This window comes from Malaya genurostris, chromosome 2 (assembly GCF_030247185.1).
Source record: "Malaya genurostris strain Urasoe2022 chromosome 2, Malgen_1.1, whole genome shotgun sequence".
NCBI classification, from domain to species: Eukaryota; Metazoa; Arthropoda; class Insecta; order Diptera; family Culicidae; genus Malaya; species Malaya genurostris.
The window spans coordinates 5243475-5387653 of NC_080571.1; the positions used below are offsets into that span (position 1 = coordinate 5243475).

The 144179-nt window shown below is 37.5% G+C and overlaps 2 protein-coding genes across 4 annotated transcripts; both read left to right on the top strand.

The window, feature by feature from the left end:
• The first annotated feature begins 16064 nt into the window (after positions 1 to 16064).
• LOC131432817 (upstream stimulatory factor 2-like) lies at positions 16065 to 76749 on the top strand. 3 transcript variants are annotated; one of them, XM_058599349.1, is made up of 6 exons: positions 16065 to 16777; positions 17252 to 17289; positions 17389 to 17436; positions 26486 to 26605; positions 26931 to 27055; positions 65138 to 76749. In XM_058599349.1, the coding sequence occupies exons 1-6, from the start codon at positions 16737 to 16739 to the stop codon at positions 65519 to 65521; spliced, it is 756 nt and encodes a 251-aa protein (XP_058455332.1). In that variant the 5' UTR covers positions 16065 to 16736; the 3' UTR covers positions 65522 to 76749. The 3 variants fall into 3 exon arrangements, with proteins under 3 accessions (XP_058455332.1, XP_058455333.1, XP_058455334.1); XM_058599350.1 differs by having other exon boundaries at positions 65141 to 76749; XM_058599351.1 differs by lacking the exon at positions 26486 to 26605.
• A 22642-nt stretch (positions 76750 to 99391) lies between these two features.
• Positions 99392 to 119934, top strand: LOC131428119 (tyrosine-protein phosphatase 69D). The gene is made up of 12 exons (XM_058591793.1): positions 99392 to 99801; positions 100516 to 100624; positions 105227 to 107124; positions 110881 to 111126; positions 111195 to 111453; positions 111517 to 112102; positions 112169 to 112489; positions 112554 to 112706; positions 117690 to 117980; positions 118038 to 118336; positions 118403 to 118538; positions 118619 to 119934. The coding sequence occupies exons 1-12, from the start codon at positions 99708 to 99710 to the stop codon at positions 118700 to 118702; spliced, it is 4476 nt and encodes a 1491-aa protein (XP_058447776.1). The 5' UTR covers positions 99392 to 99707; the 3' UTR covers positions 118703 to 119934.
• Positions 119935 to 144179: the final 24245 nt, after the last annotated feature.

The window sequence follows — 144179 nt, forward strand, 5'->3', positions numbered from 1 at the left end:
GCAATTTGAAAAGGTTATGCTAGTTTATACCCAAAGAAAGTTTTCTATTTTATTCAAGATTAACAAAAAAATCTTCGCTAAATTTTTGGTGATATTCTTGAAAATATAAGTAATATAAATAAGGTTTTTTTGTGATGATTCAAATAGATTGTAAAACATTGTCCTTATAATGTGTGGTTGTGTTTTATAGTTTAGTTGTTGTTTTAGTAATGGCAATGGTCGTAAATCTGGTTTTATGATAATGTAAATTGTGGTATATGGTTCTTGTAATGGTCTGTATGGAATTTAATAATTGTAATAGTAATGTAATAATGTAATAATGGTTATAGTAATAACAATAATAATAATTTTTTAAATGGGTTTACCTGTTGGGTACTTGATGTTTTTTTACATACTTATCTTATTTGCTATACTTCTTCGTTATTTATTCATTTCTTTGTTTTTTTAAATATTTCTTGTATTCTGCATCATTCTTCTTTTCAAGTTCAAGAGCTTCTCTTAGTACGATTTTCCAGTTTTCTCAGTGTGTACACATGCAATTTACACATACATATGTGTATACATATGAACGCAAATATACTCACACACAAACATACGTACATACATACATACATGTACTCCACAAGCAAACATCGTAACATTGAGCTACTGTTTCTATTCTAATAGACTCTGACTAGGGTTAATGTGCCAATAGTCATCTCATTAGTAGAGTCACCATGTTATTTTAGCGATTACTCGACTTTCAATTAATGCATTGTGATAAAATCGAATACAATATCTTGGCTTCGGATTTGTGAAGCACTACTGCAGAAAATTGTTCAATACTTTTGTTATAGCGACGCGAAAATTTGAAGCGAATGGTCCTACAACAGAGACAACAGATCTCACTCTAACTAATCATTTCCGTATATGAGCTGAGATAAATGAGGGTACCGTTAACCTACTTTTATCTCTACTATTGGTCGATCGTTAGTCCTGAGCTGAAACGGTGGCCTTTATTACCGTTCTTGCATACACTTCCTATTACACTTCACTCACAGATCATCTCACCCATCAGGTCTCACATGAAAACGACACAACCTAACAAAACGAACTGGATGAACATCGTTTGACAGCTATCAGTGGTTTGCTCATTTGGTCAGTCTGTGTTATTTTATTCTATTCTACAATATTCTATCTCATTCCACAGTATTCCATGGTACACAATCCACCAATAAACGTCAAAGATGGACTAGATTTACCGTTCGTTTGATGTCATCGTGTAAAACCCACTTGGGATACGTTCACTTCCCTTAATTTCCACTTCACACTGGTAATAAATGCCGGTAGTATGAAAATGAAACATAAAACAGAGCTCAGTTAAGCCCTACCGGCCTCTCTAAACCCCGGATGTATGGAACGTAATGCAATCAACATCTTATTTAAGTCGTTTCGTATTTCATTCATTAAATTCAAAAATTAAGCTAAAGCTGTAACATATATCTATATTAAATTATAACGTTAATTGATTGTATCTGATGATGTTTGCAATACCGTCCAGCCCACCAACCACGGGAGGGACAGTTCGTATTCGTGGAAACTGAAGGAAAATTTGAAACACTATCGCGTAACAAACAAAAATATCATTATTTTTTCTAAATGGAATAACAAATTAACGAGTGAATAGGATTTAGACAAAATAGTTACCAAACAAAGGCCAACAGATTTCACGCGCGTTTTGATTGTTTAACATTACCACTTTAAATACCGCGGGAAATTGTTAATTTGTTATATTGTTTGATCTGAGCAGCCGGCTCCCGAGAAAAAAATAATAATTTTTACAATATTTACTGCTGCACTAAATTTTATGCTCTATACTGACAAAATATATAATAAAGGTATAAAGAGGTTTGTACTTGCGTTGAATTTTTTTTTTTCAAATTGATTGAAAGATCATTTTTAACATGTAATTCACGTATAAAATTATTCGTTGACTGCTCGAATTTATTTTATGGCTATTTCATACAAATTCAGACGGTGTTTTACTACTTACAGCCCACAAGGACAAAAAATCTTCAAAAACCACGGCAGACAAAGAGTATTAGAGTTTTGATGTTTTATAACAAGTACATGATTGACGCTGCTGGAATCGAAAAGATTCGGAATAACGCCAAAAACAGAAATAGGTCATTCGAATGAGGCCTTACGTATGCAATGTTTTGTCGCCATAACCAGCATATGGCCGGTGGCTACAACCGATCGTGTGAGAGTGAGTAGACAAACGCAAAAGCGGCAAAAGTTGGTTTTATCCAGTTTACCGTTTTAGCGTAGAGTTAACTCGCGAAAAGAACTCCCTCATAATCCCACTTGTTTTGCTTGTATTGTTGAGAGGAGTAGCCGCTCTAGCCTTGGCGGCGCCACACAATAGTTGGAATCAGCGCTGAAAACTGTGACGAATTAAATTAGAGCTTTCAGGCGTGTGTAATAATAACAAACAGTTTGACATTTTTCAATTACTAATTTGGTTTTTGTAAGCTTTTTTTTTACCTGATAATGACCTTCCCTTCATCAACAAATCGATAACTCCTTTTTGCTCACATCAACTATCCGCATCAAATCAATAAACGCTGGTTGCGGACTTGGATCAAATCGATAATGTTGCTGTTCCCCATCACCTTTGCCCCTGATCGCTTCTTCCGCCGATCACCTCACACCTTACTGAGGGTGTCTGTGTGCCGATTCCGAGAGTCCGAGAGTGATTTAGTATTCAAGAAGTGAAACCTCTGACACGCGACTTTGGATATGTCATGGTGAAACAACAAAAAATGCATTGAACATAGTCCGGCGACGCTCGAGTATTGACGCCGATGATGCTTCGTCAGAATTGCACACCGGTATGATCGTGGAATTCACCGCTCGGGAAGCCCATTACGTGGCGATCAAGGTTCAGATTTTTTTTCCTTTAGAGATACATACATCAAATTGCTGGATCTTTTTTTTTTGAGGGCACTAAACGAATTATTTACTGCAATGATGACGTCAAAGAAAGCATTCCGTGTTTTAATCAAATGCTACTGAATCGAACAATCATTTGTTCGTATGTCGGAAGTCAACAAATGCAGTGACTAACTTTCATTGGTAATTAGGAGGCGGAGACTATAGTAAATTTTCTCAGTAATGGAACATTAATTGCTTAAGGAAGGGTGCAGTTGGTGAAAATCACTACCGCGGACGCATCTGATCAGAGCAGAATATGGTTTGCTCAATGTTTAACACAAGATGAAATTCACGAGTACAGAAATAGGAGATGATATTTCATACAAATTTTTTTCTTATCTCGTGAAACGAAACAAACTGTACTTTCATTTCAGTTTGTTTTTTTTTTTGCTTGGCTCTAATTTTCCATAAGCGTTCTTCATGGCCAAAAAAGGACAATTTGCATCATCAGTTTTCCATTTCGACTCTAGACTTTCTTTACGCATCAAATTTCTCTTTGGATGTTCGGTTATTATTTTTACAGTTACGATCTGTAAAATATTTATTTACTAATCTTACTAAGAGATAAGTAAAACTCACCCAACGTACGACCATCTATCAAAGCACTACTGACTATCGGCAAATCCTATGTCAAAGTTTCGAAACATTAACTACACGGTCTGTAATATTAATCTAAAATATTATTGATTTTGTTGAATTCAATAAATGTTTTTTTTTGATTTTCAGTAAATTTATTGAAAATAATGAAAAATTTCAGTAACCATCTCTATACATTCAGTAGAAATGCAATTATGTCAAATAGCATAAATTTCGGAAGTAATGATGTGAAAATTTCATTTCGACAAATTAAGTCTAGAGTCATAATGGCATGATGATGCAAATTGTTCTTTTTGGTCATGAAGAATACTTACCTTATGATCAAAAAAGAACCGGAATTTTATTAAAAAACGTGATTAATCCACCTAGCAGTGAGATGATACCTTTTTTTATCAATCCGCATGTGTTTTTTGCATGAATATTCTTCGGTGTTTAAGTTTTCATTACATTATTTTAATGACCGTTGTTTTAAGCGACAATTTGAGATTGTAATCACTCATTACTCTGTAATGTCGAAACTGCAAATACAATCGAATTTAAATCTAGAAGTGTGATAATCGATTAAACATGCCATGATATGTAAGTTCCACTTTAGAGTTTACGGTAATTTAAGGTACTTCAAGAGCCGGTATTCAGGAACCAGCATAACCCAAACCGATTCGTATGGCCATATGACGAATAAATTACAGTTTTGAGTACAACTTTGAATCTTAATTGGAAAAAATTCATTAATTTTTGTATGTATTTATAAAATTAATTAATTTTGTATATGAGTTTATTTTAATTTGAATTTTTGTTTCTGAAATTTGATTAGGCTTTTTTAGAGAAAACGATTGAGCTTTGAGAAACGATTTTATACTGGAACCGGAATTCTAAAATCGGTATGGCCGAAGTCAGATAAATTCACCTGAATAGCTGTATAGTTTACATTTGTTTCAAAATATTTGAAAATCAGTGAAGACATTTTTGAGAAATCATAGCACGAATTAAATATTTAGGTGCCTTCTGAATCGACAACTGAATACCACTAAAACTGAAAAAAGTTAATTTTTTTATCGACTATCCAAATCTGCTAACCCGATAAACCTGATTAATTTATGTGGAATAGACATTTTCATACTAATCACCCTGTATCTCTTAAACCGGAGGTCGGATCTGACTAAAAAGCAAGATGTTTTATAGGATCTTGAAACTTTTCATTTGCATCTTAGATGATTCTTAGATTTCATTTGAATCTTAGATCGGTTCAGCCATCTACGAGAAGAATGAGTTACACAATTTTGATTTCGTTTCATATATCATCCTGTAGTTCCGGAACCAGAGGTCGGAACGAAACATAATTCAGGAACTTTGTTTGGGAGCATACGAATTTTCGTATGAATCTGAATTTGTAGAAAAGAAATTTTCAGAGAAAATTGAGTGAATTATTTGTCACACACGCATTTGCTGATCTCGACGAACTGATTCGAATGGTATATGGATGTTATGTTCTTCCAGCATTTATTGCTGTAAGTAGTTTAAAACAATATAATTAAAAAAATCTGCCATTATCTGGTTTATATATGTCATATTCGAACGATTATGTTGCCAAAAACGAGCCGTGCTAAAATCGGTCCGAGGCAAATTGTCATGAAAAAGGATGCTGTACACAGTATTTTTGGTACTTAGAAACAATTGTATGTAACAGTATAAAAAATCGTGTTTTCCGTTGCTCCCAAGCATTTCTTTGCCAGACAGCGCTCAAAACTCCTACTGCTGGAATAGGGGGAAAAGTCGTTTACACAAAAAATTCGATATCTCCGTTAAAAATGGACGGATTTTAACTATCTATGGCTTGTTGAATAGGTATTATCGTGCGGAATCTAAATCTGAAAACATATTCTGTCAATTGTGACAGATACTGTCAAAAAACTGAAAATTTTGACACAAAACTTCGAATAACTCAAAAAGTAAACATCCGATCTCAAAACCATTCAATAGCGTTTTGGGTGACGGGGAGACCTTTCATTTGCGACTAGTTTGATCAAAATCGGTCCAGCCATCTCTGAGATCTCGACCTCTTAGTTGACAACACACATACAGACACACGCACATACACACACAGACATTTGCTCAGTTCGTCGAGCTGAATCGATTGGTATATGTCATTCGGCCCCCTATATATAAAAAAGGTAAAACGCAAAATTTCAATTTTTAATCAATTTCTTTATTATCGCCTTCAAAGTACTCTCCTCCTGCGGCAATACATGCATGCCAACGCTTGATCCAATTTTCCATACAAGTTTTATAGGCCGCCGAAGGTATGGCCTTTAGTTCACTCAGCAAATTCTCCTTTATGGTCTCTATGGTCTCAAAACGCCTTCCTCGCAATGACAATTTGAGTCTGGGGAAGAGGAAAAAGTCACACGGGGCCATATCTGAAGAGTACGGTGCTTGGTTGAGTTTTTGACCAAAAACTGCGACACAACCAACGCTGTGTGAGCCGGCGCATTATCGTAGTGTAAAATCCTTGAGTTTTCCTTCCATAAGTCTGGCTTTTTTGCGAATGGCCTCACGCAAACGACGCATAACGGCCAAATAATATTCCTTATTAACCGTTTGACCGTCCGGAAGAAATTCATAGTGCACCACACCACGAATATCGAAAAAAACAGTCAGCATAACTTTGATTTTGGACCGTTCTTTTTTCGGTTTCGTACGACCACCTTTGAAACGTTTATACCACTCGTATGCCTGTGTTTTTCCTAGACACGATACACCAAAGGCCTTTTCTAACATTTTCGACGTTCCGGAACACTTAAATCCATTTGCAACACAAAATTTGATGCACGCACGTTGTTCTCCATTATAAAAATCGCCACACGAAGATTTTTCAACTTTTTTGTATAGACGCCAAACAAAAACTAATCGTACGATATGCGTCAAAATTTGACAGAATGTGTATAAAAGTGTTGCCAACGTTGAGAGAATAAAAGTTTATCGATTGGAATTTTAAAATGAAAATTCCGGTTCTTTTTTGATCATAAGGTATATATAATTTGGGCCAAACTAAAACAAACGAAAATGAAATTCAAACGAAAAATCATGATTTTCGAAGACTTTACCAGCTGCTGAATATTCAGTTTTTGCAATGACTGAGCGGAAATATAAATTGGAGAAGCCAAGTGAAAGAAAAACTAACAGAAAAGATGAATTTTTGGAAAAAGATACGCTCAGAGACAGGACTCGTACCTGCGTTCTTATGCATTCCGTGCATACGCGCTACCATTTCGCCACTCTGATCTTGCTTTAGCCACTCTAAAACTCGAAACAGACATAGTAGCAACGTACATCGAACATGGTCTACATCCAAACATCTTCTCTGTCCATCAAACACTAGTCCTCTCGCTTTATACCTATTTCTCCGATCAAGCATTGAGTAGGAGAGTGTATTTATAATCGCTTGTCACCTTCTTTAATGGTGCCAGTCGCTGGCTGGACATCGTCAGCGACAGACCCCCTATGAAGGTTGTATTGATTGTCTGCCCTTCACTACCAGAAGCAGATTGTTACGGAAAATCAAACCGGAATTGTTTTTAACGATTTGTTAATTTTAGTTTGACGTAAAGCCACCATGACTAAGTGCTGAATATTATCAATTTTCGATTCTGCAACTGTAGGATAATGATAATGAATTCAAATATTTACAATCATAGCAGTGTAGCCGCAAAAATAGAGACGAAATCTTTTAATCCTAAATAAAAATTTTCTCTAAAATTGATTCGAACATTGCTTTGGGCCAAACGTTGCTGTTTAATTTTATCCGGAGCTAATTTTCGGTTCCAGAGTTTTGCTCTCATTATGGCACACAAATGCATATATCATTTAGAGTGATGCACAACCGACAACGTTCATTGCACTATTGGTCAGTATAATGAATTTGTGGACAAAAAGTAAGAATCAGTTGAATTTGTGAGAATTCTGGATACATTTCAAATGTTTTTTGAAACGATTTTATGAAAGTACGTGAAATTTATATTAGAAACCTGTTTTCAAATCTTGTTTACATTTCTAAGTATGTGTCTGTTTGTCATATTATTTATTTGGCAATTTTAAATTTCTATTTTGTACACCTGTAAATCCGGAACCGGTAGTCGATTCCTGAAAGATTTCATCAGCAATCGGTAGAATTATTAAACTTTTCAGTTGAATCTAGAACTAGGGAAAATAAAAACATAAAAAAACGCATAACGTTGAAAAATTCGCATAAAAAACGGCTTAACTTTGAAAATTTGCATAAAAAAAGTCGCTTGAAAGGAAACTCCATAAACAGACTACACTTGATTGTTGTATATGAATTTATCTATTTCACAGGTCCAGTAAGTTGCCAAAAATACTAACTCACATTGGGTACCGTGAATTCAGAAAAAGTGATCAAAAACCTCCAAAACGGAACTCACTCATTTTTCTCCGAAATGTTTTTCCGGACAAGCTAAACCAGAAGAGAATTTTCTCATCGTGTAGATATTTTCACTTCAAGGGTAGCATTATTTCTGTGATGTGGTGATGTTTTATGGTATAAAGTGGTGTACTTTTTTAAATTATTTTTTGTTTTGTTCTAATAGAATCTCAGAAAGTAACCCATTACTAGGTGGGGTGAAATGTGAATCCCGTGACCGAGTACTGAGTGCTAACACCATGTTCAAAATATTGACCGCGACCGCACTTCAGATGTGTGTTTGGTCTGGCTGAAGTGGAATCGGGTAGATTTTCGATTTTGATTGATAAATATTGATGAAACCTGGACCCACTATTATACTCCAATGACCAAATCTTGCATATAATAGAGCTGAAAAATCATCACTTGTGACTAAATACCCAACTAAAATATGAACAGTTTAAAATTAATTTATATTGCATTAGATTTTGCAAGGTGACATTACATATGAACTATGAAAAAAATTTATATTGACATGTATCGTAAAGTTTGTTAACATTTCCAATAACACGAATTCAAATTAGAAAGACCATGTAAAAAAAAACACCATTAGCTGTCAAATGATGATCATCATTCTGTGAAATTCGTGAGGTTGTGTCATGTTGGTGTAAAATCCAGTAAAAACTACATAAAAAGGTCAATCCAATCTCGCAGCTTTATTGTTGAAAAGTACGAAAACCTCTTACACATTCCTACGATCCACATTAGTGTCATCAATGTCGTGCACAGAATTAGGACTAATATCTTTCAACTAGTAGTTGGAAATCCAGTGCATTTGAAACAAAGGTGATTTATTATTTGAAAAAAAAACCTTCCTAATTCATTTTGCCTTTACGTCACTTATACAATTATACCTCCGGAACCAGAAGTGACAGTTATTTGATCTTCGAAAAAGTCCAACAGTAACTTTCAAACGAGCCTAAGCTTGTTGAAATCGGTTCAGTCAACTTTGAGGAAATTGAGCGGTAAAATTTCGGAACGGTGCACACACCCAGACATTTTCCAATCGCGACGAGCCGAGTCGAATGATATATAACACTGTAGGTCTCCGAGCATTCGTTCGAGAGTCGTTTTATCCAGCAATTCTATTGCCTTTCTAGAGGGATAGGCAAAAAGATATGGCGTCGGTTTTCTGGAGTAGTCATGACATACTTTTCGTTGACGATCTCGAAAATGGAAACACGAAAAACAACAAGGCCCTTATTACCCGTGTTACTACACGGTGAAAACCTAGTGAAGTGACTGTGACCCTTATTATGTGTATCACTTCACGGTGGAAATCAAGTGAAGTGAACGTAGGTCCTTATTACGGAAGTCGCTTCAGAGACAATAGTAATTACTTGGATGAACTTGATGTCATTATGAACATCACGCCAGCAACATTTTGTTGAAAAAAATAGTATTTTTCACCACAATGATCACTGCACTATGCGTGATACTGGTAATAGGTAAAATAAAGTGAAGTGACATGTAAGTGAAGTGAATGTGAAAGTGAAAGTGGAAGTGAGAATGATATTAAGGGCCCAAGTATTATTTCGCATTTTAGGACAGATTGTAGACCGAAATCGCTACAAAACGACGTCACATGAACTGAAGGAAAGATTAGCATCGTGGTAATGCCTAAAATCAACGATGCATGGCTCCAATTGTTTCCCCATTCACCTTATTCACCGGCATAGACTTTATCGGACTACTATTTGTTCTAGACCTGTGCGCCGATCAAAATTGTCAACATCGGCGGCTAAAGCGTCTTTTTGACCAGCAGCGACGACGAATCGGCGTGACGCCATTTACTGAAAATATCGGCGGCGGAGGCGGTGCGATTCGGCGTAATCAATTATAAACATATTATTGATCCAATTTTCTTTGCGTTTCGCCTTCGGCTCGTCAGTGCTTAAAGCAATTCAAGTAGAACTGCCATCTCCGCCTAGCAGTCCAACTTAAACCGCTAATCAGACGCAAAGCTTACACAACTTATGTAACACTTTTGGATATTACACAGAAGTGTCCTTTCTGACGTCTCGGGCGTAAACGACTACTCCAGATATTATTGATTTTAATATTAATTTACTCAGGACAATTTCTCTATTTTATTCTTTTTCTCGACCTACAATCAACGATCCTAATGTTTATGCAGTACCGTAGTGAGGGTGAGGCGGATGAGGCGACCGCCTCGGGCGCCAACAGCCGGGAGGCGCCAAAACATGATGGAAATGATAAATGGAATAATTATTTTATGGAAAAATTAATTTCAGGAGGTTTTTTTTCGAGAAAACTATTTAAACTAGATTAAGTTTCAGTGTATACTGCAACAAAAATCCGACGAGATGCCGCCATAATAACTATCATTCATAAACATGAAAATGAAATTCTACATTAGAATTTAGAATAGCGATTTTTTTGAGAAACGTGTTATTTTATTCTGGTTCGCCTGTCCAGAATGAGCCAAAATTACTTAACATAATCATTTTAACTCTATACAATCGGAAATATGTTTAACTATTTTCGATCAATTTTTCAGTAGTATGAGAATCGTAAATAACGAAAAATAATTATTTTCTAAAACTTTTTGTCCTAGTTCAGAATCCAGTTCCAGAATTTGGGTTTAGAATCTAGGTTCCAGATTTTATTCCCAGAACCCAAGCTTAGATTGTAGATGCAGAATTCAGGTCCAAAATTCATATCCAGAATCCTAGTACTGGTCGAAAATCTAGAATTCATGTCCAAAATCCAGTTCTATTATTCAAATCCATAACCCAGGTCCCGAATGCTGGTCCATGTTCCAGGTTAAGAATCCAAGTCCAGAAATCAGATGCAGAATACAGGTTCTAAATTAAAGCTCAGAAGTCAATTACAGAACTCCGATTTTTGGAACCAGTTCCTGATTCAGATTTCAGGTCCAAAATTTATTTACAAAATCCAATTCCAGAACAGATTTAAAATTCATGTCCAGAGTTCAAATACAGAATTCAATTGTAGAGTTCTGGTCTAGAATCCAGAATTCTGGTCCAAAATCCATTTCCAGAATCCAGAATAAAGATTCAGGATCCAGGATCAGAGTTCTACTCCGAAGTTTAATAAAAAATTCAGACCCAAAATTCAGATCCAGAGTTAATGTTCAGAATTGAGATCCAGAACTCATTTCCAAAATCCAAATGCAGAGTCCAATATCAAAATTCATGTCCGAAATTCAGTTCCAGAATTCAGGTTCAAAATACATTTCCAGAATCCAAGTACTGGTGCAGAATGTAAAATTCGTGTCCAAAATTCAGCTCCTAATTTCATATCCAGAATCCAGTTCTATAATACCTTTCCAAAACCCAGGTCTCCATTACAGGTCCAGAAATCAGATGCAGAACCCAGGTCCTGAATTAAAGTTTTGAACCCAGGGCCAGAATTCATTCCTAGACGCTAGAAACAGAATCCTGATCCAGAATTCATTTACGGAATCCTACTCCAGAATACAGAATTAAAACTCATGTCCAGAATTCAAATACCGAATACAGTCCAAGAATTCTGGTCCAGAACCCAGACTCCCAATTCAGGTCCATAATTCAAGTCCGTAAATGAGATGCAGAATCCAGGTCCTGAATAAAAACTCAGAACTAAGGTCCAGAATTCATTCCCAGAACCAGAATACAAATCCATAATTCAGATACAGATTCAAATTCTATCATTCTAGAGCAGAATCTAAAATTTTGGTCCAAAATTCATTTCCAGAATCCAGATTCAGAATTTAGGTCCAGAATTTTGTTTCGAAGCTTCAAAATTAGGGCCCAGGTTCATAATTCATTTCCAGAATTCCGCTTTCAAAATTCAGACCGACAATTCAACTCCAGAATTCACTTCCAGGATTTCTAGAATTCTTTTCTAGAATCCAAGCCCTGAATCCAAACTCAGAATTCGCAGACCTCGTTCATGAACTCAGATTCAGTCTTTAAAAAATCTTATATATTACTAGCGGACCCCTGAAAACTTCGTAGCGCAATAATATTAGATTAGATGTGAATAAATTAATACTTCTTTCAATCAATTTTCATGAAAGCTAAATGGACGGGAAAATGACGTTTAAATTGGAATGACATGTCAGTGGGTTTCCTTGGAATCGTTCCCTCGATAACATTTGCCAGTAACCTATTAACTTTGAACTTTTTTCTGCACTTGCTCCTGTACTTTCTGTACTTATTTTTGTACTTTCTGAACCTGTTCCTGTTCTTTCTGCTCTTGTTTCTGAATTGTATGTATCAGTTTCTGTACCTGTTTCAGTACTCTGTATTTCTGTGCTTTCTCTATATATTCCTATCCTCTCTGCCCTTGTCTCAGTATTTTCAGTGTTTGTTCTGTTATGTCTGTTCTTGTTCCTGTACTTTCTGTATTTTTTCACTTTTTCTACCTGTTCCTGTACCTTGCACACTTTTTCCTGTACGTTCTGCAATTGTTCCCCTTATTTCTGTACCTACAGCTGTCCAGGCGAACTTCGTACCGCTGAAAAATTATCTTTGGATGGAAATTATTTCGAACACCAACAAAATCAGAATAATCAAACGACCTGTGTGATAGTCGGTATCAGAAGAGTGTGGTCATGATTGTTCGCGATCAATGAAGTTGAATGATAAAATAAATCTCAGCAATTTTTCAGTTTATGAGAAAGTCGATGAATCGTTTCAAACAGGTGAAAAATGTCAATGTGATGATTTCCAAACCCCGTTCAATCGATGATGTCCGTAAAAGCAGCAAGAGTTGTTAGTTAGAGTATATTGTACGGATCTGTTCATAGCCACAGAAACGCAAATAATTTGAAATGTCGAAGTAAGTCTGGACCAATTGAAGACGTTTGGTTCCTAATGAACCAATGGCCCCAACTGGTGATGCTAGTTTTATTTTCGGGCATTGGACACTTGAAATCTTGCTGTTTTTGGATCAACGTTCAGGAATTTTAAGAAAACAACGAATCATAACATAACGTGCTCTCGTCAATCACTTTCTTTTTAAATTTCGTTCTTTAATTTGAATTGACGGCATTGAACACAATTTATACATCGAAAAATGGAAACCTGTATGCTGTTCATTTGGCGCACATACCTAATTGAACATGTGGTTCGAAATAAAGAAACACGTGAATCAAGTAGGCTCAATAAAATTTGAACACAAATCAGCTCGTTTGGCGCCAAATGATTTTATTAATAATATAGTATTCATATTTTGCTCTCCAGCGGGCAAGCATTACACAACTCGATATGCGCCAAACAATCATCGAAGATCTAGCATGCATTGAGCGGAAAATTTCCAAGTCCATACAAAACATTTTTCAAGATTTTCTCCACTTTCCCAAATGATTGTACTTATGTAATATAGCTTAAAACCTCCGCATGAACGTCACCTTTCGAACAAAAAAAAAAATCATTTATGAATCGGTCCACGCATATCCGAGAACATTAGCAACACACACTTTTTCCACTATTATTTTATATATAGACTAGCGGACCCCTGCACACTTCGTTGCGCAATAATATTAGATTAGATGTAGAAAATCAAAACTACTTATCAATTTTTACGATTATTGAAGAAAAATATCATTATAATGCTCTATGATACTGGCCTTAACCTTTTTATATCGCGGACAACAGGACAAAATATATAAAACCGATGGTTTGCCGAAACGCAAACAGGCAGCGTACAATTTACCATCCGAAAAAAAACTCTAAATTCACGCTACAGACTCATAACGATTACTGACGGTAATAGAAAGTTAAACGGATGAGAAAATGACGTTCAAATTGAAATGGCATAGCAGTGGGCATCATTGGAATGCGTGGAATTAAAACTTTTTCTTCTAATTTGCCATTCAAAATTGTTGTCTCGACAACGTTTGCTATTAACTTTTGAACTTTTAACTTTTTTCTGTACTTGTTCCTCTATTGTCTGCACTTTATTTTGTACTTTTTGTGCTTGTTTCTGTAATTTGTGTGTTTGTTCCTGTACTTTCTGTGCTTGTTTAAAAATTTATTCCTGTACTTGCTGTACCTGCTCCAGTATTTTCTGTATTTGGTCCTGTAACTTCTGTACTTATATCTGTACCATCTGCACATTCTGTACCTTACTCAATTGTGCCAGTACTTCCTATACTTGTTTCCCTCATTTATGTACTTAGTTTTCTGCACTTGTTCCTGTACCTTCTTTATTTTTTCCTAAACTTAGCTGCTGTATTTGCTCCTTTTGAGTGAACTAAACGAACAAAAGCTAGCGCCGATACGAAAGAATACAATTATTGTTGACTTCAGGCAGTGCAAAATTCGACCTTCGATAAGAGAACTTGAAGGTTTGCTTAAGGAGCAAATGCATCTTGACATTAAACGTGTGCACTTACTTCAATGCAATAAGACAAATAATGTTGTTTATATCCAGTTCTATAAAGAGTTGGATGCAATTCAATTCGCTAAAGACAATAATAATGTGCACTATGTGGAGCACGAGAACATTAAGTACAACATTCCAGTATATATGGAAGATAGTGCTATAGAAGTGCGTGTGCATGATCTTCCCTCAAGCGTCACCGATCCATATATTCGCAAAACTATGTCCCAATACGGAGAGATTCTCTCTATGGAAAAAGAAAAGTGGAAGAATTTTTTTCCCGGTATTCTAAATGGTGTACGTTTATTACGCATACACTTGAAGAGGCCTATACCTTCGTATGTGATTTTCGGTCAATATACAAGAATTCCGTGCAAATCACTTGTTACCTATGACAATCAGATGGCCACATGTCAATATTGCCAAAAAGCTGTTCACTACGGTAAGCCATGTGATAAACTAGACAAGGAGACAACTACACCAAAGGACAACGGTACTTCCTTCACACCAACCCCAAGCAATCCCTGTACACCTGTGACAGTCACCAACAACAGTGAAGCATCCCCTTCAACGAAGCCATCCAACGTATCCCCTATAGAACAAAGTACACCAGCTGCACTTAACAACTTACCATCCAACCAATCAGCAACTGCAACCAATATACAACAAGGTGCATCTACAGCAACTAGCAATGAAAAGAAGACGGAAATCGACAACAATGCCATAGATGCGGCAATGGACGACGAGACGAACTACGAACGAAGTGCCCCTCAATCCTCGCAGGAGGGAAATGGAAGCTCCTCTCCCCCTAGAAAAAGGGTGACAACGAGATCCAACGCAAAAAAAATTTTTTTTTTTAAAATCCTCTGTCTGTCCGCTTGGCTGCAATATGATCTTAAAATGGTTTTCAAAATGCTTTTGTGGCGTTTACAGTTTCAATGCGGGATTTATGATGTAACACTCAAAAGAGTTACAAGTATTTACTAAAATTGAACATGTTACTTGAGATAACCTTACAGGAAAATGAAATTGTTCGTGTTGGGCGCCAGAAATGTTCAGTACGGTTCTGGAACCCGGTGTCGTAATGAATGTACATAAATCCACCGGCCAAGTTTAATCGGTAGCTGATGTAGTTTAGCTAATTTTTCTAGTAAACCTTTACTGACGGATGAAGAGTATCATGATTTAGAGCATGAATATCATCCAGTCGCCTTGGGCCGTAATCGAGTACATTAGTGATAAAACGATTCCATCGTCCCGATATAGTACGAATGTGATAAAAGTAGCACTTATCGGGGTTTGTTTGCTGTCCGCTTAAAACCAGTATCATGGCAAAGGAGAATAATACTGCCACTAGAGGACTACTACACATCTGAAAAACTGACAAAGTATAGTGAACCGGTAAATTGTCGAACCCTCGGAAAAAGTCACTCACTGAAACTTGCCAATTCATCAGAGTTGCGCCGGTTGAAATGAATTTTCCAACGCGACCGACACTTGAACTATCAGACGAAAGAGAAAAAGAGCCCCGTGAGACCGGCCTAATCACTTTGGCATTCGTCTGCGGCTGGCGCTGGCTGATGTGATGGAGTCGACTGGAAGCGCGCCGACAGCTGAACCGCTGCCTGGACACTTATCGCAGTCAGTAGTAAGACAACCGTCGCGCTGCGAACATCGGGTAGAATTTGGTCTCCTCAGTACTGTAAATTCATTCGTATTTGCTAGCCAGTTACGTTTTGTTTGTTATTAGATTATGAATGTTAATTAGTTGTACAATTAATAATATTGAATAATTCCCGGTTTTAAGTCATGCAGTTCAGTACTCGTGTTGGTTTGATTAATGTGCAAATAAAGGGCATTGCAGTGAATTATTAATTCGCTTATCGAAGAAACGGAGATATTTTCAGTGAAACGTACCCCTTGCTGACAACATTGCATCTGGCAATACTACATTTATGGCATACATTTCTCTATCTGTGCCTGGTTGGTGCGAACAGTCTGCTGTCATTCTGACCTTGTTTGTTTTGAATCAGAGTTCGCGAATCGACACACTGTGAATGAATGTGCGTTCGATTTCGGAAGCAGAAAGAGAGTGAGCATTTTTCGGAGTGAACCGGAGCGGATTTGTCACTCGCCAGGAGAAGGAAGGGAGAGCTATACGCACAAAAAGGAAACGCAAGGATAGTATTGCAAGAAAAAAAAGCAGAGAAGTGTTTCATTGGAACAGAAACGGAGCTCAAGTGTTATTTAGTGTTTATATAGTTGAAATCTTCGAAATCTAGTGAGACAATAGTCTTCGTTGGATCCGGGAGTACATCCAACGTAAATCAAGATGAATAAGCTAGACTACGATGTAGATTGCTTAGAAATAAGGTAATTAACACGCCAACGTAGGATTATTGATTATAGGAGACTAGCCCCTTAATTTTCCTGCTACACAGTGTTTAATTTTTGCTTGCACACAGACCGATTCCACCCCCTTTTCCGCCCAACTCACATCCCTAGTTCACGGTCTGCTGTTTTGTACGGCATTATCATTGTTGGCACTATCGAATGATAGTGGACTTTTAAGTGGTGCTCGAAAGTGTGGATCGCTTTTTTGGCAAGTGTCATAGAAACATGCTGCTTTTTCTTTTGATCTGCGCTTAAGTAAAAGAAGAAGAAGATGAGGAAGCATGTCAACGAATTGACAGTTCTCAGTCCTTTTCCTTTTTTCCGCTGTCAAAAGACAAAGTAGTGGAAAAAGCTAACCAACCAACAATCCAACATTAGAACGCAAAATCTCGAAATTTGCAATCTGCTTTTTTTCTGATCTCTGTCCACTCTTTCTCTTCTTCGCCTTCGCAGTGACGACCTGATAAGCATGGCCGAGGACAATACACTAGGTAAGTTTGTGCGTTTGCATCGGCATCGAAAGAAAAAAAGCAAATTAACCTCCCTCCTCGGCCCAGTATCGACCACTCACCACCCACTTATTTTCGCAGGTGACTTCTCACATATCGACGATGAGCTGCAGTTTGTGAAAAATGACGGTAATATATTCTAAAAACTTTTCCCCTTGCTCCTGTTTTTTTTTGTAGGCTTGTGCGAGTGCAACTGTAGTATTCTGTAACCCTATCAAGTGTATGAACTAGAAAGCATAATTCTTGGTAAATTAAAACATAATAAAAGTGAAAGTTTTCGTGTCGTGTGTTTTGTGCTGTCGAATCGAAGAAGCACAAGCAAAACAGTATGTCAAATGTGCTTTAGAACCAGTCGTCATGAAAAGATAACACATTATCAAACAAGACAAGCAGGATAGAAGTGGAAGAAAAACAAGTGAAAATCCCTGCCTTGAAAGAACGTAGTTTTCTCTCTGTTTGAAATATGTGTCTAGAGTCAAGTGTGTCATGATGATGCTCCTCAATCTACGTCTTACATATATTTGTGCACTACTCTGATGATTGCCAACCGACTGTTAGTGTGTGCTGTTTGCGTGTATCTGTTTGCACAATGAAGTAACGCTGCATGTTCTTCTGTCGAAAATAGAACGTCTTTTATTGTGATATTACCGTTGCAACTCGCCACAGCGACAAAAAAGAAATACTACCGAATGATTCACTACTTTGGGATGGGCGTAATGTGCGTTGTGGAAGAAAAATGTATCTGCAGAGATGATAAAACTAAATCGTTCCTTTGCCTGCGTAATTCCGTTCGTCGAGATTTAAATGCGAAGAGTGATAAAATTGTTTTTGTTTCCATTATGTCGTTGCCGCAATGATGTCTGAAATGCCGTTGTGATCGTATTATTCAGGATCGTTCTTTCTTGGAACAAGTTTCAATTTTTTAGTTCGGGCTGATTGTTCTCTAACTGGAACTGTCTTATGTTTCTCAAGGATCAACTTTAGCTGAATAGTAAAGCTATATAAATAAGCATTGAAACGCATTCTAACACAAATAATTTGATAAAATGTTCCATACTATTTTTTTTGTTTTAAATATTCCTCATAATTAAAAAAAATTTCATGTAGACGTGAATGGAAAGATTTGTCTGAGTGAATCAAATCAATTCAAAACAATCACAAAATATCAAATCCGAATGAAAAACAATTTGAACAAAGAGTATGAATTGAAAAGTTCATATGTACCAATGAGTCACTATTATTGTTCTGATCAACGTCAGAATCAATTTTCTGAAAATGTTAACTCGCAGCCTCTGAAAACGTTAAGAAATCACGCAAACCATTCACTATCTGCATGATATTATAATGACTTTATGTGGCATTCTACTACATGTGGAAGAAACGCAGGTATTCTCAAACTGTGATCCCCGTGGAACTTCAGTGCCATAGTGAGGGTGAGGCGAGTGAGGCGATCGCCTCGGGCGCCAACATCCAAGGGTCGCCAAAATATGATGGAATTGGTAAAAATTTGTTGCACAATTAGCTTTTTAAAATATTTTTTTTCCGTATTTTTCCGAAAAAACTGATTTATATTAAGTTTAACATTAGAATTGTACTGTTACATGAATTGTATGAGATGCCTCCGTAATCATAATCATTTATTTACCTAAAAATGCTACTCTATAGCCATTTAGATTACAGAATACCGTAGCAATTATCTTTCATGATGGTTTTCTGTTGGATGGTCGTGCTGCTGCAGGTGTCTACTGTCGTGAAATCTGATTGTCGCATTCACTTGGTGGTACTGTGTTCCAAGCAGAAATCTACACTTCAGCAGAGAATCTGTGGTACGCGAATTTATTTTTGTTTCGACGGTCAGGTAGTTTTGAAGGTATTCAGTTCAAATGATTCACGGTCGAATCTAGTGATCGCATTTCGAACTCAAATGCATTTCAAATACTGATGGCGAAGCTTTCAAACTTGCGCTCAGACAAAAGTATTTTTACCAGATTTGAATCTGAGAATGTCAAAATGTCTACTCCATTTTTCCAAGCATTATTGCAGTATTCTTCATGCGATTACGGTACTTCATAATATCTGGTATGCAACTGTCCCACATTGACACAACCACGTATCCGGGTTTTTGGTTCGCCATACATGGTTCAATTTGTGTATGGATATCTTGAATTAAAGGATATTGTATCGTTTCTCACCCAATGTGGTAAGGAGCTATAGTCAGACACTAAATGATTTTTTGGGGTGCCGTATTTTTTTCTGCTCATACATATTGCGAATAGTTCTACATTCTTCCAGGAATGGTGTTGCTTTTGTAAAATCTCTAAATCCTCTTGGGAGCTGGAGGTTTGTTGAAACGTGCATTTTGGCACCTGCAGATCGTTCAGCATCCTCCCGCGAAGCTGAGCGAATTATTTCTTTTTGCTTTGTGCAGTTTTCCAATTTCGCCCACTGCACAGTTCCTTTCCATTCTCTTTTATTCTCACCTTCCCATCAGGAAAATGATCAGGCAAAACATGAGGTTTTGAAAACATGATGGAACTGGTGAAAATTTGTTGTACAATTTTACAGCCATTTAGAATAGAGAACTGCTATTTAGCGACAACCGTAAAAATTAAACGCCCCCTTCTCGATTGTGGATGGATACTAGGACCAAGCGAAAAGCAAATTTTCAAAGAACAAATCTACGAAGCACTTAAAGAGTGTTTTAGAAATAAGAATTTATAAAAGAAAAGAAATCCACTGTTTTGAGCGTCCTCTACAGTACGCATTTTTAAAGTTAAGCTTGGATAAAAAGGATTTCTTTCGTGATTGAATTGCCCATTGAGAAAGTTCCCTTTTCACCAAAAATTTACTCTTTGACAGGGATTGCCATTCCTGAAACTAAATTTAATAAAAATATGCGGGTGCGTAGATTTCCGTACTACTATTTACTGCACTAATATCTCCACATTTTAAGTCGAAAATTACGATGACTTGCAAAAAATATATTTATGGCATTTTTAATTTGTACAAAAAAGCACATATTTTGTTTCATTTTTTCTTAACGTTTCGCCATCGGCTCAACAGTGCTTAAAGCAGTTCAAATTGAACTGCCATCTCCGTCTAGCAGCTCAATTTGAACCACTAAGCAGCCGCAAAGTTTACGTTTTTCATGTAACGGCTTTACAGATATTACACCTTTTCAAAAACACGCCCACGAAGTCTGAAGCACACGCTCGTGTGCCGTGTTGCTACTAGATCGAGAGTCGTATGCTTCGAAGAACCAGCTCGCGATGCTGGTTCATCTGCTGGTTCATGAGCTAGCTCGTGAGCTGACTCATGTGCTAGCTCATGTGCTGACTTGAGTGTCCGTTTTTTTATTTAATAATTTAATATAATTTTTAAGCACGCAGTATCCGCTCTCGTATTGTCTCTTGTCAGTAGGTGGACTACACAAATAGTACACGCTCATGAGTCTGGTTTTAAAAGCACAGCACACGAGCTTAATAGGCACACACTGCAAATATAGAGCAGCTCGCAGCTGCTCCTTTTTGATGGCAAATGATGGAAATGTTGAAAACTTTGATGTGTTTATATTTACATTTACGAAAAAATGAAAATTTGAATTTTGAAACCTTTAGAAATAGATTTAACGTAGGTATATGCTAATTCTTCCTTTTGCTTTATGAATCTTATGAAAATTATCCACTTGGCTGGAATATGATCTTAAAATGGGTTTTCAGTAAGATACTGTGGAGTTTACAGTTCCATTGCGAGATTTATGATGTAATACTCAAGACTGCTACAAATATTTAATAAAATTAAAAATGTTAATTGGAATAATCTTACTGAAAAAATAATGTCAGATCATCTTCAAGGTGTTGATTAAAAAATTGGTAGGGGCGAATATTTTTGAGTTCGCTTTGGGCACCCGAAACATACACTACGGCTCTGCGTGGAACCCTCGAAGTAGCTTTTGGGGGCCGCAAATCATTTTCATGAACACCTTCGAGCTCCTCGGATGAATCCCAAATGATGAACGATTTTTTGTTTTTTGGGATGCAACAAACTGTTTTGTGTCTTTCATTTATCCTACAAAATCAATAACTTTTTAACCACGACCTTGTTCCTACTCTTAAGTTTTAAGTAGCAAACTATAGGTCTCAGGCAATAATAGACGACTCTTGGGATAGACACTACCTATTAATGTCAAATCAAACACCAATCCTCGGTATGCAATTCAGAAAAAAAACATCAAAAGACTTCGAAATGGAAATTAAATCAAGAACATAGAATTCATTCTATAATAAGTGCTTGATCCCAAGTGCTTAACGAAACCCATTCCACTAAGTTTGAGTAAGAAAAACATGTCGTTTACGTACAAAAGGGCCTAAATCGGAACTCTGTCATAAACTAATTTGAAATATGTGCTTTGTTCACGTTTCGTTGGAAAAAATCATGGAAAGACTTAAGGACGAACAACGCTTACAAATCATTGAATTCTATTATCAAAATCAGTGTTCTGAGAATAAACTTCGATGTTTTTATAGTCATCAGAACCGCCCTACGGAGCAGGCTAGATTTCGCATTCTTATTGGATATAAAACAACCTACTCGTTTGCGTAGGCCGGGGATCTCCCACAATGTCGTCTTTTTGGGCCATAGTAAAGCTGGAGGAAGATCCGCATTTTTATTGACAAATTGTCTTCTGCGATGAACCACTTTTTTGGTTGAATGGATACGCTAATATGCAAAATTGCCGAATTTTGGTGCGATGAGTAACCAATACAATACAGGAGCTGCTATTGCATCCCGAAAAATACACGGTTTATGGACCGGAGGAATCATTGGCCCATGCTTCTTCAAAGATGAGGCTAAGAATAACGTTACCGTCAATGGTGTTCGCTATCGTGCGAAGATTACCGACTTTTTTTACTCAAAAATAAAATAGCTGAATATGGTTGACATGCGGGTTCAACAAGTCGGTACCACATGCCACACAGTACTCGAAAAGATGAACATATTGCGAAATGAATTTAATGAACAATTCATCTCTCGCTTTGGATCAGGAAATTAGCTGTCTAGGTCGTGCAATTTGACTACATTGGATTTTTTTTTGTGGGAGTATGTCAAATCTCGATAAATCGATATTGATTCAAGTAATAGAAGATAACATCATACGTGTTCTTTTGACTTTTCGTATAGATCGCCTAAAACGTATTGGTGGCCGATATTTACATTAAATCATTTTTAACAATAATTGGCTAGGATTTATTTTTAATCTCCAATGAAGGTTTGATACTTTTTGTTAATGTTCTGTTTTTTTTATGAAACCTAGAAACCAAACACCAAAAAATCACCCTTTATATTTCACATACTATGATTAGATGAAACGTTGCACACGGCTTCAGTGTGGCAACAAGCACGTACCCAGAGGGGGGCCCCTTCCGAAATCAGAAACAGAAACAAAAACAATATTTGATACAAAGCGAACAGCGTCAAAACAGAATAAAATTAAAAATTTAATATAATAAGACGCTAAATCGTACTGGATGACTGAAAAGAGAAGGTGTGCGAGCTAACCATAGTTGGGCAAAATTCTGCAAATGAGAAAAATATCCTGCCGCTGGATTTCGCACATACTTAAAAAGACGAACGCAAGTGCACTTCGAGTACATGTTTGGCTGGATCTTGCCAGTGAAATAAATGATTACCCGACAATGCACTTAGGCTTAATGAGTCGTAAATATCACGATCCATCACAAGTCTTGTGGATTTTTGAAATGGACATTTGGAAGATCTTAGACATGTGGGATTGAAATAACATGATAGCAAACGTTAAGAAATGTAATACAATAACCTTTTCTCGGTCACAGTCACAAATTTTATTTAAATACCTAATAATGATAGTTCCATTGTAAAAGTTTAAGGTGTCGATTAAAAACACCGGCAAAAGGCGCGCCGGAAACTATCTACTTAAGCAATCTTCAGTAACATTATTTTTTCATCTTAGGGCCCCTCCCGAAACAAAATCCTGTGTGGCAAACAATTTAAACGAATAAAGAGACCGATTCGATTCAAGTCTGAGCTTTGAAAAGTGCGAATATATTTTAATGTGCACGTTCCCTAAGCTTCCCTAAATTGGTTTTCAGTCACACGACTTTTTTATAGTTTTTTAGTTTTTTTAATGAATTCAATCGATTTCTTACTACTTCTTCTTCGATACCATTTTATGTTACAACGATTTGGAAAAAAGTGCGTACAAAAAATTTATTCATTCTTTTTAAAAATCAATCTTGAGTCGAATTGTTCTCCAAAAAAAGCGGGTGGGTAATGTCACAGACATAACTGGAGGACATGAATATAAACCAAACTGACATGCTTCTTCCACACTAGCCCGGGTTGGCGATTTAATACATAGGGTGCTTGTCGAGCCTCGATCTGGAAGGATGCTTAGAGTCGATAGGATAGTAGCACGACCCAAATTCCACAACAGGAATGTAATATCAAGGCTTTGCTGTCTTGCACACTTTCGAACATGGATGATCGATTGTGCGATGTTTGTAACTTTTATTGCTTCGCCTTCAGGATTATAACGGTGCATCAATTCTAAAGTACGACTTATTGTAGACTCAGATACTCAGTCGAGGTGAACTTCGTTTGATCCTTTGAGAATATTTTAATGATTCTAAAAAGAACTGATAAGCGGAATTCATACAATGTTCACCACTGTTGAGTCTTTTTCGCCATAATTTATTTATCTCCACCAGAACTAGAATTTCGGGCCAGGACTTGATCCTGGAACTAGATTCAAGAAGTAAAATCAAAATCTTGGATCGGCTCAAAATTCAGCGTAAAATTTAGGTTCGGAGTTTAGATAAAAAAAATCGGTGACAAATTTAGAATCCAGGTTACGAAGTCAAAAAACCAGCTCCAGAATTCAGAATTAGTATTCAGTTCTAGAGTCATAGTTTTTAATTCTGAACCTGTAATCAGTAACTAAGTTCTGAAACTAAATTGTAAACCTGAAATAAAGTTCAGAACAAATAGTCACAACTTCAGTTCCCTGCTGCCGCTGGTTGAAGGCGACTATTCCTCACGACGTCCGAGAGACGAATGAGAAAACGATCTGAACATTTGAGACTTTACACCACGCAGAAGGTCTGTTTTTGCTGTTGTTGGTTGAAGGCGATTGCTCGCCACGACGTTCGATATGCGAATGAGAGTTCGACCTTTGCGTATGAGGCATTACACCATGCAGGAAGTGGATCAGCGTCATTTCACCGAAAGCCATTTCGCTGAAAGCTGTTTCGTCGAGTCATTTCACCGAAAGGGTTATTTCGCCGAATGGCATTTCGCCGAATGCCATTTCGCCGAATGCCATTTCGCCGAATGCCATTTCGCCGAAAGAGTCATTTCGCCGAATCCTGAAATCGTACTAAAATCGTAATTGGAATTGATTTAAAATAAAGACAAATGAAAGATGATAGCATTAACACCCGTTTTGTTGACCTACAATCAGTGGCGTACCGAAGAAATTTGGCGCCGGGGCAAAATAAGAGATTTACCGCCCCCATCGTTCGTTCGTGAGTTGAACTTCATCTCCGGAAAGACGACTGGGTTGAGCAAAACAAAAGGTCCCAAGGATCAGTTCGCCGCCCCCTAAAAACGTTGCGCCCGGGCCAGTGCCACCTCACCCCCCCCCCCCCCCCCCTCAGATACGCCACTGCCTACAATTGTACTTCTTGAATAAAAATTAATTCATGAACCTCAGAACGGAGTTCCCAAGAAAGCTTGTTTACTATTAGCTACTAAGCATCAAAGCAATTACATAGGTGTGTCTACCAGGCATATGTATGTGGTATTTTCTGTTTAGTGAAAATGAAAAAATATCTAATGCGGCTACGCCACACCGGATTTGTGTCGCCGAGCCATCTTGACTTCGGTTATGTGGCTGCACCACATCAGTTACACAGGAGACATGATCCTTTCGGCGAAATGACCTTTTCGGCGAAATGACTTTTCGGCGAAATGACCTTTTCGGCGAAACGACTTTCGACGAAATGACCTATTCGGCGAAATGACCTATTCGGCGAAACGACTTTCGGCGAAATGACCTATTCGGTGAAACGACTTTCGGCGAAATGGCTTTCGGTGAAATGACCCACTCCCGTATTCTTCCAATGATGTAGGATGATATGGATTTGTAAAACCCCTAAACCAGGGATTCCCATAGTGGTTGATATAGACCCGTTGGGGTCGATATCCTTTTTGCGGAGGTCGACGTGAACGAGAACTGACTATGGCGGTCGACGAGGTCAACCCCCTGTTGTTTGATATAAGTTGTAATTTGAAATATTTACGCTAAAAAGTTGTGTTTATTTGACCATCCGCAGAAATTCGTAAGTATTTTACATCAATACTAAAAAAAGCAAAAAATTGAATTTTCAATGGAATTTGTTGGTGGGGGTCTGAGGCCTAAGCTAATTTTAGTATAGGGGTCCATGACCCAAAATAGTTTGGGAACCCCTGCCCTAAACCCTTTGGTGGCCTGAATGTTCAAATAAATATTATTATCTTTCAACTATAATCTCTAAATCGTTCTGAAATGCAAAATAATTTATTTCTTTCCGATTAATGTTCCATCAGAACAATAGTAAAAAGCCCGGACAAGCCACACATCCTCAAATAACCAAGGGAACGGACTACTTGATCCCGTTTTGCTTAGATTCCTGATTTCTAGACTGTTTCAAAAAATATGATACTGTACTGACAAATTCATGTCCTATCTTCTTTCTACGTGATAAAGAGATACAGCTAAATGACTGTTGATGTTAAATTCTTTCTCTACTAGAAATTTAAATTTTTTTTCCGTACGTTTTAGCTCTAATTTCTTATTGCTCAATAAATAGTTCATTAAATACCAAACTACAAGCATGATCCTAATTGATCAAACGATTTATAACTTATTTTCTGGTAATTGTTGGAAAGGAAATAGACAATTGCTTGCAAACCATGTTAAAGTTACAGTTCTTCCACAATGCACTCGCCTACGGTTGGAAAAATGTAATCCTACTTCGGCACTAGTTGTATTTGATTTCAATTGTTTTTTCTTCTTTTTTTATTACTTTCTCTTCTCTTTCTGTGTACCAACCAACTCCAACAACATCAACTACAACAACAACAACAACCATTCACACAGGAATGCTAGCACTAAGATTAATTCAAGTGGCAGATAGCTTAGACTCACCAAACTTTATCACAGGATCACCAGCTAATTCCTACCCAACGCTAACCAACTCGAGCAACGATCCTAATCAATGTAATTGTTTTTCTTTAATCTGTATTTACCTGCCCTAATGTTCCACTAGTGGTGCAACGAACCTGTACAGTGTTTCTGATTATCAACCATGCTAGTGATGGTCTAAATCCGCATAATTGATCTTCAGTTGCTAGTTTTTTTGTTTAGAAGCTAGACGAAAACACCACCGCTGGACCGCATTGACATGTTCGTTGCGTGCTGGTGGAGGTAAAACGAACCCCCAAACCAATTAATAATAACATTGTTTATTTTTCTACCTTCCGTTGTCCATTTTTTTTCTGCGCATGCGAAAAACGAAAACCGCACCCTTTGATCATCGCACCAGGCTCGTTCTTTGTGATTAAGAAAAACAACGACAACGTGAAGCAAAGTAGGCCTACCGTCAACATCAGCAGAACGGGCCCAAGGTCGGCCAGCGACTGCCCCAGTGACACGAGCCTGAATAGAAAGGTAAGTCTATTATTTATAAGTATTTATGGGATAATTTTTTCTCGCGAGACTTGAGGTGAGAGTTTTCGGCACTCATGCATCTTTATCCAAGCAGGATCGTGCAAAGTTTCAATTTTGTTTTTGGTTTTGAGGATTGATGTCTCAGAACAAAAATTAGGCATCACGTTAAGTTCAATGCAACTGAACGATAACAGCGGCGGTAGACAAAAAAGCACAATTTATTATCGATAAGAAATAATTTCGGTCTTGGCCGTTCCTTTACTGTACGTGGGAGACTGCGGTGCAGCTGAAATTCCTTGAATAAATCAATCTCGATCGACACTTGTAAGCAGTCCCCATAGGTTGGCGACGTGACCGTTTAGCGCTTCATGCACGAGTCATCCACCACAGTTAGCATGTCTAAGCCGATTCGAAAAAATAAAACATAGTGATGGAAATGCATAGCATAATATAGAATTGCTGAATTTTATCACCTTCGACGAGATGATCGTCTATTAGGATCGGTTACGACGTTATTCGGTTTTAAAGGCAAACAAATAATTAGGTTAATTACTGTCTAGATCGCTGATACTGAGAATACAACGCATGATTGCTTCAGCAAACGCTGCTCGTTCCAAAACAGACGAAAGAAGTCCGAAAGTTTGTCCTGTATAGGAAATAAACTGCTACCGAGTGTCTTTCGAACGGAAAACATTATCAGCTATAATAAGCAATTAGTCATCCGCTGTAAATTACCACTAATTTACAGCTTCCTTCGTTTTGCATCAATACTGGCACGATAACAAACAAAGTAATCGATTAGAACCGATAAGAACCTTCGGATCTCAGAAGAAAAACATAGTTCAAGGCGGGATTTTGAAGTTTAACGATGTTTTGGGGCCAAGCCTTGGCTTCACATTCGATTCACTCTCGCTAAACCCCTTCATCCCAGCAGGGCATCACTGATTTGTTCCCAGGCAATGCAATTAAATTCTGAGACAGAGCAGGCGGCGTAAAAAATCGTGTTTACGTGTTCAGCCTGTTCGTAGCCTCCGTTGCATTCTGTTAGTCATACGAAACGCACGAGATGCCAACTAAAATCTTAACCTTTTTACACGTTCGACTGATCTAAGAGAGCGGCAGGCATTTTACGGAGTTCGATGTGTTACAGCATGTGAGGCATTCTCAAATGTTTAATAAAGATTCATTCATAGAATGACCTCTGCAAATCCAACAAGGCAGTGAGAGGGTTAAACTATCTTAATTGAACACATGTGTGTAGTAGGCCTGGAACGTGCTGCTGCCGGCGATTGGTGTATAGATTCAGCCGATGGGGATTTTTTTCACGCTCGCCACTGCTGTAGGGTTGTTCCCCGGCCCTCGAACTAATCTGTGTCTGGAATGCAAAAATTTCCCCTTCCACTGAATGGAATTGTTTGTAGGTGTTTACATGTTTTAAATTCATTTTCTGTAAAATTTTATGTTCGATCTAAAGTCATTTTAAAGCTTATTTTCTGCTTCTAAAATAAAGTCGCTGTGAATCAGAATGTCGATGGTAAAAAAATCATCCGGAACAGTTTATAAACCAAAAATTAAATTTGATTAGATTTTTGTCACAACTATGAGATAATAGTTAAAAATATAAAATTGGTTTCGTTGCATTACGGTGTGGTGGTCGTCTTGGTGAAATGATCACTTACTTTGCAGAAGATTAAAAATATTTCCTCCAAGCAATAACAATGTAATGTTCGAGTACAAAGCACTAAGGAATGTATCGAAAATAATCTATCCACATACATTTGTGTTGTACGCATGTATTCGTGATGGTTTTTTTATGCTAAGATCACAGCATGCTGTGCATTTGGCTGACAGCTTTCGTTTGTTTGTGAGGTTGAAATTCTGCGTTTTCAAAATGTCGCGTATTGAAAAGGGCGTGAAAATTAAGGTTCTGGACACATGGCTAAGTGAGAAAGGTATTACTATGCGAACATTGGCGAAGCGGTTTGTTTCATCATGCCAATGTTAAAACCGGGGGCGGCCCGTTTGGCATAAGGTCATTTGGCATAACGCTGTTTGGCATAATGGTTATTTGGCATAATGATCATTTGGCATAATGCCATTTGGCATCATAATAATTGGATTTGCAATATTTTATTCTAATGAAAATTTTCGTATGTGTTTCGATCGATTGATGTTGTGCAAGGAAAACTCGAACGAAATATGTGAAAACTTTTCATATAAGCAACTCACTTAGTGCCAGCACAATATTCTGTTCGTCATAGATGATTCAGGTCGAGAAGGCCGAAGGACGCGAGTGCGCCGGCGACCCGCCGTCGGAAGCGCCGGCCACTGCGGGGGGGCAGCGTCCCCGCAGAAATCACCTCTGTCTAGTTGCGGGCGTTTGCCCGGATTACCCAAAGCTAGGAGCTATCCCTCAGTTCAGTCCGAGCGAGCGGCAGCGAGGTCGGACTTCAACTTATTAAAAACGATGCGGCGTAGCCGCATTAGACCTATCAAAATTGCACTAAATTAGAACAATTTCTATTAAGCAGCATGTTCATCTGTTATGCCAAATGACCATTATGCCAAATAACCGTTATGCCAAATAACCATTATGCCAAACGGCGTTATGCCAAAGGTTATTATGCCAAACGACTTTATGCCAAACGTGGTAGCCCCGTTAAAACCATCATTGACAAGTTTGGGGAACACTATTCTTTGGATGAGCTACCAGGAAGAGGCAGAAAACCCGGTTCTTCCAACCCGAAACTGGACCAGAAAGTGTTATCTCTAATCATGAAGAACAAATCAATGTCAATACGTGATTTGGCCAAAAAAGTAGGAACGAGTGTCGGAATGATCCAGCGTATCAAGAGGCGAAATCACCTGAAGACCTACAAGAGCTTGAGCTTGGACGACCACCCCTGGTTGCTACTCCGTTACTGATCGGGATTAGCTGAAATTGTACAGGGAGTTTTTAGATGATCCATCCTGGGACTGGTAAATCATCCTTCAATGTACATCTTCTGGTAATCCCAGAATTCATTGATCAGTACTGGCGCCGGCCAGGCCCGAACGTAGATCGTCTAAGGGATGGGAAGGGATGTTAGTCCAACACTTGTTGTTACTAGAGGCCGTATATACTACTGCGCACTCCACAAGTGTCACGGGAGAAGGATATTTGTTAGTAAAAAATTCATTATTGGTCGTATTCGCGCGCGACTCAGTATGTTCCGGTTTCAAGATGCTCGGATGCACCACTAAACTCACTGATTTCCCGAGTAAACGTTTCAACAATATCCTATATTGAAGTCCCGGAAAGTCTTGATTCACAGCTCTTATTCGAGTAAAATGAAGAAAGATTTGCAATACTATCGCGTAACGAATAAAAACTTACCTATTTTTTATAAATGAAATTACGCGTTACAAAATAAACGAGTGAATAGGATTTAGACAAAATCGTTGATTCATTGCATTGACATATTCTAAACAGTTGTTATAAAATCATTATTTATTATTTATTATTCTTTATTTTTTTTTTTTTTTTTCAAATAAAATTTTTATTAGGCTCATTTGCTTTAGCTTAACGTGGCCGATTGTCTTGTTGTTAGGGAGAGAGAAAGGGATGCCGTATTACGGGGCGGCATACTCCCCAGTTAGTAAGGGGACATAGGGAGGGTGGGACCTACACAGTATTGAATTGAAATTTGAATACATCATTGGTTTGTGGCATACATCTTTTAGACACATTTTGCGTTCGATGAATCTTCATGTTTTTCAGCTTGTAGCAATGAAGAGATTATTCTGGATTGGGATGCTTCGTTGGTGTGTTCTGACGTTGATGTGACGTTTTTGGGTAGCTTCCAGCAACTCAGTCAGTTCAAGACAGGTGCATGCTCCGAAGCATCGTTTACACAGGCCATACTTCCAGCAACGTAAAGAAGAGTGCGGTAGAGCTGTAGACGAGAAAGAGATAGGGAGAGCACTAAATTTGAGCATTGATAGTTTTCAAGAAGTTATAGATGAGAGTCATATAAGGAAGATTTCGAGTTGCCAAGACGTCGCGGACTGGTACGAAGGGTGGTATACCTCGGGCCCGAAGGGAACCTATGAGTTGGGACCTGGCATCACAATACTCGACACATGTCCAAACAACATGTTCGAGTCATGATAACCCTCACCGCAAACGCAGACACCACTCTCAGCGAGCCCCACACGACGGAGATGCGCGCTGAACATATAATGATTAGACATGAGCCTTGACATTACACGAATAAAGTCTCGGCTCACGTCTAACCCCCGGAACCAAGCTTTCGTCGATACCTGTGGGATTATTGAGTGTAACCATCGTCCCAGAGTTCCACTATTCCATGTATTCTGCCAGCTAGCTAGAGTTTTCTGACGACAGCAACTGAAAAATTCATTGAAGCAGATTGGTCTTTCATAGATATCACCTTCTAGTGCGCCCACCTTGGCTAACGAGTCCGCCCTCTCATTGCCCCGTATGGAACAATGTGAGGGGACCCAAACCAAGGTAATCTGGTATGATTTTGCAGATAAAGCACTCAATTGTTCCCGTATTTTCCCCAGGAAATACGGTGAGTGCTTTCCAGGCTTCACTGAACGGAGAGCCTCAATGGAACTGAGACTGTCCGATACAATGAAGTAGTGATCTGTGGGCAGAGTGTCAATGATCTCAAGGGTATACTGAATTGCAGCTAGTTCTGCGACGTAAACTGAAGCTGGATCACTGAGTTTATAGGAAGCGGTGAAATTTACATTGAATATACCGAAGCCAGTGGACCCGTCTAGATATGATCCGTCAGTGTAAAACATTTTATTACAGTCGACTTCTTTAAATTTATTATTAAAAATTTTTGGGATCTCTTGAGGGCGTACAGGATCCGGGATTCCACAAATTTCTTCTTTCATGGATGTGTCGAAAAGCACAGTAGAATTAGAAGTATCCACAAAATGAACACGATTGGGAACAAACGAAGAAGGATTTATATTCTGAGCCATGTAGTCAAAATACAAGGACATAAAACGGGTTTGTGAATTAAGCTCGACGAGCTTTTCAAAGTTTTCTATCACCATCGGATTCAAAATGTCGCATCGGATTAGCAGTCGATATGAGAGATCCCAGAACCTGTTTTTCAACGGTAAGACGCCCGCCAGCACTTCAAGACTCATCGTATGGGTTGATTGCATGCAACCCAAGGCAATACGTAAACAACGATACTGAATTCTTTCCAGTTTAATGAAATGAATATTCGTAGCGGAGCGGAAACAGAAACATCCATATTCCATTACTGACAATATCGTCGTTTTGTACAAACTGATCAGGTCTCCTGGGTGAGAGCCCCACCAAGTTCCGGTTATTGTACGAAGGAAATTGATTCTCTGTAGGCATTTTCGTTTCAAATACCTAATGTGACATCCCCAGGTACCTTTGGAATCGAACCAGACCCCGAGATATTTAAATGTGAAAACCTGAGCTATGGTTTCACCCCCTAGTTGAAGCTGTAGTTGCGCAGGTTCTCGCTTCCTTGAAAATACAACCAGCTCAGTTTTCTCCGTAGAGAACTCGATACCCATTTGAAAAGCCCATGTCGACAAGTTGTCGAGGGTATCTTGCAATGGTCCTTGGAGATCGGCAGCTTTGGGTCCTATAATAGACACAACACTGTCGTCGGCAAGTTGTCTTAGCGTGCAAGATGTGTTGATACATTCATCAATGTTATTTACGTAAAAGTTGTATAAAAGGGGGCTTAAGCATGAGCCCTGAGGAAGACCCATGTAACTGAATCGCTTTGTCGTCAAATCACCATGCTCAAAATGCATGTGTTTCTCGGACAATAGATTATATAAAAAGTTGTTCAAAACTGGTGAAAGACCATGCTGATGCAACTTCTCAGATAGAACGTTAATGGAAACTGAATCGAATGCCCCCTTGATGTCGAGGAAAACTGATGCCATTTGTTCTTTACGAGCAAATGCCATTTGAATTTCTGTTGAGAGCAACGCTAGACAATCGTTCGTTCCTTTGCCCCTGCGGAACCCAAATTGTGTACCTGAAAGCAATCCATTTGTTTCGACCCAATTGTCTAGACGGAAGAGAATCATTTTCTCCAACAATTTCCGAATACAGGAAAGCATAGCAATCGGCCGATACGAATTGTGATCGGAGGCTGGTTTTCCAGGTTTTTGAATAGTAATAACTCTCACTTCTCTCCATTCGTGTGGGACAATATTACCCTCGAGGAACTTGTTGAATAAATTCAACAAGCGCCTTTTGGCAGAGTCGGGCAGATTTTTCAACAAGTTGAATTTAATTCTGTCTAACCCCGGGGCTCTATTGTTACACGACAAGAGCGCAAGTGAGAACTCTACCATCGAAAACGGTGTTTCGTTTGTATTCAATGTCGCGACGCGGGATATCTTCTGTTCCGGAACAGAATCAGGACATACTTTCTTAGCGAAATCAAATATCCAGCGGTTAGAATATTCCTCGCTTTCGTTCGCGTGATTTCGATTGCGCATGCGACGGGCCGTATTCCAAAGAGTGCTCATTGCTGTTTCTCTCGTTAATCCGTCAACAAACCTTCGCCAGTAACCGCGTTTCTTAGCTTTAATCAGACTTTTCATTTGAAATTCTAACGCCGCGTATTTCCGATAATTATCTGGAGTTCCGTTCCTTCTAAACGAGATGAAGGCTGAAGCTTTTTTCGTTTTCAGCTCTGAGCACTCTTTGTCCCACCATGGGTTGGGAGAACGCATACTAGTTTGCGCGCTAGGTTTCGTCTGAGCTTGAATTGCGGTGTCAAGAATCAAGCCAGTCAAAAATGTATACTCTTCCTCCGGAGGAAGCTCCTGTGATGTTTCTAGTTTCTCAGACATCGAGCTCGCGTAACGTTTCCAATCAATGTTTCGTGTGAAATCGTACGAAACATTGATTGTTTCCGATGGTCTTCCACGGTTGGTGATAGAAACTATGATCGGCAAGTGATCGCTACCGTGAGGATCACAGATTACCTTCCACTTGCAATCTAACTGTAGCGAAGTCGAGCAAAGGGATAAATCCAGCGCACTTGGTTGTGCTGGCGGTCTAGGGTTCCGTGTCATTTCTCCCGTGTTTAGAATTGTCAAATTGAAGTTGTCACACAGATCTTGGATTAACGAAGAACGATTATCATCATATAAGCAGCCCCATCCTGTACCATGCGAGTTAAAGTCCCCTAAAACCAGCCGCGGTGAAGGAAGAAGTTCTATGATGTCTGCAAGCCGACGATGCCCTATCGAGACTCTGGGAGGAATGTAGATAGAAGCTATACATAGATCTTTGCCTTTAATATTAATTTGGCAAGCAACAACTTCAATTCCCGGTGTCGAGGGGAGGTTAATACGATAAAATGAATAGCACTTTTTAATCCCTAAAAGTACCCCTCCATAAGAGTCTTCTCGGTCCAGGCGGATTATGTTAAAATTATGGAAGTCGAGGTTGATGTTAGAAGTAAGCCAAGTTTCACTCAAGGAGAATACATCGCAATTATGAGTATGTATTAAGTGTTTGAAAGAATCAAGTTTTGGGATGATACTTCTGCAATTCCACTGAAGCACAATGATCATATCTTCGATTCTCAGTGGTAAATTATCCATCAAAAGATACGATCGCTGCAAGGAGGGGCCATTGTTCAGTCAACTGTTTTAAAAATGTCCTTACTGTTGGCAGTAGAGCAGTTAGGAAGCTTTTCAGAGGATCAGTAATATTGAAGGCTGTTAATATCCAGTCCACTATATCAGAAAATTTCAATAATCCAGCGTTTGTTGGATTTTCTGGTTGTGCTTTGGGGTCATTCGGGTTTTTTGATGCCCCAGGAAGTGCTGGGTACTCCTTATCATCCCTAAGTTTTTTGAACCCAGGAGGTGTTTGCTTCGGTTTTGAGTCAGCACTTTTTGTTTCCGTTTGGTTCTTTTGTGACGAAGAGGACAGTCTGAGGCCTTTACGAGGAAGCTTGGGAGAAGCCAGATTTTGTCTTTTCCTGCTTCCTTCAACCTGTGTGTAGGAAGGTCCTTCGCCTGGGTCGTCAGAGGTATCCTCTTCAACTGGCAAGATTGCAAACGGGTTCTCAGGGGTCGATGGAGTGGTTCTTTTTAAGATTTCCGCATAAGAACGTTTGGAACGTTCTTTCACGGATCGCTTCAATTTCTCCGCACGCTGTATGTACGTAGGGCACACCGAAAGATCATGAGGATTCTCCCCGCAGTAGCAACACTTTTCCACTGCTCTTCTGCAGAGATCGTCCTCATGGGCCTCTCCGCATTTGCCGCATCGCAGTTTGTTGCAACAATAGGTTGCCGTATGACCTAGCTGTTTGCAGCTTGTACAATGCATTACCCGCGGTACATACAGCCGAACAGGTAGACGAACTCCACTCACTACCAAATAATTTGGAAGTGCAGATCCGGCAAAAGTCACGCGAAATGAGTCCGATTGGTAAAATTTACCATCTATCGATTTGGAGTGCAATTGCTTGCACTCCAAAATTTTCACTGGTTGAAGGTCGGGGTTTTTGAAACGGCCTACCCCGTCCTTCATCAGATCTTCGATTGTCAGACTTTCGTCACGGACCACACCGTCGATCTCCACCACATGAGACGGGACGTACACGCGGTACTCCTTCGTGAACAACTCGCTGGTAGCAATCTCGTTTGCTTGCTTCAGGTCGGACACAACAACGCGTAACTTGTTTGGCGAAACCTTATCTATTGTTTTTATTGCCGAGAAATGTTTTTCCAGGTCCCGAGCAATATTTAAAACTCTGAGAGACTTTAATTTGGGCCGGAAGTATACCACCCACGGACCCCCCGAGCCATCGTCTTGGTAAACTTTTTGGCGAGCAGGCAATATCTTAGAGGGAGATGGAGGCATCGGAGAGGGAGATGGCATTGGAGAGGGAGATGGTATCGGAGGGGGAGATGGTATAGGAGGGGTAGATGGCATCTCGGAAGCAAACTCAGCCTCTAAATGTTCTTCGTTCATTCGTTCAGCTTCGCCCTCCTCCGAGACACCCCCACTGTCATCAATATTCATATTTAAAGTGCGGGAGTAAAGAAGTCTCCCGCACTTGAAATGAGAAAGAAAGAAATAAAATGAAAAGAAAATATATGAATAGTAAAAGTTGAAAGAAAAAGTTTGAGAAAATACTTAACAGTATGTCACGGTAAGCTGTTAGGTGAGTTGCTCCTTCACTCCTTCGTTGTGCTTCAGCGTGACCTTGACTCAGGATTTGGCTGCTGCGATGCGGGTAGCAAACAATAGAAATAACTGCTGCCCGAGGATAGCACAATAGCGTCTACTGTCGATACCGATACAAAACCGGTGCACAGACAGAACTCACTTGCGGGGATGCTACTTTTTATCACTTTTATTTAATGCCTATACTACAGCCTCTGCTGTGATAGGCACCTTCGTCTTACCGATGTCGATTGTTAAAAAAACGCGTGTGCTCACTTCGAACATTCGGTTACGAATGATTATTCTTTATTATTTCCGCTTTATTATTTTAATTACTTATTAATTATTAATTGGTTATATTGGTTGATCTGAGCAGCCGGCTACCGAGAAAAATCTTAATTTATTGTTTGAAATATTAGTATCAAGTGTTTTTTACTACGTGTTCAAAATATCGATATATGTTATCTCTGTTATTAACTTTGTAATATCAACGGATTTGCGCAATAGTTTTAGATTATTTATTTTTTTATCATTCAATTTATAATCCTGACAGACAATCAATAATATGGAAGAAGAAAACATTCCAAATAAAACTTTTTTTCGAAGTTAGACGGAAATTGACAGGTTGAATGAAGAGATAATTTAGTGAAATAGAGTAATCAGAAATGAAACATTGAAAATATCTGATAACTGAAAGGAAAAAGAAACTCCTGCAATTGTCGCCTTTTACGACATGGAAGCAGGAACCCAGTGGATCTATTCTTGGTTAATTTTTTTCCGCCGGATTCCACACGGCATCTAGGCTGGTACTGTCCGGAGAGAGCAAATAGGTACTATCAATCTCCTAGTGGACCCCAGCCCCTGAAATCACCTGAAGACCTACAAGAAGCAGAAAAACTCGAAACAAAGTGTAGAACAGAAGAAGCGAGCAGCAACAAGGGCCCGGAAATTGTATTCGCGTCTTTTGCAGTATCCGGATGCATGCGTTTTGATGGACGATGAGACTTATGTAAAGGAGGACTTAAAAACCGTTCCAAGTCCACAATACTTTACTGTCATCGTTGGGAAGGATGTGAGCGATGCGGACAGGTCGATTCAAGTGGAGATATTCGGTCGAAAGGTACTGGTATGGCAAGCAATATGATCCTGTGGTTTGAGGTCAACCATTTTTTCCACTACCGGACTATAAATGCAAAAATCCATCGATCTGTGTGTCTCCAGAAGAGATTGCTGCTTTTATATAAGAAGCATAGTACACCTCCACTGTTTTAGCCGGTTTTAGCGTCGGCTCACTATGCCAAAACCACTCTCAATTGGCTTGCGGAAAAGGGTATAAATTCCGTTGAGAAAAATATCAGTCCACCAAATTGCCCTCTGCTTCGACCCATCGTACGTTACTGGGCAATCGTGAAGAGGGTCTTCAAATAGACTGGTAAGGCAGCTGAGAACATGCAGAAGTTAAAAAAATATGAGCTCAATGCGATGCAATACTTGTCCGGAACTTGAATGAGAGCGTACAATCAAAAGTTTGAAAATTCGTGAAGAAATAACTTCAATTTCATCCGGTTCTCATTAAGCTCAAGTTTAACATCGTACAATAAAGGATCAATTTTTAGATTGAATAAAATATCGTTTTTTATCATAATTCGAAAGAAAAATTTGTGGTTAGCTTATTTTCGATACACTCCTTAAGGGCTGAGGACAGTACCGTAAAGTGGTAGGTTTTTTGCTATTTTCCCGTTTCAAATTAAATTTTCTTGGAAACGGTGCAGAATATAGTAAAACCCACCTGACAATGTCTTTGAAATTTAGTTGAGAATATTCTGTGAAATTTTCAGAATGATTCATTGAGTTTAGCGGCCGTGTTGTATTTTTTCTGACTGAAGAACTGCTGAAAATTGGAACACTCGGAAATGCATACCTCTACTTGTTCATCGAATATCTCGGCTTTGAAGGCTTGTATCATAAATCTACCGTGGCAAAATCTAGATAATTTAGTTTAGATGCGATTAGTACATAAAAACATACATGTTATCGCGATAAAAATAAAGTCTTGTGTTTTTCTGTGAAACAAAGTCAGTTTCAATGCATCCGCCATTTTTTTCGCTTTGGTTTCCTGATAGCATTCTGAAAAAGGAGAGAGAAATAAAATTGGCTCGACAAGGCTGCCAAACACACAGACATTCAATCTTTGTGAAAGTTGAATATTTTTTCATTGTTCATTGGAATCCATGTAATGTCCAACCCATACGATAGATTAATGTGATAAAACTTCTCATCAAAATAATAAAATGTATGCAGGTAACCCGGTACAGTTTGCTCATATACGAGAGAGTACAAGAGAAATACGATGCGCAAAGGGAATTCAGCGAGCCACGTGGTCGATTTAAAACTCAACACGTGATCCTCTGTCCTCAGACCTTAATATAAATATTTCTGGTCTACATGACCAAAGCAGCCTAACAAAATACATTCCTGTTAGCAGAACAAAATTCACATCTATCTTTTGATGGCCGTTGAATTACTTTGGATTCATAATTCTTTGATAAGATTAATCGAAATGGTACCACAATCCGGAGCAGAGCTGAAGTAGACTGCTCGTAGTTGTACTTGAACAAATGAGTGAAAATGCACAATGAACCCAAAAAAAAAACACACTAAAAACTGAAATGGTCAAAACGACGCCAACTACGACCAGAAGGCTGCGCTACTGAGGAAGGGAAAAAATTTTAGTCCGATACTCGATGTTTGTTTCTAGAGACAGCAGGTACTACTGCATCTTCACGAGTATCACCGGATAGGAGATGTATTAGTAGGAATTGGAGAAGATCTGGATATGCCTTGATACACAATACGATCTCAATGGCAAACACGGTCCACGAAACGATAAACTTCCTGAATTCGTAAAACTCCAGACAACTGGTTGTCAGAAGATCTACGACATCATTCACTTGTTATTTTTTTCCACTTTTGACGATCAAATATAAAACTATGTTATTAATAACATATCGACCGATTGAACCATTATATAACAAAAAATGAACGTAAAATAAACGTAAAATATGTAAATAATACATATCTTCAAATCAGTCTATCAAAGCAGTCGGCTACCGAGAGCAAAACCATTGGTTATCAGGAGTGAGATTATCGATTATATCAAATAATTTCCTTTTGTTCATTCAACATACCGCAAAAACAATGAGGCTGATTCATAGGTTACCGGTTCCTACATTCATCTTAACTACAGTAGTCATCTCATATACGAAAACTATTAGTTGGAGTGAGATCTGCTGTCTCTGTCCTATAGATAGTCTTTCAGAGTAATATGAACATTGAATATCATTCGCTTCGAGTTTTCGCGTCGGTATAACAGCAGTATTGAACAATTTTCGAACTATTTTTCTACGGTATTACTTCTTAGAGCCGAAGCAAAAATAATGTATCCGATTTTATCACAATTCGTTGATTGAAAGTCGAGCAATCGGAAAAATAACATAAGCATAGAAAAGTCTTGGCATCACATTCCTTTTGTGGAATAAGGCCTTTCTGTTTTAACAGATTTCGCAGCCGATTCATAGCGTACAGAACCATTACATGGCTAGTACTACGATCCTACTGACACTAAGAATCCTTCCAGTTTGGGGCTCGAACATGAATTCCGCATGAGGCCCGCCAGGCACGTTTTTTAATCTTCGGCTTTGACTGAGCGTATTGTTTGTGCATGTATTGGTATGACGGATTCGGCAAAATTTGTAGATCGGTAGAATCAAGAATAAGAAACAATTTAAAATCTTATTAAATATTCTACATTCCAACAAGTTCAAGCATGTTTTTCTTAGGGGTTGTCCATAAAAGACATCACGCCGCAAGGGAAAGGGGGGTGTTTCATAAAACGTGACCTTTTGTGACAGGGAGAAGGGAAGGAGGTTTTTGGAATGTGACGTCCAATATTTTCAATGAGCGCATTTTTGAAATAAAATCTCCAGAATAAACGTTTACATTCTATAGAAAAACGTGTATTTGTTGATGTGAAAGCTTCTTCTTGTAAATCCGGAAATGAATGATGCAGGAAATCATTTCTGTTGTGATCAGCAAAAGTGCACGGAGGAGCGAGTAAATTAGCGAAATTAATAAATTTTGCCTAATATGAGTAAAAAAGAAAAAGATGCCTTCAAACGGTTTAACTTAAGTTATGTACTGACAATTTTTTCAGTAATTTGATTTTCTAGCATTGATAATAGTATGAATGATGCAGGAAATCATTTCTTAAGAATTTCTCTTATCTGATTCTGATGCACTTTATTCAATTGTACTGCATTTGAAAAAGGGCGGGAGATCAACGATTTCAGACGTAGATCATGTCATGTCTTATCTTGATCATATGTGATTTTCCTCCACCAACATCAAAGCTTATCGAATCATCCAATGATTCAACTTACATAAATCAAGAATCAGTTTAGCTCAAAATCACTACCCATTGTGTGACGGAAGATCAGTACCGATATTGATCGATGTGATTTAAAATTCGCTGATCAACTGATTTTGAAAAGATTCTCCGGCAGTGATCTCGTTTTGATGGGGTTTTGGTCTTTATTTTCTCAGCCCTGTATGCTACACTAAGGAAATATTATTCTTTACCTAAAACAATAATATATCTGTGTACCCCTAGGAGGAATAAAACAGATGATTTAAATGTTTCATCAATTCCAACCAAATACTTTTGTTAATTTATATAATCTTTTTTCTCATAAATACGTTTATTTCATAGGCAATATACATAAGTTTTTCTTCGCTGTGGCATCCACAATACATAGTACTTTAAACCTAATACATTTCGAATATTATAATAGTATGTTGGTATTTATTAGTTAATCTAAACACTGTTTTTATCAGGCGAGTTGCTATTTTAAATTACATTAAATAAAATACATTTATTTCGTACATGATCTTAGAACTATTTCAGGTGAGTTATATAATTGACATTAATAAAATAATTCCGATGATTTTGTAGTTTTAGGGATATTTTTTAATCTAACGACAGCATGTAATAAATCGATTTTTCCCTCATATTTGTATTACATATTGAGAATGTTTTTAGATGAATTTTATTTATTTTGGATTCGTGACATGTGACATTGGGGGGGTGGGGGGTCTTTGCCTCTGTGACAATTTGTGACAAAGGGGGGATGGGGAGTCAAAAATCGTCAAAAAAGCGTGACGTCTTTTATGGACAGTCCCTATACGAAATTACTGAATTTCATCCGGATCCGACCTCCCGATCCAGAAATATAGGGTAAAGTGTGTTGATATTTTTGTACCATCACTTAAAAGGACAAAAAATTTCTAAATCGACCTTAAAATTTTCTCCAATTGATTGTTTTTGTCAGTAGATGGCCAAACAAACTGATTTCGGTTATTCTCTCAAGAATCGAAGAAAATAATTTTGAAGGATGCCACAGTATTATATATGATAGTATGATTGATATGAGAAAGGCATCATTACACCACTAGGTGGATTAAAACCGGTTTTTTTTACTTCTGTGATAGTTGATTTGGTCACACGCATCAATTTTGCCAATTTGGCGTGCGAGAAGTTCGAATTTTCGTGATGTGTGAGCAAAATTTTGACGATAAATGAATGCTTTTTATACGAATACCATGTACAACGGATAGATATCGTGGTGATTAATCCCACCACAGTTTGGGGCTCCGTTTATTCGAACTGTTTATTAAATTACAGTGCAAAGTATTTTTCATAATAATTATGATTCATTATGATTTAAGATTATTTTCGAAGTAACTGTTTGGTAATTTAACAGCTCAACGTGTATGTAACTAAACCGAGACTGATTGTCTGAATTTACCACATAGGAATAGGTTCAACCACATAATGTCTTGTTGAAATCTATTACAATTGATTTTTTCATTAGAAAAATATGTCGTCTGATTCAGAAACAAATTTAAATTTGAAAAATCAGTACAATAAAAGTGACAAAATTTCTCAATGACAACATCATATCGTGGAACAATACCGGATTTACAAGAAAGCAATTATTTTTTGTATTGATTTTATTATTTTGATGTGGGCATAACAATTTACTACTCGCTTCGTTTTTCCATCTCGATGTAAATTTATGAGCACAATATCTTCAGTAAGTCATCTCAGTTATTTTGTATGCTCTGCCATTGAATGGTTTATACTAAACTCGCATGAATCGAATCACTAGTGGAAAAGTGGGTAAACTTCAATAAAATCTCCGATTGAGATCAATAAATCAATTAATCTCGTAAGCCCACCCCACCGAGTGAAACAATCAACAAGACTGCCTTCAAACCGAACTAACTCACTTAATCGATCGTCCGTTCAGCTCTTGTTCGCCAGTGCCGATTTGTTCAATCTTTGGAAGAAAAAAAAAACGCTCCAACTGAATGGTGCCCATTCGAAGAGCAGATGTCAAAAAATCGCAGTGCACAACTTGGCTCCAGGGTTTCTGATAGAGATACCATTCGTCAAGTTCACACAACCTGTTTGTAGTCACAACAACGCCCAACCGAGGATGAAAGGGACGGGAAGGCGATTTCGGGAGGGTATAAAGGTAACTGAGGCAGACTCTTGACCGACTCACTGACTCAGTTCCATCAGTTCGAAATGCGGCGCGAGACAGACATGGCCATCGAATAAAGTGGTGCACAGTCAGAACTTGGTAACGGCCGCGGTCGCACACCACCAGCAGCAGGCAGTAGAGAGAGGATTGTCGGACTGTCTGATCAATGTCTATACGCGAAATATTACCCTACCTGCATCCCCGATACCCGATTACTTCTCCGTCGCCGACGAGTTCATTTGCTGACAAGTACCCTGTGCAAAAATTAACCAGCAGCGACCAACCCCAAAACGAACGACCGATCGCACATTCAACCAGCAGCAATTGCAGTATCATTCTGAGCCAGCACTCGGAATAGGTGCATTTCGACATAATTAATTACCGGTTCGACTCCTCGCTCAGCGATCGACCGGAGAGTCTGTGAGATAAGCTTCAATTGCTAGGAGATATTGAAGGTGCACTCGACGCACCGCTCATCGGAGGACAAAGTTGGCTATGTATGTGTGTCGCGCGCCTGTTACGACGCCTGTGATCTTGTTCAGGTCGCAACGTCCCACCTTCGCGTACATTGGCACTACAAAACACGAAAGTGCTGAAGGTCACTTTTATGCAGTTCTGTTAGTTTTATCCCGCTTGGAACAACGAATTGAGGGCAACGCACAGACAGGTGCACTTACTCGATTCGTACCGATTACAGACTGTAATTTGAGGTATGATGTTGCTGTTTTTGGAGGAAACAGCGTTCGAACGTATCGATACTCGGATAGATTATTGACGTATGATCGCACTATTTTGATGCATGATGAGCTTAGTTTTATTCGAAAGAAGTTCATTTTTAGAACTGGCAGAACATTTGATAACAGTAAATGTACTTTTGGAAATTATTTGATATTTCTATGTCTATGTATGTTCGAATTGAATAATTCAATTCTGTGGTGAAACTGAAACGATGTGTTCAAAAACCTTTTTTAATTGTTTCAATTGCTAGAAAGACGTTGCAAACGAAAAACCCCATCAATCACAAAATTGCAATTGACGAATTTCGCACTAATTCGAACAAATGTTGGCGGCAACCTCTCAAGAAACTTTCTGTGCATGAAAACTGTGTCACAAAAAGCCACTTTGCATACTTTGTTTTTCCAAAATTGATCCAGAGTGTCTTTGAAAAAGGGCCAAACATTTTTTGCATTTTTTCAAAAGGCTATAGTTCCTACTACTGATCTTTCCAAATAGTGTTCTATGAGTGGTCAGTTTTTGAATAAAAATATTGGAAAAAATCTTAATCGACTTCTACTTAAATTTAAAATCAATTTGCTTTTTTGGTGAGGAATCCAAGATATTAATTATATTTAACAAATAAACTCTAAATTCACAGTTTCAAATAGTAAATTTGTTAAACGTCACGAGAATTCTATCTCTCATATACCAATCGCTTATAATTCACTTCATCCTCCAAAAACTATTTTCAACTATCACTTTAAATTAATTTATTCTCCTTCTATCTGCTATTTACTTTTCATGTTTCTCTCTATCCGATTTTTTTCTTACTTTGCCCTTCTCAGTTTGTTTGTTGTCATGCCTTATCCGCACTATTATTCCTCATTTATGTGAGACATCTTTGCATCTGTTTTCCCACAGGGCAGGTGCACGGTTGTTGCTGTTGTGGCAATTGTGACGTCTTCTATGAACAGACCCTAATTCAAATGTTATATATAAAAAAATTCTATTACAAATTGTTGTTGAGGTTATTCCTTTCCCTCATATTTCCTCAGAACTAAACAAGAAAAAAAAGTAATAATGTAATATTAGTTTAATGATATTAACACTTTTCAATGGAATTCTTGAATAAAGAAAATATACTATGCATATTATTTGAAACAAAGCATCAGTTTGAACAAGGTAAAGTTTTTTTTAAATAACTTTTTTCCCAACGTGAATTCTGGAAAATAGTTAGGGAACATATTTACCTATCTTAAAATAAAAATTCATCCGAATCAAAAAAGTTTTTATAGATAAAATTTTTTTGACAATTTTATTCAGTGTAAGAGTCGAATTGTTCAATATTTTTAATCGAACATTTTACTAATTTTGATAAAATCATTCATATAACACATTTTTGTAAGATATATTATTATTCAACTAAAGCCATTTGAGAAAATTTGGTTGGGTAATGTCACAGACATAACTAGAGGACGTGAATACGAATAAAGCTGCATTGCCTGTTTCACACTTCCGAATGTCGAGAATTGTTCGTTTTTATTGCTTCGCTCCCAGAAGAGTGAAGGTGCATTGAATCTAAAGTTTGACTTATTGACGACAAACATATTCTAGCACACAATTAAATAACGTGAAACAAATTAGGGTAAGAAATACAATTAACACTATAACAGTATTATTACTCAGTAGAAAAAAAAAACTTCGCATGTGTTTCTGGGAAGATTTTGATAGTTCTAAAAAGAACCGATTTGTGAAATTTATTTGATGTTTATAACTATTAGGTATTTTTACCAACATTTATTTATCTATACCAGAATCTAAATTCGGGTCCAGGTTTCAGAAACTAGAGCTAAATTCGGAACCTGGAACTGGCTCAGAATTCAGTTGCGAAACTCAAGTTTGGAATCCAGATCAAGAATATTTTTCATTGGTTTAGCTCTAAAATTCTGGAACTGAACTCATTTTCAGAATAAAAGGTTCTGAATTTTGAGCCTGAATTTTAAAAATGAAACTGACATCAAAGGGTTAATTCTGGTTCAAATTACAGTTCCAAAATTCAGTTTCGAAGTTCAAATCATAAATTTGGTTCTAATATCCAGATCTAAAATTCATATCTGGAATTTGATTCCAGAATTCTTAAACTTGGATTCGAAGACTTAACAAAAACCATAGCACTAAATTCAGTATTTGAAATTTAGTCAAGAAACCAGTTCCAGAATCCAAAAATAGCATTCGGTTCCAGAGTCTTTGTTTTGATTTGTGAACCTGCTTTGGAACTTTATTCAGAAACTGAATTTTGAAACTAAATTCTAAACTTGAAATTAAGTCCAGAATCCACGTTCTGAATTCTGTATTCAGTTCCAGATTCAAATCCAAATGAAACTTTATACAACGTTGAAGATCTGCTGTTGCTGCTGTTGGTGGAAGGTAGTCGCTACGACGCACAGTGGTTCGAATCAATAAAAACGTGGACATAAATCAGTAGCTGCCAAACCGTTATTTTAATGCATATAGTTGCTTTTACGAAATTATTTACAAATATATATCGCGTAATTTGATTCTATCCCTAATTGTTCATGGCCTACTTTGACAAAAAATATAACCATAACTTTTTTTCTGAAGAGATAGAAAACCTTTTTTCTTCTACAAAGTTTTAGAATTATTGAAAATAATTTACTCTGTAAAAAATACCAAACATCTAGGTCGCACCGTTTCGGATATACACAGCGTTTTTATGGCAACCCCCTTAAAATCAGTTTTTTATTCATAACTTGTTTCGAGTTATTTTTTATGCATACTTTTTTGGAATAATTGCAGAAAATAATAAATCCCATATTTTTGTTGAAGGTATTGCATAGGTTTGTTGTTTCGTGGGAATGTTATACAACATTTTACCTTTTTTACCTATTATAAAACCTTACACCGAAGCGAAATATGCAACTTTATGCAGCTGATTTTTAAAAAATTTATAGGAAAAGATATGCCCAATACTATAAAAAAAATCTAAGTGGAGCTCGATGGAACTTTTTTCTAGGCTTTTTCAAAGTTAGTTTTAGTTATTGAATTCTGACTACCCCCTTAAAACTTGTTTTCTAATCATAACTTGTTTCAAGTGTTTATTGTGTTTATTCTTTTCTGGAAAAGTTATACATCATTTTATCTGTTTTTACTTAGGAAACCTTGTACCGAAGCGAAATATGCAACTTAATGCAGCAAATTTTTACAATACTTATAGGAAAATATATTCCTAATCCAATTTATTTTCCAATGAGAATATCCTGAGTACTATTCGTGTGACTCATTTTCACTATTAGGTTTTTTATCGTGACCAAACAAATGAACAAGTATTCATCCTTGACAGTTCAGCGGTACTGTTTACAAACAAGCTTAAACAAAAATCGAAGAGCACATCTGAAACAATCATCTTTACACTTTGCAACTAGTCAGTTTTATTTAATAAATTTCAAAAACAAACCGTATTCAATCGTCAACAAATGTTTTAAAACTTTATTTAGGCGATACGAACCCTAAATGATCTGATTCAATTTGTCAATAAACAAACAAAAGAAATTTCTGTTCACAAACAGTACTGCTGAACTGTCAAAATGTGTTCATCCGATTGAGGTTAGCAGTGATGGTAAAAAACCTAATGGCCATGCTAAAACCATGAATGGTTGATTAACAGAGGGCGTCACACGTCTGCTTTTTTTGTAACTCACTTTTGCAGTGAGCGTAGAGATGGGCAATTATCTCCTGAGCTATTCCAGTGAATCGAATCTTTAAAATGAGCTGATAGCTCACAGCTCTTTTTAAAAGAACCGCAGCTCACCAATTTACCGCACTGGTAAGCAGGGATGCCAGGTTCACAGATTAATCTGTGTTTCACAGATTTTAAACCTTTTGTACAGATTTAAAAAATGGCACAGATTCACACAGATTCTGAAATCGATCCCAGATTTTTTAAATTGATCACAGTGTAGCACCAAAAATAACAGAGCGGTAGGAAATAGTAAGATTTTTTTTGCTGATGAGCTGATTCCCTTTAGTGAGCTGATCGGTTCGGAGCTGCTCACCGGTATGAGCTGTTTCGCACATCTCTAAGTGAGCGTCGTACGATCAACATATCGTCTTAAAAAACGTATTGCTTCGCGATAATTAAATTTATTTACACGTTCAAAAATGAAATCTCTTCGCAAAGGTTTGTACTTTTACAATACTTTTTCATATTTGTTTGGAAAACATTTTTCCATTTTTTTAATGTGTGTTGAACTTTTGATAATTTTTCGGATTTTCAATATTTAAAACTAACTTTGAAAGGCCTAAAAAATTGCATCGAGTTACACTTAGATTTTTCCTAATATTGTTAATAGTCAAAAAGTAAACAAAATAAAAATCACAACAATTTGCTTAAGTTGAAATAAAGTGAATATATCTCAAAAAATTTTTTTTTACATTATTTATATCTTCAGCCAAAATACTTGAAATGTTTTTTTCTTCAAAACGATAGAATAGAAAATAGATGGAAAAAAAATTATTTTTATTCGAAATTGGTACAACCGCCTTAACAAAAATTAAGGTACCACTTTCAAAAGAAGCGTAATATAATCCTGTAAAATTTCTTCGAAGACACGTTAGCTCTTAAAAATCAGTGCAAGGCAGTATAGACTTTTGACCGCCTTTTTCCAGTTTTGGACCACTGTGCGACGCTTTCTGTAATTCTACAGTTTCGCGATTTTTTAACCCGACCACGTCATACTTTCGAATTGGGCGTCCAAAAATAATTCTCGGTTCACGGGTTCCAAAAAGTACAACTTTTTTAAAACAAAATGAATCGTGACAAAATTTCCAGTACTGAAAGAGTGAACAAACTTTCCAGATTCGACACAATGGAGCGCTGTTGTAAAATAAACAGTGAATCCGTACATTAACGTAAAGCCATGAACAGTGAATATTATCGGATATTATTGACGTTATTGATGCTCAAATTCACGGCAAAATTGCCTTTGATGAGGTAACAATTTTCACAACTCGCTGGAGTACACATGATAATCGCAATCAAGTCTAAAATCATCGATTTTAGCCTGGATTTGGCTCCCTCGAACTATCATCTGTTCTAAAACTTCAAAATATGATCCATGAATAAAAAAAATTAACTCTGGCGAGAAGATTATCGATGGCCGCAGGAATATTTTGCACTTTCAAAAAAAAAAATAGATTCCGAACGGGATCAAAAAGTTGGAAAATCGCAGGAATGGCGTAAATTAAAAAAAATAGTGTTTTTTTCATTCCCAAGGAATGAACTATACTGCCGGACACAATTAACACCAAGAAGCCAAAAAAGTAATCATCTCCAACCGAACCCTTTTGCGCCTAATTAAGAGTTATTTTTCGAACTACTAAGGCAAGCCAGTTGCTGTGGAATGCCAGTATCAAAAGCGCACGATCTCCACTTGATCTGTGCTGAAACCCCTACAGTGTTGATGCCTGCTTGGTGCGTGTGTCGAACCGTTGAAAGCTTTGTGCTCGCAGTTCAATTAACCTAAGATCGCTCAATTGTACGCTGTGGCTGTTTTGCTTTTACTATCATTTATTGAAATCAATTTTCTACTAGACATTGAGTACTCTCAATCATCGCTGCAGTCGTTTCGAGTTGTAATCAAAAATCGGTCGCTACAAATCGAATACTAAAGGGTTAAATCTACCTTACACGCACATTGTAGTAGCTGGAGTTCACGTTCAAACCGGTGGTGGCGTTGGCGGTAGCTATGGCAAGTGTTGGCACAGAAATTCTGAAAAGCGCGTCTAATTGATCAACATTCGCGGGGAGCGGATTTTTCTCTGCTTGTCTGCTGTCTGTTTAGTGTTTGTTTCAGAAACCTTGACATCGATTAAAGTACCAGTAGAACGTTCACGAAAAAGCCAGCAAGAGCAGCCCGCAAGCGAAATGAGTATACTTACTGGGTAGAATGGGTGTAAAACGCACCACTGAACGGGAACTGGTAGTGAAACAGATAAAAATATCGGATTGTCAAACAACGAAATAACGATCGCGACTCTTGCCGACTTAAATTTGATGAAAAGAAAAAAGAATTTGGTTACCTCATTGTCATGAAAGTACCCATCCAACTCCAACTAACCCTTAAATATCAAAGAATGAAAAGCTTCTTTACTGTGGCAATCCACAGACAGCAACAACAGGTACAAATAATTGAGATGCACAAGAAGTATCTTTCCCATCAGGCACCCGTCATTATGTGAAACCGGCTTCCACCCATCACCGGAGCGTTCCGACTCGAACTGCCGATACATTCAGCTCTAGGCCAACACGTTACGGGTTACGGTCGGCGCCGGCCCAGACCGTAGACTAACCATCAGTGCGAGTGCCATTTCTTCTAGACTTTTGCTTTCCACATAAATACGCATCGGTCAAGTCGGGGCGATGAAATGCCGCCCAGGCTATCAAACATGGGGGCGTTTGTTTGCACGAAAACCGAATGCTGTCTGCCTTGCAAATTAGGTGATTTACGTCGATGGTGTGAGAGATGCTCAAACACGAAGCCCCTTTTGTTGCAGAAGGACTCACAGAGAACGGCGGGAATTCCGAATTGGGAACAAATTTTGCATAGAATTATGGGTGGAACGTTAACGAACAAAGTTATTTCAATTAAAATTTAGGTGATCAAGTAAACGTCGAAAGCAACCCAACAATAAAACTTCATAAACTTTGCGACAATTACAATTAAATTGTTGAGTATAGTTTTATTTTTTTGTAAGTAGTCACAGTGGCAGCAGTCCCTTGCTTCGATTCTACACTGAACCCTTGATAAGATTTGCTTCTATGAGCTTCTATTTTAAATCAACACACATACGTTCCTAGGCTATGGTGCCCACTTGGTCACTGTTTTTTTTGTGCTAATTCAAATAGATTGTATAAAATTGTCTTTATAATGTGTGGTTGTGTTTTATAGTGTAGTTGTTGTTTTTGTGATGACAATGGTCGTATATCTGGTTTTGTGATCGTGTTTTTTACCACTTCTTGTAATGGCCTGTAAGGAATGTAATGGTAATAATTGTAATAGTAATATTCGTTTCTTTTTTTTATATTACTGGTATCCTGCATCATTCTTCTTCTTTCTTCTTCTTCCTTCTTTCCCAAGTTTAAAAGCTTTTCTTAGTTCGACCGTTAGAAGCGTACCGCAGAAAAAAAAATTCGAAAATTGTTCAATACTGTTGTTATAGCGACGCGAAAACTTGAAGCGAATGCTCCTAATTTCATCTTGCTTTTGAAGTCAATCTATCGAACAGACACAAGAGATCTTACTCTAACTAATGTTTTCGTATAAGAGATGACTAATGAAGCTGAGAGAAATGAGGCTACCGTTACCCTACTCTTATCTCTACTATTGGCCTTTATTACCGTTCTTGCACATACTTCCTCTTACACTTCACTCACAGATCATCTCATCCATCAGGTCTCACATTAAACCGACACAACCTCACAAAATGAACTGGATGAACATCGTTTGACAGCTATCAGTGGTTTGCTCATTTGTTCAGTCTGTATTATTTTATTCTATTCTACAATATTCTATCTCATTCCACAGTATTCCATGGTACACAAACCACCAATAAACGTCAAAGATGGACTGCATTTACCGTTCGTTGGATGTCATCGTATGAAACCCAATTGGGATACGTTCACTTCATTTAATTTCCATTTCACACTGGTAATAAGGACCGGTAGTATGAAAATGAAACATAAAACAGAGCTCAGTTAAGCCCTACCGACCTCTCCAAACCCCGGATGTTTGGAGCGTAATGCAATCAACATCTTATTCAAGTCGTATTTCATTCATTAAATTCAATAATTAAGCTAAATCTGTAACATATATCGATATTAAATTCTAGCTGTAATTGATTGTATCTGATGATGTTTGCAATACCGTCAGCCCACCAACTACAGGAGGGAATTTAATTGTTGAGTATAGTTAAGACAAAACCATTGTCACTATTATTCAACTATACTTCTATAGTGTTCAAAAACATATGGGACATAGACATCACCAGGCATATGATATCATGAGTCTAGTGCTTCTTTAGATTGCACCGTGAAATTGTGTTTACGAGAGTTTCGTGGTGATCGAGGTGCTTCATGACTGGAAATAGAAGGTGCGCGAGCCAACAGATGAAACAAAGATTAGTACATAGCGCACTTACCACAGTTCGAGTAAGATTCTACAGATGAAAAAGATATCCGCTGGATGCCGCAGACACATACTCAGAACTGAAAAGACGAACGCGAGCGCACTTCGGAAACGTGTTAGCCTCTGCTGCTTCGGATTCGGTTGGACTTGTTGGTAACTTGTTGGTCGAATTTGTCGGGTTGGATCCATTATCACACACCAAGAAATGTAATGATTATCCGAAAATGAACGAAAACCGGAATGAGTATTCAGAGGCAGTCTAGGGAAGCTCAATGGGTTCATGACGTCAGTTATCTGGGAATGTCATGGCATACTTTTCATGAACTGCCTTGAAAAAAGAAAAATAAACCATCGACAGTGCATTATTGGAGCGATTGAATAACGCAAAAAAGACAGTGTGCCTGTACATAACAGCAACGCCATCATCCACCATTTAAGGTTCCAATTGCTTCCCCATTCACATTATTCACTCAATTTGGCTTCCTCGAACTATCACGATCTCCTTGCGCTTATCTGTTCCAAAATATCACGAAATCGATGTGAGTTTCATTTTGGAGTTTTGGACCGCTACTTCTGGGCCCCTCCCGAAACGAAACCCTGGGTATGGGCCTGGACATCGCCGATTTTTCGAAGAATGAAATTTATTTTAGCAAACCCATGTTAATTATGAATGAAGAATCAAATGAACACGTGTTATTTTTCAGGTCAAGTTCATTTCATTGAAAGGGTCGTTTCGCCAAAAGTCATTTCACCGAAACGGGTCATATCGTCGAAAACCATCACCATTCGAAAGGGTAATTTTGCCGAATGCCAACTGAATTCTGAAGAAATATCATATCGTCAAGCAATTCTTAGAAACCGCTAGAGCTTGATAACAGTTCGGCTGAAAAGTTCGTATCGTTTAATAGAAACACACATTTTTTTTGTCAAAATTCGTTTTTATTATTCAACATAATTGCCATCAGAGGCGATACAGCGATTATAGCGATCTTCCAACTTTTCGATACCATTTTTGTAATACGATTTGTCCTTTGCCTCAAAATAGGCCTCAGTTTCAGCGCCTATCTCTTCATTGCTTCTAAATTTTTTACCAGCGAGCATTCTCTTGAGGTCTGAGAACAGGAAAAAGTCACTGGGGGCCAAATCTGGAGAATACGGTGGATGAGGGAGCAATTCGAAGCCCAATTCGTTCAATTTCAGCATGGTTTTCATCGACTTGTGACACGGTGCATTGTCTTGATGAAACAAAACTTTTTTCTTCCTCAAATGAGGCCGTTTTTTTGATATTTCGTCCTTCAAACGCTCTAATAACGCTATATAATAGTCACTGTTGATGGTTTTTCCCTTTTCAAGGTAGTCGATGAAAATTATACCATGCGAATCCCAAAATACAGACGCCATAACCTTACCGGCCGATTGTTGAGTCTTTCCACGCTTTGGGTTCGGTTCATCGCGTGCAGTCCACTCAGCTGACTGTCGAATGGACTCCGGAGTGAAGTGATGGAGCCATGTTTCGTCCATTGTTATATATCGACGAAAAAAATCGGTTTTATTTCAATTCGTTGTTGTTTTTGATCGATTGTGAGCTCACGCGGCACCCATTTTGCACAAAGCTTTCTCATATCCAAATATTCGTGAATAATATGTACAACACGTTCCTTTGATATCTTTAGGGTGTCAGCTATCTCGATCAACTTCACCTTAAGGTCATTGAAAATCATTTTGTGGATTTTTTTTTACGTTTTCATCGGTAACAGCCTCTTTTGGACGTCCACTGCGTTCATCGTCTTCGGTGCTCATATGACCAGTACGAAAATTTGCAAACCACTTACGAATTGTTGCTTCGCCCGGTGCAGAGTCTGGATAACACTCATCAAGCCATTTTTTGGTATCGGCGGCACTTTTTTTCATCAAAAAGTAGTGTTTCATCAACACACGAAATTCCTTTTTTTCCATTTTTTTCACAATAACTAGCTTCACTCAAAATGCAATATCTTACAAACTAATAATCAGACAGCTGTCAAATTTATACACGTATCTTTTGAAGGTTGGTACTAACTGAAAATGGTATGAATTTAATTCTAATGGCGCCCTCTCATAGAAACGATACGAACTTTTCAGCCGATCTGTTATGGTAAAGTGTGTTCAATATTGTACACCGTCACTCAAACTGTAAAAAAATTTCTAAACTGCTCTCAAAACTACAGAAATCGATAGTCATTATCAGTAGGCAACTAAACAAACCGATTCCGGCTATCCTGGTTCCCGGTATCCGGTTCCGGAAGCACCGAAAATAGTGGTCATATATACCAAAATGGATCTCACTCACGTTTCTCAGCGATGGTTTGACCGATTTCCACAAACTTAGATTCAAATGAAGGGTCTAATACAAAGTTTCTGAATATCATTTAGATCCGCATTCTGGTTCTAGAATTACAGGACGATATGCACCAAAAATGTGATCCGCATTCTGGTTCTAGAATTACAGGATGATATGCACCAAAAATGTGAAATTATTATCTTTTAATTTCCTCGAATATGGTTGGACCGAGTTTCACAAACTTAGATTAAAATTAAAGGTCTCATGGTTCCAAACAAAGTTCCAGAATTTCATATGTGATAGAGTGATATGCACCAAAAATATGGAAATAGTGCATAAAAGATGTGAATTAAATCCGGATCAGATGGTAATAACAGAATTATAACAACTGTTGTAATTTATTTCAGAAATATTTTGTAACAAATTTTGAAATATTTTTGGCTGGTAAGGTGTTAAAATAACAAAAATCATAACAAAAACGACTCTAGCGGGAACAAAATCGTAACAGATTTTGAAACGTTTGTATCACAATTATTATTGAATTTGATATAACTACAGAAGTCCGAAAGCAGAAATTTCTAACAATAGTAATAATAAATTAGATAGCAAATTCAACACACAAAAACTTTATCACAGTCAACTTTTAGCATCGTTCTAATCCAAAATTGTTAAACGATTTTTTTTTAAATGAATAGTTTATTGAGTGATCTGGTTTCTCATTAAGAACTCATTTTTTCAATTAATGAACTTAATCATGAGTCTTGTAAATGGAAATAAAACAACATAACTGATTTTGTTATTATATTGTTATCATAAGTTTCAACTTTCAACTTTTTTCATTCGTTAAATATCTCAAAATAACACAAATTGTTATACATATCAACTGTTGATATACTTGTGTTATGATTTTGTTATGTGCATCTGATCGGGATGTCACTCACTTTTCTTGGAGATGGCAGAACCGATTTTCACAAACCTAGATTTATATAAAAGGTCTTATGGTCCCATACAAAGTGCCAGAATTTCGTTTGGATCCAACTTCCGGTTCCGGAATCACAGGGTGGTATACATAAAAACTTTCAAAATAATGCACCAAAAATGTCAAAATAATGTCACTCACTTTTCTCGGAGATGAAGTTCTTAGGATGCCATAAGAATATACCAATTTTCATTCGAATCAAACCCCTGGTTCCGGACGTCAATTTCAGGAATACTTTGTTCATAAGCTACCTCTTTATATTGGCTAGTGATTTTCTCTAGTTTGCAGACCACCAGAGATGGGATTTCACCAGAGTGATACACGCTGGCGTCAGATTCTTGTCCACACCGAGGATGCAAAAAACGAAGCATCGCACAAAGAGGAAAGCACACTTCTTCTCAGTGTCGAATAGACAGCATTTGAGTGTGTGCTTGTGGTTAAAGCAGCTGGCGCGAGTGAAACACATTCTCTTCGCATGAATCGCTCTTACGCGCTCTCGTCTAAATACACTCAAGTGACCACTAGCGCGTGATGGTGAGCGAACACTTCTGTGAACTTCAATTAATAGAGAGTAGATCTGGCCTTGCTATGAAAAATTTGCAAGGAAAACCGAAAATTTTACTATAAATTGTTTTATTTTGCTGATTTTGCGTGTCCACGCTTCTTCTACGCAAACCATACACCAGAGTGCTCACCGGCGTGTACACCTCTGTGAAAGTATCTGCATCCACCTCAGAGAATTTATTAGCTAATGCTCTAGCACTTAGGTGCGATTCAGTGGAGGAGGTAAAAGGAAATAAACAAACGCACTCATGATGCGTGCACACTTCATACAACAGTGGTGTATATATGTGAAAGAGAAGAGCTCTCGTTGAAGTTGTCAGTGCTAGGGGAGAAATTTCGCTTGCTCTTCGTCACACAGAGGAGATGGACATCTCTGCAGACCACGATACTCTGTAACCAAATAAACCATTGATAGTCCCATAAATGATTTGCTGAATTTTATCAAAATCCGACTACCGGCACATTTTTTTCCAAAATTCAAATCGTCATAGAGAACCGTAAATAAGTTTATAGTTCATGTTAGTGTATGGTTAAATGAACCGAATGTCACTACACCGATATCCAGCTTTCGGTTCCGGAAGTACCGGCAATAATAATCAAATATAATAAAATGGAGCTCACTTTACTTTCTCACCTATGAATAGATTTTCACTAACTTAATTTCAAATGTAGTGTATCAATGTAGTAGTATTATGCAACAGAAATCTTCAAAACTATTTTCTGAACTTTTTTAAATTATAGTATTTCGGGGAATTTCTGCTGTAATATACAGGGGAAAATGAAAATGAGAAAGGCATCATTACACCACTAGGTGGATTAAAACAGGTTTTTATAGTAAATCAAATTAATCTAACAATAACATTAGGAAGAAATATTCCAAAATCCGATGGTGAATGAAGACTTTTTTGAGTCACTGTATTTTTTAGAATCAATTTCATTTGTCCATTTTACAACTTTACGTCATAAGAAGCAAAATAAAATATATCATGCAATGCAGGTACAAAAGGTGCAACAAAAGAATGGCTAATTTTGATTGAAGTTAGCGTAAATAATCAGACGAGGCCATACGAGCTTGACCTTGGTGTGCTTATACAAAAACGGAGATGCAAAACAAACAAATATGTCTAAGATTGTTTTGGTTTGCAGTTTTTTTAACAAATACCTTTTGGTAAATATGACGGCTTCTTGCATGGAAAAATCGTAATTTGACGATCAAGCTGAAATTGATTTATTGTCTGATTTCTTAATAATTTTTCGGTTCATTGGAAATCATGTATGTTATGCTCTCTGTCCCAAGAAGAGGTATAAGTCATTCTAATTTTCCATTTGTGCCTATTTCCACCGAAAAGACGGTGTAATAAATCTTTCATAAATAACTCTTAACTGCGTCATCATCAACTGTTTCAACAATGAAAATATTCTTCGTGAGAGGAAAATTTTTGAACTAGTTTTGACACCGCATCAACCGTAGATTAGAGCGTAGCTGAACGACGCTACCAATTGACACTTTTGAAGAATCTTGCAAACACAAACACACTGACACGGTAAGGAACATCATAATTCATATCAGCCAACATGTGCTGGTAGAAAGTGTGCCTGTGACTCCTACCATCATATCCTGATAATAGGTGATAATTTGTCACAGTCATTTGCGCGTGCGTTCATGCTTGCTACTTAAATGCGCGCCATCAGAGACGAGTCGAGTGCTAATGACGCAGCCATCGAAAGTGATGCGATCAGGTTCCGAAACGAACAAATTAGAGCCCTCTAGAGAGCCTATCGGTGCCTACTACCGTCAGGGACGGACTTGGATTGATGGTGGTGTAATTTAATGTTGTGCGACTTGTTTGATATAGAACGCACTTTCCAGCACTGACTTATCAGAGGAAAATATTTAATTGAATTTGCCTCGAGCCAGACGCCGACCGATAATTGATGTCTCACGACCGCTCTGGTTTCACCCTTTGTTCAAACAACTGTACGCGGCCGGCTTTGATAGTAGCCGTAGAGTTTGTCGTTGCACTTTGCTTGGGCCTCTGATCATGCTTCAGCGGTTTGGTTGCACCGAAATGACAGAAAATCAATCAAAATCAGAACCTTCGTGGTCGCTCCATGGCCTGCTGTAAAACGCTTTCGCATTTTAGCGGTATTATTCTAATGCGTTGAAAGCGAGACCCCTGAATGTCGTCATTGGTGTCGATCCAGCTCGAATTTCTGCATCGCCAACTGCGACGGATCCGCACATGGCCAAACGACAGCGTGCGCGTGAACAATAAATTATGTAATTGGTTTTATAAAATTATGATAACCTTGCAGTAATTTGTGTTGTAAATTAGCGCGAAATAATGCTTTTTTGCTGTCTGTGCAACGTTGACTCGGCGTCGGTTATTGTGAAGTGATATGAGAACACAGACAGTCAGTCTTGCCTTGCAACACATTCATCATGTCGTACTAGTCCTGAAGTCACTGACTCATACACCCATAATGACACTGGGTTCGAACTGACAGACACCTCGTGCGTGGGAACCGGTCATTGTACACGGACTGCTGCAGGAATATCATTAATTACTAATCGATACGGTTTTGCAATGATAATAAAAATAATCGAATTGCAGTTTTGAAATACCTTTACGAGTGGCACCTGCATAGCAAAACCATATTGTGTACTCGTGCCTGGAATAAGGTTTGTGTAAGAATCAAGCTGCAGGTGATACCGACGATGAAGTGCACATTTTCTTTGGATCTAACAGTAAAATGTTTTAGGTTATCTCTCCTGACCTGATTGAGTCTTCGCAACAAAACTACTGCAGAAGCAGATCTGCCACCACAGTGGAAACACATCGACTTGAGGGTTTTGTGTGCAAAGACACTCCTCCGAGACAAGAATGTAGCCCTGCTTCCGCCGATGTTGACTTGATAGCATATCTTATGCACAAATCCACTTCGGTCAGTATCTTTTACCATTTGATAAAACTAAGCGCTGCTAAGCCCGCGGATGTGTGGAGCTTTGTTGCGACTGATATTCAACCAGAAAATGGTGAACAGTGTCCAGTGATGGATGTTCGTGATATCGTTATATCTTTTTCGAAAAAAAAATCGGACATTTTTCTGAACCTCCGACAATTCAGAGCAATGCCAAAATTCGTCAATCTAAATTTATAGAGTAAGTTGTTCGCCAGTCGTGTCTGAAAATAGTCTTCCATATTCCATTCTTCAATATTGCAGACATTCTTTTAATAAGATGAAATTCCCACCACTAAGAAAAACCAAAAAGGTTAAATTCGGCGTTAAGGGGCGGGTAGGGTCTAACACTTTTGAAAAATCATTTATTATTTTCTTTCTATTTTCTGATAGTAAAATATTTCAAGAATATTCTGTGAAATTTTGAAGCCTATCGGAACAAAACTCAGCAAGTTATGGGCCTTTATCGTTGCCGATCTCATACTACGAAGAAATAAGAAATAAACTTGACAAAGCATTCTCGAAATGTTTCATTATAACAAAATACAAAAGAAAAAAAATTAGAGGGTTGTAATCAAGACACGACCGAGCACAATAACATTAAAAATGAAACGTTTCTAGGGTCTTCATAATATATACAAAAATAAAGATGATAATGATGATGATACACTAAACTTCACTACACTTCAAAGTTACTTTAAATCTCAATTTTAGATACAAACAACCTAAAGATTTGAACGTGAACAAATAAAACTATTTTATTTTATGATAATAATTTTCGAGTAACGTACAAACTTATTAATTTTTTAAACAGTTAATCGATCCAAGAGAAGATTTTATATATTTTAACGAAAAATGTTGTTATTACACCTTTACACTCAGTAATGGTGTAATTTCATTAATCCATCAAAATCGTCGAAAATCTTCGGAAAGTGCCGGTAAATAATATGGTAACAATACGAGGATAAAAACATGTGAAACAGTCCGCATAAAATAATTAGTTATTTACATTGATTTTCGCTTCGGCATATTAGGAATATACGAAATGGATACGTAACAATATTCCGAAATTTTGTTCATATTGTAACTTGATGTTATTAACACATGAATGAACATTGTCATAGTTACAACGCGTGTAGCCATCAGACGCTTATTGTTTTGAAGCAAATAATAATTGAACTGAAACTGGCGGTTAACCAAATTCTACGAGGGTTCCTATTCAAACGATGCATGTAAAATCGTAGGTAAACTTACCTTGAGTTTATCTTTGATACTATATGATATTGCATCTAATTGTACTTTATATGTAAGCCTGTGGAAATCATTTATACTACTAAACCGAGAAGACCGCTTTTAGATAAGTTTCAGAATTTAATTTTGAACCTTTTGAAGCGTTTAATTCCTGGTGGGACAACAACTTGTTCAGTCACATGGTCACGTTTTGTTCGTTTGGGAATGGAGATTTAAGTATGCAAACCGATCCGTTGACAAATTAAAACATTTTTAAGCTTACAATATTGAAGCTTTGGAGTCATTTAAATTAGAAAAATCCATTAACAAATCATCGAGGAAAAATTCAAACCAATTTTTCAATGGTATGCAATTGAAATATTCAAATGACGTTGTCTCATAAGTTGAAGTTGAATGTTTCCGAATCGATTGTTTGTTGAATTATATAAATCCATCACCAAATGACTGAGTTATAAGCGTTCAAAATTATAAAAAATGTTACGCGATTAGTTTTGCATGTTTTAAATTAACACCCAGCCTCGGGAAGCGAAGTGTAAGGCATTTTTAATGACAAAATCGACCAAAAATTGCTAAAAATACATGGGATATTTCAAAAGAATCGGTAACCACGCTGATTCGGTTCTTCAATAGCTAAATGATATATAAGATACTCAATCGAACACGGTGTTGCACAGACAACAGGAAATTTCACAAACACATAATGCAAAAGCGACAATCCAGCAAGTGAACGCATATACAATCCAGTCATCAGCTCACCGGAAAAGCTACTTGTTTCATTCACAGTCAAACATCAACTAGGCAAAGAAATATTGTGCAGCCTATATTTATAGATTTCTCTTCATACTACGCAGAACGATGCGGTGTTTTTTATGCATGACGCAAAGCCTCCTATGCCGAACAAGAAGTTGACGTCATTTTGTAAAGCAGGGATTGGTGGATGAAAACATAGGTCGATTCCAACCATTTTTTCAATAATATGCTATTGAAATACTGAAACGACGTCGTCATACATGTTTAAGTTAAAAGTTTCCGAATCGATTGGTTGTTAAATTATATCAATCCATCAACAAATGACCGAGTTATTAACGTTCAAAACTATGACACAAAAAGGTTACGCGACTATTTTTGAAACTTTTAATTGACACCCGGCCCCATATAGTGAAGAGTAAGGCATTTTTAATGCCAAAATATGGCTTTTTGAGAATGTTAGAGCCTATGTGCTCCCTTGAGTAATAAATTGTTTCCTTCGATTTTATAGACAATAAACTTTGAACGCGTTTTTCTCGAAAGCAGGTTTTGAAAGTTCGTGTCCATCGTCATTCAAAAACTACTGAACCAATTTATTTTCAAATTTTGCACACACTTTCTACATATAAAAAACCAGACCCCAACGTTTTCCGTTTTGTTATTTGTTATTTTGGGGAGGTTTTACAGCTACAAAATGGCCGATTTTTTTCGTGAAAAATCGTACTTTTGCATTTAAACAACGACCAAAAATTAAAAAAAAATTAAAAATATCAAACAGAAACGTTGGGGTCTAGAAAAACTTCTGCTCTAACTATGCTGCTTTGATTTGTTCACTTCTGATTAGTTTGCGCTGAGATACAGTGGACACCGCAAATCATGATTTTTAGGAAGCGTCCTCAAAAATGCCTCTACACCGACTTATTACTAAATATTTTTCCACGAAAAAATTACAAAATGTTGTTCGAATGATGCTTTTTATTATACAAAATATTTGAATTTATTTTGTTAAATGATAGTTCTGAGAAAATTGGCAAAAATGATGACTTTTTTCACTTAATTTTCTTGCGTTTTTATTGTAGAATCTCGATGGAACGATTATTGTGAGTGAAAATGAGAGTCTTCAATCTTCAATGTACACCAAATTTTCAAGGAGTACGCTCATATTATTACGTCACGTACTAACATAGCGTATTCGTTGTGTATAAAATTGTGCCTACAGTTTGCGTATCATGCACACAATAAACCGTTCACTGAGTCTCATGTTGAAGGAATTTTCAAAAATCAAGCAATTAAGCTTAGCCCATACTGGAATAACATTAAATCATGGCCTTTTTGTAACAAAGATACCGTTAGTTTGGCATCTTCTTGTAAATTTAAGGGCATTTAATACAAAACTGGCTATTTTTTCATAAGAACAGACAGTAATATTGTAAATCTTTTTGAGGCTGAGGAATACTTAATGGACAACAGTGATGTTTATGCCATATGTGGGCAATGGATTTGCGGTAATTATGATTATTATTACTTCCGGGGTCATCGAAATTCCTTTCAAACACTTACGATATGGGTATTTTCGGAACGAATTTGATGAGTAGATGCAGGAAAACGATGTTTGAAGTGTTTCTGAAATCCATGATTGCGACCTGCGGTTTAATGGTATTCCTCGGAAACTCTTCAGATATAGATTCGGTTATATTACATAGCCGTTTAATCTATCTTTTTGAAAACCTTCAAAATTGGGCATTTTCGGAGCTGATTTGATTAGTAGGCGCTGGATAATTATGTTTGAGGTTCTTTCAAGATCGGATTTCCGATTTATTGAAAATCCTTACAAAACGAGTATTTCCGGATCGAGTAGATGCCGAAAAATGATGTTTGAGATCGTTTCTAATTTGATTATAATGACTTCTGGCAGGCCCGTACCCGGGATTTCGTTTCGGAAGGGGCCGGTTGACTTTTCTAAATTTCGGATGCTGCGAAAAAAAGTGGCAAAACGTCGGAATGGAGCTTACACCGATTTCTAAGATATTGCCTGGTCTATTTCACGAACTTGTATTCAAATAAAAGGTGTTATTATCCCGTATTACATTTAATTTTCTCGAGATCCAGCTTTAATTTTCAGTCGTCATTAGAAAAAACGAATAAACAAAACAGAAAATACTTCGCCGACTTTCTTTTCACTAGACTACAAGCGAAATACTCGAATTTTCTCCGGACTATCACGATGCAACGTGCTCACCCGTTGAGAGTTACACCGGAAGTCATGTTTCTTCATTGACTTCTATTGGAGTCGAAGAAATACTCATTTCTTTTAGCAAAGAGAGTCAGTTGACGAGGGCACAGCGATTCTCGTAACGTGGTAATTGAAGACGATTCAGTCAAGACCGACGTGAACGTGAAGAAGGCCTGAAGCAGGTAGACTACTTGGCACATGAAACTGAGCAAGCAAAACTTCAAATGACTAGGTACGTCTATTCAACTGACAATGAATCCACAAGACTTGTGATGATTCTAAATTTGGATATACTGGTTTCGGTTTCTGGTTCCGGAAGTAGTGGTATAAAATTCCAAAACGATGGTCACATAGATTTCTCGGAGATGGCTTGAGTTTTGGGAACAGTTAATAGTTCGAGGGAGCCAAATCCGGTGAGAAAGGTGGACGAGCAAGTAATTGGAACCTTAAACCGTTTATTTTAACCATGGTAGCGAAGCTCATATGCTTTCGATAAGGGCTCCAAAAGTATACCATGACAATTCTTGAAAACCGAAATCAGGATCTTTTCGACTAGTTGAGCCTCCTTGGGCCCTTTCCCCCCATCCCTCCCCCTCTGGGTACGTGCCTGATTTTGGTTGTTAAAAATTGTCTGCATCTACTCATCAAATTAAGCCGGAAGTCGCGTTTTGGGATACGGAACACAGTTTTTTCCAGCATCAAACCTAATTCGAAAATACACATAAGGAGTCTAAGCTATCCACAATTTTTTTTATTTTTTTTATTTAAAAGGTATTTTTATTCAGGCCTATTTTCGTACAAGCTTTACGTGGCCGAATTAGCCGATTTTTAAAAAAATGTATTTTTAGAAATGGATCTCGTTATCACTCTTTTTCTAGGAGGAGAGGAGCTTCCATTTCCCTCCTGCGAGGGTTGAGAATCACTTTGATCCACAAATTTTTGATTCAAATTATGATAAAAAAACGATATTTTATTCAAACTAAAAATTAATCCTTTATTGTACGAGGTTAAACTTGAGCACAATGGAAACCGGATGAAATTTAAGTTATTCCTTCACGATTTTTCGAACTTTTGATCGAACGCTCTTTATTAAGTTCCGGACAAGTATTGCTTCGCATTTTTTGGACGCATGAGCCCAAATTTTTTGAACTCCTGCATGTTCCCAGCTGCCTTACCAGTCTTCTTGAAGACCCTCTTCACGATTGCCCAGTAACGTTCGATGGGTCGAAACTGAGGGCAATTTGGTGGATTGATATTTCCGGCTAAATCCGGCCAAAACAGTAGAGGTGTACTATGATTTTTATATAAAGGTAGCAATCTCTTCTGTAGACACCCAGCTCGATAGAATTCTGCATTTATAGTTCCGGTAGTGTAAAAAATGGTTGACTTCAAACCACAGGAACATATTGTTTGCCATAGCAGTACCTTTCAACTAAATTTCTCCACTTGAATCGACCTGTCCGCATCGCTCACATCCTCCCCAACGAAGACAGTAAAGTATTGTGGACTTGGAAGGGTTTTTGAGTCCTCCTTTACATAAGTCTCATCGTCCATCAAAACGCATGCATCCGGACGCTTCAAAAAACGCGAATACAATTTTCGGGCTCTTGTAGGTTCTTGTAGGTCTTCAGGTGATTTCGCCTCTTGATACGCTGGATCATTCCGACACTCGTACCTACTTTTTTGGTCAAATCACGTATTGACATTGATTTGTTCTTCATGATTAGAGATACCACTTTCTGGTCCAGTTTCGGAATGGAAGAACCAGGTTTTCTGCCTCTTCCTGGTAGCTCATCTAAAGAATAGTGTTTCCTAAGCTTATTAATGATGGTTTTAACACTTGCGTGATGAATTCCAAACTGCTTCGCCAATTTTCGCATAGTAATACCTCACTTAGCCATGTGTCCAGAACCTTAATTTTCACTTCCTTTTCAATACGCAACTTTTTTTGAAAACGCAGAATTTCAACCGCACAAACAAGTAAACAAATGAAAACTGACAGCCAAACGCACAGCATGCTGTGATCTGAGCATAAAAAAACACCACAAATACATGCAATGGTATTCAAGAAATATCAATAAACCGGGAGTCGCCATCTTATATTCTGAATCGTGCTGCTTTTCTTTACTTTTTTGAATCTATATGGCATAAAAAAAACTCTCTGATATTACAAGTCTTAGCGGGGAGAATTATTATGAGTACCCCAAATATTATCTTCTTCCTTTCATGTCAACTTCAATGTAACTAAATGGTGATTTTATCTTCTTATCCCCCAACCTCGTAGCAGCGCGATGACCGGCGGCGGGCGAATCACAACGAGATCGAGCGACGGCGGCGAGACAAAATCAATAACTGGATCCACGAGCTGAACAAGATCATCCCTGCGGAGCACATGAACAGCCCCTCGCAGGACCCGCAGGCAAACAAACAGAACGGTGGTACGGGCGATAACCTGTCCAAGGGGGGCATTCTGGCGAAGGCTTGCGAGTACATTACCCGGCTGAAAGACACCAGTGATAAACTGACCGAGTGCCTTGCCGAAAAGGATCAGATACTGCTGGAGAACCTGCAACTGAAAGAAAGCATCAACCAGCTGCTGGCGGAAAACAAACGGCTACAGTCGGAGCTGCAGTTCGCTCTCGCCACCAACGTCAAAATCGAGTCGTAGCCATCGTCGAAAAGTCATTTTCACTTTATCATAGTCTAGAAAGGTACTACACTGTAGGTATTAGCCCTTTGAACGAAAGTGAGAGAGATAACTAGTTGTGAAGGTGTCGTGTTAGAACGCTGTGCGATCGCAACACACACAAATATATATACATACACAAACATACAAAGCAGAGAATCACTAATGTAAGTATTCGTCATTATTAATGAATCGATCAATTTACCATACTTGTTGAATTGCACTGAACGGAAGATACCCATGTGTACATAGAATCGAGATGAGCCAGAAACAACAGTAGAGGAATGAGAAAAAAAAGAAAAGTGAAAATAGTTAATAGCCCGTATGTTGGCAAACCTAGTATAATAGGCGTTAACCTACCCACAGAGTAATTAAACGCTCAAATAATAGTCAATCAGTTACCGTGTCCCATCAGAAGCAGTACAATGTACCACCACATTCGGTTATCTAGAACTAGAATGTCCTATTCTCAACGCTTTCCGTTCGTCCGTCGGTTTTTTCCTTGTTTCATTACGAAATTCCTGCCTAAGTTTAATATAGGTCCTAACTTTTTCTATGTACATACACTCGTATTGGCAGTCGTTGATGATTCCATCGATCCTTTTCTGCTATTACCGTTATTGCTTGAATAGTCGTGTCGAAATTGGAACGGTTTTCGATTGAGCATTAAACATGGGAGAATAGTTTTGCTACCCAAACTGCAAATAAATCTACTTGCTGTTGTCGTCTGTGTCGTCATCCGATGAAGGTTATGTCATGTTAATATTAGGGTTTAGTTGAAAATTTAATTCAGTTCAGTTCCTAGCATGTATTCAGCCTCAATTATCGTGAATGATTACACAAAGCGCATGGTTAACGCAAACGGTCTTCTAATCTTCTGCTTTTTGGTTCACTAGCAAACAGACTTTGAGACTGTTGTGTACATTGTCACTTAACTGCTGTGACGGTACTTGATCTCATCTTTGCAAAGTTATCGTCAACCGGCTGAAGTCGGAGTAGAAGGTGCTAACTCGATCGCTCTACGACATTTTTTTTTATTTGTCTAGCCACCAGCCAGTCAATCAGTGGTCTGAACAGGAAGATTATATTAACGGAACAAACATGGCAAGGTCTTCGTGATCGATATCTGTGCAAGCTGATCGCGACCGCTGGCAAAGGTGATAATTGGTGCACTCTTAAAACTAATTCCATGGTTATTCTTCGATAACGACGATGGTAGAAATGGTGTATCCAGTCTAGGATTCATTTTTCGAACTGTACTAACACTAAAGTGCGAAGAAAGAAAATCTGATGCAATCTCTAGTTAGTTATACCTATATGTTTTAACTGAAGCGAAAATGAACCGTTATGGGTATGCCTTTCACCCATTGGCTACCAGAATTCGATTCCCAAACTCCAACATAGCTTTTCTGACCCGAGTGGCGGGTGACCATCTTATTAAAACTTCTATAATCGAAATAAAAACAAAACGAAAAACTTACGCAAATAAGAATGCATTGGAACGAGCTCATTCGACGTATCAAACTCCACCAGTCTTCTACACATTTTCTGAACCATCGATTTTTATTTTCTATTTCAACTATTCTGTGTTTGACATTTTTTAAACGACGATTTTCACGTACAGTCCAACTATTTCTCAGCAAAAACACTAAACTAGAAAATGATACGTTCAAGTTGGACGACGCCTACTCTGTTTGTCTTAAATGAGCGCGGCACCAGGGAAACACTTTTGTGTTGGCCTACTATTCGGTTTTTTGAGAGCTTGTAGTTCACACCACAGACTCTCGTAGTAACAGACTGGCGAATACTTTTTATGCCGCGTTTATACTTCTGCTGGCTGCCTGCATGCTGGTGCCAGTGTACTGCACTCTTAGGAAAAAAACGTTCAACGGTGGTCCTTCGTTGGTCTTTGGATCATTGGACCACAGTTGAACGTTTTTCCCTAAGAGGGCCAGCATACTGGCAGCCAGCAGAAGTGTAAACGGGGCATTAGGGAGCCAAACGAATCGTCAAATAAAATTCAGTTTCGAACGTGATTCTTGTATAGGGTTTGCGCGATTCACCACCGTATAGAAGGGCGAATCTTACTTAGATTCATGCAAATTGTTCCCTTCTGCTCTGGGTCAGTTCCAGCGACAACGTTCCAGCTTTTATAAATCGAAAATGGTACACCCAAACTTCCATTTACGTTATAATCGGGACTTCGTAAATCGAATTATGACGTAAAAAAAATTTACGTTATTTGTAATTTTCAACGTTAAAAATGTTTTCCCTATGTATGTATAATATTGGATATGGATAATATAATGGATAACTATGAAACAAAAATTATTAGAATTTACAGGGAAATGATGTTCTAAGTCGCATCCATTTTCAAGATGGCGACTTCCGGTTCATCGATATTCGCTATAAACCATCAGAATTTTCGTAACGGGTTTGATGAGTACATGTTGGAAAACGATGTTTGAGGTGGTTCTGAATTCCAACATGACGACTTCCGCTTTATTGATAGTCCTTGAAAACCTTTACAATATGTGTCGATATTACTCGAACTGCTCGAATACGGTTGTTATGAGTAGGCCTTTACATTTTTGAAGCAGTAGTATAATATATGCGGCGGATCTAAATTATAGCCGGATTTAGTAACAAAGTACTAAAATACCAGTCAAATCAGATTATCAAGATTGTTGAAACTACTGACCAAGTGCCCTAAATAAAGCGAAATTTTACATATAAGAAACTAAAACGGAATTCAGAACCACCTCAAACATCGTTTTCCGACATTTACTCATCAAACCTCTTTTTACGAAGTAGGTATGTGAAAAAAGTTTACGTTATTTGGGATTTTGTTCGTATAAAGAGTTACATAAAAAGAGGTAACGTAAAAAACAGTTAGTTTACGTAAACAGAGGTTTGGGTGTATTAGGCTATGCAGTCACGTACCTAGAGAAGGGGGGGGGGTGGGCGAGGCCCTGGCTCCTCCCGAAATCAAAAACAGATATATAATTATTTAGAAGGTCTCAGACATGTGTTACAGAAATATCAAGACAGTAAATGTAAAGAAATGTAATAGTTCCAGTGGAAAAGTTTAAAGTGTCTGTTATGTCGTTTTCGCTTGATACCAAACCTAACCCAGTTTTCACCAACTGCTGTCAAACCGTTTATTTGAACCTAGTTTTAACGTTGTTGAACTGAAAATCGAGTCAGTTTCGAACCTGGTTTTTAAATCAGGTTTGCTTAAACTCCCGTTGCTAAGTGCGAAATCAACAAAGTTTCGTGAAAAGTGTTTGTTTGATGAAACTAGTCTGGGGCAGTTTAAGTTCAAGCGAAAACGACATTAAAAACATCCGTAACAGGCACACCGTGAGTTACATAAGCAATCTTCAGTAACTTTTTTTTATCTTTGGGCCCCTCTTGAAACGAAATCCTGGGTACGGGTCTGACGCTATGTGCTTGGAATGGGAACTATTTGAAAGTTGGAAAAGAAAACTATTGTAATCAGAAGAAAATGTATCGAATTTAGTCTATTTGTCTCTCTAAAAAGACCTGGAGCTACGACCATTCAGCTTAGCTCGTCGAGATAGCAAAGTATCAGTGTGTATGTTTACGTTACTTATTTTTCCCAAATTTGCTGGAACCGATTTTTCCTAATTTATGTCGTTTTCGCTTGAAATCCAAACTAATCCATACATTTGACAACAGTTGAGGTTGGTTGTTGCTTCAAGCGAAAACGCCATCAGATTAAAATGGTCTCGTGAACCAAACATTTTTGTCCGGTTTTCACTCCCGGTATAGGTTTATATGAGCAAAACTACAAAGATAAACTCAAGATGGAGTGTTCGGCCATTTTCTAAACGACCCTTCGATGACTTTGGTTCACTGTAAAATGTTTTCATTGAGCTGTACCTTTTCATTAGAGTTGATTGATACTTTTTTGTGCCGACGTTGAATGAGCAATTATTCTCTACTCACTACATTTGTTTGCGATTTTCTCTCGTAGTCTACACTCTTCGTCTGGAAAATCTGGAATTATAATAATTTATTACTACCAACAGCACAGAATTATATGTTAAGTAATTGATCTTTTTAAACAATTCTACTTTCAAGCTGAGTAAAATTTTGTAAGGCTTTCAAAAACCACTTGAATAATCTGATAAATATTCCACCTAATTGTGAACAAATTGTTCTACAGATAAGTCTAAAGTACAGGTTTTCCCCATCCGCACCTGACAAATGTCTATTATGTATTGTACACCGGAGGTTATGTCTGTCGCAATTATAACTCAATGACAGTATACATTAAAATTCAATTCATTGAAGTGCCGTCTAACAGTGCCTAAGCGTCCTCTATTACTTCCTTAGAAAATCATTTGATCGTTACACTGAAGTACTGCAGAAAAAATGCTAGTCTCAAAAGTTCGATAAGAGCGCCGTACAACGGATTCTATTACGGGTACATCGTATGAGTACATAAACATTTAAAAAGGGCCTGAAGGTTAGGGAGAGATTTTCTTTGTTTACTTTATCTTTCGATAGTTTCTGCGTTATTCTTTTCATATGTTTGTTATCCATCTAGTAGATACTGATGCCAAAAATTAAATCTCCCGGTGTAATTCCACCCGGATATTTAGAAAGCAAACGTGAAAATTAATGTGTTGTAAATAGAAGAGAAAGTAAACAAAATGGTACTCTCTTTTACATATTCGACCTCATGACGATATAACAGATTGAAATGAGAATTTTATGTTCGGCTTTAAAAGTAGGGATGTCGGTTTTTTCGAAGTATTCACTTTTCGAGTACTTATCAATTAAATTTTAATCGTTCATAAGCTATGGCATTTTCGTTTGAAGCAAAACAGCCGTAACTCTGGATTTGACAGCAGTTAAGATCGGAACTGGGTTAGTTTCAGCTTATTACATTATTATTCGATTAATCGATCGATTATCCGACACCCCTAATGCAGAGATGTCTGGTCATTGGTTATGTTTAATGTAATTTAAAACCTAATGCCAATGATGTTGGTGTTAAATTGAGAGTGAGTGTCCATTACAGAAAAATTATAAAGCATAAATAGATAACGAAAAAATGTATTCCTTCCGGCACAGTTCGTGGCTTGTTCCAGTAAATTTACGCAAAAAGAGATTAAATTTACAAAACAGCAGTTGCTAGGTTTTCTTTTGTTAGTAATTGAGTATCTGGGCAAAACTTCTGGAAAGTGCTTGAATCACAATACTCATTTTGAAGATAAGACTATTAACGTGCACTGAAGTTCGTGCGCTGAAAATGATGAAATCGTTGCTGATATTCTGGAAGTCGTGTATGACCAGCTGCACGAAGCCTCACTCCAAGTGAATCCGTTAAGGTGCAATTTTCAATCTCGGAGAAACAGCTATTGTTGGAAAACAAAAACACATTTTCTTCACTATTACTAAATAAATCTTCATTGAAACATCATTCATCCACTAAAAAATCAATCAACCATTTCTTTTTGCACGAATTTCAACTCAACGACAATGTAGAAAACTGCTTTTGTGTTTTTTTGGCTAATGGCTGATTGTAAGTAGTCCCTTGATGCGTTAGTTCGATAAATGTTATATCTGACCCGAAGACTTTTTGTGGAAGATTCACTACAATGTTACTGAATTTCGTCGTTTTTTTTTGTTTGTGCGGAGCATAAGACGATTGTCTCGCAAGCCAGTTGTCATATGTTCGAGCTCCGAGTTGGAAACCTTTTAATGTCAGTAGGATTGTCCTCGTCCTAACGGTTCTAAATTTAGTTGAAACTGAAGATCAAGGTTCGCTTCGAAGTGATTGCCAAAAGTTGTATTGAGGTATATTCCATTTAAGTCGTCGAGTTTATCCGCTATAAAAACGAGTTACTTTAAACCTATCAATTCATGCGATAAGCATAACCGACGCAGGCGGCAACCGGCAAAACAGACAAGACAAGGTATATCACATCGTTCAAAAACCTCAATAAACCCCAATCAATCGCTTTAAGTCTATAATCAATTGTTACAATTTGCAAGCAATTAGCGGTTATGACGGGGAGCTTTTTAGCCAGTTTTCCTATCATGTGTACTAGAAAAACCCTGACATGTGGCGCGCTGTACAAGATCTCAGCCTTGATCTCAGCTTATTTGTGGACCAACGATCGCAGTAGGCATCTCAACGGATGACAGAAAACGGCGACAGTTCCAGCGAATCGCATCGATCATGCTAGCGGCCAAATTACCTACGGGGAAATATTGAAGGGAAAAACAAAACGTGACGTTATGGCAACCGCACCGGACAGCACCGGCGAACCGATAGATGAAGCGATTAAGATACGGTACGCTATGGAGAAAAAAAGTCTATAATCCAGTTGGAAACTAGCAATTGTTGCTGTTATTGTACCTTGAGATGATAAACACTTCCCCAGGGAGTATTTGCACAGTTTGACATTTGAGTGGCGAATTTATCGGTGGGAAATTCATTCAATTAATATTCCACCGGTGTGGATTGACTGTACAATATTATTGATGATGCAACGGGTATTTGCCTAGTGCGCCAAAACTGGTAAGCTTAAAATACGAGATTTATTCCGAATCGGAAGAAATACACACGTTCTATTATTTATCCTCTGTTAGCCATTTTCCCGGTAACTGTCTTTGATGGCGACTGATTAGATAAAGCTTACTGCTCCGAATAAAAAAAACTGCTACGATACGAGGGATTTGGAATGTTTCGTCTTCTTAGTAGCTTTGGCTAATGACATTTTGAGCTCCACCAAACATATGGTGAATCTAATCCCTAGTTTTCATTACAGTTGACAAGTTTGAGCAGCACTCGAAGGAACACAGCACACACCCTCCCGCTGTTAAGTATTTTGCTAGGTTAGCCATAAAATATCTAGGTGATAATAGCGTACACAAGTCATATGAATGAAACGTAACACGTTACGTGCTTCTACTGATAAACGGTGTCTTGTCGGTCAAACGATGTTCAGTTCTTGAGAAAATCTATTATCGATAAACGCTTTGAACCGTCACTTGGGGTCTGTTGTTATGGATATACAACAAAGTAGTAAAAACGCACGGTTACTTGGATACGTATTTTCTAGACCATGTTGGCATGAAGTTTGCGTTTAGCCCCTGTTCGGGAGTTCGGTGAGTGTCGTTTTTCTTATCACTCGGTTGAGATGCGTGAAGGTTTCATTTTGAAAGAAGAATATCTTCCACCCAGCTACAGCAAACTCATTGCTAATGGAGTGATACATATATACAGTGCCAGATAAGTGGAGTACATTGTTGACATTGTTGATTGTAAATTAGGTTGACGAAGAATGGAATCTGTTTTCAGAGTTATAACAAACGATGACGGATGAGGTCAAAACGTGAAAAACTTCAACAAGTACTTCGTCAGATTCGTTTTTATTTTTTTGTATTCAACCATGCAGCATTCGATAGTAGCCTCATTGTTGCTAGATGTGATGTATCATTCATGTTTCATGGCCGAAAAGCTTAAAAAAGTTTGTGATATGGATGATAACGATACAAAGATGTTCGAGGAATGTGGTGAAATGTCGTCACTTTTTAGTAGACAAATTAATCCTTATGATCACTTCTAACGCATGCGGGATTTTTGTAAATTTATTGTTTCCGATTATTCAAGATTTCTCCGACACACCTTCATATCTATAATTACCTGTCATTTAGGGAAAGAAAAAAAAAGATCATCGCGAGATGTCAATGCCAACGGCTGCAATGATTAGAAAAAAATATATATATTCACAAAGAGCATGATTTTGCGCACGTTTTGTCGCAGAACTGCTCGTAGGTTCAATTACACAGATTAAATACGTATTACTCACTGATAGCCGTACTTTGACGATGATAATGACACCATATAACAGGGGCAGTATCGTAACATCGTGCTTCATCATACACACATGATTTTAAATGATTCTTTACCAGAACTTCAACGTTTTTTTTTTATGACTATTAGTCGGCTTTAAGTATCATTAGTTTGGACCGAAAATAATAGAGTAATTCAATTATCTTTTTCTGCTGCTAAGTCCTACTGGAAGCTAATTCCGGAACCAACGTTCAGTGGTTTTACATTGTTGTGGTAGACATCGGTGTTAACCCTTGGATCGTCTATTCTCATTTGACCGTTGCTTAACATTTTATTATTTCGAAATATTACGCTTTTTACCCGTCGACCGGGACGGGAACAGGTTGCCGTCACTAACCAACCACTGAGAAGGGCAAGTCAATTCAATACTGCCTGCAACAATAGCAACCGTATCAGCCGACCGTGATTTACACGTGTTCACAGAAAGTCGCGTTTGGCTCTTCAATGATTCGTTCGTGTGCCCGAAATGACAGGCGGAAAATTTATACTGAGTGGTTGGCGGCATGTACCGGCGGTGGTACCGACAACAAGCACAGCACACGATACTTATGCTTGATTACCGCTGGAAAATGAACGACATGCGAGTCATGCGAACGTATATCTTCTCCCTCTTTCTCTGTGTGAGCGGGTGAAAAATGCGGAAAAGATCGCCAATGGCGGATGCCTGAAGGTCGATCGGTACACTGTGTACTGTACTACCGACGACACGACCTGCCACTCGTCTATCAAAACTGTATCGTAAATTTAACTACCCCTCAGTAACTGGAAATGTCAAATCGGAAACGTTAGTGAATTTTTTTAAACTGGCAGCACAAGTTGATTTATTTATTGATTTTGAATAACAGTCACCATAACCTTGGTTACTGCATATCGAAGGCAAGATGAATGTAAACAAAATAAATTTCAGATCGGTTATTATATTACGGAACATTTTAATGGATTTACCTGACTCGAGCGGAATGTAAAAATTTAGGAGTATGAGTTATGTCTTTTATAAAGCCAAGTTCAAAATTCAGGTCTTGACTTGAAACCGTTGTGTGAGAAAGAAGACATGGAAATGACCGACAACGAGCTGAGCGAGGCTTGTGCTCTGCGGTACCTGCATAACGTACGGTAAAATGATTTCTTTGTGGAATTCCACTAGTAATCCTCGAATAGTGGCCAACAAGGAGAAATACTGTTTCCACTGCTGCGCAATCAACCGACACAAAACAATTTTGACACCGGCATATTACACCGAATCCTACTGCCCAGAAAAGCTAGCAGTGGAAGTGTACGGATGAATCGCTGGAAGTAGATCATTGTCCTCGTTCGTTGGTTTTATCCATAGTTTCGATTAAATTCCGAAAATGCATTTCTGCTAAATTTGGACAAAGTTTAACACTAATATTCCACCGCTTTCAAAACATGTTTATTTGTTTTGGGGTTCCTTGGTAACCAGTACATAGCAACTTAAACAGTGTTGCTCGAGAAGATTATTTTTATCATTTACAAGGGGTCGCTAGATTTGTGGTAACTGGCGGTGAATCGTTAGCGAACAGTTTTAATGCTGATTTTTCTTCTGAGTGCCTGGTCGTGTCGTCGGTACTACTCTATTGAACAATTCAATTCAATGGATTTGACATTTGGTACCATGTCAATCCTAGCAGTCTGTGAATTTCCGTATGGGAAAAGCGTGGTAATAATTTACGACAAAGCGAAAATTCCCATGAAATCCCATAGTCTGGAATAGCAAAACTATTTACCCATTTTTAAAACCTACTACGTTTCAGAAGGCTTGATATTTTTACTTAAGAATCCCTACTAAAAAAAGAGGTAGCAACAATAAACAAAATAGCAAGAAACGAAGAAATGACATATCTGTAAACTCATCCTTGAATGCCGGCTGGTGTACGCAAAAGATATTAACTTTAAGAATCAAGGGAGCTATACTAGTCGGAAAGATAGGAAAATACTTCAGACTTGTTATGAAAAATAAACGTGCAAACATATAAATAAAGATTTTATACAAATCAGAAAACAGTGAGAGTAACAACCGCGATTCTGTTTTTGAGTGATAGGTACGGAAGAGCGAAATCCGCTATTGTTTCAGTTTCCACTCTTTAGAGTGATGTTTAATCGGATTTTGTTTGTTTTCAATGTTATTGAGGCATTAATACAGCCATGCTCATGTTGTTACTGTTTATGTTTTTCATTTCAATAAAATAATGATTCCTTTAAGACTAAACGTGTTTTCGTTACCGTTAACAAATATAGTTTGTGCTACATCGTGTTGTTGAATATAGTATATACTATGATAATGATACATAGGGTAAGTTCAAGGAGAAAACCCAGAAAAGATTTTAGCAAAGACTAAAGAGAAAAAATACCTAAATATATATATATATATGAAATGCGGATAAATGCAATAATAGTGTTATTATTTTATTGAATAATTACCTACTAATCATAAGTATTTTACTGATATATTATTACTATATATAAAGTATTGGTCTATGTACAAAAGTTGTGAACAAAAAGCATACAACACGAAAGGAGAGCAAGTTACTATTGCAATAAAACATAAAACTAAAGAGCGCTACGGAAGGATTGAAATCCATACAAATCAAAGACGAATAAAGTTTAGAATCATACTTAAAGAAAAAAAAAAAGCAAATACTAATTGCAACTGCTATAAAACATATTATTACGAAACTCTAAAATAATGAAATCAGATACAATAATTAAAGTATAGTTATCATTGAACTTTTCAAAAAGTTATTAAATTATTGCTATTACATTAAATATACTTAAAGAGAAGAACAAAACTATGTATGAATATTTATGGACACACATTGAAGCAGAAATTTTACAGAACGAAAGCAAACAATATACACTAGTTGACGCGGGCAAAACTACTCTGAAATAAACTAACAAAGTTGTAGCGAATGTTGTTCAGTGAACCAAACATCCCAACCCATATTTCCCTGGAAACAGTTCGCAGTTCACGCATAACGATCTTTGGTTCGGTTACTTAGCGATGGATGTTTCTTATTTTTCTGAGCAAAAACCACTGCAACCAGCATTATACAATATCGCGTTCCCGATTCATCACTAACAATAATCGAAACAAAAAGTTGTAATTAAAAAAAAATTGTTAAATGAAAGAATGAATGATGGGTAAGTTACACATAATTTAGTTTTAATACCGGTTGAACCGGAATTACACAAAATGTAAAACTAAACAAACCTGTTCGATCATTGCAGCTGCGAATCAAAATCCAACTCTAAAAATATTGTGAAAATAAAATAAAAACAAATTATAACGATGGAACACTTGTTGGTTTTATTTCTACTTGACAAGAAAAGTGCTAATGAAAACCATGCCATACATTTATCTATCACATATGCGGGTTGGTTTCCCTGGTAACCGACGGTGTCAATTCGTTTCAAACCGCATTTGTCGTTTGTATCGTCGTCATGTCCTGCATCATTTGGCTGAATCGAAGTGGAACAAATATTTTTTGCAGGGTAAGATTGGTTCAAAAATATTTTTCCTATCCTGTATTTGCTAAATAGCACTGTAAACAGTCGTGAGCAGGTGTATCGGGCCGCGATTGTGCCTCTTAAAGCCGAGGTCGAAGTCGTGATGATCGTATGGTAAGTGGTGTCATTCAAAATTGCATAGCAACAGGCATGTTTCAAAGAATTGTTTAAAGTTCTCTTTATGTTTTGAAAGAAGCCATCTAGCATTTAACCAAATAGGGCTCCCTATTTCATCTCATTTGTAAGGAGAGCAATTCCAGAAATGCTTAGCGGGTCATCAGAATCGACCTTCTCCGATTCGGATGAAACTTTGCACATGGCTTCAGTATGGCAAATCATAAGTTTTGAACCGATGAAGAGGTCAATCCGACTCACGACTGATTTTTAAATAGGGCGTATGTATTTTTGCATATCACGAAAATTGCCTTTTTCAAATCGTTGTTACTCGGAAAACGTTCATCGTACAAATATGGCGTCCAGGAAGAAGTTGTAGGGAATCGATTGGACACTCTTAATAAAATATACACTGAAAAAATTTTTCGATTTTTTTCTCAATAATTTCAAAATGAACCAAAAAATTCAGAGTTTCGATTTTTTTTGATAATTTTTATTTTGAAGCTCTTATTAAAACCTACAGATTGATGGCTATCCCATCCGTGCCTTTTGAAAAATGAAGAAGTTACAGCTAAAACAATTTACAGATATATTCGAAATTTCAAGTTCTCGTTGAAAGATAATCATTTAAACAGTAGAATATTATTCTACAGGTTAAAGGTAATAAATTTGTTCATGATATCCTTTCTTCTAAAAGTAGCTGTTCTTGAGATACTTGGATATTTAATTATAACACCATTTTTTTTATATTTCCATGAATTGTTTATTTGCTTGCTATATCTACAATTATTACATGTACATGAATAATTCTTAATTATACTTAAGGTTTTATTCATGCCTGACGGAGCTGCCTGGCAGTACAAAAACAAGTCTCTGTAAATTTAAATCAATGTATAGCGTTGATGCTGAGTGGCATTTTTTGCAACTTCCCATGGTAAAGGACCATGTGATGAACTCGGGGGTAATTTAAAGCGAATGGCACGACGTGAAAGCTTGGCTAAACTACATGAACACCCAATCACAACTGCAAAATAATTATATGAATGGCCAGAACAGAGACGTCGAGATGCATTCACGACCATGTCTTTTTGCTACGTGTCACAAGAAGAATATGAACGGGGTGTGACCGAGTGGAGTAGTGTTTATAAGGATACCAAAATGATTCCAAGCACACAGAAATACCATTCTTTCGTTCCGGTTTCAGAAAGCACAATCTTCACAAGACTGTATTCGAATGACGATGCACGTACTGCCCATACTTGCATATCAGTCCCATATGGAAAATCAGCATGTCAAGAAAAAGACGTTTAAAATTTTATTTTAGATGTTTTTGATTGATTGTGCTACCTAATGCTGATGATACTATTACATGAAATATCGATAATACACCTTTGCTATTCCAATATTGCAACAATTTTTTTTTTTCATAAATACGTTTATTTCTTAAGGCAGTTTACATAAGTTTTTCTTCGCCGTAGCATCACTTTTACATAATATTCTTATCCTAATTTAATTCTAACATAGTCACAACGTTTTGCATTTATTAAAACATATTCTCTTATTACTTAAATATCATCTTAGGTAACTCGTCATTAATTATGAAATCTACTCGGAAATATTATTTGAACCAAACGATTAACTTCTATAAATTATAAAATAAGCTGTTATTTTCAGACATTTTGTTATTAATTTCATAAACTGTTTCGAGTTTGTTTGTATCATTACATTATTTTTATTCTAATTTAGCTATTGGTTGAACGCATGGTCGCAGCTGGGATCAGAACTAAGTCTTGAAAGGGGCCTTTATTAAATTGAAACTCCAGTTTTCTTTATGAAATGATAAATAAGTTTCATGTATGAAAGGTCACGACAAGCAAGAATGTCTCGAACTGGGATATTGGATAGTCTACCTTGGGTACGCAAAGAATTTATTAGTTGAGATCTGACATCACGATACTCCACGCATGTCCAAACGACATGATCAATATCTCGATAACCTTCGCCACAAGCACAATGATTAGTCTCGGAGAGCCCAATTCGAAGGAGATGTGCATCTAACGTGTAGTGATTGGACATGAGTCTGGATATCACACGAATGAAATCTCTACTCACATCCAGTCCCCTGAACCATGCCTTTGTCGATATTTTCGGAATAATTGAGTGCATCCACCGACCCAGATCATCTTTATCCCAAGAAGCTTGCCAGCTGGCAAGTGTTCTTTGGCGAGACGAGCTATAGAATTCGTTGAAAGCAATTGGTCTCTCATAAATTTCACCCTCAATAGCACCACGTTTGGCTAAAATATCGGCTCTTTCATTGCCAGGAATGGAGCAATGAGCCGGGACCCAGACTATAGTGATTAGATAATTATTGTTCAATATGTCGTTCAGGCACTGTTTTATTTTGCCCAGGAAAAACGGTTCAGTCTTGCCAGTCATGTTTGAGCGAATGGCTTCAATTGCACTCAGACTATCTGTGAAGAGGAAATAATGGTTTGGAGTTAATGTGACGATTACACTCAAACTATAATGAACTGCTGCTAGCTCTGCTATATAAACAGATGCAGGTTCTTGAAGCCTAAATGAGGCCGAAACATTATTGTTGAACATACCAAACCCTGTCGCTTCTTCAATTCGCGATCCGTCCGTGTAAAACATTTTCTCAGAGTCAATATGCCTGAACTTACTTGAAAATATTTTTGGGATTTCCGTCGAACGTAGATGATCCGGGGTTCCACGCACTTCGCGCTGCATGGATGTATCGAAAAATAAAGTTGAGTCAGGGACATTTAGGAGGCTGACACGGATAGGAATATATCTTGAAGGGTTGATTTCCTGTGACATATGGTTAAAATATACTGTCATGAATTTTGTTTGAGATCGAAGCTCGACTAGTCGTTCGAAATTATTAATTACCATGGGATTCAGCACCTCACATCTTATTAGCAGGCGTGATGAAAGCTCCCAAAATCGATCTTTTAATGGAAGAACTCCCGCCAGAACTTCAAGACTCATTGTATGTGTCGAATGCATGCACCCTAAAGCAATTCGCAAACAACGATACTGAATTCGCTCCAGTTTGATAATATGAGAGTTTGCAGCGGAACGAAAGCAAACGCATCCATATTCCATCACTGAAAGTATCGTTGTCTGATACAATTTTATTAGATCTTCCGGATGAGCACCCCACCAAGATCCTGTTATTGTTCGAAGAAAATTTACTCTTTGTTGGCATTTTGTTATCAGAAACCTAATGTGTCCTCCCCACGTGCATTTGGAATCGAACCACACCCCGAGGTATTTAAAAGTTAAAACCTGTTGGATCATTCTTCCCATCATATGGAGCTGAAGCTGCGCGGGATCATGCTTTCTTGAAAAGACGACTAACTCTGTTTTCTCCGCAGAGAATTCGATACCAAGATGAACAGCCCAATCGGACAAGTTATCTAAGGTATCTTGCAATGGTTTATGCAGATCAATAGCTTTGGGTCCAGTAACTGAAACCACGCCATCATCTGCCAATTGTCTTAGTGTACATGGGGTTACTAGACAGCTGTCAATGTCATTCACGTAAAAATTATAGAGGAGCGGACTGAGGCATGAGCCTTGCGGGAGACCCATGTAACTATTTCTGAGTGTTGCCAAATCGCCATGTGAAAAATGCATGTGTTTCTCTGACAAAAGGTTGTGCAAATAATTATTTATAACTGCTGGGAGTCCATTTTGGTGAAGCTTGTCTGAAAGAACATCAATGGAAACTGAATCAAATGCTCCTTTAATGTCTAAAAATACAGATGCCATTTGTTGCTTTTGAGCGAAGGCAATTTGGATGTCAGACGAAAGTAATGCAAGGCAATCATTCGTCCCTTTATTTCTACGGAAGCCAAACTGAGTATCTGACAACAAACCGTTCGTCTCGACCCAAGTGTCGAGACGTCGTAGAATAATTTTTTCGAACAATTTTCTGATGCAGGACAACATCGCAATGGGTCTATATGAGTTGTGATTGGAAGCTGGTTTCCCCGGTTTTTGAATGGCGATAACTTTCACTTGTCTCCAGTCAGGTGGAACAATATTTTGCTCAAGAAACTTGTTGAACAATTCCAACAAACGTCTTTTTGCGAGGTTGGGCAGATTCTTCACCAAGTTGAATTTAATTCTGTCCAACCCTGGAGCGTTATTGTTACAAGACAAGAGTGCTATAGAAAATTCCATCATTGAAAATGGGTTATTAATAAAACCATTATTTGGAGGAGATTCCCGTATAATGCTCTGCGTAGGAACAGAATCTGGGCAAACTTTCCTAGCAAAGTCAAATATCCATCGGTTCGAGTATTCATCACTCTCATTGCCCACGTTACGATTCCTCATTCGTCTGGCCGTGTTCCAAAGAGTGCTCATTGAGGTATCTCTTGACAAACCTTCGACAAAATGTCTCCAATAGCTACATTTTTTGGCTCGAAGTATGCTCTTGTACTTGGTTTCTAAAACCATAAGTTTTTCAAAATTCTGAGGAGTTCCTCCTCCCCGTTTTAGAAACGTCTTGCAAGCATTTTGTTTTGCGAGTTTAGCCTCTGAGCACTCTTTGTCCCACCAGGTGTTGGGAGGCCTTCTGTTAGTCGTTGGCCCAGGAAAGCGTTTAGTTTGGGATTGTTCTGCTGCCTCCAGAATCGAACAAATGAGGAAGTCATATTCTTCAAGTGGAGGGAGCTCTTCCATTGAATTCAAAATACTAGAGATACTACTTTGGTATTTAATCCAGTCGATATTTTTTGTCAAATCATATGGAATACTAGCGGAAGTAGCAATGCAATTGCTACTGCTAATTGAGATGATGATTGGTAAATGATCGCTACCGTGTAAATCAGGCAGTATTTTCCAGGTGCAATCTAGTCGAATTGATGTTGAGCAAAGAGATAGATCTAATGCACTTGGGCGTGCCGGAGGTCTTGGGATCCGTGTCATGCTACCCATATTTAATACCGTCATGCTAAAATTGTCACAAATGTTTTGTATTAAAGATGATCTGCTATCATTGTAAACGGAACCCCACATAATACCGTGCGAATTTAAATCCCCCAGAATCAATCGTGGTGCAGGAAGGGCTTCAACCATTTCATTAAGCTGTTGCTGTCCAACTTGTGCTTTTGGAGGAATATAAACCGAAGCTATGCAAATATCTTTGCCTTTAATGTTTATTTGGCAAGCAACAACTTCTATACTAGAAGTTGAAGGGATGTTTAATCTATAAAAGGAATAGCATTTCTTAATTCCCAAAAGCACTCCACCATACGGAGAGTCTCTATCGAGACGTATAATGTTAAAATCATTAAAATTTAAAGCTATGTTTGAAGTAAGCCATGTTTCGCATAAAGCAAATACATCACATTTTTGACTATGCAATAATATTTTAAATGAATCAAGTTTTGGCATGATGCTTCGACAATTCCACTGCAGGACAGTGATTGTATCATTTGCGACGGGTGATAAATTATCCATCAAAAGATACAAAACCTGAGACAATTGGCCATTGAGCTGATAACTGCTTCAAAAAGGTTCTAGCTATTGGAAGGAATGCCATTATGAGGGTCTTTAAGGGTTCAGATATATTGAATGCTGAGAAAATCCATTCAACAATTTCCGAAAACTTCAGTAATCCTGTTGGTGGCTGTGAAATGGAGCCCACTGGATTATTATCTTTTTCTGTACTAGATCCTGGATTGGTTTGTGAATTTGACAAACCAGGAGGCACAGTCTTTGGTTTTGACTTTTTTTGTTTAACACGGGGATCTTTTTTTGAAGATGAAATTTTAGGTGTCTTTTTTGGTAATTTGGAGGAAGACTTCTTTCTCTTAACTGACCCTTGGGTAGTGATAAACGAATTACCTTCACTATTTTCGTCAGAGTCAGAGTCCTCTGGTTCCTCTAGATTTGAAAACCCGTTTTCGGTTTCCAAAGGGGGGACATCAATGACCGTTTTAAGCATTTCTGCATATGTGCGCTTAGACCGTGCTTTTAAAGAAAGCTTAATTTTGTCTTTGTGCACTTTAAATGCAGTGCATACTGAAATATCATCATGAGGACTATTCCCACAATAAATACATTTTTCAATTTCCTTGTTGCAATCATTATCTTTATGAGGCCCTTCACACTTAATACATTTTGGTTTATTACTACAGTAAGTAGCTGTGTGGCCGAATTTTTTGCAGTTCGTACAATTCATTACATTTGGAACAAAAAGCCGAACAGGGAGGCGAATTTTATCGACATAGACATGGGACGGCAACGCAGACCCGGCAAATGTCACTCGAAACGAGTCTGATGGGCGATAAACTTTTTTTTCCTCTTCATGAACTACTGAGTACAGTTGTTTGCACTCCAGTATTTTCACACCCTCAAGCATAGAGTTCTTGAAACGACCAACACCATGCTTGAGTAAATCATCTACCGAAAGACTCGCTTCGGTAACAACACCGTCAATTTCGACATCTTTGGAGGGTATGTAAACTTTATACTCTTTATTGAAATGTTCCGAAGAGACAATATCATTCGCGTGTTTCAAATTATTTACCACAACACGAATTTTATCGTTATTTACTTTTATGATCTCTTTGATTGAAGAGTATCGTGATGTCAAACCTTTATTAATTTGAAAAATGTTTAATGGCTTTGATATACGTCTAAAAAAGACTATCCAAGGCCCAGAAGAGCTCTCCTGATATTTTTTCGTTCGTGGGGGTATCGGATTCATGCTAGGATTTACGTCCATGGATTCATCCATTACATTAAAATTTTTAACTAAACTTTAAATAAAATTTGAAACCAACACTACACAGTACTCAATCAAAAGGAAAAGAAAAGACTTCTACCTTGAAATTGTTGTCTATCTCCGTTGCACTGCCGTGTAGATCCTCGTTGCTCTAGATGTTCTTGTTGGGTGTATCTGGACGTTGATACAATGCTGAAGCTCACTGTAGCGATAGAATATGATGTGATGCTACTGCTACCTGGCATCCAGCACCACTCGAATTCCGATTTGCTTTCGTCTTCGCCAGCTGTAACCAGCGCAGGTCACCGGTGTATACCTGCGTGTTGTATGGCAGTGGAAAGACCGAGTTGTCTTGTCTCCTTCTTCCTAGTGCTCCGCACCGATATGCTTCTGCACCGAAGTGCCTTCGCACCGGTGTGCCTTTGCACTCTCCTGCTTCTATGTGCCTTTGCACTCTTCCTCTTCGATGTGCCTTTGCACTCTCCTGCTCAGCACTTGTGGCTGTATATGGCGGCCTGGGTAGAGTTTGGGAAACGCCCTTTGTTGTTTCCTTCACCAGCTTGGCCCAGCACTAGGGCTCTCTTATGCAGCACGACTATACGTTTTAACGGCTGCTGCCAACAGGTCTCTACCTGTAGTTCAACCGTTGTCGTATTTAACGCGTGTAAACCAACCAGCGTTATTAAACTGTACGCTTCTATACACAACCTTCTCGGTTGAACGGCTATTACTGAATGTATATTGCAACAAATGAAATGATTGAAATTTGCACTAAATGGGACTGATATGCGGGTACTTTGCATATGGGACAGACATGAGTTGATATTTTTTTCACATTTTACTGAACAAACCCTTAACTTTTATTGCAATTTCTGAGAGTATATTGAGGATAGATTGCATTCCTCAAGCTAACTCAATGTTGGCGAAAATCGATATGGGACTGATATGCGAGTATGGGCAGCGTAGTACTCATACAATTTTCAAAAACTTGAAACCTTAAATATAATAAGGAATTATTTCTGTACATGTAATAATTGTAGATATAGCAAGCAAATAAACAATTCATGGAAATATTAAAAATGGTGTTATTACTAGATATCCTAGTATCTCAAGAACAGCAACTTTTAGAAGAAAGGATATCAATCTGTAGGATTTAATAACAGTTTTAAAATAAAAATTATCAAAAAAAAATTAAAACCATGCAATTTTTTATTTAACTTTTTCGGATTATTTTGTAATTATTAAGAAAAAAAAATTTTTTTTCAGTGTATATTTTTTTTTAGAGTGCCCAATCGATTCCCTGCAACTTCTTCCTGAACGCCATTTTTGTACAATTAACGGTATCCGAGTTACAACGATTTGAAAAAGGCCATTTTTGTTAAATGCAAAAATACATACGCCCTTTTTAAAATTCAGTCGGTTTCAGACTTATGGTTTGCCATACTGAAGCCATGTGCAAAGTTTCATCCAAATCGGAGAAGGTCGATTCAGATTTTGTCACTTTTTCGTCTACTCATTCCTGGAATTTCTCAGGACGTTACCTTAAAAACCTGATTTAGCCACTAAAATCACTACGATTTTTTCATATTCCTGCTTAATTCGCCTTGTTTCACATTGGGAATTGATTCACATTCCCCGGAAATTAAAATAATATTTAAAAAATCAGCTAAAAACACTTCTGAAATTTTCACTACTGTGCTCCTAATTTCATCTCAAAGGTTTTATATTCATCCTATCGTTGGTCCTTTATTCATCCCATAAATTAGCAATGGCGACAACAATTATAACCAAAATATTGCACTATTACTCTCCCAGGTTCAAAATGTCAGAATTTTACTTAAGAAGGGCCTAATGCCAACTATAAGACAACACACGATATTTTTAGGCTGTGAACAAGGGGAGGACGCTTAGAACAATGTGCCAATCACACATTAACACAATGCGTTGGTGCATTTATCAATATTGGCACTTTCGTTTTCATACAGTGGCACAGTTGCGGCACACAAAGGGCACAGTTTTGACAAGTAGCTGTTTCATGGAGCACAGCGTGGCACACTTAGACTCACAGTATATCACGGGTGTTTTTAGAGGCACAATAAAGTTTGTGTTAAGCGACTCTCCCCTTGGCTGTGAACCATTTCGTGGTTAGTTTTAACTTTTGGTTAAAATCGGACACTTGAGTGGTTATTCTGTGTCGAGTAGTTCAATTTAACTAAAACTGCAGCCCATTTCAAAATTTGACAGACGGAAAGTTATTTGGGTTTATTTTCCACTGGAAATAATTTCAACTAAAGATTTAATATTCGAATTTTGATTGCAAGATTTTTCTCAGTGTCTCGAGCAGGGCTATTTTTGACAACATCAAATTAACCACTCGAGTGTCAGATTTTAATCAAAAGTTAAAATTAACCACGAAATGGTTCACAGACTTAGAAACAGTTTGGAATCATTTCGACGTTTAGATTTTTTTGGATCGTTTCCGTTACCTTACGTTTTAAATTTAAAATTTTACTGTGCAGTTATTTTGAAGAACTTGAAAAAAAACAAAAAAAAAAATGAATTGTTACTATTTAGGCATTAGCCCTTCTAAAAAAAAATTCAGAACCAGAGATGTCATTTATTCAGAATTATCGGTATTGTATAGATTTTTGCGTTCGCATACTGAGATACAGATTTTATACAGATTTTCGAAATTTAATATAGATTTGTAAAGGTTCATAAAAAGTGAGAAGTAAAAAGTTAGACCAACTTGACACACAGAACATCGGTAATGATAAAAAGACAGAGCTACTTTAATTTAAAACATATTTTTTATATTTTTTTCTTGTGCGTCTTCTGCACATGGCAAGTAAATAAAAAATCACTTATACTTAGCATAGAATCACCACTTAATTACAATAATGAAGACTTCATTTATTACATTCTTTGCGTTGCGACGATGATTTTGTCGGATTGCAGACTGATATCATCATGTTTTCTGCTGATTTACCAATAAAAGTTGCTTAGGAAATGGAATTAATGCAAATGCGCAGATAGCCACCATTACCGGCCATCCCCGTCTCCATCGTTAAAAGGGAAGGATAACGAATAAGGAAGAGAGGAAATGTTGATGTTTCACCTGCTTCCCGGAAGGACGATGACTCATCATTCTCTTCCATAGGTATCGCGAAACTGGAGATTTGAGTAGTTATGGTAAAGGTCAAGGATTTACTCTAAGCTAGCGATGGGACCATATAAAATATTTGCCATCTATTATATTTTCAAACTTCGACTTCAAATGTACAGTATCATTTATACAAACAGGAGTGAAAAATAATGAAACGATCTCACCGGTAACTAACATGCTGTATGGCAGCGCTTATGTATACGCAATGTACTTGATCAGCTTTTCGTGCCACGATGCAAGAGACCGATATACGGATCGGCCCTTATTACAGTTTCCCTGTTGAGTTCCAGCTCCATACGCAAAAACACCGTGTGTAGCCGGATGCAGCGAACCGAAAAACACGCCAAACGACATCCTGCCAGCATCCCGGACTTAATTCTAATACCGCGAAAATCGAAGAAAGTGGAAATTTTACGCTTTGGATTTAAATTATTTTTCACCAAAAAAAGTACCAAAAAAAAATGAATTCAATATGAAAAGAATTGGTATTATACAGTTAGTGGATTGCAGAGCCGTAGTGAACATTTCTGGCGCCCGAGCAAACTCTAAAATAATCGCCCCCGCCAATTTTTTAACAAACACCATGAAGACGAACACACATTCACCCCTATTCTGTACGTCGATCGATACGAAATATTCCGATCGAATGTGTAATTTCAATTCTGCATGCCGTTCGAGTTGCCTAAGAACTCGAATATCATTCGTTCGAGTTGTTCAATTTTCGAACATTACTCGATCGACTTGCGTACGTATTACTTATGTTCGATTTAGAATCGTTCTAATTTGTTTATACAAGTGTGACGGTTTCGTTTACTAAGGAATGAATAATATAAATAATATATAACGTGTAAGTAGTGTTGACAGCTTTGATGGTTAGTGTTCGAAATTTCAAGTGTTCCCGAACGAGAGTCGATCTAATCATACAAGTCGAACGGAAGAAAGAATGCAAAATTCGACGTCGACAGTTCCCACAGAAACAAAAGAATACGACTACCACGACATCTGGACAATCCCTATGTAAGATTCATCCCATCAGACACTACCGACTAAAACTGGGGACTGGATCCCTCAGAGTTTTGGTTGTCAGCACACGACAATAGGAATCAAAAACAACAACGTTACAATTCATGAAATTATTCTAGTCTTAAGTACAGTTAAGGAATACTCTCGGCATCTTAGAGTTAAGGCAGTGAGCTTCAATAAAAATATACTGTTAAATACAAAAAAGTGGACAGTTCTTCATAAGATTTACCATATAAAGCGAAAGGAAGAACCAGTATACCCGTTAAATTTATATCGAAATGGTTCAAAATTCAATAAAGTTTCTGTTTCACGATCAACATCAAAATTCCATAGTAATAAAATATAAGATTTTTTTTACGAGTGAACCTGAATTCATGAATTGCGGATTATGGACACGAATTCTGAATTTGGATTGAGGGCCTGGATTCTGGGAATTAATTCTAGATCTGAATTCAGGAGCTGAACCTGGATCCTGGAAATGAATTCTGGAGTTGAATTCTCGGTCTGAATTTTGAAAGCGGAATCCTGGAAATTAATTACGAACCTGGGCCCTATCAGGAATCAAAACAAATTGGCTCAAATGGACCAAAATTCTGAATTATGATTCTGGAAATAAATTTTGAACCTGAATTTTAGTTTCTGCACTAGAATTATAGAATTATATTCTGTATCTGAATTATAAATCTGTATTTTGGTTCTGGGAATGAATTGTGGACCTTAGTTCTGAGCTTTTATTCAGAACCTGGATTCTGCATCTGATTTCTGGGTTTGGTTTGGGTTTTGAATTAGGAACTGGATGTTGGGTTTTTTTGGGTTTTGAATTAGGAACTGGATGTTGAACTTGGATTCTGGTTCTAGAATCCGGAGTTCTGGACTTGACTTTTGAACTTTAACTAAGAACCTGGATTATGCATCTGATTTCTGGACTTGGATTTTTAACCTAGAATCTGAACCAGAATTCGGGACCTGGGTTCTGAACCTGCGTAATAGAACTGGATATTGGACATGAATTCTAGATTTTCGACCAGTACTAGGATTCTGGATATGAATTTTGGACCTGAATTCTGTATCTAAAATCTAAGCTTGGGTTCTGGGAATAAAATCTGGAACCTAGATTCTAAACCCAAATTCTGGAACTGGATTCTAAACCTGAGTTCCAGAGCTGAAATCTAAACCAGGACCAAAAGTTTTAGAAAATAATTTTTTTTTTCGTTATTTACGATTCTCATACTACTGAAATTTTTATCGAAAATAGCTAAACATATTTCGGATGGTATAGAGTTAAAATGATTATGCTAAGCAATTTTGACTCATTGTAGAAAGGCGAACCAGAGTAAAATAACATGTTTCCCAAAAACAAATCGCTCCTGCTGTCGAGATATGAAAGTCGTGAGATGTTTACAAGGACTAACACATTTAATTGTTTCCTCGACTGTTCACCAACATTTTTCAGAATTTTATCTTAAAACGGTATGGTTTTCTCATGCCAAATGTCTTAGAATTTAAAACTTCGGAAGCTAAAATTTAAAACAAAATTTTCGTTTTTCTGAATCGAGATCTAAAATTTCAAAATTAATTTAAAAAAAACTCGACTCTGAAACTCAGAAAAAATTTTAGGTTGAGGAAATTTTTATGCCAAATGTGATAGAAATGCATGAAACATCGAGATCTAGTGTCATCTCGAAAATAATTTGGAGAAATTGACAATGGAAATTTTGAGATCTCAGAAATCGAAATATTTTTTTCATGGCAAATGTCTTAGATGTTGCATGTCTTAGAATTGCATGAATTTCCGAAATCGAAAATTCTTTGTTTTGATGCCAGTGTCTTCAAAATATCTTAAGCTTCGAGTTCTAGTGTTATCTCAAAAAAAAATTTTTTTTTTTAAATCGACTCTGGAATCCTGAAATCAAATTTTTTTGCCGAATGTCTTAGAATTGCATAAAATATCGATATCTGATGTTACCTAGACGTTTAGGGCCATTTTAAGACATTCAGCATCAAAAATAAATTTACTATCTCGGAGATCTAAAAATTCCCATCGCTCAGCATCTCGAATGGAAAAAAATCAGCAGAACTCCTACAAAAATCATTGCCTCTCATGAAAGACGAACAGCGCTTTACAGCTCACAGAAAACGTTATCTCTTCGAATCGATGCGACCTGACCACTGTTGGAACTGTTAGAATTCAAAGAGTAGTCCTACGTCAAAACGTGCGATATCAGTTCAGTGAACAGTAGTACAGATATCTGCGCACTTGCACATTTGATTAATAGTCAATTTTCGGGAATGGTAAACCCTTTCAGGAAACCTTTTTTTTCTTTAAGTTTTCCTTTTTAAGAGGTTCGCAGGTATGCTATCCGAGAATTAGATCTTTGGTAGGTCCAAGTTCATTCGTTGATTTTCCCATGCCCACACATTTTTAAGAAACTTCTCATGTCCCGCCACCTTGTTCATCTTGAGTAAGTTCCAACATTATTTTAATTTAGGTTTCGTTTTTGGCTTCAATATTTTTATCACATTTAGCATCTAGGTACATGTACTTATAATGTCATTGAGGGCATGACATACGTAAATATTCCGATAAATTGTTCAACTAACTTTAATTCAATTTGTTGTAGCGTGTAGCTTAATACTACTTCTCGATCAAATTTAATTAATTTGAATCAAATTCGGTAAAGTTTTATTCATTTGAAACAAATTTTCAATAATTTGAAACAAATTCGTCGAGTAGTTTTAAACCGAAAAATTTAACTAGGATCTCAGCGATGCGATTGACATTCTTTGGTCGTAGATAAAAAATAGCGTTGCGAACAACCTAAAAAGAAATTACCTTGAATTTTTTTTACTAAAGATATGAAATAACGGAAAATAACTATCGAACTGTCAAAAATTGCCATGCTCTCGAACAGGGTTATTTTTGACAACGACAAAATGGACTGTAAAATTTTAACTAAAAGTTAAAATAGTTCGCTAGTTGATCCACAGCCTAAAATAATGAACAAATGAAATACCGTTAAAGCCGTCAGCCAGAGTAGGTAATTAGTTTGTAATTTCCGGGCATTTAAAACTATTTACCTTCGATCGAGAGCATCTATTGTTAAAATAGAAATAAGTTTCCTTATCAATTTTTCAGTCACTGTTCACACTTCTGAATGGTATAAATCATATTAATAGCCTTACTGCACTATTCTTTGCGCTTTCGCGTTTGTTATCTATTCAACTGCCGTCCGCTTTGTTATATACACATGGTTGCAACACGGAACCAGAAGTCTACTTAATTTTTAGTACTTTCTGTGGCGGTTCATTCGGTATCCTAATTTAAAATAAAGGAGTTCATTAGGCAAATGTAGAAAATATATTGGAATAAGAGATATCCACTTAATAGTAAGTTATATTTATTCAAATGTTATGTTTTATTCACTCGAATTCGAATGCAACTAAATTTTAAATTTTCGAACGGGAATCTTGGTTTTTGCTTGTTGGGTGATTTTGCTTTTTTCGTTAATGGAAAAACATAATGATTGTATAGATTTCAACTAAATTTTCAATTGAGTAAGGGGTAGACAAATAATGATGACTCTTCTTGTTCAGTGTAGGTAACGGAAAAGACGACTCATCATTTTGCAATCTTTTTGAAATGATAGTTGAACGAAATTCTTTCGCTTAGCATATTTTCCCTAAATTCAGTTTAATGCTAAACCCGTAGTTGATCGATTTTGCCGAGGTTCCCGTTTGAAATTTAAAATTTAAAATTTTAAAAATGTAAATTTTTCTATTTTTAGGTTTTTATTTTAACCCCTATCATTTTTTGAGGATTTCAAGCTGTTTAAAAGAATCAGTTGACTGATTTATAAACACTTATAGTACACAACGGATGTTTCAGGCAATCTTTACATGGAAGCCCATCAAAAAGAATCCACCGAAAATAGCAGATTGTATCTACCCGCTCATGGACACTGCCGAAAAGCTAATCGATTACCGCGACACCCAAATCCGTTCGTCGTTTGCTGCGTCGAGATACGACGACAACCCCGGGAAGAATGGCTTAATTCCGAGCCCGTAAATAAGAGACCCATTTTGACGTACAATTGGGCGATCAATCACCCGGAGCACCTCCAATTAGTCGCATATCAGACCGTCGTCACTCGTCTTTGGTGAAACGGCTATGATAACGAAGTGATCAGGCAGTCTATTTCAATATTCTACGTACTTTTCCAGTGTCGAAAATATAAGAATGCAGTTAGATAAGATCAGTTTCGTTTGTTTGAATTCATCCTTTCATTGCGTTTTACACATGTTTGACTCCAACAGCATAACGTAATGTGCAAATGAATGTCATTCACGGTGATTTGTTGGGTTCGAATTTTTATGATAAAAAACTTGTGCACCGTTATCACAGCAAGTAACTAATTTTGATCGTTGATCACTAATCGAAACACTCACTACAGTTAGTTATGTATGACTTGACATGTATCAATCGCGTTGCTCATTTTGATAAATTATCACTATACGTCTTACAAATGTTTGAAAGAAATATAATTGAAATTGATGATATTGTATTCTATCAGAACAAAAGAGTTCCATTATCAATCTTGCCGCAAGATTCGAATTCCGGAACGCATCCGGCTTGAAAGAATTTTACGAAGCGCAAAGAAATCGCGTCATAAGTTTGGGATCATAAAGATTAGTCTCTATCGATTCGGTTTCACCAGCCGACCGATTGGTATCGGCTTACGACTACGCCACAGATTAGGGAACAACCAAACATTGCCGAGTGCCAAGATTCTCGCAGGCGTCAGCCGCTTTCGAAGCCCAAAGGATTTTGCTGTGTTTTATCTACGCAACCCAAAAACTCTGAAGCCGTGCACGCTTGACGACATTCCCGGGCGAATCATCAATGATCCAGCTGAAAAAAGCGACACCTTGGCGGTATCTACCAAAGTAGGCTTAGTGTTATAGATTTATAGATATAGAACCAGATTATACCCGCCTCGAAAGTGATTATCCAACCGAGCCGTTCTCATGGCCTCCTGTGTGCCGGTGTGAATTTGTTGATCTGGAATCAGCCTTGAAGGGCATTTTCCACAATTCGATGTTTGTGAATTTACCGAACAGACGTCCAGCTTGGTGAAGATTTATTAATTTACTATTAGTAGTAACCTTTAATGGTGGCCGCACCTTACAACAGGGATACGAGACCTCACGTGCGGTCATCACTGCGCTCGGCGTCACCGTCCAGCAGGTAATTGCCTCGCCGAGGGTTTATTGTTTCCCATCAGCGCCGATGTGTTTACCTACTATGCGTAAGAGTCCGATGGCTGGAGGGAACGTGCATAGAATCGCTAACCGCGTGCGGATCGATTTCGGGCTTGCCAAAACGATTCTCTCCATGTGATTTCGCAATTTTGCTTCTTTAATGGTTGAAATTGTTTTTGAATTGTGTATTTGGTGCGAGGTTTCACTTCAATTGTACGCCCAGCCAGCAACATGATCATAAATTCCTCGGGCATAACTCGGGCTTGACCCGGCAGACGGCAGTTGTAAATTGCACTCGAAATAACGATAAATCACATTTGAGCGGTGCTTTTTACATGGATGGTTCAAAATTAATGACGTCATAAAATTGAACTAAGCACCTTGCTATACGAATCATCGTACGTTAAATTCGTACGAGAGTTTATCAATCCAAACGTCAAGAAATAATCTTGTCTATTTTTATCTTTCACATTCATCATTTACGGGGTTGGTTATTAATTAATAATATTTTTTTCGCTCTAAGCGTAAATAACAAATTTTAACCTAGCGTTACATGTTGAATTAATAAGCTGCACTAGCAGTTCAATTAACACTTCACACATTTTAAAGTAACTTGTCTAATATTTTCTAATTAGTCAAGCCGCCACATAATTTTGCTGACCCCTTGACCTAATTTGAATGATGATCGGAACCAATATTTTTTCTTCGGTACTAAGTACCAATATTACTGCGAAATTCATTTCAAAAACGTTCCTAATCCACCTAGCAGTGAGATGATGCCTTTTTTTTATCAATCAGCATGTGTTTTTCGCATGGATATTCTTCGTTGTGTTTAGCTTTCATGAAATTATTTTAATGACCGTCATTTGAAATAAATTGTTATTGAAATTTTGGAGCTGCAAGACAAATCGAAGATAGAAATTGTATGAAACCTTCAAATTGTTCTTTTCAATCCCCCTATAGCAGCCCTGCCCAAAAAAAGTTTCATTTATTTCGGAAAGTCAGTAAAGACATAGCACTTCGGTGTAATAAGTGTATATGTAAATAGTATTAACTTTACGTCTGCTCAGCGGTTCATGTTGAACCGATAGGTGGCATTAGCAGTTCAACATAAACTACTGACGCACTGATGAGCTGAAAGCGAAACGTAAAAAATGAAAATAGTTATCTGCACTTAGCACAAATCCGGTACCCATGCGGTACCAAACCCCTAAATAATCTCAAAACCTTTATCTCACGGTGTAATTCAACAGCCCCATAATATTTCTCAATTTTTTTTCGTTTCTGGTCCTGATTTCGGGAGGTAACATGTAACGTATAAAACGCTACGCTTCGTATCGCCTATAACCTTCAAAAAGTAATGCTTCATAAGGCCTATAACATACAAAAAAACAACGCATGTAACGCTTTGTAGTGCCTTACTAAAAAGTAACGCATGTAACGCTTCGTAACACCTATAACTTACAAAAGAAGTAACGCATGTAACGCTTCGTAACGCCTACGACTCACAAAAAATAACATTTTCAACGCTTCGTAACACCTACGAGGTCTGTTCAAAAAGTTCCCGGAATTTTTTAATTGCGCGCATCTGGAGAGTCCGGTGGTCAAATTTTTTTTTTAATTGTGTTGGTACATATGTCCCTAATGTATGGTGAAATTCATTGTTTACATTCTGTCTTGTAGCAGCTGGTGTAGACGTGTTTTTTTGAGCTCGGTGATTTTTGTTAGTTTAAACAATGGAAGAATTGAAGAGTCAAAAAATTTGTATTAAATTTTGCGTGAAAAATGAAATAAAGTGTAACCAAGTGTGCGAAATGTTACAGAGAGCCTACGGTGAGTCTGCTATGAAAGAAAAACAAGTGTTTACGAGTGGTATAAGCGTTTCCAAGATGGTCGCGAAGACGTTGAAGACGACGAACGCTCCGGTCGACCCAGCACGTCAATAATCGATGAAAATGTGGGAAAAGTGGAAAAAATGATTATGGATGATCGCCGAATCACTATTAGAGAAGTTGCTGATGAAGTTGGCATATCAGTTGGCTCATGCCATCATATTTTTTCAAATGTTTTGGGCATGAAACGAGTGGCAGCAAAATTCGTTCCAAAACTGCTGAATTTTGATCAAATTTTTTGGCTAAAAACAAGACTTTAATCATGCCTCAACCTCCTTATTCACCAGATATCGCTCCGTGTGATTTTTTCCTGTTCCCAAAGTTGAAGAGACCCATGAAAGGACAGCGTTTTTCATCGATTGAAGAGATAAAGGCAGAATCGCTGAGAGTGCTACAGAGCATTACAAAAAGTGACTATCAGGGGTGTTTCGAAGACTGGAAAAAACGCTGGCATAAGTGTATTATATCTAGGGGGGATTACTTTGAAGGGGACCATATAGATGTAGACGAATAAATAAATATTTTTTTAGAAAAATGAGAATTCCGGGTACTTTTTGAACAGACCTCTTAAAACTTACGAAAAAGTAACGTAAGTAACTCATTTAACTTAAAAAAGTAACGCTCTGTAACACCTATAACTGTACACGTGTAACGCTCATAACTTACTAAAAAGTAACGCATGTAACGCTTCGTAACGCCTTCAAAACATAAAAGAGCGACGTATATAACCCTTCGTAACACCTGTAACTTCCTTAAAAGTAACGCATTGTAATTCGTTTACCGCAAGAATCTAACCATTGTAACAGTTTCTAACGTTCATAATTTCCATATCTAGTGAAACCAGCCTCCTGCTATGACATCATGAAACTGTTGCCAGCATCATTCTGTAAAAACCAAAACAATGAAGAAGAATGGCTAACAAAAAATTGGATATTACAAACTACTTGTATATTCAATACCCTTTACCGCATTTCCCCGCAATTTATGGATCAGAATATCATCACTACGATAAGGAAATTAAGATTATACCCGATTTGAAATGCTCGAATGTTTGTTCACCATACTCTGAGCGCTCTGATTGGCCACCAAATGCCCCAGATGTTGGCTACGATAGCACTTGCTGGAGCGCCCTATCCTTGCCACCGGGCTGAGTGAAACTCTTCCTCAAATGAAACATTTTTCCATATTGGGGAAGGGTATAGCGTGATGGGTAAGTCGATGCCTGGGTTCGTCAAATAACCTCTAGAAAAATTTATTTTGACAAAATATTCTTACTTTATGTTGGAGTGTTTTTCTTTAGCGAGTAGTATAAGAACAATTCTTACAGAAGTGATATTTTGGAAGATCTGAATACTATACCCTTTTGCAAGTATTTTTTAAATATCTGAAAATAGCTATCGAACTGTCAAACACAACTAAGTAACTACTCGTCTGTCAGATTTGAAGCAAAAGTTAAAATTATTCGCAAATCGGCATACATACTCAATGGGAGTGATTTGCCCCTCTACCATGTTGTTAATATCATCTTCCCATTATTGCTTAACTATATCACAGATAACAGATATACAGGCTCGAACAAAATTTTTCAAAATCCTGTGTAAATTTCAAATTTGCTATACGTTGAAAACACTACTGCCACCTACTCGACTGTTCGCCGCGATCTTTCAAAACGTTCTATTACGTCCGGAACGATAACAAAATCCTCCTACCTGTTTTAGAAATATTACAACTTACTGAAGTGAATATTGCACCAAAAATTGTGGCTCAGTGAAAGCGACACCCAAATCGTGGTGGCACCTCGTGTCGATCGTGCTGACATCTGCAAGTGTTCGCCACGCTGATTGAGTAAATTTTACACACAGTTCATATGTGAGCCTGTATATCTGTTATCTGTGACTATATCAACAACCAACCTCGACTCTGAGTCTGTGCACTCTTGGATCCTGGGTGCGTTCTATTCAAGAAACAACTCAAGGGCAAAAACTTAGAATCTAGGTAAACTTTTGATTGTTTTTAATCATTTGTGGTTAGATGAGATTAACAAGAGTATAATTTGCTACTGTTACTGTTGTACTACCATAACCCGGTGGATTTTGTCGACGGACCGGTTGAGCACGATATCGGCCCGATCATAGATCATCTAATAATTTTGCACCATTTGCATCAACGGCGTCAATCATATGTATCGTATGTATGCCCAAAAGATTGAGGAGATACCAAACAAGACATTATCGAACTGACGTCTCCCCGATAGCATGAAAAAGACATTTTGTTTTGTTGCCATCATAGAGATTTTAACCTCTAGGTCATTCCCCTCGAAGGGCTAGAAAAACTCTGGCCCAGAGATGCCAAATCTGCAGATTTGTCTGTAAATCTGCAGATTTCGTACATAGTGCTTCAGACATTTTTTTGTTGTGCAGACTTTTGAAAATCAAGTTTTTCGTAGACTTTCGTCAAAATTTACAGACTCTTGAGGTATGAGAACAGGAGTCACTGGGGGCCAAATCTGGAGAATACGGTGGATGAGGGAGCAATTCGAAACCCAATTCGTTCAATTTCAGCATGGTTTTCATCGACTTGTGACACGGTGCATTGTCTTGATGAAACAAAACTTTTTTCTTCTTCAAATGAGGTCGTTTTTTTTTTAAATTTCGTCCTTCAAACACTCTAATAACGCTATATAATAATCACTGTTGATGGTTTTTCCCTTTTCAAGGTAGTCGATGAAAATTATACCATGCGAATCCCAAAATACAGACGCCATAACCTTACCGGCCGATTGTTGAGTCTTTCCACGCTTTGGGTTCGGTTCATCGCGTGCAGTCCACTCAGCTGACTGTCGATTGGACTCCGGAGTGAAATGATGGAGCCATGTTTCGTCCATTGTTATATATCGACGACAAAAATCGGTTTTATTTCGATATAACAGCTCCAAACACTCCTCAGATCCATCAATTCGTTGTTGTTTTTGATCGATTGTGAGCTCACGCGGCACCCATTTTGCACAAAGCATTCTCATATCCAAATATTCGTGAATAATATGTCCAACACGTTCCTTTGATATCTTTAGGGTGTCAGCTATCTCGATCAACTTCACTTTACGGTCATTGAAAATCATTTTGTGGATTTTTTTCCCGTTTTCATCGGTAACAGCCTCTTTTGGACGTCCACTGCGTTCATCGTCTTCGGTGCTCAAATGACCAGTACGAAATTTTGCAAACCACTTACGAATTGTTGCTTCGCCCGGTGCAGAGTCTGGATAACACTCATCAAGCCATTTTTTGGTATCGGCGGCACTTTTTTCATCAACACACGAAATTCCTTTTTTTCCATTTGTTTCACAATAACAAAAGTAGCTTCACTCAACTCAACTATACAGACTTAAGCAACCCTGTTCGAAGATATTTAATTTTTACCTGGCATCTCTGCTCTGGTCCCATATTCGGGGTTGAGATTCGAACCCCGGTATATCCCGTCCCCTGAGTATCAAGCAGTCGTCGTACTTTGCTCAAAACGCAATCAAAAACTTTCGAGCACGATGCGTCCGATGTTCGGATTTACTGCGGTTTACACGTTTATCATGATGCCCGAAACGTTCGACTTTCAAACAGAACTGTAGAATCCAAGAAAATCTTTTTAATCACATCACAATAATCGAAAGAGAGAGTGAACAAAGAGAAACTGTCACTTGCTCTCACGGCCTTCTGAAAAATCCACCCATCTGACACCGGTATGTGAGCACCAGCCATTTGAAAGTATACCGATTACGTCGAGCCCCTCGCGTTTCGAGCCCCAAACATTGCGATGTTTTGATATTCATCGCGACTCTCAAATTGTGAAAATTGTCTCCACTTGATGTCCCAAAACACTGTCTGCTGTATTTTAGGTAAACCGACCAGTTATTGTGAGAGAGTCTACCCAAAATTTACTAATTTTCATGCACTAAACAAGGTAAACGCGTAAAACAAAAGTATTACTGTTTGTTTGTTTACGTTGCAATCAGTTGATTTTGAAGTTCCGATTTTGATCTCATCAAGATGGCGTCGTGACAGAGGGCCGGAAAAATCAACCGAGATATGAAAATGTATAATTTATTTTAACCGTATATTGATCTGCCGTGCAAATTGACAGTGTGGACGTCAACCAATAGGCCTTTTCGTTCGCAAGCACTTTCCGATAGGGTCGCCGTTTGCCGTCGTAAGAAGAGTAAACCGAAAAAAGACCGAAAAGTGTATCCAGCAGCAGAAGTGCGAGAGAGTGTCCATTATTCTTTTCGACAAACATCCTTCGTTTTTGTTTTCCATTATTTTGTCGCGCTCATAGTTCGATTAAATCCGATTCGGTATGAGTGAAAGTGTGTAGTTTCGGTGCGGTACAATTGCGAAAATGATGTAAACTAGCGAAACCGGCTTTTTTCGGCTTCGCAATCGGTGCAAAACGCAGTCTTATAATCGCCAAAAGGAAGGGTAGCCCTCTGCGAAAAGACGGATAGGATCTTCACACTTGTGACAAGAGGGAGAGCAATGTGGAAGAACCAAGCCCACTTGTGCTTTCTGATTGTTTGTGTTTACTTACTGAACCATCGAATTAGTGAAATCTACGCTTCCGGCAATAAAGGTAAAGTTTTCCGAAGCGTATTGCTGATGTGACAGCTAGTATTACTGGAAAATCGGTTTGCCACTCGCTATCGGAATCTCATTTTTCATCCATCCTGTGCATGCTCCTCCCGCAACATCAACATAATACAATCTTGCTTGATCTCTCTTTCTCGCATTCATTCATGGCTTGCTGTCTATGCACACTCGCACTAAAGCTGCTAGTATGTATTTATATATGCACAGAAAGTATTGAAGGCGGCGGCGACTCCAGACGAGACGGGGCGGCAGTCTTTCTACTGTTCTCATGTTCGTTTTGCAATCGCATTGAATTCGGTGTACGCGCTATGCCCTAATGATAGTATCTATGACTGGTCAATAACATGCCGGACGTTAGTATTCGGATTAATTGAGTTTATTACACTAACTTAAGTTAATCTGCTTCGTTCTAGCGCGACATTTACTCGATAATAAAAGCCAAATTTTATTCAAATTGTATTTAAGATGTTTTTTTTAAGTTTTGTTAGCACACGCGTTGTTCGCAGTGAATGACCGGCAGATTAAAACCGGGACTAAAACAATTTCGATTGTACATAGTTGTGATAGATTGTGATAGTCTGAAATTGTATAGTAGAAGAGCAAGAAAGCAAAACATTTCAATGTCCTGTTTGAATAGTAGCACGTTTAAATTTTACCATCAATCGACTAATCTGAACTTACTGTTCTTTCGTTTTAGCTGAACCGCGATACTTCCTCGCTGGCCGTAATGGAACACTGGCATGTAAATTTACCGGTGCGGAGAATCCAGTGTGGCACAAAAATGGGAAAAACCTTACCGATAGCAGGTGAGTCATCGACAGGAATAAGTGTACCCATCCCTTTTTCCACTCAGCTAATAGTAGCGAAATCGATATTTGAATGTCAAGAAACCTTTAAAATGGTAATTGGTAATAGAATTCTATATCCGCGAGAGATTGAAAAGATTGTTGCAATGGACTTTTTCATATCGCTGAAGAGGCAGTAGAGAGTAAACCACGTTGAAATTGACTTACCAAAACAACATATCCTAATTTGATTCAATTTTGACATGGAAAATATAATAAACTACTCGAAAACAATGCAATTGACAAAAAAGGTCACCAAAACTTAATATTCGAATGTTTTTAAAACTCTCAGGGAAAAAATAAACGTGTTTCTGCACAGTTGATTTATCTGCTCTTTTATCTTAGAATTGCCCACACCTTGGACCTAACTCTACTTATCCAATCCTGAGCAACACTTTTGCCTTCTTTCTTAAATATATTTCCTTTAATTTGGTTTTTCAAATTCCTGTCATTTTGTTTCCTGTTTCCGGAGCTTACCCTTCGTAATCATTCTTCATCTTAAACTGAATCCGAGCGGGATCGTACATCCTGGGAAATACGAGCTAAGAAGCTCAAACCGAATAATTATCAAAGTTATGTTGCAATGATTTTCCTCAATTGTCGGATTTAAGTCCTGTAACAGAAACCACACCATCATCTGCCGTCCATCCCAGCGAGCATACGGCGACAAAGGAACCATCATTGTTTTTTTTATAAAGAGAGGTTCAAGACACTAGTCTTGCAAAACCACTAACTAACTAACTAATGATGAATGTGGCCAAATCGCTGTGCAAAAAACGCATGCGAATTTTTTGACAGAAGGTCGCACAAATAATTAGAATTGGAGGGAAGGGTTACGGTCAAATACGAGTCATTTAAAAACAGAATCATTACAATTTATTTTACTGTGTCTTTTCAATGTTCGTTCCCAGTATTCCAAACATCGGCACGTTTCTGCCATATTGAAAATGTTGTGAATTTTTAGACTCTAGCGGTTAAAATTTTGACATCATTTTTTTCTCGCACATTAAACTTACTACAAAAGCCTTATGTCTAAGGATGTCGTAATATCGATCGAATAATCGAGTAATCGATTAATAACCCAGATAATCTTGTAATATTTAATCGATTAGTTCAAAATAATATTCGATTATTTAGCTAATCGAATAATTAAAAAAATCTCATAGTAATAATCGAATGAATAATCGAGTAATCGATTAATAGCCCAGATAATCGAATAAATTTCAATCGATTAGTTTCAAAATTATACTCGATTATTAAATAATCGAGTAACTTAAAAATTTCCGACATCCCTACTTATGTCGTTCACATCATTTAATATTAGAGAATAAGTGGAACTGTGGGTCAATAAATATCTGCAAATTTACCATCTTTGGTTCTCATATACTGAACTCATTTGTAAAATTGTTCTGAGGAAAACGGACTGTGTAAACAATTTTCTTGTAGGAGTCTAATCAAGTATAAAGTGAGCAATATACAACATCAAACTTACTGCGAGTTCATGCTCAAGTTCATCACGAACACAGTACGTACATTGGCTGGAGTTTCCGTGCACGTACACCGGGCACAAGCTAGGTATGGTTGAATCAGTGATAGAGGAAAGACAGAACGATAGAGGAAAGACAAAACAAAATAAATTCGGTAGTAATCAGAGTAAAAGAAGGGTGAGTAGAATGGGGGCGAAATAAAATCAGAGTTTCTGTTTATTTACATTGCTATCGTTCCACGACAAAAGTATCAAACTGCGAACGCGAGCCCGTCTTTGTTCACTTTCTCCTTCGATTATTAGGAAACCAGAATAGAAATTTCTTCAGATTCCAATATTAATCGAAAGTTTGTTGTTTTGACTTGAAAATTATGCGAATTGTTAAACATCAAACATAAAATCAATCCGATAATTCGTGACAGACGAAGTAAATGAAGAGAAACTGTTAGTTACAGTTAGATCTTTTTGTTGCAGAACAATAGATTTATTTAAGCCCTTGGCATCTTAGAGCTTAAGCAGTGTGCCTTGAAAAACTTATATTATTGAATAAAAAAAAAATAGATTTATTTGGTAAATCCGTTTAATATTAGTCCAGTGCTGGTACCGTGTTCTACAAATTTTTTGAATCTTGTAAGGAGTGTATCGAAAATAAGCTATCCACAAATTTTTCTTTCAAATTATGATAAAAAACGATATTTTATTCGAACTAAAAATTGATGCTTTATTGTACGAGGTTAAACTTGAGCATAATGAAAACCGGATGAAATTCAAGTTATTCCTTTCACGAATTTTCGAACTTTTAATCGAACGCTCTTCATCAAGTTCCGGACAAGTGTTGCATCGCATTTTTTGGACGCTTGAGCCCATATTTTTTTTGAACTCCTGCATGTTCTCAGCTGCCTTACCAGTCTTCTTGAAGACCCTCTTCACGATTGCCCCATCGAACGCTAGATGGGTCGAATCTGAGGGTAATTTGGTGGATTGATATTTTTTTCTACGATATCTATACCCTTTTCCGCAAGGCAATTGAGAGTGGTTTTGGCACAGTGAGTCGAAGCTAAATCCGGCCAAAACAGTGGAGGTGTACTATGCGTTTTATATAAAGGCAGCAATCTTTTCTGGAGACACTCAGATCGATAGATTTCTGCATTTATAGTTCCGATAGTGTAAAACTCGGTTGACTTCAAACCACAGGAACATAGTGTTTGCCATACCAGTACTTTTCGATGGAATTTCTTCGCTTGAATCGACCTGTCCGCATCGCTCACATCCTCCCCAACGACGACATTAAAGTATTCTGGACTTAAAAGGGTTTTTGAGTCCTCCTTTACATACGTCGCATCGTTCATCAAAACGCATGCATCCGGACACTGCAAAAGACGCGAATACAATTTCCAAGCCCTCGCTGCTGCTCGCTTCTTTTGTTCTACACTATGTTTCGAGATTTTCGGCTTCTTCTAGGTCTTCAGGTGATTTCGCCTCTTGATACGCTGGATTATTCTGACACTCGTTCCTGCTTTTTTGGTCACGCATTGACATTGATTTGTTCTTCATGATTAGAGATACCACTTTCTGGTCCAGCTTCGGGTTGGAAGAACCGGGTTTTCTGCCTCTTCCTGGTAGATCATCCAAAGAATAGTGTTCCCCAAACTTATTAATGATGGTTTTAACACTGGCATGATGAATTCCAAACCCCTTCGCCAATTTTCAACCGCACAAACAAGTTAACAAACGAAAGCTGACAGCCAAACGCACAGCATGCTTTGATCTGAGCATTAAAAAACTATTAATATTATACGAGAATTAATATTGTACGATTTAGAAGATACTGGAAGGTTTTTCTCGAATCAATAATTTTTTGTGATCATTAAATCATCATCATGTATATAATAAGTGCTTGAGATTCTCAATATATTTCATAACTTATACAAAATACTATGAAACGATAGCAAGTGAAGTAATTGTTCAATCTAAAATGATATTTTTCATGTTCTAATATACTTTTGTGTCGATAATTTCCGGAATGGGCATTGTAATAATCTAGAATCACAGTTCAGCAGTAGCGAACATCGAGCCGGTACACGATGTACATGCATAGCATTTGATGCCGATTTCTCGCAAAGCTTGAATAAAGCTATCATTTAGGCTTGTGGGAAGGTCACGCACACGCACATCAATGACATTGTCATAAAAATTCACGGGCATGTTATAATTGATATTTTTGTGTTCAACGCAGTGGAATTCGTTATTCTACGACACCATATCCGCTTCGTATTTGCCAAATAACTGAAAGTATATTGCATTATCCGATTTGTTTATCTGTAACTCTTGTACCTTTTTCGCCTTTCTATCAATCACTGTGAAACCCGACTTTACAACCGAGGTCCAGAGGACCGAAAGCTTGGCTAAAATACATGAACACCCAATCACAACGGCAAAACAATTATATGAATGGGCAGAGCAGAGACGTTGTTATGCATTCACGACCATGTCTTTTTGTTACGTGTCACAAGAAGAATATGAACGGGGTGTGACCGAGTGGAGTAGTGTTTAATAAGGGTACCAAAATGATTCCAGGCACACAGAAATACCATTCTTTCGTTCCGATTTCAGAAACCACAATCGTCACAAGACTGTATTCGATTTTTTTTATTCAACTTTTTCGGATTATTTTGTAATTATTGACAAAAAAATCAAAAAAAAAATTTCAGTGTATTTTTTTTTAGAGTGCCCAATCGATTCCCTACAACTTCTCGCTAAACGCCATTTTTGTACAATTAACGGTTTCCGAGTTACAACGATTTGAAAAAGGCAATTTTGGTGAAATGCAAAAATACATACGCCCTTTTTAAAAATCAGTCGTGAGTCGGATTGACCTCTCCATCGGTTCAAAATTTATGATTTGCCATACTGAAGCCATGTGCAAAGTTTCAGCCAAATCGGAGAACGTCGAGTCTGATGATCTGCTAAGCATTTCTGGAATTGTTCTCTTATGTCTTAACACAAACATCAAAACAGTTAAAATTCGTAAAAATGTCAAAAGATTAAAAAAAAAAATTTATTGATTTTTTTTTCAGTGCAAAAATCACCTTCATGATTGTGGACACCGACGAAGATGTCGTGAAGATTGCCGATGGTGATGATGGCAAACCACCGGATGACCCACCGGCCACTACGACGCTACCAACGGCCGACGATACGCAGACTGCCACCACCGTCATTTCCACGCTTACGATACATAATTTTACAAAGGCGGACACCGGGAACTACACATGCCACGGTGTACCGGACGATAGGAGGACGAAGGGACTGCTAGCGAATTACGCCGTCCGGGAAGTGCTGCTACCAAAGATTACTGCCACCAGTCCGGAGCGGACCAAGACAAAGCAGGAGCGGAAGGTCGAACTGTTCTGCGTGATCCGGATGTATCCGCTGGACTATTTTAACAATTCGATACAATGGTTCAAAGAAGACGATACCACCGAAAATAATTTTATGAAGAACACTACGGTGAAGGCATTGAACGGAACACATGTACATGTGACACTGACGATTGCGGACGTAAGCAAAACACACAACGGAACGTACTCTTGTAATGTGGGACCATCGACAATGCTTGACGAAAACACCGCCACAGACAGGAAATCAATGGCACTGCTGGTGTTGGATAAACCGCAGGTCACGATAGACTATGCGAAAGCCGTCGGAGCAAACAAAATCTATCTAAACTGGACCGTGAATGACGGAAATGATCCAGTTAAGCATTACATGGCTCAATTTATGAAGAAAGGCCATTCCACTTTTACGTACTACGCAAACCGAATCGATGGACGAAACAGTTCTTTCGTGTTGGAAAACTTTGAACCCGCTACGGATTATGAGCTAAAGCTGACGGCTCAGAATGGACAGGGAAGTGGCCAACCATCACCAGCGGTCAAGGTGCGAACATTGGAAAGTGATCCAAGTTTTACGCCCATCGTAGAAGTGAAAGGAAATACTCATTCGACCATCACGATTGGCTGGGCACCGCCACCTACGGATTTGCTGGAATATATTCAGTACTACGATTTGACAGTTTCCGTTGCTGGTGAGAATTCTTCCAAGTGGGAAACCTATTACCCCCAAAACAGTCGCAATCTTCCGTACATGTTCGATAATTTGGACACAGCCACTGAGTATAGCTTCCGTGTCCGAGCTTGCAGCGAATTGGCGAAGGCATGTGGAAACTGGTCGGAGGAAGTGAATGGAACCACGAGCGATGGTTTGTCGTCGGAACCAATGAACCTCAATATCAGTTGCTCACATTACAATATCTCCCGCCGCAACACAGTTCGCATTCATTGGGATCAGCCGAAAAAACCGAATGGTAAAGTCGTTTCCTATCAAGTCATTTTGGATGGGTTATCGCAGTATCGGAGCGAGCATGGTTCCCTGAAGAATGAAACATGGGGACCGAAAATTAAGAATGTTCAACCGCAGTTCACCAGGACCGAGTACGACGGCATTCCACCGAATACCAACTACACGGTCCGAGTAGCGGCAGTGACGCGTACCAAACGACCCGGAGTCACTGCGAGTGCTAGCTGTACGATGCCGGCAACCACCCCGGACAACATTGGCCGATTGATGTGGGGCAAGCTACGTACCGAGGATAATCAATGGATTTTCAAATTGTTCCTTCCCCGTGTATCAGAGCGGAATGGTCCAATTTGTTGCTATAAAATCTATCTGACACGGTTGGCTCATCGGAACGGGTCTTTACCCGAACCGGAAAATTTGCTGGTAACCAGTTATGCCGATGTGCACTCGATCAACAACACCCGGGGGGGAACGTATCTGGCGGAAATATTTTCCAGTCTGAACTACAGCTCCGAGGTGTTTCTTGGCGATGGAAAGAACAACGAGTACCATGATCTTGCTTTCTGTCCGCAGTGTCTGCATAAAACGAGATTCCTTCACAATGAGAAACCTAGTGGTAAGTTCATTATCATTATCATTAACGTAGTATTGGCTGTATTCGTATCTAAACGTTGATCATTTTTTGATTTCAATAAAAATATTGTTTTCTAGTTAATATTAAGTCGAATTTTGTGCCACCAAAACGTTAATTGCGGGTCACTTGAAAGTCAAATGAACGGCTAAATGAAAACATCGGATAAATGGACATTAGTTTGGTAAACCAAACCCGTTTAAATATTTTAAAATACAAGAACTGAATCAAAACGTTGAGTGCAAAAGCCTGACACGGTTTTTGCAATGCAAAAATTGTTTCAAAACATCTTTATTGCTAGAACTGGATAAAAAAGGCGGGAGGGTAATGTCAGAAACATAACTGGATGACATGAATACGAATAAAACTGACAATGTTTTCCACACATGCGAATATCGATAATCGCACACGTACTAGTTGATTCATTGTGTGAATGTTGCCAACTTTCAATGCATAATTGTAACGTTTTTGCAATTTAGGATCTCTATATATAAAAATAATATGACAATCATTTCAATCACTTACTATGCGTTTTGGGTAAGTCGATGCCTCTCACGCAGTCCAATTGGGTTTGATTCCCAATCCCCGTCAGAAAGTCAGAAAGTTTTTCTGGCCTGATGAGGCGAATGATCTAAAGGTTAAAACCTCTATAATCAAAACCAAAAAATAACTTCACCCGCCACTTTACATAAAATAAAACACAATTGTATAGAGATTTGAAAAAATATCCACAAATCGAATTTACGAATTGTAGAATATAAATTATTGACATCTGCTCTCCAGCCGTGTGGACAAAAAGTATAGGATTCCTCCAAAAAATCATTAAAAAAATGGTATTATTAGCAATATTCTAGTGAATATTTTACAAGCCAGTTGTAATTCCTTATAAAGAAGATCTTGTTTGAATATTATTCAGTTCTTTTATAAACTTTTTTTTATAGAACAATATATTTAGTAAGGCACACTAGTTAGATCATTTTGATTATAAATTGAATGACTCAATTGACCCTCTTAAACAACATGCACATATATGTTTCCCTCATATTAGTCAATTAAAATTACTAGCGAACAAAACATGCCGACAAAAAAAAGTCCACTGCTCTCAATCACTGAAAACCTTTCGTATTCCTATGTATTGGTTTTGCGCGATACGATTTGTGCGATGGTTCATTCAATTCATGCGGTTGAAACTTTGCGCGCCTTATTTTGGCACTAAATTTCACCTTATTGCCCGTTCATACCAAACATTTTAGAAAACTTTAATTTTGAGTTTTCAGTTTTTATGTCATGCTACTGAACATTTTTTCATAAATTGCTACCATATTTCCGATGATATTGAGAAAAAACTATGTTGCCGAAATAAAAACAACGAGAGATATTCACGATTAAGTTTTACCGTTCTTGTAAAGGGTAAATTTTGAAAAGGTGTCCCATAGTAAACCTGTATAAAAACTTCAAACGGTTCTTTAAATGTTTTTAGCTGATTATTTTCATTCAAATTTTTTTACCGATTGTCGCTGTGAAACACAACAAAGATCAGACCGCCCGTAACAAACAAGCAACCCATGCTTCGTCCACAACGGTAGTCAGCGAAACAACATTGATTTCAAGACCCGGATAAAAACCTTTGTTTCCTATTTGGCTATGCTTTTATCCGGGTTTTTTTATTCAAAGATTCTTGCAAACTTTCACTGATCATTTGTTTTGAAGACATCATAGCTCTAAAGTAGAAAATTAACCCACAAATGTTTTTGTCCCCCTAAATTGTGGATCAGGACCACTGTGCAATGCAATATAACTCGGAAATTTTGAAATTTCCGATTCACCGATTTTTTTTTAGATTCTACGGAAAACCTAAAACAAAATCAGAATTTTAGTAGTTATCAATTCCGTTTGGGTTGTGCATAAAAATTGCTTAGATCTTTTGTCCAAAATATAATTATTTTTAAAGTTTAAGTATATTTACCAAAATTTTTAAGATTGTCAGTGAAATCCAAGTTTCGTTTTTTTTTTTGTAAATTTTGTTCATAATAAATTTCCAATGAAAAAAAAGTCATATAATTAAAAAGTTTTGATTTGATTTTGTTTGTCAAAATTTTCCCAATAATAGAAATTCTCTGTATATGTAGGGGAAGATGTTCGGTTGCCGGCACGCCACCGTAACTTTTGATAGAAAGCAGATAGAGCGTCATTCCGATAAATGTCATGTGTGTGTGTGTGTGTGTGTGTGTGTGTGTAATAGCAGCACGTTCTTTTTGTATCGAATACCAAAGAAAACAGACGCTTGTACTTTTAGCTGCGCTCAAAACAAAGTTTAATTGCGTGAAAATCAACACAAAAGCTTTTTATGACTTTTTTTTATAGTATCATAAATTGAAAAGCATCAATCAAAAAGGCGAGTGCATTGAATATTTATGAGGTGAAATCGATCTATTTCGTGATTTAATACTAGATACTATAAATATTTTCGCAACAAAAGTTTTTTTTTTCGTCGTTTACAAAATGTCTACTGATTTCGGTTACCTGCATCCCATTTTTATTTTTCGACAAATCGCGAAAAACTGTCAGTGATATGCAGAGATACCAAGTCTGCAAATTTATCTGTAAATTATGAAATTTCTTAGTTAACATGTGAACTTTTTTTCGTCTAAAGGCTTTTTACAAACTTTTGAAACTTCGATTGTCAGAAATTACAAACTTTTGAAAATTATCGCGATCTTTTCTTTTTGCTAACTAAACTTATTGTATTACCTGGCATCTCTGGTGACATGCAACACGTGGACAACTTGACAGATTCAACACATCTGTCGAATAAGTAAAAACTTTGGTTCTCTGGTTCTGTTAGCCATGGCGACTTCAAACAAATTCTCCCAGTCAAGGAAAATGAACTTTAATGCACTGTTTAATGCCATTAAACGTTGCTTAGTGGATAAGAAGCCAATAAATTCGATTGCACCAACGTATTCAATCCCGCGAAGCAGGTGGAAGATCGGCCTAATCAACATCAAAGGCGCCACCATCGAAATCATTGGCCAAGAGAGCCAAGGCGAAGTCACCATCAGACAATGAAGACTCTTGTCCAGAACGCCTTCGAAAAGAATAAATTCCGTTTTTTCTTTGAATAATTGTAATTTTTACTTATATTTTTTCCATTTTTAGCGAAATTTCTTAGAGTGCCGGTAACCGAACACCTATTTTGAAATGGCCAGAATTTATCACTTTACTAAATTGATAACATTTTTTCAATCGATTGAACCATGCTAGTTTCTTATTTAGTTGTTAGCTAGGGACTTTAGCTTTCCATTGATGTATGTATATATGTCCGCATAATGTGCACTTAGTCAGAAGTTATCAGCTTAAAAGAAAAGGTTGCCGGTAAAAAGTCTCACCTTTTCTGAGGTCATCTATCTACAGTTTTCATTATAACTTTGGGTAAACAACCCTACATTTGGGCATATTGGGCGCGTGAAAAAAACCTGGAACGGGAAAAATCAAATTTTCATTGGTTTTCTTTTTACCAATCGTCTCCTACAAAGTTTTTGAAACAATCTACGAACTTCACAAAATTCGAGGGTGTAAAATTTATCGAAATTGGTCAAGTGACAACTGAGCTATGACAGTTCGAAGTTACCGTCCCAACTTTTTTTCAGGCTTGGTATTTAGAGTGTTAAAGACACTCTGGCACAAAATCGAAAAAAATTGTCTGATTTTTGATTTCGGTTTGGTCTAATTTCTTTCCAGCCATTTACAATAAAGATGATGAACACGGTACGGTCCCGAATACAACTACTGCTACCACAGCACCTAGTCCGACTCGGACCGGAAATGAAGCCGTGCCCGTCGAGGATCAGTTGAAAATATCTAGTCATGATAAGCGGGATGTCAACGATTACAGCTACTACGATAGTGGCGGAAATCAGTTCGAGACGGTTTACGACGGCATTCTTGATCCCTCCAGTAACTATACTGGATTTGTGGAGGTTGTAGGTACGATCGCATAAACTGTTTTGATGTTCAAGATTTTTTCTAATGAATAGTATTTAACATTCTTGTAGTCAAAACTGACGGTGATCAGGGAGATCGCTATATTTCCACGTTCAGTGAATATTTCCAGGAAATGAACGCCGGAGCTCCATTGGCCAGTGATCTCAATGGCAGAGATCTTTCCTTCATTCTCAACATAGTTATCCAAATACTCTGTGGTCTGATACTGATAGTTCTACTAGTTTTACTGTCACTGTGCTTGCTTCATAAACACTTTAGCAAAACTATTGCACAGGAAGGTGAAACAATTAGCTTGGGAGATTCGCTTCGGTAAGTTCGCTCGAACAAACTTAGACCAACTTTACCAATGAATTTATTCATTCCCAATTGCAGCCGTGCTCTTTGCCATGGTCGTAACAACAACGCCCACCATCGACATCTGCTGGGATCGAATAGTGTGAAACCACCGGTGATTCCGCCGATTTCAAAGGAAGACTTGCCGAAATCGTACTTTGATAAACACAAAGATTCCGACTATGGTTTCCAGCATGAATTTGAGCTACTTCCGGACAAGTTTGCCGATCGGACTACGAAGAATTCCGATTTGAAGGAGAACATTCACAAGAACCGCTATCCGGATATTAAATCCTACGATCAAACCCGTGTCAAGCTGTCTACAATGAACGGACTGTCCGGATCGGATTATATCAATGCAAACTTCGTTATCGGTTACAAGGAACGTAAGAAATTTATTTGTGCCCAAGGACCGATGGACAGCACAATTGTCGATTTCTGGCGAATGATTTGGGAACAACACTTGGAAATCATCGTTATGCTAACCAACTTGGAGGAGTACAATAAAACCAAGTGTGCCAAATATTGGCCGGAGAATATCAACGATTCTACCCAGTACGGTGACATTATGATTACGTTCATGTCGGACAATTATTACGCTGATTACATTATTCGAAACCTGAAGGTTGAACGACGACTGTTTGTTAGCGATTATGAAATGATTAACACATGATTATATTTTGTTTCGTAGGTCACAAAACGTAACGTCAATTCAGCCGGTGAGGAAGTGGAAGAAACGCGGTATATTTCACAGTACCATTATCTCACATGGAAAGATTTCATGGCACCGGAGCACCCGCAAGGCATCACCAAGTTCATCAAACGCATCAACTCCGAATATTCTTTGCAACGGGGCCCGATTCTAGTTCACTGTAGTGCCGGTGTAGGTCGAACGGGAACTTTCGTGGCGTTGGACACCCTCACGCAGCAACTGAACGAAGAGGGTCAGGTGTCTATTTTCAACACTATTTGTGATATGCGGTATCAAAGAAATTTCCTCGTACAGTCATTAGTAGGTTTTTTGAAACAGTGGCAAATCTGACTTCGAACTAAACGTTCCATTTCTTTCAACACAGAAACAATACATATTCTTATATCGAGCCCTCACCGAATTGGCGTACTTTGGAGACACCGAAATTGACCAAAAATCATTAGCATCTACAGTAGAAAATCTGAAACAACCATCGGCGGACAATCCGGATATTTGCAAGCTCGAAGCACAATTCCAGGTGGGTTGTGAAATATTTCAACCGACGATTGTGAAATATTTCAAATAACGATTTTAACTGCATGCATGCGCTGTTATTATTCAGTACCCTGTTCTGTCAGTTTGCCTATTTAATCCAACAACTCAGTATGATTATTTTTAATTAAATTGACTGATACAATGTTTTTGATGAAAGCATAAGCAAATTTCAGCGACAATACTCTACAGAACTACACATAGCCTTTTTCTATAGAACGGATATAGAATTACTGAAAAATCGGCTTTCGAATGGAGCCTCAGAGATCTCCAGTGTAGGGTGAGATGGGGGTAGCCAAGTCGCTAGATATTTTGTATGAATTTTCTTTACGTGTTGGCTTTGACTCGTAACACTATGTTTTTCATAGCAGGATCACGAGAACGTTGATATTGTCGTCGACGAACATTCTTCAACCGAATGAGCAGTTGAAGATTGTCATCCATGATAGAAGAATTCAATTTAGTTTGAGCTTTGGGAACTGAAATATTTCTAGCTTCGATAATGTAATGATTCAAATTAACACATGATTTTCAATGTAAGATCTGTAATCCAAATAATTAGCTCTATGATAGTTGAATATAGAACTAATTGGATTAAATAAATCTTCGTTGGAAAGTCTGAATGTTACAGGAAGATGATCTGAGTCTAAGTCAGCATTTGTAATCGGTTCACTACAAAAGTGACTTTGATCTGTTAGAACCAGATCAATTGTAGACGGGTTTTTCACGGAAGAGAAACAAGTCGGATTACTGGAATGAAGAACTGTGAAGTAACCAGCTGAGAGTTGATTATGAAATATTTTACCATTACTGTTATTTTGCCTACAATCCTACTGGACATTTAAGTCCCCAATTACGAAAAATTTCGGTCGATATCTTGTGAGCAGTGATGGCCCAGCACACAAGGCAGCTCTCATACAGTCCGTGTGTCACTCCGTGCGTAAATGCATTTCACCTTGTAAAAAAAAAAAATACAGTCCGTGTGCTGTACCTTTTCAAAACACGCACACGAAGTCTGAAGCACACGCTCGTGTGCCGTGTTGCTACTAGATCGAGAGTCGTATGCTTCGAAGAACCAGCTAGCGATGCTGGCTCATCTGCTGGCTCATGAGCTGGAATGGGGAGCTAGATCGTGAGCTGGCTCATGTGCTAGCTCATGTGCTTACTTGAGTGTTGGTTTTTTTTCTTTTTAATAATATAATATAATTTTTAAGCACACAGTGTCACAGCTCTTGTATTGTCTCTTGTCAGTAGGTGGACTACACAAATAGCACACGCTCATGAGTCTTGTTTGAAAAGCACAGCACACGATCTTAATAGGCACACACTGCAGGTATAGAGCAGCACGTGTGCTGAGCTCGGACATCACTGCTTGTGAGTTTTTGCAAATCGCCTTTAAAGAAATTTAATTGTTCGCCAGTGCATTGGAATGGCAAATATGCTCCAGCGATGAAATAAATTCCACGAATGGTTTCAAATTCGATTCCCAAGCTTTCAATAACTTTAGTATTGAAAGATAAAATTCGATGTTTAATTTGCCATTGGACAAAAATGGCAACTCCACCACCCATTCCAGTAAACCTGTCAAAACGATGAACCACATAATGTGCATTGCTTTTCAAATTGACATTTGGTCTAAGAAATGTTTCTGTCACAATGGCAATATGAATTTTTTGAACTTCGAGAAAATTATAGCATTCATCTTCGCTCGATTTTAAAAATCGAGCATTCCAATTTAAAATATTCAAATATATATTTAACATCACTGTTAAATTTTAAATCCATTATAATATTATTTGCAAATTGCCGATTTGATATGCTTCAAAAAGTGATGAAGTCGAATTAATTCGGATGATCATTTGAAAAAGTTGATCTTGTAGGTAGATCATTTAATTTTCAGTTATATCGCCTAAATCGACTTCGTTTAAAGAAGTGAATGGCATTGAAGGAATATTGGTACGTAGATTTCTATCTGTTACACTAGTGTAACTGCCATTAGAAGAAGATGATTTGGCCGATCTACCTATTAATAAATTGTTTTCGTTAGAAGATGAACTGGAAGACGTTCCTGTGTTTTGATTATTTACATTAGAAGAATTAAGAGGTATTTGTCTACCTGTTACCAAAGCGTAACTGTCATTAGAAGATGATGACGAGGTCGATCTACCTGTCAATAAATTGTTTTCGTTAGTAGTCGAATTGGAAGGCGTACCTGTTTTTTGTTTTAAATTCGAAAAAATAAGTGCCTTAGAAGATTTAGGCGTGGCATTTGTAACGGTTTTTTGATTTTCAGGTATGTTCTGTAAATTTAAGGTCGTTGATTTGACTTGTCTAAGCGAACGAGCGTTTAAATTTTTTTTCCTGACAGGACATTTCAAATAATTGGTTTTATGATTTCCATCGCAATTTGAACATGAAAATTTATCAGTGGTTTCATTCATTGGACAAACGTCTTTCGAATGCGATTTACCACAATTCAAGCACCGTATATACATATGACAATTTTTGGTTCCATGACCGAAGCCTTGGCAACGACGACATTGCGTTAAGTTTGCAATACGATTATGCCGTTTATAATGCTCCCAATGAATTTTAATGTGGGAAATAAAACGTACTTTTTCTAAAGTTCAAATAGTTTACATCACCTCGATTGAAATGTATTAAGTAAAGTTCATGGGGAATTCCATAGCGTGGTTCAGAAGTACCATTCGCTCTTTTTTCATAAGTAGTACTTGGGAAGGGGCAAAACCAAGCAATTCTTTTAGTTCATTTTTAATTTCATCAGTACTTTGATCATTTGATAACCCTTTCAAGACAGCCTTGAAGGGTCTGTCTGATTTTATATCATATGAATAAAATTTATGAAGTTTCTCGGACCAATATCGGATAAGACGTTTGTAATCTTCCAATCCATCAACCAAGACTCGACATTCTCCTCTTCGTCCGATTTGAAATGAGACTTGTACTTTCGGGAGAAAAGTAGAAAGCTCAGTACGGAATGCTTTGAAGTCGGAAATCATCACCGTCACTGGAGGCATAGATTGTTATTTCTTCCCAGAACGACAAGCGTCAATTTTGGGAATTTTTGAAGAATTTTCTTCTATGTCGCTGCAATCGGATTCAGGAAGAATCTCGTAAATATTGTTAGACGGCATAGGATCAACGGAAGGGAAATCCGTCCGTTGTCTTTTATTTTTACATTCAGATTCTATAAGATTGTGAATGTTTTTAGGAAAATGTTGAAAAAAAAATTTAAAAGCTGCTCTTAAGAGAATTATTGAAGAGAGCATGAAGTCTGAATAAAATGTGTTAATTTTTAGACAAAATTGCAAGAACCTTAATGCTGCATTCCTTCGTGAAATGCAAGACTTATCACATTTATCATATCCACTGGCCAGCTTTGTTTCTTGTTTTAATCCTACTGTTACCTCGAATTAATTTGAAATAATCAAAATTATTGAGTTTTTATCTTGAAGAGCTAGTACATACGAATAACATTAGTAGCAAAGTAAGAGACAAAATAAAGATGGAATACATTGAGCTGGGTGGTACTGTTGGTTCTAAAGATGAATATTTGGACAAATTGTGGATGAGGTTTTTAAACGTCGTTCCAAGGATTATTTAAATCCTAAATCTTGAAATTAGCAAATCCTCATACTTAAACAAAAACATTTTGAAAGTTTTGTGGCTCAGCGTTTCGTTGATAATGCTATATTGAATGCTGGGAGCGTAATTAACAAAACAGCACTCAAAATCATATAATCGATACAAGGAGGCTGTCGAACCGAAGAAATTAGTGTCTAAGCAAGATTAGAGCTTATATTTTCACTCTGCAGATCTCCACCTGTTCACCCTTTTCACAACCGGAAGTCGGATCCGGATGAAATTCGTATGGGACCACAAGAAAATCGGTTCAGCCATCTCTGAGAAAATTGATCGTTCAAAAACGTTACATACATACATACAAACATACACAATTTCTGATCTTTACGAACTGATTCGAATGGTATATGACACTCAACCCTCCGGGCATTGGTTCCAAAATCGGGTTTCGCAGTGATTGCATAACTTATCTATATGAGAAAGCCGAGAACGACTTCTTCCCATTGTTATGTGCACTTGGCATAATGAATAGTTCTTATTTCTAAATCGAGATACCCAAAAAATGCTTTATTTCTCAACTCTCGATGTTCTTTTGGATATGGGATTTCTAGAAATATTCAAAAAAATACTGAACATAGGCGATTTGAGCCTGTTCTAAAAACCGGGAATTTTTTGTCTCGCGCACCGGGAAATCGAAATCGGCAATTCACTTGCCATCCTGATAATGCAGAATGGCAGAGAAGCATGAATCACGAACTGTATCAAGTATACTAACATGCGGACATTAGAAGGCTTATAAAACACGGCAGACTACAGAGGGCTGGGCATGTAGTAAGAATACCAAAAGAGAGAACCTGGGAGAGATCGCTAACTGCGGAGTAGACCTCGCAGAGTGTACGCAATCGAAGAAGATGCGCGCGCAGCAAATGGAGACCGGTAGCTCAAGTTCCTTGAAATCATAGAAATCTACAATATTTCGGGGACATGATGTGCTCCATTAAAGTTAAGCAAGTATCTCCATTCAGTAAACTGCATTCGTCGCTTAGTTCTCATCATAAACATCACATACTTTTGCTTTAAATGCATTCAACAATGGAAGCGTTTCAGGTTTGCACGTTTTCACGTCAATCCGGTTACGTCTCTGACATTACCCATTCGTGGAGCGCATTTTAAAATTTCGCCGCATGGAAGATTGGGTAAAACATAATCGTTAATATGTCGAGTTGTACTTAACACAACGATATAATTCTTTCTCCATGCCATCAGCAATTGGTTAAATTTTCAACAGCGTTCCAAAACATAGTAGTTTCGCAATCGCTTTAATTACAATTACACTTTATCTCTTATCACATTTTCAACATTTTAGCGAATCAAATCCTTCCAAGAGGACACACGAAGGACGACTGCCATCGGTGGGAGTGAGGACAACAAGACGAAGAATCGCTCGGACACGTGTGCTCCGTATGACAAAAACCGGGTCATACTGGCTCCGATTCCAGGGCATGACAATTGCACCTACATCAACGCGTCGTTCATCGATGGGTACGACGACGAGAATAACTTCATTATTACGCAGGACCCGATGGAAAACACGATTTTCGATTTCTGGCGGATGATATTCGAGCAGCGAATAAAAACGATCGTGATGTTTTCTGAGGTAATGATCAAGTTTTAACAACAACAACAACAAAAAAAATTTATGACCCGTTTGTAGATCGGCGATGGGCCCAACAAATGTCCCCGATACTGGGCCGACGAGGAGATGCAGTACGAAAATCTACTGGTCACCTACATCCAAAGCGAGAGTGGTCCCTACTACACGAAGCGGGAGTTCACGGTGACCAACTGCAAGACGAAGGACACCATTCAGGTAACACAGTTCCAGTACAACGGGTGGCCGACGGTTGAAGGCGAAGTGCCCGAGGTCACCCGAGGTATGATTGAAATAGTCAACCAGGCGCAAAAGCACAGCTCCCAGCAGGAGGATATGTTCACGATTGCCGTACACTGCAGGTAAGAAGTTCGATCGTTTCCGCCATTATCCGAGTTGTAACTTTAATCTCTCATTTGTTTCGTCAGTTTGGGAACAGATAAAAGTTCCCTCTTTGTTGCCATGTGCATACTAGTTATGCAACTCAAAACCGAAAAACGAATCGACATCTGTTCGGTTGTGAGAAAGCTTCGAGCACAACGTAGTTTAATGATTGAAACATATGTAAGTATTCCTGTGTGCATGTGAAATTAAAACATTCTAAAGTAGCCTTAAACTGTTTTTCTATATTCCATCTCAAACAGGCACAATACGAATTTTTGCATAGGGCTATTGTAAATTTTGCAGACTTATACAAAATCTCGTTAGGCATAGCTTCCGACTGTTGATAAGCTGATTAAGTGATACAAAAAAAAACACTCAACAACAATACACTAAGATTACATACGCCGCGAATCTCAACTCTAAGATAATCCAATCACGACGCCACCTGCAACCCCCGCAAAAGTGGATAATTTAGCCACTAGCAAATGAGGCACTTTTTGCTTGCAGACAAACGCTGCGCTTCAAGTGAGTGTATATGTGTGGGTGTGGTTGCGCGCTTTCATGTATGTAATTATTAGCTTATTTTTAAGTAAAACAAAAATTCTAGTGCATGGGTCGATCCGACCACCTCTCCGTTAACGAAAGCGTACCAAATGCCGCGTTGGACGGACAATGAGATTAGTCTACCAATCAACCAATCTGTGTAGTGCAAGAGAGCAAAGATTTGTTTTTAAATTTTATACTAATTTTAATCCTAACTTGAAAAACCACATCCTTTTAGCAATAGGAAAATATATAAAAAAAAAACAAATCTTCCCTAATTCTTTCGCTTAGATCAACATTGAAAATCTTGTCATGTTTGGTTGTTGAAACATCCTAACGAAAAACTGAATAGTTATCATCAAGAAGAGAAAAAATCTAAACTACTGGAAGAAAAGCAGGTACTTTTTATACTAACCCAGACAGTAGAACGAAAGGATGGACATCCTTTCTCTCCCTTCGCTGAAGTTTGAACGAAAGAAAAGTCGCGACACATGACTAGTTTAGGTCATAAGGAAAACGATAACAAGTGAAGGAAGATAATCAGGAGCGACCAGCAACAAAAGTGTGTGATCAAAAAGTAAAAAAAAAAAAATCTAGGAAATAGCGGATTGTCAAACGTTAGGAGCTGATAATATTAAAAGAAAAAGTCTAGTTATTTTTCATGTTGAAAAATGCAAAATGGGCAAACGCGGAAACCCAAGTAACAAGAGAGAAATAAAACAATATGACACTAAAAGTAAGGCAGAAGATGCAAAATATACCTCTATCTGTGTGTAAAAGTCAATAACTATAAAGGTATCTGTACCAGTATGATATTTCTATGAGTAACAAATAACAAGCAGAAAACGAAACAAATCAGAGCACTGTTAGGTAAACGGTCAGGCGCATGCGGACACGAAACAGTTAAGCGAACATAGGGGAACTCCAGTTTGTACTGAAACTACAATTTACTACACACTATAATGTTTGTATTTATCAAAAAAAAGCTATCGAAAATGATAAGTGAAGATTAAACTTGTGTATAAAATGAGAATTTAATTATTTTCTACATCCGAACAACCCTCCTTAGATCAATGACTGCACTGTTAAAAAGTAACGATTGACTAATAAAAATTACTTAGACATTAGTATTGGGCATTAATACTATTCCAACTCGAACTAAATATCTCAACAGCATGATAACCATCATTGACGGTCGCCCCCATCTCCATCGTTCACAGGGAAGGTAAAATAATAAGTAGGAAAGGAAATGTAAAGCTGATGTTTAGTTATCATTCCGAACTTGTCAGCAATAATATTGCTGTTAGTGATCATGCTTGAATCATGAATTGCCGAGTAATCAGTAATCGAACGAAGAAAGAATTTTACTTTACTATAGTATGAAATAATTATCACAAAAGCAAAGGATGGAGAAAGAGAGTGTTTAATTAATGCTCAGTTTAATTCAGAATACAAAAAAGATAAACAAATCCCAAAAGTAAACATCACTGCTAAAAGCATTGGTTTCCAGTGCTTCTCAACGCCTCCAAGGCCATCGTGGCCCCCAGGCCAGAAATTTTTCAGGGTGCTCGGAAATTCGAAAATCAAATTTTTTTTCTTCATTATGAAAAAATATGATAAAATCGCATTTAGTATGTGCATTATTGTATTAAAAATCTCTTAATTCAACGATATTCCCATGCCCACACATTTTAAAGAAACTTCTCATTTCCATAATATTGCAGTCCCTCCGGCCTAAATTCCATATCGAAGGCTCTGGTCGCCACTATCTGGAAGTAAGCAGTTCGAAAATTGTTCAATGCTGCTGTTACAGCGACGCGAAAACTAAGCGAATGCTCCTAAAGTCTATCGAACAGCGACAGCAGATCTCACTCTAACTAATGGTTTTCGTATATAAGATAACTAATGGAGCTGAGATGAATGAGTCTACCGTTACCCTGATATATTTTCCAGCATCATCAGAAATGGCGACGTGGCGCACTACAAAATCGAGATGACAAATGTCTTGCCAGATTTCAGCTAATGTCTGTTCTTAATCTCGACAAACGGATTGGATGATTTCGGTATATTTGGTGTTTACAGAAAAATTCAACAACTTTGGCAAAACCTGTTTTAATCCACCTAGTGGTGTAATGATGACTTTCTAATGTATAATATTGTGGTATTTTATTCAAAAAATTTCTCTTCTATTTTTGAAAAAAAACAACAATCAGTGAAATGTCGCGTTACCGATCTACACCCTCATTCTACATAACTCAAAATTGAGTGACACACCACTCAAATTCACAAAAAGTGCACGTACTCTAAACTTGAGTTTCCACCTATCTACACATTTTTGAGTTAAGAGTCTAAGCTTTCAAAATTTGAGTATTTTTTACTCTAAATATGGAAAAAATATTTTTTTCAAGTTTTGAGTGAGTTTAACTGAAAACTTGAAATCCTTGCACTCAGAATTAAAACATTCTTATTCTTATACAAAGTCATTCTTTTTTTTTTCAAACAGATAGTCCAGAAAAGCATTTCAAACCCGTTTCCTTTTGACCGGTTTGGAGTCAAAATTGAACGAAAATTGAAGTATTTTTTTCACTCAAATGCTTGAAAACTCAACGCTTACTCTATTGTATGAATAAATGCGAAAGAACTCATGGCCTGAGCAAATTTTACTCAAATCCATACTCAAATTTTGACATATTGTTCCAGTTTATGAATTTGAGTAATCGCAACTCAAACCATGAGTTATGTTCAAAGAGCGTGTAGGTAATTCGGCATTTCATAATGCCGTGTTCGAGAATCGCTTTCAACTGTGTAGCGATACGACCATGGAATACGACGAAACCAAAAATGTAAAATTTAGTTTTCACCATAAAGTATAAAAAAAGATTAAATCAAAATCATAACAATCTCACCGACTACATCATTCCTGTCAAATTTTCATTTGGTATCATTCACTTCATAAGCCAGCCTAATTGAATACAACACAGGTTTCGTAATTTTTCCTACGAATCACGCAAAATAAAATGAATAATAAATAATTGAAAAAGCACTTCTATTTAGCATAGAAACTCCACGTATTTACCATTATAAAGTCTTCATTAATCACACTCTATAAAAACCGAGCAAAAAAGATTTTTCGAAAATTTTTGACGGAGCGAACGTTTGATTCGAATGCTTACTGCGATCGTTTTCTTTTTTACTGGCCCCAAAGTGATTGATTTCATTGTCTTATGATAGACGCGAATGACAGTACACTGTCTCACAAAGATCTACAAAACATTGACTGGACCAGTTATTTTATATAGCAATGAAATCTGGATTTCGTGTTTCGTCCCATACGGCCACAAGTCGCATACAGTCGACCCGAAAAATTAAAGTACCGTGGCCTCGAGCAATACAGGTATGTATCTTCCACCTGTTGCGGTAAGAGCAATCGATTCCGCGTACACGTTTGAGATTAGGTTTTGGAATCCTTACCCTTTGAATGATTACTTGATCTGTAAGGATATTGCTCGAGATAACGAAAATTTCAGAGTTCCAATTGATCAAAGTGAACCCTCATGCATACAATTACAACCCTAGTAACCACGACGCATTATAACCCAACATTATTTCAGTTTCTAAAATTCGCGTATTCATTAAACTCTACGGACATAAATTATAAATGCAATGATGCAATATGAGCGCCTGAATAATATTTAACAAATAAAATATTGATAAAATTATTTAATATTCAACATAATTTCACGAATATCACTATTAATGCTGTTGATGGCGTATTATTTTTATATTCACCCCGATTCTGCAATCCGACGGATTTGTGATACGAACGAATCTACACTTTCGTTCGAGTTCGAATTTTGCATTCTTTATTCCGTTCGACTTGTATGATTCGATCGACTCTCGTTCGGGAACACTTGAAATTTCGAACACTAACCATCAAAGCTGTCAGCACTACTTACACGTTCTATATTATTTATATTATTCATTTCTTAGTAAACGAAACCGTCACACTTGTATAAACAAATTAGAACGATTCAAAACCGAACAGAAATAATACATACGCAAGTCGATCGAGTAATTCGAAAATTTAACAACTCAAACGAATGATATTCGAGTTCATACCCAACTCGAACGGAATGCAGAATGGAAATTGCACATTCGATCGGAATATCTCGAATCGATCGACGTACAGAATAGGGGTGAATAATCTTACTTTATCACTCTACAAGCGTTGCAGTGTTTTCACATGTGATTGAAGTAAACAATAGCAAAATTTTAACATAAGTTGTTTCCGAAAATTTTGAAGTAAGAAAAAGACAAATTTCCATCGGTAATCCAATTTATTTCTGTACTACCGAAAACTACAGGTAAATAAAGCCAAAAAAGCTGTAAATTATAGAGCTTATCTACTTTTTATCAACACAGTAAATCACCAGCATTGATTTAATGCAACTATTCAATTTTCTTGCACTGTTATCAAGTTTCGTTAATTACATTTAGAATACAAATTAACTGAACATTGCATTGGAAATGTGCAACGATATAATACATATGGTTTCTTGGGAATGTGTAGAGTGTTAAACATGTCCTACAACATCACTGCCAACGAGAAGTAGAATAAGAGGGAAGACAGATGAATGAACTTGCGAAAAAATCGTCTGATGCTTGACTCGAACCCATTCATTGCCCACTTATCTAATGAACTTTGGCTTATATTTTCCAAATGACAGTTTTCGTAAAGGATGGTGCTATTGATGCTCCTGATAATGTATTTTTTTCATATGATAAGTGAGGAGAATTTTTTACTCAGGAGATCCTATACCTTCTTACTGAGGGCTGAGGCCAATAGGTCGCGTATAACCACGTGACTCACTCTGCGTATTACATTTCTCTCCATGCTCTCTCGCATATGTGCAAAATGACTCTCGATGGGCCGGGTAGCCAAGAAAGTTTTAATATTTTCGATTACAAGTTTGAATACATCACATAAAATCCAATAAAGCTACCGCTTGTTTGGCAGCCTTTCTGAGCCGAGTTTATTTCTGTATGAAATGTTCAAAACGACGAATGTAACAATGAGAAATTCTCTTTGTGTACTTTCTCTTTCGCTTATTGCGAAACATTCCTGCTTTTTTCGGTAGTTTCTTCATTGCATGATAGCTTTAGTTATTATCATCGGTAAATAATTGGAGTGAAGGATTGCCAAGAGTACCGTAATAATCGAAAGAGAAAGTAAACAAAGAGAATCTCTCATTGTTACATTCGTCGTTTTGAACATTTCATGCAGATTTCTCTCTCAGGAAACTGGAACAGAAAACATGGCGCGTGCACAGAAATCGACTTACCTTCACAAAAATAACATTCACTTTATTTTTATCGCGACAACAACTATGTTTTGATTCACTAATCGCATCTAAATCAAATTATCTAGACATTGTCAGAATAGATTTTTGATCCGTGCTTTTAAAGGCGAGATATTCAATGAACAAGTTGAAAGTTGTCGTTTTCAGCTAAGCAATTCTTCCTTCAGAAAATAGACTTTCTCGATCGCTAAAGTCAATGAATCATTCTGAAATTTTCACAGAATAATCTAAACTAATTTTCTAAGAGATTGTCAGTTGGGTTTTTTGATATTCGTCACAGTTTCTGAGAAAATCATATTTAAAGCGTGAAAATAGCCCTCGAAATCACCCTAAAACACATTGACCTCAGCCCTTAATTTCCTTTACCGAACTCAGTAATATTTTTACCGACTTTTACTCAGCTGAACGCACCGCAATAAGTTCAGTAATTTATTTATTGAAGAACGTTCCGTAAAACTGAAGTTTGCTCGAGCTATCGTTTTTCACTATACTGATCAGTAATTTGTGATGAGGGTTCGATAATATTATACTGTTTAGTCAGCACGGGAAGATAACTGAACGTATTCTCAAAAACAACCAATTAGTTCAGTTATTTGTACAGTTCAGTACAGTATGAAATCAACATTGAATATTTACTTTGATGTTTGAAAATGTTCGGAAAACACACACCAAAACAATTGAAATTCCAATGCATTTTGTTATTTATTTAATATATAAATATTTTTCTATAAAATTAAATCCAAACTTCGTCGAAAATATTCCCCACTTGTTGTTGTAAGCGTTCCGACTCCAAACAGTTTATCTGCAAGGTGGCTTTTATAGTTAAACACTACAAAGCACTGGCACAACAATCCAAAGTAATACAGAATGTCGCTCTTTACTGGAATTAAGTGAACACGCCAACAAATAGCTTCGCCATCAGTTTTATAAATTACATTTGAAAATCTGGATTTATTTCGGGAAACGGGTCATCAACCTGAAATAAAACAGATTTAATATAAATTTAAACATAATGTATATTTATATTAATAGTGATTGCGGATGTCGTCCAAGCCTTTCTACATAACCGAAAACTGACTTCCGACTTTCCGCAAAAACATTACCGAACTGAAAATTCGAAAATAAGTGTGTACCTAAATTTATTTCAAAAATTTGGTTGATTTTTCAAACGGTCGTACATATAAGCAAAGGAGAGTTTCTCTATGTTTATTTGATCATCTATTAAAACTGATTTCTACGTTCACCACTTAAATGTCTGTATCAAATGATACCCGAAAGATTCGCCTTTCGATCAGTACTGCACGAAAATATTTATAATTGCGTCCGAATAACCTTAGGAGAAAGTAAACAAAAAGAATCTGTCACTGGAGTGTACGGTATTTGAAAAATTAACTGAGATTGGAATGACTTCTAGAAAGGCATTTTCATTCTAGGCAGATTAGGATTCCGGTTTTTTCTTAAATAATCGACCTATGCGCAGAAAAGAATACTGCATTAATTTCGAGTAATTCTAGCGTTTTTTTGTGTGAATATTTTTCTGTGTCTATCAAGGGTGTCATAAATAAATACTCCAATTTTTTTTTCATTAGGGGTGCACATTTTGTTTGGCATGTTTTCATGTACATGTATATTAGCTCTGCCCACGATAGCCGTTTTTACATACACCAAGCTGAAAAAACTAAACATAAACAATAAATGGCCCTTAAGCTCCGCCTTCGTTTGATGCCAAACGAAAATGTATCGAAGGGACGACGCGCAACGCAAACCCGGAGTGTAACGAACCTGAAGCATTTTTGTCAGAGCACTTTTATCGGTTACAAAGAAAACAACCCCGCTGAAGGCAGTGGGCAGATTCAATATTGAAATTAGAACAAAATAAGAGCACTACTTTAAATAGAAATTTTCAAATTTACTTCAAATTGGCACGTCAGTAGATGCTTTCCATCTAACGAAATGAAACACAAAAAGAAAAATGGACTACTTTGTGGCGGCCAATTGAACTGACCAATGGTGAAGCGCTGGTCAGTAAGCAGAAAGTGGAAAGCAAAATAAAAGAAAGAGACGAAGAAAGAACAACTAAAAACTCCACCCTCGGCTTGCAGTGATGACTGGTAAATGGGAAACTATTATCTAGAAATTTATATTCAGAAATGGCTGTGAATTTCCAAATTATATTATAGTTGAATTGAAGGACATAAACTTTCGAATGTAATTTTGTTCAATAATAATTTGAAAAAAAAATAAAAGCTGATTCCTATACATTCCAGTTTCTTTTTAAAACGGATTTTTGAGAGACTTTTTTATGCGAATGCAAATAGCATGCCACGGATTCCAAGACCTCCTGCTCGTCTAAGTACATTAGATTTATCCCTTTGTTTGATTTCTATTTGGCTGGATTGCACCCGGAAAATATTGCCTGATTTACACGGTAGCGATCGTTTACCAATCATTATCTCAGTTAGCAGTATCAATTGCAGTTGATATTCCATATGATTTGACAAAAAATATTGACTGGATTAAATACCAACGTAATATCTTCAGTGGCTAAACTCAATGGAAGAGCTGACTTCCTCGTTTGGTCGATTCTGGAGGCCGCAGAAAAAGCCCAAACCAAACGATTTCTTGGTCCAACGACTAACAGAAGACCTCCCAACCCTTGGTGAGACGAAGAGTGCTCAGATGCTAAACATGCGAAACAAAATGCTTGCAAGACGTTTTTAAAACGGAGAAGAGGAACTCCTCAGGCAGTAGAAACCAATTACAAGAGAATACTTCGGGCCAAGAAGTGTAGCTTATGGAGACATTTGGTCGAAGGTTTCTCAAAAAAAATCTCAATGAGCACCCTTTGGAATACGGCCAAATGAATGAGAAATCGTAACGTGAGAAATGAAAGTGAGGTATACTCCAACCGATGAATATTTGACTTTGCTAGGAAAGTATACCCAGATTCTGTTCCTACGCAGAGTATTATTCAGGAGTCTCCTCCAAATAATTGTTCCATTTTCAATCCAAATAATGGTTCAATTTTCAAGTATTTACTTTTCTATAGCACTCTTGTCTTGTAACAATAATGCTCCTGGGACAGAATTAAATTCAATCTGGTGTGAAGAATCTGCCTGGCGCTTGTTGGAATTGTTCAACAAATTTCTTGAGCAAAACATTGTTCCTCCTGAGAGGAGGCAAGTGAAAGTTATCACCACCACAGCCGAGGAAACCAGCATAGACCCATTGCAATGCTGTTCTCCATCAGAAAATTGTTCGAAAAAATATTTTTTGGCATCTCGACAGTTGGGTCGAGACAGTTTGGCTTCGGTAGAAATAAAGGGACGAATGATTCCCTTGCATTGCTTTCGTTTAACATCCATATTGCCTTCGTTCAAAAACTAAAACTGGCCTCTGTATTTCTGGACATAAAAGGAGCGTTTGATTCAATTTCCGATGGTGTTTTTACAGACAAGCTCTACCAACCAATTATTTGCACAATTTTTTTTCTGCGAAGCGCATGTTTTTTTCACATGGCGATTTGGCAACATTCAGAATAAACTACATGGGTCTTCCGCAAGGTTCATGCCTCAGTCCACTCCTCTATAATTTTTACATTGACGACGTCTTGTAACTCCATGCACACTAAAACAATTGACAGATGGTGACGTAGTTTCAGATACTGGACCCCAAAGCTGTTAATCTGCAAAAAATCATTACAAGATATCTTTGATAACTTGTCCATTTGGGCGGTTCGTCTGGGTATCGAATTCTTCGCGGAGAAAACAGAGCTGGTCATATTTTCAAGCAAGCATGGTCCCATTCAGCTTCAACTTCATATGATGGGAAGAATGATCGCCCAGGGTTTGACTTTCAAATACTTCGGGGTGTGGTTTGACTCCAAATGCACGTGGGCAGGACACATTAGGTATCTGATAATAAAATGCCAACAAAGAGTAAATTTTCTTCGAACAATAACATGATCTTGGTGGGGTGCCCATCCGGAGAATCTTATAAAATTGTATCAGACAAAGATAGATGTGAGGTATTGAATCCTCTGGTTATTAATAGCTTCAATTATTAATAACTCATGTCCAATCACTACACGATAAACAAATATCACTTTTTACTTCCTTTTATGTTTGCCTCCTTGATCTTCCATGAGTTCAACCAATAGTCAGCTATCTTACTTTGAATCAGTACATATCAGTACATATGCAAATAAACCTGGAATAGTTATAAGATCATGTGCAGTATATACAAAAATAAATGTTTTTTTTTTCTTTTATGTAATTCATAGAAACTAGTCCTTAAAAAAAACAATGCTTTTGAGTAGGTGGAACTACTGAATACCGAAAAACTAATATAGTATTTAAAACTCTGTTTTAATCTACCTAGTGGTGTTATGATGCCTATCTGTTATAACTCATGTTTTCATTGTAATTACTAAGGGATTCGTAATCTTAGCACAATCTTTTCAATTTTTAACAGTTTTGAGTGGAGTGGAAATTATCGTTTTTTTTTTGTATTTTCACTCTAAATTGAAATTTTAAACACATCTCACCCAGCTGTTCCGGAAGCGGATGTGAGATCCGAACAAAGGTCAAAGGTCTATTTTTATTTACGTTGATCCTTTTATTTGAATCTAAGTTAGTAAAAATCGATTCTGCTGTTTCTGAGATAATGAAGAGTGTTCCATTTTTGAGTTTTTGACCACCAATGGGAACCGAAATTACCAAAATCTATAAATTGAAACAGTTTTTAACCAATATTGAAAGAATTTACATCATCGTTCTATATAACAGGTTGCAATTTCATATTTACTACCCTCTACTACCTCTAACCGGTTCTTAGCAATCGGAGTGATTTCCGGGTTGGAGAACACTTTCCCGGTACTTCTGGAACCACGAACGATGATCCGGTTTACCTAAAATCAATGTATATGGGCTTTGCCGAATATATAAACTCTCTATCTCTTACAGTTTAGAAGATATAGATGGTACTATTTTGCATGACCTTTTGTGTCTTTGCAGTAAGGTTTGGAGCATGGTTTGTCACTTAAAAATAATCTTTATACTCTGCTGAGTAAGTATCGTGAAGACACCAAACAACTCGGATCAACCGTTATAGCACATTAGAAAGAAGTCACATCATATTACTTTCACTAACAGCAGTGGTGCTAGATGTATTAAAAAATGCGCCATTGTTCGGACCTTGAGTCGGTTTTCCTTTAATAACTTTCTCTACAAACGTCGGATTGTTTTGTGGTCTTTTAAAGTTTTCCTCCTCGATAAATTTCCTATGAAAATAATACATGCACTGATTTTTAGAGTTCCAGCCGATTTTTTTTGTTAAAAGTGAATTTCTCCATGCTAAATCCCATACAAACTTTAAACCCCGGGCGCGAAAATATAGTTTTTCCGATCGAGCTAAGATTTTGCATGGTGCTTATGGAATAAATGGTGCAAAAAAAACGAAAAGTTTGGTGGAGCGAGAAAATAAACCTTTTTATCTTTTTCCCATACAACCTTGTCATACAAAAATGTCGGATTGTTTTGTGGTCTTTTAAAGTTTTCCTCCTCGATAAATTTCCTACGAAAAAAACGCATGAACTGATTTTTAGAGTTCATAGGTTGAAATCCAGCCGATTTTTGTTTTGTTAAAACTGAATTTCTCCATACTAAATCCCATACAAACTTTAAACCGCGGTGCGAAAATATAGTTTCTCCGATCGAGCTAAAATGTTGCATGATGCCTATGGCACCCAAAAGGAACACGAAAAGTTTGGTGGAGCTGATATCAATATTTTGTCCTACCCTAATGGGCATCAACTAATCATACCTGCCCAATTAAAGAATTATACGGCTATTTGAATGTATTTAGCTTGATTTTTCCGTGTTACGTAGAAAAACACGCTCCTGTAAATGAGATTTTTATACTTATCAATCTGTAATTCCGAAACCGAAAGTCGTATTCGGATGAAATTTCATACGATTATATGGGCTTATAAGACTTTTCATTGGAGCTTGTCAAAATTGGATGAAATCCAATAGCAGGCTGTGGGACTATAAGGTCTTAAATTTGAATCTAAACTGAAGAGAATCGGTTCAGCTGTCTCTGAGAAAATCTAGTTCACTTTTACCTCATTTTTTGCACATTTTTCCCCATTATACTTAAATCGGAAGTTCGATCCGGATATAATTCAATAGCAACCTATGGGACCTTTCATTTGAACCTAAATTTGTGAAAATTGGTCCAGACATCTCCGAGAGAATCGAGTGCACATTTTTGTTACACACTCACATATACACACAGACATTTTGCGTACTCGACGAACTGAGTCGAATGGTAAATGACAAAGGTAGGTAGTTTTCGCAATTTACACGGTTTAGAGAACTTGGAAACTTTTCTATCATGAAAATTAGAAGAAGATTTTTCGGAAAACGAATAGTTTTTTCTTTGGTTCGGCTAAGCGAATGCGAAAATATAAATATTTTTGTCTAAACTGGCAAAGAGTAAATAAAAAAATCCTATTTTGGAGCTAGGTAACAAAAAATACCTACCTGCAAAAATCATTGAATAATTCGCATTAATAATCTTGATTATCAATCACAGTCGTAAATTACACGACAACGCCACCCTCGCTCTATTTTAGTGCCAGCGTGACAGGGCCGCCTCTACATAGGGGCAGTGGGGCAAGTGCCCCGGGCCCACGGTCTTAGGGGGGGCCGGACAGGACCAACCGGGCAGTTCAGTTCAGACAGTAAGCTAGGGACACACACAAAAATCCTCCCACCGGACCCATTAATACGTAAAAGCGACGCTGATTCGTCATCATTTGATCGACCATTGCGATAAATTGAAGTCAAGGAACGTCGAACTCCGTTTATTCACGTGCGTACAACTGCTTCAACGGTACAAAAGAAAAGTTTTTCTCCATCGAATTGTTACTGGTTCATTACGATAATTCAAAACTTCGGGCAACCTATGGATACCGGCCATCGCTCAAGTGGGAAGTCCTACCTCATCCGCCGTATAACCCAGACATTGCTCCTTCCGATTACTATTTTTTCCGGTCGATGAAGCTTGGCTGATCAGCACTTTTTCAGTAATGATGAAGTCCAGCTTCGTGAACAGTGGCCGAATTTTTGGAAAGGGTATTCGTGAATTGCCAGAAAGATCGGAAAAATTAGTGGCTGACAGTGGACAATACTTTGAATATTAAATTTTAAAATTAATAAAAAAACGACTCGACTTAATATCCGTCATGAAAAAGGTGTAATTCAAATACAGGGCTATTTTTTACTCTTCCGTTCTACTCGGAAAGCCAGATTCACTGATAAATTTCTTCACACCTAAATAATGACCACTATCTTTACCTGGAATCAATAAATTTTAAAAATACCATCACTTCATTTTTTAACGTTTTTATTGATTCAGCAACTGGTTTGTTTATTTGACCTTTTAGAATTAATCGTATGATGCAACTAAAAAATTTATTTTGCATATTTATTTAGTTTAAAAATAAATATGTCTGCAGTACTTTAAAAAGTAGGAAATTATACAATTAGTTCATTTGAAACTATTTATTGACTCGATATTTTTTCAACTCTTTCCGGTTTCCAGTGTCAACAGTATTTGTACATTAATATTCTAGTGGACAATTACAATTTTGCCGATTGAAAAACTTCATCTCGTCAAACCGGTTTGGTTAAAAAAAAATTCAAACAAATCGTACTCCCGACGACAGCTGCGTGTAGCATTACACAAAAGCCTCTCTAAGGGTTCCAAAAAATAAACCTTCAAATGCAACGAGTTACAATTTATTTCAATTCACAGATTTGTCTGCGCGATCCGCCAATTTTAAAACCTCTCGCTTCGACTGAAAAAAAAAACTACAATATCATTCTAACAAAGGCAAACGTGTTCCGTTCTCAACTGCACACCAGTCACCATTCATCACACAGAACGCAAAACCGTTAAAAAATAAGAATTTACCCCGTAGGCAACTCGGAACAATATTGCGTTAATCCTAAGGTTTCACCCAGGGAAAAAAGGGGTTTGCTCGGAGAACGACACCGCGTCGAACAGACAGTACTTTAAAATAAGGGTTTCAAGCGAACGAGACGAGGAGACGAGCTCAAAATAACAACGATAAAAAAGGGGGAAATGTTTTGCGCGCAACCCGAGCCTAATCGTAATCCGTGCACATTCGGCTGACAGGCACGGTAAAGACCCCTTTGCGGGAAGCAGGATCATGGAATACGGAAGCTTCTCTGTCCGTCAGAACTGATTTTCTGCTGACGTCATGCGCAGCAGACGAAAAATAGATTTTTGAAAAAAGCAATAAGATCAACTAGAAAAAAACACAACAGTTATGGTTTTTACGCAGAATTAGTGAAGGGTGTGCAAGGGGTGATCCCGAAGTAGGTTATTTCATTATTTTGCACTAAACTTTTGGACCCTAACGTGTTATTTTCGGCAGCTGTGCCAAAAAGAAAAATAGAAACAGATCCGAGAAATGATGGGAGGATATCAGATCATCTACGATAAACCGAAACGGATCGAGAAAAATTGAAGCCGAACTTGAAAGCGGCGCTAAAATTAATAAAAAAAAAACACGAACGATTGAAATCAGCTTTCGGCCACTTAAATCTTGAACCTGTGAGAAATGAATTTCATGTATAGAAACGAACAGTCCTCTTGAGATCAATGAACTTTGATGCCCAAACAAAACAATACCGGATTGAATGAGTTGATCTGGCCCAGAAAAAAATACCAAAAAATCGTTGAACCCAAACAGCAGCTGATGCAGAAAGGATGAGGTTCCTTTCCATTTCTGTTTTTTTAAGAAGTCATACATCACTCGCCTCTCGCCGGTGCTTAACCTATTCTTTACTAAAGAAGGGGAAATGCAGACCCGACCTTGCATCATCATCATCTTCGAAAGGATCCTGTTTCTTTCTGTCCTTGTGCAATTGATGCAACAGTGGGAACATTTCGTACGAGTCGTTTTCACCCAAAGCAGGGGATGATGACTAAAAGTACATAATGTGTAATGATTGAGCAAAGACGTCTGTTCGTCCAGAAATTGGTTTGAAAATGTTTTTCACCAACCAACTTCCAAGTCAACATATTTTCTATGAATTATTGGTAATAATCCACCTTGAAAAGGCTATGAAAAAACGTTTTCTTTTCGTAATATAATTAGAAGCCAAGTTTGCAAAATTTTCATTCAAAGCCTTTATTCTTATTTGCCTCATAAATTCCTAACGGGAGACACCTTACTCAGTGTAACAGAACCAAAAGTAGGGTCCAGCAGTGATCTTATAACGAATACCACTATTTAGAGTAAGATCTGCTGTCTCTGTTCGATAGATTGTTTTGATAGATTTTTTGATAAGATGAAAATTCGCTTCGAGTTTTCGGGTCTCTTTAACAGCAGTTTTGAACTATGTTTTCTGTAGTATTGGTTAGAGCCGAAGCAAAAATATTGTTTCCGATTTTATCACAATTCGTTGATTAAAAGTCGAGTAATCGGTTAAAAAATATTGCGACTCTACTAATAAGATGACTATTGGTACAATCGCCCTATATCAAAACATACGTTTACCCTGAGGCCTCCGGTAGAATGATTGCGAAGAGCTGATCCTAGTAGGCGACTGGCATTAGAAACCATAAGCGAGAAACAAACAAGAAATCTTTTTCAGCTCAGCTGTAATCTGCTGTAAGCACACTCAGAGATATAAAAATTGTAAAAATAACCAAATTTGGTTTTTTCACAACTATTAAATATTCATTGAATTAGTGACAAAAGAAATTCTGATTTTAAATAGCAAATATTGCTGCTTGAATCTACAAATATGATAATAAATTTTTCTCAGTTGATTAGTTTGCATTAATCAATATTTTGATAAAAAATAAAAACAATTTCACAGTATATTCAAATTGCAAAATTAGTTATAAATGAACGAAACTCTATCTTTATTGTTTTGACAGATCCAAGTTTTTATCAGCGACAATGAAAATTTCTAGTTCCGGGTTCACAATAAGCGAAAAAGTGATGTTGATCTACTTCAAATAATTTTATTAATGCCGTACCGTACCTTATCGTGTCATTTATAAGACCGCGTTAATTTGTAAATATAACCAAATATGCGATTTCAAGATGAGTTACAGCTTTAAGCAACCATTTTATTCTGTCTTATAGCATTCAAAAACATGACTACATATTTTAGTTTTCAGATACACCCAAACCTCCGTTTACGAACACTTTTTATACCTCTTTTTACGTAACTCTTTTTACGAACCAAATACCAAATAACGTAAACTTTGTTACGAACCTGCGTAAAAATAGGTTTTGGAATTCGTCGAAAGCGATTTCCGACTCATTTATATTTCATGGAAACTACTACAATATGGGTATTTTTGGAACGGGTTTAAAGAGTACAGGCCCGTACCCAGGATTTCATTTCTGGAGGGGCCCAAAGATCAAAAATAATGTTACTGAAGTTTGCTTATGTACCTAATCCTCGGTGTGCCTTTTACGGCTGTTTTTAACATACACTTTTCCACTGGAACTAATGTTATATTACATTTCATTACGTTTACTGTCTTGTTATTTCTGTAACACATATGAGATAATCTAAATAATAATATGTTTTTGATTTCAGAAGGGACCATGGCCCCTCGCCCCCCCCCCCCCTCTGAGTACGTGACTGAAAGAGTAGATTCCGGAAAATGATGTTTGAGGTATTTTGGAAATCCAAAATGGCGACTGATATTCCAATATTCCAAGAAAACCCTTACAATGTGTGTATTTTCGGAACGGGATTGATGAGTAGATGTCGTAAAACGATGTTCGAGGTGGTTCTAAAATCCAAGATGGCGACTTCCGGTTTTCTGATATTCCATCATTTTCCGCCATTTACTCATCAACTGCGTTCCGAAAATACCCATATTGCAAGGGTTTTCAAGAAATATCAACAAACCGGAAGTCGCCATCTTGGATTTCAGAACCACCTCAAATATCGTTTTCTGATATCAACTCATCAATTCCGTTCCGAAGATACCCATATTGTTAGGGGTTTTAAGCAATATCAATAAACCGGAAGCCGCCATCTTGGATTTTGAAACAAGTCCAAACATCATTTTCTTGCATTTACTCTTCACATCCGTTCCGAAAATAGCCATATGATGCGCGGTTTCCACACAAAATTTTTTTTACGAACCAAATCAACCACATAACGTAAACTTTTTTTACGAACTACCTCTTTTTACGAACCCTCGTTTAGTTTGTAAATGGAGGTTTCGGTGTATTGTTGTTTGTTGGCCAAAAATATTCATTGCAGCAATATCTACTTCTGATTTCCGGTCTCGGGAGTACTGAATATAGTCATTGAAAACTTCAAGATATATTTTTCTTTTAAATTCCACTAAGTGTAAAATTCAATGGAAAAAATTAAGTGAAATCTATAGAAACAAAATGGTTCAAGTTATGCGTTTCTCTGGAAATTTTACACTTTCCTTGCAGTTTCTGTTGAACTGCTTTGCCATGACGAGTCGAAGACGATTCGCAAAGTAAAATTATCTTCTTTGAGATCGAAACAATCGATAAAAATATTCAATTTGGTTTATACAAAAAACTGTATTACAAAAAAACTATTAGTGGTTCGCTTTTTTTTACTCGATTCATCAACTAAGGTTTCAAAGGAAAGGAAAAAAATGAAAACATTACTTCTATTGTGAACAAAAATAACAATTTTTATTATCTTCACTGTTCGTCTTAAACTCGACAGTGCATAACAGTTTATGTTGAAATGTAATGTCACCTGTAGTTCAACAGAAACCGCTAGGCAGACGTAAAATTATTGCTATTTGCAATACACTTATAACTAGCACCATCCTAACGTACCGAACGATAACAAGTCCTCAAATAAACAGTTTTTAGTTATAATCTCAGGTTTCAATCATAGAGATCTTAACATTGTGGTCAGAAAAAAATGTAAACCTATGTCCGAGTTAAGAATCGAACTCAGACAGGATGCGTAAAGTGCTGCGGAAAAACTCCAATCCGCAGAAGTCCTCTGTCATTTAGTTACCAGGAGAACACTGCGAAACCGCATATTTTTCCAAATCAACAAATTTTATTACATTGATAAATTCACAACAAAAAACTGTTTTAATCAACCTAGTGATGTAATTAAGCCTCATACCTTGAATAATAACAAAAATGATGTCAACTCCGCTTCCGGAACTAAGAATTAGGATCTGATATCGCCTAAACCACTTCGTTTGGACAGCAACTAAAGCGAACTACAATTTTAAACAGCTTTGAGCCAAATTTCGAAGAATTTGTCTCTATTTTGCATCTTCACTGGATATGACGGTTTGAAATTATGAAACCAGTCGAACCCGTCTAAAATTTCATAGCAATCGAAGAGACCTTAAAGCATTAGTTTAGAATCTAGGTTTGTGAAACCCGGATTAACTATCCCTGAGAAATCGAAGTGATTTTTTGTTTCTTTTTTTAGAGTTTTGGACCACTATTTCCGATACCGTTGGTACCGGAAACCGAAAACCGGTATAGCCAACGCATGGCTTATTTAATGGAACAGTTCTTTGTACGGCGTTTGTCCCGGGTTGGCGGTTCAATGCCTAGGACGCTACAAGCCAGTTATCGTATGTTCGAGCCCCGACCTGGAAGGATTCTTAGTGTCAGTAGGATCCATAGTTCTAGCCATGCAATGATTCTGTACGCTAAGAATCGGCTGTGAAGTCTGTTGAAACAGAAAGGCCAAATTCCACAAAAGGAGTGTAATGCCAAGACTTTGCTTTTTCTTTGTACGGCGTTTTGCGGAGTTTTTACGTTATTTGCATCGTCACTTATATGACAGTTACACATTTTTAACTATCTTCATCTTATAATTCCGGATCCCGGAGTCGGATCTGGATAAACGTTCATAACAATCTATCTCTTCTATTTCAATTTGTGAAAAATGTGAAAGTTCTTGAAAATCGGTCCAACCGAAATCATTAAAACCATTCCCACTAAGTGACTCGCTATAGTATTGAATTAATTACATTTGATTCTTATTTCCGATTAAGCCTAAGCCGTTTCTTAAATAATTCGCATAGCATAACTTGATATAACGCATCACATTACATACTCACTTAGAAAATATCATATAAATTCACGTCTTTATGGATGCACATAGAAGGAGCGTCGCAATTCACTTAAACTCACAATTCAAAGCTTACTCGAATCAATCATATTCGTAACTAGTAAAGTTAATTTAGGTGAAGTTGACATCGAAATAGACACAGCATTTTTTTACGTGTTAATAGATGTAATATTCTGTCATCACCCAAGCAATTACAGCATGCTTGAATTAACGTCAAGTGTAAGTTTAATTTTTTCTAAGAGTGTACTTTTTGCTTTTCTCATACAAGAAAGATATGCAGTCACTGTGAAATCCGGAGGTCGAGGGTCATATACCATTCAAATTAATACGTCGAGATCGCAAAATGTCTGTATGTGTGTATGTGTGTATTAATGTATGTAACATAATTTTGCACTCACTTTCCCGAAGATGGCTGAACTGATTTTCATGAACTTAGATTCAAATGAAAGGTCTTGTAACCCTACACAAAGTTCCTGAATTTTATTCGAATTTGAATTCCGATTCCGGAATTACAGGGTGATTATAGGGTGAAGTGTGTTGAAAATTTGATACTGTCACTTAAAGCGGCGAAACAAAACACGTACAAAAATTTCTAAACTGGCCTCGAAACTATTCCAATCGGTAGTCATTGTCAGTAGGTGGCCAAACAATAATTTGGTTTTCCTTGTTCCCGGTTTTCGATTAACGACCTGAAATTGTAGCCATAGACTCAAAAATGGACTCACTTTTCTCGAATCAACTTCGATTATACCGGTTCCCAGATTCCGGTTTCGGAAGTACCTTTTTTCGTTTCCTCAGAGATGGCCTAACCGACCTGAGTACTAATATTCTGTCATCACCCAAAAAATAACCGCATGCTTGAATTAACGTCAAGTGTTCATATAACCTTCATATGAAGCACACCGTTACGTATATGCGCTGGTACAGAAGAAGAAAACACAACACCGCCTCTACGAACGAAGAATTTTTTGCGTTGATTTCATACACGCGGTAAAGGAAACGAAACGTCGAACTTCCATGCTTCGTGATGCATAAGAAATAATAATAGTAATAATAAACATCTAATCAAAAAACGTATTACATGTTTCAGGTTCAAAACTATTACCCTGTATAGCATGAATTTCATATACAAAAAGAACACGAGCGCATGATTTCGTTCGTTTAATTTATTTAATCAAAATTGTGCATGAAATATAAATCAACCGAAATTGTGCATGAAATATAAACAAAGTCATTGTCAATATTCAAATTAAAAAACAAGAAGCAATCACTTGAAAAATTCACTTGGTCTGGCATATACCATTCGACACAGTTCGTCGAGCTGAGTAATGTCTGTATGCGTCTTGAAGCCGCAAAACAAAAATATGTAAAAAATCTAAACTTGCCCCAAAACTACTCCAATTGGTAGTCATTGTCAATAGACGGCCAAACAAACTAATTTCGACTTTGCTGGTTTTCGGTTTTTTATTAAGGACCGGAGATTGTAGTAATTTACTCAGAAATGGATCTCACTCACTTTTCTCGAACCGACTTCGATTATACCGGTTCCCGGACTCCAGTTACTTTTTGGTTTTTCAAGAATCAAAGAAAATTATTTGAAGAATACCACACATTTATATATGAGAATATGAGAAAGACATCCGGTTTTTTCATTCGGGATCATTTTACACTTTGTACAGCATATTTTGTTTGTTTCTAAAATCGAATGTATGCCTGTAAAAAAGATCAATAGTACATAAATACTTCTGGAAAATGAATCTTAACTATAATAATTTGAATAATTTTGAATGTATTTGTTCTATCTCTAGTAGTTTACACAACTGCACCAAACTCCGTCTAGCCTTCGTCTTCCAGGTGAAAACGTCGTCTACGGTCCATAAATGACGACCATGGTTCACCCAGTTCATTATTCGAACCGGCCCCAGTCGATTGTACTATCCAGAGAGGGTTGCAATCGAAAGTGGAAACTCTTCTCATTGAATAGAACTTCATCAGCACCAAAAATGCTGCAAAGGGAGAGCTCGGAGTAGACAGCAAAAAACAGCGATCAAAACTTTAAAATGCGTTGTGCGTATTACGGCTGCAACCCGTTTCAATGCTTTTTTGTATGTTGCCTGATCAACCAGAGACCGGCTGTGAGAGCAAACGAGGAATGATTCCCGGTTGCCAGCCCGTCTCGCAGTGGAAGAAGGGATGATTCTTTCGGTCGAATATTCGCACCCCTTTGCAGACCGTACATCAGCAGTCAGTTCGATTAGAAGCAGTAGTGCGTGCGCATCTCCTTCCGCGTTTTACTAGTGCTCGGGTATCAATGCGAAACAATTTCTCGTTCGAAGCACAACCCAAACCACCCACCGCCCATTGCCACCCACACTATCAACGTACGCTGGCTTGGGCATAGCCGGGAAAGCTGTTGACGAACGAAAGAGAAAGTATATGTGATTGCCAGACGTTTACTCCTCCACTCCCGTCGATTTCTGGCACGGCAAGATGGCTCCGGAGCCGGTTGAGAGGGAAAATATGACAACCATTTTTTTTAAATTATCTATATTGGATTACATTCATCTTTAATTGTAGTGTTTTCCATTCATCTTTAATTGTATAGTGTTTTCCAATAATAATTCATTTAAAACGAATGCAAACAAATATGAAAAACGATTAATAAGCAATCATTGTTTGTCGCGAATGAAATTGTTCCACCTTTGTTAACAACAGCGTCCACCTCCACGTTTTGCAGCAGGAATCGAGGTCCGAACGTGAAATGGTAGTAGGCGGTCAGCAGCTAGTGACACTTCATGCGTAACAGTCAGCTCGCACGAGGAAGCGGTGCTCGCATTGTGTATTTACGTGAGTGAGTGAAAATGGCGTCTCCGGGAAACATTGTGTGATAAATCTGATTTTTGCTGCAGAGATTTCCGGATACTAATTCCACACTTATGAACTAGTGCATGTGACGAAAGCTTGCCTCGATGGTTTGCTACTGTAGGCGGTAATCTGAAGGAAAATTGGCTTTTCCATGCCGCTGACTCTGAAAGGTAAACATTAAACTTTTTCTTGATTCATTGATTGAGGGGAACATTGAATGAATTTGTTTTTCATAATTTAGATGTAAATTAATTTCAGATTTAAATTTAAAGTGAAAATGATAAAATTGTGCTCTGTTGGAATCGATAAGCTTCGTGAACTAAAGAATATGAAAAATTTGAGCGTTGAACGTAGTAAAAACATCTTTTCTGTTAATGAAACAGGTAAACGCATCCATCAGTTCTTTGATTCCAGAAGATCCTCAGACCCTCAGTTGTCTCAGGTTTTCTAAACTTTGTTAGTGAAAATTTTTCACCTCAGACAGGTGGATTAGTTTTTTAATCGATGTTAGATTTCTTAAGATTTGTGCATCGTGCTTTAAATGATTAAATGTTGTATCCGAGATATTGAAGTAAATTCTGTATTGGTGATTTTAACCAGGCCCGTACCCAGGATTTCATTTAGGGAGGGGCCCAAAGATTAAAAAATAATGTTACTGAAGATTGCTTATGTACCTAAATCTTGGTGTGCCTTTTACGGGTGTTTTTAACATACACTTTCAATTTTTCCACTGGAACTGATATTGTATTACATTTCATTACGTTTACTGTCTAAATAACAAGACACATGTCTGAGACATTCTAAATAATTATATGTTTTTGATTTCGGGAGAGGCCAGGGCCCCTCGAGCCCCCCTCTGGGTACGTAACTGGTTTTAACCATAATCTTCGGTTTTTGGTGTGGTCGAAGAATTAATTTTTGCGTTTTTTTGTAACGCCACAGAATAAAAATTATGAGCAACTGGTAGTCGGATCCGGATCAAATTGCGGTTTTCAGAAAAATCATAATACCCAATAAGACCAATAAATAGTAATAGATTTCAATACAGATTCGATGAATTTTTATGTTCTTCAGATCGTTGCTTCGAAAGACAGTTTAAAATTTTTAATTCCGGAACTGGAAGAAGGATCCGGCTTCCAGTTTTATAGTACACTAAGGTCTCTTTTTACACGGTACTTTTTCGCACGGTTTTTTTATACACGGCTTTTTTTACACGGATTTCGGAATTAACACGGTTTTTATAACCTTTTTTATAAATATAAAAAATAGGTATAGAATTCGCTCAAACTTTAGAAAAATTTTCCGAGGCCCGAGACTCTACATCACATTGAGCAGTACAGTATTTTATACCCATTTAAATAATATAACTCTAGTAGTATTATGATTTACGCCGATGAAATGAGTTTCTTCAGCATAACACATAGTAATACCTTTTCTAATTTGATCCATTCTATTCATACAACATAAGACATGAGCCATTTAGATTATTTTGATTTTCGCACAACGTGTTTCCTGAGTTTTTATATTTCCGTTTTTATTGTGAAAAACCTGTTTTAATCCACCTAGTGATGTAATGATGCCTTTCTCATATCAATCATACTATCATATAAAGGGTGATTTTTTAAGAGCTTGAGAACTTTTTTAAACAATAAAACGCATAAAATTTGCAAAATCTCATCGGTTCTTTATTTTAAACGTTAGATTGGTACATGACATTTACTTTTTGAAGATAATTTCATTTAAATGTTGACCGCGGCTGCGTCTTAGGTGGTCCATTCGGAAAATCCGCTTTTTTATCGACAAATTTTGTTCAGCGATGAGGCTCATTTCTGGTTGAATGGCTACGTAAATAAGCAAAATTGCCGCATTTGGAGTGAAGAGCAACCAGAAGCCGTTCAAGAACTGCCCATGCATCCCGAAAAATGCACTGTTTGGTGTGGTTTGTACGCTGGTGGAATCATTGGACCGTATTTTTTCAAAGATGCTGTTGGACGCAACGTTACAGTGAATGGCGATCGCTATCGTTCGATGCTAACAAACTTTTTGTTGCCAAAAATGGAAGAACTGAACTTGGTTGACATGTGGTTTCAACAAGATGGCGCTACATGCCACACAGCTCGCGATTCTATGGCCATTTTGAGGGAAAACTTCGGAGAACAATTCATCTCAAGAAATGGACCGGTAAGTTGGCCACCAAGATCATGCGATTTGACGCCTTTAGACTATTTTTTGTGGGGCTACGTCAAGTCTAAAGTCTACAGAAATAAGCCAGTAACTATTCCAGCTTTGGAAGACAACATTTCCGAAGAAATTCGGGCTATTCCGGCCGAAATGCTCGAAAAAGTTGCCCAAAATTGGACTTTCCGAATGGACCACCTAAGACGCAGCCGCGGTCAACATTTAAATGAAATTATCTTCAAAAAGTAAATGTCATGTACCAATCTAACGTTTAAAATAAAGAACCGATGAGATTTTGCAAATTTTATGCGTTTTATTGTTTAAAAAAGTTCTCAAGCTCTTAAAAAATCACCCTATATAATACTGTGGTATTCTTCAAAATAATTCTCTGCGATTCTTGAAATAATAACCGAAATCGGTTTATTTGACTGATGAAAACTATCAATTGAAAAGGATTTGAGGTCGATTTAGAATTTTTTTTAAGGGTTTTTCCCCATTTTCAGTGATGGTATACAATTTTTAACCCACTTCACCCTATATTTCCGGATCCGGAAGTCAGACCCGAATGAAGTTCATGAATTACGCATGGGACCACAGGACCTTTCATTTGAATCTAATACCGTTTTCGTTTTTGAACCTAGACGCGGGCTACTCTGACTCCGAGTAAAACGAACACGTGGTACGCGCCCTAAACAACAACTCATGAAAAAAGAAAAAATAAACAAACTCGGCTGGATGCGTGGTGCGACCCGAGAAAATTTTCAGAGCGAAACTACGCGATTGGAGTCCGATCTAGAGCGACCTCAGGTTGCTAAAACAAACATATGAAACGTTGTTTGGGCGACTCTGGGCCAGCTTTCGGGCTGCTCTGATCAATAAACGAAAACGGTATAAGTTTGTGAAAATCGGTCGCGCCATCTATGAGAAAAGTTAGAACACATATTTTCTTCTTTTTGCACATTTTACCCCATAACTCCCGAACCGGAAGTCGAATCCAAATAATATTCAGGAATTTTTTATGGGACCTCAAGATCTTTCATTTGAATCTAAGTTTGTGAAAATCGGTTCAGCCATCTCCGAGAAAAGCTAGTGCAAAAAACGTTACATACACACATACACACACATACACACACAGACATTTTGCGTACTCGACGAACTGAGTCGAATGGTATATGACAATCGGCCCTCCGGGCCTCGGTTCAAAAGTCGGTTTTCACAGTGATTACATAACCTTTCTATATGAGAAAGGCAAAAACATTTTATCAAAAACAAAACAAACGAATACACAAATCTACGGTTTTTGAAATTATTTCGTCAAAATTTCCACGCGGTTTTTTTTTGCACGGTTTTCGCCATTAACACGGTTTTATTTTACACGGATTTATTTTAAAACGGTACGTAACCCCCGTGCAAAAAGAGACCTTAGTGTACTGTAAACTGTTTCATTTCAATCTAGGCTTGGTGAAATCGGCCTAGCCGACTCTAAGAAATCCAAGTGAGTTCTCTGTTAAAGTTTATAACCATTATTTCCAATACTTCCTGAACCGAAAATTGAGATTTGGTATAACTAAAGTGAGGTCTATAAATTATAAAAAAATTGAACCAATTTTTGAGGAAATTGGTGCTATTTGTTGATCCCTCAAATGTGAAGTTGTAATTTTTACACCAATCGCACTGTAATTACGGAATCGGATCCAAATAAAATTCTA

Excerpts from the sequence above, each read along its gene's own strand:
- LOC131432817 (XM_058599349.1), top strand. The coding sequence starts at position 16,737 with ATGAATAAGCTAGACTACGATGTAGATTGCTTAGAAATAAG. Across the intron at positions 16,778-17,251 it reads GTAGATTGCTTAGAAATAAG|TGACGACCTGATAAGCATGG; the intron begins GTAATTAACACG and ends TCGCCTTCGCAG. Across the intron at positions 17,437-26,485 it reads GCAGTTTGTGAAAAATGACG|GAATGCTAGCACTAAGATTA; the intron begins GTAATATATTCT and ends CCATTCACACAG.
- LOC131428119 (XM_058591793.1), top strand. The coding sequence starts at position 99,708 with ATGTGGAAGAACCAAGCCCACTTGTGCTTTCTGATTGTTTGTGTTTAC. Across the intron at positions 100,625-105,226 it reads AAAAACCTTACCGATAGCAG|TGCAAAAATCACCTTCATGA; the intron begins GTGAGTCATCGA and ends TTTTTTTTTCAG. Across the intron at positions 112,707-117,689 it reads AGCTCGAAGCACAATTCCAG|CGAATCAAATCCTTCCAAGA; the intron begins GTGGGTTGTGAA and ends TCAACATTTTAG.